We start from the raw sequence: 144,179 nt of genomic DNA on the forward strand, positions 1-144,179 counted from the left end.
TTTCCAGCTATCTTTATCCATTTCCAATCAACAAATTTGTTGACAATATCCAAGTAGAAAGTTCATTTTTTTCAATCCATCCAGTGAGTTACTTAATTTGAATAATACGTTGAGCAAACTATCAAGATATAATAGAAATGTTGTTATTTTTCCCATGTCTTGTTAAAAATTGTTATTTAATATGAATAAAATAAAATAAATTTGAACTTGACACACCTGAACTTTTAATTTCTGTTACAGGTCAGGATGAAATAAGTACATGCATAGTTGAGGGCAAAATTGGTCTAGTTGATACAACCTTGGAAGCAGCTTTGGTAATGAAATATTCTCAGCTTCGCCCATTTCTGGTTTTAAGCGTTACTGAAGATGTTGAAAGCTACAGTGAAAAACTGAAGAACTGCTTCATGGATTTGGATTTGTGGACTAAATATAATCCTGCAGTTTCCAAAAATCTTAACTCTGGTATACAGAACAATTATTGTACTATATAGTGATAGTATACACTCTTGAATAATAAGTATATTACTCAAACATAACTTCTGGTACAAAGTGTGCTACATGTTGATACTAACTATCTACATTTTCGTAGACAAACTTATTTATTGGCTGAGCTTTAGCAAAGCCAAATTTGTGAGGCTGAAAAAATTTATTTCTGCCTGTCTGTCCGCACAATATATTAAACACAAACTGGCGTATATTTACTTGAAAATGTGGATGAAGCTTCATTTATATAAATAAAAAAATCTGTTTGTACATGGGGGAAGGTTGAGAAAGATTTCATTTGCTGACTCTGTGAATTTTGCATGAAACTCCATTTCTACAGGAACGAGTTCAACAATGCGTCTTTTTTGTGTCAACCTAATTTTTGTATGATTGTCTGTCTGTCTATCTGTCCACATGACCTCTCAAGACTGAAATGAGCTATAGATTTTGAACTTTTCCATGCAACCACCTCTGCGAAGCCTGTTAAGAGACGTGGTGTCATACTTCCGTCTTGTTTTTATTTTGGGGACTGTGAATCAATGATTAGCTGTATAAACATTTTTAATATTTTCAATTTAGTTGATAGTGACTTTGCTAGACCTTTTAGGAAAAAAGAACAAGCACTGAAAAAATATTACATTTGTTACTGTTTGGTGTGCTAGTTTATACCATTACTGCTTCATACATCCAAAAATAAAGACAAAGCCCTGTGATTCTCATACTAAAAGGAGACTCTGAACCTAGAAGTCTAATACCTAGAATTTATACTAATTACATCTTAATTGTGGCAAACTTGTACAAAAATATTCAGTCACAGTTTTATAAACCGAAAAAGCAGAAAGGCAATATTTTTACATATTTACCCCAATTAGGCATAGGGTAGTGAGATAGATTATCTACTAACCAAGGTCATCAGGTTTTCACGTTTTCTTCAGTGAATCTTACTACAATTGAAATATCGTTATGTTACAGACATATCAATGTACTTAAGAACTTTATTGATTCTTTCATGTATGATCTACTGGGTCCAGGAGCTGTAATCAGCACAAGTACTCTAACAGCAGTATCAGGACTCATGATACATTTACTGTTCAAATATATTTGTTTTCATGCACTTAAATTTATTTAAGTTAACATTTTTATGGGAATTTTAACTTCAAATCACTTGTATTTGACTTATGTAAAATAGGCACTTGATGGCCATGATATTTAAAAAAACCGAAGGCATGAGCCAATTGGATGCTATAGACTCACACTCAGAACAATGCTTAGCTTAGGCAAACTTATAACAATTAAAAATTATAATACAAAAATATTATTATAAACCTGTTCTCAAACACTGAGAAGCAATAGTAAATTACAGAACCGAATGAAAATATTCAGAAAGTATTATTTATTAGTCATTGCATCACATTACTAAAAACATATTTAATAACTGTAATGGAATTTCATTTGGATTCCCATGAATTCTGCCACATTTTATGTCAAGTAAAATTGAGGGGAATTAGCATTGGAAGTAGAAGAACTATTGTCAAAAGAATACAATTTGGCTAACTAATTCCATCTATTAGTATCTCAAGAGGAGTGTGATAGCTACTGTTTTCCCTGGCATCTCTAACGCCATCAGGGCAGAATTTAACTTGATTGTAAACCGTAAGTGTGTGGTTTTAAAGACATTCTGACCCTGATGGAACTGTGATCCATTCCTTCAAATAAACCCATAAATATTAAAAGGCTACCTATTTTAGCTCTGGAATCAAATTAAATTCAGAGGAATAGAGGCACACATCCCAATTGCACATGTGGCCAACATAATAAAGTCATCCATCATCAATATGAATGTTCTTTGTATGAAAAGTCAGTTTTCGTTTCATTTTATTCTTCTCAAAATTATAACTCAATCTATTAGTGAAAAATCTTTAGAGAAAAGCAGTCTAAACAATTTATTTTAGAATATACTAAGATATATTGCAAATTTAATAAAAGTTTTAGCAAGGAGTTTGTTTAAAAATATTGATTTTTTGGTGAAATAAAACAAATAATTAAAATGTACCTTTGCACTTGCCAACCGCCCCTGGATGATTTAACCATGGACATTAACTTGTACATATAAAAGAATTTTGCATAGACATCTCCGTGAAAACCACTGATGCGGGATGGGTATTCACAAGTGATATTTTTATTGCAAACCAAAATTGATTTCATGGACTACCAATGGGGAAAAATAATAGTTTGAATGTTCCACACCGTTGTAACCTATAGATAAAATTCTGGATTTAGTTAAATACTCAACACAGTACTTACACACCTATATAAGTATTCATTTCGCCTACCAAGATGTCTCATATAAGATATGTAATTAATTTTATCATACTTTTAGTAGCAAAATATTTTGTGTTAAATGGAAAACATCTAGTAGCTAGTATCGTGTTATGGATTAGTCTCTTTTCCAATACAGCCCCTCTTTTCATTTTAAGGGGCGTCCGGGGTCCATTTTGGATCAAAAATTTCAATTTTTATTTTTTGGCATTTTTGTATTCTTTGGAATCTTACGAGTATAATTTGACATATCATACATACAATTTGGACGAGTGCAACCTTATGTAATTAATTTATTTGTAATGGCCTGCACTGTATTTTTCGCTGGCAGGGCGTCAGAGCGAGGGATGTATGTTTATACATACTACAGTTTGTAATAATATAAGCTACACATACTTGTTGTGTTGGTAACACTGTTTGTTCTTTACTGTCATATGGTTCTTTCTCATTTGTTGTCATCTGTTATAACCAAAGTTTCTGTGTTATTTGCTTTGTGAATTGTGTGTGTTTACAAAACAGTTTTCATAGTGATTTCTAAGTTTGTATAGTAGTGGTATCGTTTTAAAATGCCTAGATTCAAGAAAGCTTTCAAGAAGAAGGCAAATACATTCAGTGGGACAAGAAACCCAGGAGGTAAATCTACAGAAGGCCTAGATGGTTCTACAACTTCTACCAGCAATGCTAGTCTAGGTCCTAGCACAACTAGCCTAGATTTTCAAACTCCATCAGATCCTATAGACAGTTCTTCTGAGAAGAAGGTTAGTGTTCAGTTGGAGAAATATAGAAACTATGAAGGAGGTTGTGGATTTGATGCAGGTCCAAATGACATTGTAAACCTGGGTAGGTTAGAGGTTTTGCTATCAAGCATAGGCGTATGTGTAAAGTGCAAGGGATCGCTTTCAATATTTACATCTAACCGACAAGGACTGAGTGTGAAACTCAGTATAAAATGTAATTCTTGTAAATATGAGGTGTCTGAATACAATAGTAACAGGAAATGGCAAGAGAAGGCAGAAGTAAATGTAAGATTAGCTTACGCTTTCCGGAGCATTGGCAAAGGAGAGCGAGCCGCTCAGACCGTCTGCGCAATGATGAATTTGCCTAGCCCCCCCAGAATTCAGGGACTATAACACAATGCTTGCTAATGCTGCAAAAGAGGTGTGTGAGGACTCCAATGAAACAAGCTATTCAGAAACAATAGAAAGAATGTGATGGTGAAAGAGATATAACAGCAATTTTTGATGGCTCCTGGCAGAAACGCGGGCACTCATCGCTAAATGGTTTCGTTAGTGGAATCAGTGGAGTGAACGGTAAGGTGATTGACGTAAAAATTCTATCTAAGTTCTGTAGATGCAAAAATAGGCTACAACAAGAGCATCAAGATGGATGTCCTGCAAATTACCAGGGGTGAGTGGGGGAATGGAAGTTGAGGGAGTTTTAGAAATGTTCAGGGAATCCGAAGCTAAAATATGGTGTGCGATATAAATATTATTTGGGTGACGGCGACAGTGCGTCCTATTCAACTGTTGAAAACGCTAAACCATACGGTCCTGATTTTCATATAGAAAAGAAAGAGTGCAATTAGGCCATGTGCAAAAAACGCATGGGCGCACGCCTACGCAAACTGAAAAAAGACAATGGGAAAAACTAAAACTTCCCGATGATAAAAAACTATTGGGGGAAAGGTAGGTTGACTCTTGAGGCTATAAATGAAATTCAAATTATACTATGGGCTGGCAATTAGAAGAAATGTTGACAGTCTGGAAAAATATGAAGAGGGCTGTTTGGGTGGAGGAGTATTTCCATCTCATTTCAACAAATGAAGAACCAGCGGCACAGTTTGTGTCCGAAAACTGCTGATACGTGGTGCAAAATACCAACAAGCTATCCAGAAGAAAGAAGCCTATGACCACAATGAAACACTTCCACATTGCCCCTGTAGTAATGGAACAGGTTAAACAAATTTTCAAGGACTTAGCTAACCCCACGTTGCTGGCGAAATGCCTTCATGGACAGACCCAAAATCCGAGCGAGTCGCTAAACAGTGTGGTGTGGTCGCGTATTCCAAAATCGACATTAGTTATGAAAAAAGACCCTTGAGTTTGGTGTTTACGAAGCCATTGCCTGTTTCAACAAAGGAAACATTGTTAAATGTGAAGTACTTAAGAAAGTAGGTATTAATGCCAGGCAAAAACTTGTGTTAACGTTATGAAGCGATTCGACAAGATGCGCATAAGGAAGGCGCCAAAAGGCTGGGGTGGAAGACATTGAAAAGAAAGTGTCGCCAGAAGCGGGAGGCAGCTAAAAGACGTCTGGAAGATATATATGAGCAGCAGGAGGATCCAGATAACCCAGCATATGCAGCAGGAATGCACTGAGGTACATGAGTCACTATTGTTTAGGTTATAGCCTAGAATAAATGGAATTCCCGAAAAACTTGTTTTTTTTACACTTCGGGTACCCATATCTTCCAAACTATTCGAGGTATTAGTATAGTTTTTGTTTTGTTTTGTTCACAATTTCATGGTTTTTATTTACAGCACAGGAAATTTGGTTTTAAAACCTAACACCAATTCTACAGGGTTGCAAAGTCAAAATTTTTGAATAAAAAAAGTAAAATTTTTGAAAAATTTTTTAAAATACCTAAAATAAAGTTATTTTAGAAATTCCTGTGCCATAAATACTCTAAAAGACATACATAACAAAAATAAAAAAAATTAGATTAGGTTACGTCGTAAGGTTTTAGAGATATGTGTACCTTAAAATGACTAATTTAACATGCGCAGCATATGGCCCCCGGACGCCCCTTAATGTCATGTGATAATTACTTGCATTGGAATATCTCCTTTACTTTCAATTAGTAATGGTATTTTTTCATATACAGAAAATTAAAATTATTTACAATGTAGTTAATATGTTTATTAGTTAACACAAAATTAACAAGTGCTTGAGTTTGTTCACAAGTAAATATTTCATTTTTTGTAAATAATAGTTTTACCTATTTGTAGACAAAATATGTATATATGGATTATCATTTCATATCTTTATTTTATATGTAGACTGCTGAAATGTATGTTTGTCATTGTTTTATTTCACATAAATATGGATTTTCCAAGGACAAAAACCAAAGCGGTGGTCAGAGTCAAAACCTGATAATTTGAAAGCTAAATCATCTCATGAAAGCATCATTAAAACACCGAGCTTCACTACTTCTGATGTAAGTTTTACTCTGTTGAGTTGTATTTATTTTCTCAACTCATTGACAACTGTATTCAAGTTGTACGTTTAAATACAAATAAAGCATTAATTAGTAATAGATATTCAGAAATTCAATCCATGCAGGTTGATAAATTAAAACTACTGGGAGTACACTGGCAAAATAAAGCATTTTGAAAGGTTTAAAACCTGCATTCTAATTTGGTTCCAGTGTTTTCACATTTTATTAATTGTAAATACACAATGTACTAGCTTTTGCATGACTTTTTTGTGAAGCAAGACATAAAAATTGTAACACCTCTTTCAAAATGTAAGAAATATTTGTATTACATACACAAATAGGTAAAGAGCTATTTATATCAATTACAAAATACTGCATTGGTTACTTTACCATGATGATGCTTTATATAAAACCAATTAACATAGAAGTCAGTGATGATCATTAAAAGTAACTCATGTCCCATTTAGTCCCATCTTGGTACCAAACTAAACCGTTTTTCAGGAACATTACCAGGACAGTGATATATATCTCAAGTATCCCCATTATCTGGAAAAATTTCCATTTCTAGACCATATACATACTGTCAAACTGCACCAGACAATAAAACACATGGATTTGTACAGGGTTGACATGATATCCTGAAGTATTTTAAAGTCATTGATGGCACTAAGGGAAGTTCAATCTCCACATTGCATTCGATCTTTCTACTTCACAAGCTTGAAAACTTGTAGCCTCAAACAAAGATTTTACAGGGTAGGCAACATATCTCCAAACAAGATTTGCATGAGTCAGGGCCAGTGGTAGCCATTTAGCTATCTTGTGCAAAACAATCTTTTCTCACTTCCTCCCATCCTTTCGTGTGATAAAATGTTTGAAAGAATCACAAGCAAGGGGAAAGAGTATAATCAATCTGCAAACATTAGGCTACCTTCTGTAACTTAGGGAATGCTTTACCACCTAATGTTTGGGCAAAACATTTTCTTTGTTTAAAATTCACTATTAATGATGGATGTTTGACGTTCCAACTTCAAATGGATGATTTGAAAGGATTAGACATTTGTCTTCATCATTGATTGCAACAAGAGAAACTGTTGAAGATTGGTATGCCTCCTTCTTTAGGTTTAAAATCTTATAAAATAAGGCTAAGAATGCAAAAATGTAAATATTTTTAAGATGAACTTTTTAAAGTCAAACGTAACGGTTTTTGGCATAATATTACTTTTATAGTGTTTGCGTATAGGGTGCTACGGAATCGTTATACTTAACATTAACATTACGCATTGTTATATTGTTCCTGTTTTATTCTGTTGTCTGCCATAATATTGTGTGATTCTATGATAACTGTGTGTAGCACAAGTTGTTCTTGCATTTTCGACTAAATGTCAGCTCTTCCTTGATCGTCTGTTGAAGACTTTACTTTAGTCACACAGTTCGGATAGCTACTGCTTGTTGTTGTTGCATTTCATCCATCCTGGAGTATATTATGGTTTTATTTCTAGTAATTATTGTACCGTGGAAATATCCAATGCACAAATAGACGATTGGCTTATGTTTACATGATATTGACACGGACACGTATAGTGAAAATGACACACACACATATATATATAGTCTACAAATCTGTCTCTGAAAAATACAGTAAAAAATCAGCAAACCAACATAGAATAAGCTACAAAAGAAAAACGTTAAGGGGTTAACAACAAAATAGTTGTATATTATAAAACATAAGAATGTACCTGAAATGCAGCATCAAATCAGGAAAGTATAAATAAAAAATTATGATATAGCAAAGATGCATTGCTAAAAGACAATGCTCATGCAATAGTAGGTGTATTGGGATTAAGGAAGAGTCATAGTATGGCTCAGTGTCACAGCAGTATTTCTAAAAGCTGACGATATGAAATAAATAAATACAGAGGAGAGTTTATGTTAAAATTCAATGTTGCAATTCGACTACCACACATTCTTGTGTTGAGTGTTCTAGCTCACTGAGTGTGAGGTGTTCTAGTTACTGACACATATCACATGGTGCCAATTTCAAATTAATTGATGCTTTATTAGTTCTACCATAAACTTAACTATTATTTGGCTCAGTCGGTTTGTAGGCATTTCACTTATAACTGTTCCATTGTTTTATAATTGTTAACTGCCTTATAATATAAATTACATTTTTATTTTATACAAATGTAGGTAAGATGAGGTTTAAGACACATGAAAACGTATGAAAAGGTGAATAAAATAAACCTCAATAATAATACTAATCAAACCTTTAAGGGCATAAATAATGAATAATCATATTAGTTTATGTACCGGTACACAAATAGCCCTCATTGCTGAAGAAGGAGGTATGTACACAAATAGCCCTCATTGCTGAAGAAGGAGGAAAAGACTTTCTCATGGTCACCATTTTTGAGTTAGCTGGAAATGTCCAAAATACATATACCACATCCAACTAAAATGTTGATATATACAGTACACTGTAAATTGAGATGCGTATAAAGACTAGAATATCAATATTTGTGTTGGGTCATTTAAATAAATTTTAAAAGGCACTTTTTACATATTTTTTAGGCTGATATAATGCAAAACAAAGGAATGTATAACAAGAGATAATAATAAGATTCACCCATCAGGTGTCAGCTACACTTCTAGAGGATCAGGTACGCCGTAAACAAGTTATCCATGTTACTCATACCAATAAACTCAATACACATTTGAGACTTATACCATTGGTTTTCCAATTTATATTACACTATGTAAATACACTTTTTAACAGTATTAACATGTGTATCTTCATGGTATAACAGTTAAATCTTTGTAAAGCTTGATAGTTTTTTTTGTTCTTTTAATATTAGATAATGCTTTTATAATACAGTTCTGAAATATCTTGAGATTTGATTACTATATTAATAATACTGTATATTAAAAGTCAGAATCCTGTATATTAGGCAACTAGAAAATTAAAGTTTTGTTATTTTGTTAATAAAGAACTATTGTATTTGTACACTTTCTTCAACTGTACTGTTTTCATTATTATTTGTCACTTATAATAATATTTCTGATTTTCAAAACATATGATTCTCCTATATATTATAAGTAATAAATTAATTAATACAAAATTGATTTATTGAGATGGAATTTGGACAGCAAGATATATTGTTATTTAACTTCAGAATGAAAACTAGAATTACAAACACCCTAATACTTAGATGCATTTTTAAAATATAAAATATATTGGATGGGAATAGTAGTTTAAATTATAATAGTATAAATAGCAACAGCTTACTAAGAAGTAGAATTTAAAACCAAATCATACATTTATTTGAATTGTTATATTTCTTGAGGCCTTCTTGACTAAAACTCAAATTCATATGTAGTATTCAGTAATAGCCCATTCTTAATAGTAGATTTTGATCTGTTAGTTAAAAAAGATTCAGTCCTATCTAACATGACATAAGATGCAAGTTTTGTTTAAAGTTAAATAGGAAATACACTCATTTTGTACACTTTGCGATTTTTAATTTTGGCATTCTATATTAATGATACTCATTAGCATGCAATGTAGAGAAATTGCCCAGGTTTAAATAACAAAAAAAAAAGTTTTTAAGCTACATGTTTTTATCCTTGGAAAAATATAATAAACAAAACAGTGCTCTTAAAGTACTGATTTAATTCCTATTTATGGAAACCACCATTTATAAATATATTATATTTATAAATCCATTGGAAAGGTCTACCTTAAATTAACAATAGTTAAATTAGGTGTTGTTGATTGATCAATGTTTTAGTAACTGAGAAAAAACCTGTTTCACATATTTTATTTGACTTTACATACAAACGTACCAGAATAAAAAGACAAGTGATTGGTACATATTAACTTTTTGGTGGTTCCATATAGGTTATGTATGAAAAAATGTAAAAACATCTATTTAATATTAATATTTTTAATTTACTTTTGTTGACTCTGAAGCAAAATAAATGTTTCAGAATAGATGTATAATAGTGGATACCCCAAGCTACCAACAGGTGGGTTGCGTAGTGTAATATCATACTTTGTTATCACTATATGCAGATTATAATAAAATTCCACACTTTTCTGTGCAGAGTAAAAAAAAATGGTTTAAGATAACAAATTGTAGGCTCTAGTTTGTATTATACAAAATCAGTTATTGCATCAATTACTCTAATTATATATAATGCATGCATTTAATTTAATTTATTATTTAAAAGCATAATATATTGTATCATATAATCAATCAAGGACGTAGCCAGCAAGAGAGTTCAAGGGACCAGACACCCCCAATTTTCAATTTTTTCAATTACTTTTTTAGTAAACGATTATTATTATTTTAAATAATTCAGTATTACTGTCATTTACTATCGTTCTCAACAAAGAAACAGGTCAAGAACTTTTTAAGGAACAAAATGGGGCCTTACTCTCTTTGTCCACTATGGGAAAATATCAGTTTTCTGGACCCCAAAAATTTTTTCCTGGCTACATTCTTGCGTATAATGAACCTTATTTAGAATTAAAGTAACTTATGTACTTTATTTAATATTACCAAGCATTAGGATTTTAATTTATTTTCTCAGTAATTTCCAGCATTTTTGTGTATATCTGCTTAGTAAGCATATTGATTTATAAATATTATGCTTTTCCATCAGGGTCATTATGCAGTGAGTGTTTGAAAAAAGGATCAAAAAGGTATTTTGAAACTAATTATGATACTCAGGAATGTAAAACTTCCAAAACATTAATGAACAACAGCAATACTTGTACCTCCAACAGCCTTGATGTGAGTTAATATAAAATAATATAATTTCTATAATTTTCATCTAGGCTAATAAACAAATTAGTTTTTAAATTTAATTTGCACTATTTAACTTGTTAACTGAGAAAATGTTTTAATCAATTTATTCTTGATATAGTCAGGATTATGTACCTAAATATACATATACTATGTAAGGAGTTTTAATCAGTAACTGTATTTGCTAGTTTTACACTTTGCATGGGAAAATGTAGATAGATAGTGGTTAAAACAGTTTATCAATTTAAATCCATTTGCAGAGTCATTTAAGTCAGTCGTTACCAATTTCTAAATGGTTTGACCAATTGAAATAAAAATTTGAGGATTTTTGTTGGTTCAATGAGATTTACTTTTGGGTGTGTAAAAAATGTAGGGGGCAACCCAATATGAAATTTTCAAATGGCAAACTCCCACATGTGACACATTGTTGGAAAGGAAATAAAAATATTGTTTTGACTCAAACCAGAAGTTGCTATCACCATTCTAAGATGGCAGCCGCTAAATAGGGTTTTTAGCAATTTACAAACTGATTTGCATGAAACTTAGATTGTAGGGGTCTTTCAGGTAAAAAAAAAACGCATAACTGATATCAGTTTTTAAAATTACCCACTCATTTTGAAGATGGTGACATCAAACAAGGGGAAAAAGTATTATCCATTGTCTCCCAGTCTTTTATTGGAGGATTTGAATAAAAATCAGGGGCTGGGCGGTTTTTCAGGTTGCAAAGAATGAATATTTTTCAGTACCTACACATTTTCAAGGTCTCGGCATTAAATTGGCATGAAACGAACCCCACTCATGCCTCTCCATCCACACAACCGATAAGGCATGTTTGAAGAAAACCATGTCTTTTGTACGAAGAGCCAGTCTTCAAGGGGCTGCTCCCTAATATATTTTGATACTCCAAAAAGTAGGTATTATTAACCCACAAAGATCCCCAAATTGTTACTTTTAATAAGTCAAACCTGTCTAGAAATGACAGGGATGGCCACTGACTTTTGCGTGACCCTTTATGTTATTGAAAACATACTATGGAGTGGGTTGACAGTTTTTATTGTAGTTTGGTACAAAATTAAAAGGTATACCCTTTGTCGAACACAGTAAAAATTTCTATAATTTCAAGTTGAACACAAAATAAAGGTTGTCTAGTATGACTTTGTTGCTTGTTAACATTAAGCACAAAAACAAAAAATAAAGTTTAAATAAAAATTGTATTGTCTGTTTTGTAAAAATTAACAGTTTTAAAAAGTCTAAAAACTGCTTAATATTTGTAATGGTCCACTTTATAAAAACTAAAACCAATTTTAGGCTGATAAAACTAATATTTTTTTGTCATCATTGACCATTCTCGTTAGTAGTGTATTGGCTGTGAGGACAGCAAACCTTAAATGTAAGTCTAGATCAGGATACATATTAATTTATATTCTTTATTTATAATTTATATTAGATTTTCAAATAACAAACTAAGAAATGAATTTATGGTTAGGAGATGTAAATAATTATGTTTCACAAGTGCATTTACTTCAAATTATTTTGATAGTTTCAGGGTCCTTACATATGCCTTGCAGAAGAATAAAACTATTTTAATTAGAATCTCCACTTAATACAAAGGAATGTTTAGGTTTTTTTTTAATTGATGAGTGCATTATTAGATCAAACTAATGCAAAGAATTATACCATCAATATACAATCCACAATTTTAAATTGGAATAATTTTTGTTTGAAGTTATCAGCAATTCATGTTTTACATCATTGTATTTTCTTATTGATACGCTTCTAGACGTATGCTTGCATATACACAGTTCTAGAGATTCCTGAAAAATTAACAAGATTTTTGACATTTGTAATTGTTAATTATTACAAGAATAAAGCACTATTTAACATTTAACAATGGCACACGTAAATTCTGTTATACTTTCAAGTCAACCATTGTCAATAATAAATTTCAAACAGAGGATTTCTGGAAGTTAAAAGAATTACTATCAAGGAAGAGATTGGTCCTTGAAAAATTGTGTTTCAATTGTCTTCTCTTTAATAGTAATGAACGAATTTCTTTTATCACATTTTTCCAGTGAAAAATACATGAAATAAATTACAGTGATGGTGATTACAAGTAAGCAAGATTATAGAGCCTTCTCTTTCAGTTTGTATCACAGTAATTTGTCATATATACAACATTTAAAAAGGTTTTATTATTTTAATTGAAGTGTAGTTAAATGAATTCATGTTATAATTAATTGCATGTTTACTTTCTGAGTTGCAGCCTGATATTGCTAAATGTGTCATGGCGGACAGTAAACAGCAGCCATCACCAGAAAAACACAGAAGTTTGGATTTAAGTAGATCAGGTAAATCTACATAAATGTACATTCTGACAACCAATTTCAGGGTTACCTCAGTTAATAAAGATTACAAAATTTGGGTCATTGACACAGATTCAATTAATCCTATGGCAAGTTTTCAGTACCATACTTTATAGCCTAGTATTTGCTTGGTTGTGTCACGGAAATTTCCTCCGTACTCATTTTGATAAATATGTGCAAAGTAGGGTTTCCTCTTACAGTATTGATATAAAAAGCCTTTCTTTAAATAATTAAAAATTACTTTTTGGATAAAGGTAGTGAATATTAAATACAAGTATTTAACCAATAAGAAGGTTAATTGTTTTACTGTTTGAATGTTATTTGTAAAAGCTATGATGATAGGCAATGTTTGGAAATGTAAATGAAGTTTAATGTAGTGCTAATTTATGTATTTAATATGTCATTGAATTCTTGGAAACATGTGTGCTAAAGAACCAGCTTTTTCTATCTAGAAATATAAAAATACTATTTAGACTTGAGATCAGGGCAATTAAGGAATATTAAATTTAACTTTCAACAGTATTTACTAATGTAATAAAAACTGACAATAACAGTCAAAGTATTTTAAAAGTATTTATAGACATGTGAGTTGTAGTTTAATTTCTTGAAGCCTTGTGTAAATCCATCATATTCAAAGAGAACTGAAGTCATGAGATTCTTTCAATGTAATAAAAAATTGCCAGAAAGCAAACTGTTGCTCCGGAGAGTCCTTCAGGTTTCTGAGACTGTCCGTTTTGAATGAATGAATGAACTTACTTAAGATTAACCGTTGTGTTCATAATAAATTTAAGTGATTTGTAATGAAATATATACTGTATTTTCTTCCTTGGGAAGAGAGGTCAAATTTGAACTAGATTGATGCAGAAGACAGCATTCTAGAAATGTTGGAAGTGAGTTGAAGCCTAAAGCAATAACAGTTTGGAAATATATTAATCAATTTTGAGGACTTTCTCTTTGCACACAGCAATATTGAAACATTACTTTGAAACTACTCATTGTCTAGCTAACCCTGAGGATAGACTATAGACAATGTTTTTTATTCCCTATTCATCGAGAACACGTGTTAGCTTATATACCAGGGTGGAAAAAAAGTATGGAAAACGCTTTCACTAATTTTGTATGGCTTCACTTATACAAATTAAATTTTGTTACATCACCGCTTGTATTAAGAACCCAGTTTTTGAGACCAGTGGAGACATTTATCTTTTCAGGGGGACGGCCGTGAGGAGTTCGGACGAAAATCTTAAATGTAAGCATAGGCCGAGTTTGGTATCAAATTAAAGGTCTAGTAAAGAGAAACTCATTAACCGCAAACCGCACTTAAAAAGGTTGACCCTATCCAGAGTACGGGCCGTATGAATTTCATGACAAAGAAATTTAGTAATTTTGTCTTGTGAAGTAACTAATTTACTTTCAGTAATATGTTTTATGTCGATTATGTAAATTTGAAAAACAATTTCCAACAAAAAATTATTTTTTGTTACCTCTACATTTGTTGGATAACAGTAAATAGGGGTTTTCCCTGTCTCGTCTTCAAGAAACTGAGAGTATTTCAATAATACCACATAACTCCTTATCAACATGAGGTCAAGGTCCAGTCCCTCCAGCCCTTTTATCTCAGGCAAAACATAAACTGGTTTAGGCAATACAAACAGTACTGTCACAGCAAAACTCCACAGTTTTTATTTTTAATATCAGCTTTGGTTTTTTAGTCTACGTTATAATTTCGTCCATGTAAGATAAAGTTGAAAGTCTTCACTAGAAGGTACTGCGATAGTTATAAATTTTTTTTACGTAAGTGTTTACATTTTATTCTACTAGTTTTAAAAGCAATGTCACTTAGTGAGTTTGAGAGAATCACGCTGCTTATGATGCGTGGGTATGGATATCTAGTTCGTCCCTATGAAGAAACAGCGCATTTGTTTAGTGACACTTTTCTTGATAGACCCCCAATTAGTAAAGTCAACAGTGTTTAAGACAGTAAAAAGATTTGAAGAAGAAACTAGAACAGTCAAAGATCGCGAAAGAAGTGGCAGGCCTAAATCGGCAACAAATGAACAAAAATCTTTGGATGTACTCCAAACATTTGTTGAAAATCCCAACACCTCGGCCAGAGTGGCTGCAGAAGACCTTGATATGAGCCATACCTCAGTGTTGAATGTTTTACACAAAAACAAGTATCACCCTTTTAAAGTAACTCTAACCCAAGAACTTGCAGAGGATGATTTTGATCGAAGGACTGAATTTTGCGAAATAATGATGAGAAAGTGTGACGAAATTCAAAAATTTTTAAGTTCGATATTGTTGCTACATTCTTTGTTAATGGACAAGTTAATAGGCATAATTGCCGTTACTGGGCCGACCATAATCCACACTGGATGATAGAAGGCCTCAGAAAGTGAATATGTGGGCTGGAATAATAAACAATAACATTGTAGGACCGTTTGTGATAGATGGAAATCTAACAGGCGAAATTTATTTTCAATATGTTGACAAATAACATTTTGCCAGCAGTGCGTGCTCTTCTTGGGGCAAATTTTAATGCAGTAATGGTTTCAGCAAGATGGAGCACACCGCCCCCATTACTATTTGGGGGTGCGCAATCTGTTAGATGAAGTGTTTCCTAACCGTTGGATTGGTCGCAGAGGTACCGTTGAGTGACCGGGCTAGGTCACCGGATCTTAATCCACTAGATTTCTTTTTGTGGGGCTTCTTAAAAGATAATGTGTATAAAACTAAACCAGCCAACATTGAGGAGCTGACAAATCGTTTATTAGAAGAAGCAAGAAGAATTACACCCGAGATACTTCAAAATGTGACTGCAGTCAGGTTTTTATAATAGACTAGCTCATTGCCAACAAGTGTTCGGAGAGCAGTTTGAGCACCTCATTTAAAAGGTATGGTTATTTTTTGTAATAGATGGATAATTTTTAAATTTAATTCTTTTGGATAATTGTGTTCCATAGAGTGTCATTTTCAGTCAGAACAGTTTACTTGAGAATGTGAAATTGCGGAGAAATAATAATTAATCAAACGTTACTTATGAAATTCAAACGGGCCCGTACTCTGGATAGGGTCAAACTATGGAGTAGAAGGGACAACCAATGAGTCATCTGCGTAGTGCAGGTTTGAGATCCATCACTTCCTTGTTCCTCAGTTCCAATGGAAGGTTTTGGAACTTCCTTCCCATGCACATTGGCTTGTTTTCAAACTGAGTCAGATGGTACATTGGAAGATCAAATTGAAGATGGTATAGTGTAGTGTTTCTCAGGCAGTTTTTATGAAGTTCACTGTGTCTAGGCAGATCTTTTTTTATTGTGAGGATCACAATTTCCTGAACGTAGAGTGATATGAAGTTCTACCCCATACCTCATGTGGGATTCAAACAGTACATGTATGCAACTTCTGTTGGTTCATCAGTTGAAGGTTTGATGGTTTTAGTAGCATTTGTAGAAGTTCATGAAATTCATGTATTGTAGGCATCAAAAGTGAATCGTAGTAAAACTACTGTGACATGATGAGTACGATTTGTGAAGGAGAAGGAGATGATGGAGAGGACAGCTTTGTGTGGACGTGGTCGTTGGAGTCAAGTGAGGGGACTATTGAGTCAGAGCCTGATCCTGACTACCTGGACTTGGTGAGAGGGACAGAGATGTTTGTGGAGAAAACTCTGCACCAACAAGAGACATACGTGGAGATGCATAATCTCCAACCAGGCCTGTTTTATGACACGGTAATGTTATAATCTCCTATATACACTCTTTTGTCACACAAGCTTAATCAAAACTACATGTTTTATAATTAAGTGTATACATTTTACTAAAAATATTACTAAATATAATAAAACAATACTTTTCCAAATGGTTTATTTTTTGGACGAGGCCTTTCAAAACCGAAGGTTTCATCATCAGGCGACTCCACAAATAAATATTTACATTAATTTTATTACAATTTATATTAAAATACCATATGGTGTGAATATACCAATACACATTTTTGGAAATAAAAATAATAATTTATGGAGTCGCCTGATGATGAAACCTTTGGTTTCGAAAGGCCTCATCCAAAAAATAAACCATTTGGAAAACAATTGTTTTTATTAACAATCTAGTAATATTTAAAAAAATATCTAATTGCCCCAAGAGTCTTCAATTTTACAACAGTGTTTCAGAAGACAACATTGGGTAGTTTTTTCTTAGTGACGTTTGAGAATACAATCTCTCAAGTTTACACATAATTTTCTGAGTTTTCATTATTTATAATTATATTGTAACATAAATTTCTAGATGCAGATTTATTTAAGATGAACGTTTTCAAAAGTACAATATGTCAGTAGCTATGAAATAGTGCTTAGAATTTGGTCATACAATTTGCTGTTACTAGAGAAAGGATCAAACATTACAAATTTACAGCTGTATTGAATATTCTGAAACATTCTTATCAAGTGGAGAGATTGTTATCATTGAATTAATGTGACAGAAATATGAAAAATGTATATTTAAAACTTGTCAACTATTTCCTTTACATGAAAAATAGATACAATCGTAAAACATGACATCAATACTATTATAGTAAAATATAATGGTGTCTGTCTGTATGTTTGTGTGTGTTATTCACTGATGTGAAAACACTTCTGGACGATTGTATGGAAATTTTACATGGACATTCTTAGGGTTCTTGGTTAATAGGCTTATTCCTATTTTCAAAATTCCTCCAGACTACACCCTACTGGTCATGAAAACACCCTTAACAATCCATCGTCCATTACAAACATACGAGTATATTTATGGATGACTTAACACCTTCACTGCAACACAAGTATGTACCAACTTTAGGTGATCATGGATAGTAGTAGTGTGTATTAATCATCAGATAGTAAATGGGTTTTTAATCACCTGTCAAAGTCGAGAATAATAAGTGTAATAAAATGAATACAAATTTAAACGGTGATGGTAAATGTTTGTTCCTATTCATCTGTCAAAATCAGTTACACTTACCAAATGTCATGTTACGTGAAGAAGCTTTTCTTTACCAGAGTTTTTTTTTATTGGGATTTTAATCAACCACAGTAAAATGCCATAATATATTTTATCATAAGTGTGTTAACTGAAAAGCTAGGGACTTTAGTCTCCATTTAGAGTTTCTCCACGATGGCTTAAAATAGTTCTATTGTTACTGAAATCTTTGGAGCTATTCAATAAAACATAATGAACAATTGGAGAGAGATTCAAGAAATTTCAGAGGTACTTATAAAAAACATTTTCACTCTCCGACTTCAGGGCCTCATGTTTAAATCTAAATCTAAAATGGGTCAAGAGATGGGAATATCTTTCAGTGACTACCTCTTATCTCAAGATTGTTGAAAATGACATTTAAAAAGAATATGCTCATGGTTTTTCAAAATGATATTGTGTGCGAAGCCGTGAGTAAATGCAAGCATACAGTAAAAACTTTACATGTTCAACTTAAATTCAACTTTATGTCAGTCAAATATATAAAAATAATGCCAAAACAAAACATACTTCAAGTGAAATAATATTAAGAAACTATACTTGGCTTTTCAATAAGCCTCATCTTCAATGTTTTATCTACTGGATATTTTTGTGTGATTAAACCTTACCTTTAAAATTATCTAATATTAAAAATAATACAAAGAATTGGATTTAGCAATTTTTGAAGCACAGAACATTCAATGTTGCCATTATCTCTCCTAATACTAACAAAGTTAGGTGTTAGTGTTAGTCATGGAACTCCACAATTTGTTTTGGAACTCCATGAAACATGACCTATATTTCCCACATGTGTAACAATATCTAGGTACAATATCAATGGTACAGAATTCCATTATCATACAAAAATTGTATAATAAAGTAGCCAGAATAATTCAAATATCATTGTACTGTCACACTCGTAATTTCCAAACAATATTCTTCATTACGTTTCTTCCAGTCACACAAGATATTGTTGCAGTAGAAAATATGTTCATTGAGTTCATAGTATTTTGATGTTTGTATGTTTTTCTATGTCTATGATGTAATGCACTTTTCAGGTTCTAACTGATGACATTGAAAAGGCAGTAAAAAAACTAGGAGAGACTTGCTTCAACATTTTCAAAAATAGGACAAATCAGAAAGCAATAAAGGATTTATTAGAAGAATCAACATGTGCAGATTTCGTTCAACAGAGACTTAATTACCTCTTAAAAGATCTTATGAATACTTCCTGTTAAATATAATCTCTGAACTTGCTTTGATCGCAAACGTTCCAATATATTCGGTTGACATTATTAAAACTTATTTGAATTTGAACAATGTGTGTTTGTGTTACTGAATGTGACTAAATGGTACAACGTATCATTTTATGATTATCTTCTTACTTGTACGTTAAGTGGGAATTTTTAAATTGATCTCTGGCTCTTTCACTATGAAGGAATTAGTTATATTGTTTCCATTTATTGTTATCGTTAGATTCTTGTGTAAAATCCAATGCTAACAATGTACCTTCACTGCGACACGAGTCAAATCTTTGTTTGAAGTTGACGATGGAAGGATTGTGAAGGAATCAGGATTTTTCCAGACATTTGCCATCGTTTAATGATACGAAAAATCAGTAACACTATTGAGATCTGCAATCTAATATCTTACCTAACTATAAACACATAATTACAAGCTAGATTAAAATAAACAAATAATACCAGAGCGTTGTGACATGTATAAGTCAGGAATCAAAACCACCATGTTGTCTGTCAACTTCACTAACTCTAAAACATGCTCTTAATAAAAAACAAAACATAACACTAATTATTGAAAATGAACTATAGAATACAGGTCATAATAAGTCTGCATTCGTCGACCAACCACCTACGACTGAACGGTGGCTAATGTCCGGAAAAATCCTGTTTCCTTCATGAGTCAAGTACCAACTTTATGACAGCCAAAGTAGTAGTTGGGTGCATCCACCACAGTCTATAATATGTTGATCATTGTAATAACACCAGTCAGCTGATGTCTCCTTCCACTCATGAATTCTCCTTCCAAGGTATTGTATGGGAAAACAAAGCTACTGAATTAAACATCCATGGACTTGCTGTTGGAAATCACTTCCAGTGTTTACGTAAGATATCAAACGAGGAAAATATCTCCGGATACGGCCATAGTGAAGGTGAGTACCAAACTACACCAGACCATTCTTAAATCCTGCATGCTGTGTTGTGTATCTTTTTTCAGTGTACATCTGTGTTGTGTTGAGTTTGTTGCCTCCCCTGTTGAGGTTAACTTTGTTGTGTTAATCGCTTTGTAATGAATTGTTCACTTTTTTCACGCTTTAATATGTGTTTTAATATTTGACACTTGAAGAAGAGGATAGATTCCAGTCCTCAAAATGTTGTGATTCTTATATTAACTCTTGATGATGGAAAATGTTTCTATTACAGTAAGTTAATACCCTCCAAAATAAGCTGGTGTTTTGGCTTATCTGTTGAAATTTTGGTATTCTTTAACACGTTCATGCCGACACTCACTCGTTAGAGCCCCACTCACTCTTTCTTAAAACACGGCATTGGACTCTAGAGACCCCATGCCTTGCCATTGTCTCATCCCAGTGTGGGGCTCTAGAGACCCATTTAACCCAGCCGTATTTGCGATAGACTTATCAAATGTATCTTACACTATCATGGAATGGCTTTTGATGGTCTTTACGCAAAAAACATTTCATGTATTTATGTATTCATACAAAAATTAAATTAAATTAAGTAGGATTTGTGTGAGTTTGGTATCTCAATATTTGTATGGGTTATTCAGAAAAAACTCTCAAACGTTGTTATATTGTATTGTTTAAATATTCAAAAAGTATTTAATTTATAAAAATGGTAAATAGTGTTTGGATGCTAGAAAAAGTGAAAAACGTAGGTTTACACAAAAAGTGGTGTTATTTTTATGATTTAGTGGATAATAAAATAAGTTTTGGTGTTGTATATAGTTGTATCAGTTATTTTGAGGAAAATATATTTTTTTCAAGTGCTATTTTGCATTTGAAACTGGAAAAATGTTGTACCATGTGTTTTTTTTTAAATCTAATAAACTAGCAGTATATTCATGTTTTATGTGTTTTTAATTAAACAATTTATCTCCAAAGGAAATGAAATAAAAATTTAGAACCTATTTATAATAATTTTGATTTTATATATATGTTTTAGTAAAATGTTACAAAATTGCTGAAATAGGCTTGGCAATTTTCAGTATTACCTGTAAAGAAATCTTTGGAATTTGTATACAACTTTTACCTTACTCCAGTACTAAAAGGATAAATAGATTTAAATGTTTTTAAGAACAGTACAAACAATATTTTTATAAATTTCCGTACCTTTTATAAAAAATCTTTAATGGTAAATATACTATTGCTCATAATATTATGTCTAATTTCAAAGACAAAATTTAATTTCGTTTGGAATTCAAACAATTTTATTTTGCTACAAAAGAAAAATGTATTCTATTTTGAAGCTGTGCACATGTATTATAAAAAGTATAACAGATTTACTTTTTCATATTTCATGAATGTAATGTAAAACATTACATTCATGAGATGATGATAGTAAGTTAGGAGACATTGTTGTCAAGCATAGTACAATGGGACATTCCATTACCTTTTTCGTCCTTTGTTCATGTGAAAAAGTTAGAGCAAAGTTCTAATGTAAGTTTTTATATTCCTAAATATAAAGTGACAAAATTTTGTGTATATACTTTGAGTATATACATGGCCCTTTTTGATGTATGTTACACTATGGGAAGACAATCAAATGCTAATACTTGATTTTTACAAGTTTTTTCAAAAGTCAGTAATTGATAATCAATTGATCGTTAGTTCTGTTTGGCTTCTCAAAAGAGACGGCAAGACGTGCAGAATCAGTGTCCACCCTGCCATGAGTATTGTCAAAAAACTGATAACTTTTATTATAAATCTGAAATTAGGTGTTATTCTTCCTTTTAATGACTCACAAAAGACAAGGGTTTGAATAATTACCATTTTGCATCTTCTTTCAACTTCTTTTTAATTGAATTTAAATTACATATAAAAATATGATGGTATTTTAAATCTAAACACAATATTATTTATAGCACTTATACACAATTTACAAAAGCTTTACTTTATAAACAACACAATTTTAAATGATACTATTATAACATTTAGTATTTTATCTGGTCTTATCTTTCTTTAAAATACAAAAAGCCTGAACTGAAAGTAAATAAACATACTAATTTAAACGAAACATAATTTTTTCAAAGTTACAAAAGTTAATTTAACAATCTATTCTTATCAAATCGGTAAGTACATTTCAGGACAAATATGGTTTTGGGGAGTTAAATATAAGTAATAACGAAATCTTTAACATTAGATTTAATGCTTACCAATAATTTATTTTGAAAGAACCTCAATTTTAAAATTTAAATTTGTTAGTTAAAAATAAAATTTACACAAACTGTGGGAAGACGAGTTTAAAAGGATGGAGAAAACTAATATTAATAAAATAGTTGAAATGATACTCAAATAAAATTACTACCGCAATACCAAATCAAAATTTTAGATGGAAGAATTATCCTAGTCTCAAACTTGTTCAAAATCACATTTTTTATGGGAAAAAATTTAAAACTGTCCAAATGTCCTTTTCTATGGAACCCCACCAACCTAAGACATTGCCTTATGCATATAGCATGTGCTTCAGAGGCCATTTAATTATACTATGAAGCAATTATTTCCAATTCTATTTTCCACCTTTAAGTGAAAATATCTATAAACAATTAATTATCTTTTGGCTGAAAATAAACAATCTTTAATTACTTAAAAAACATGTTAGACTAAAAACAAAAGAATAACTGTACATGTTGTATGTCAGTAACTATTCAACCAAATTGTGCCTTGGAATTAAATTTGTTTCAAATAGAAACACTGGTTTGTTACTTTTCAAATCATGCCCAGGAATACAGTTAAACTTTAATATATAGTACAATGTTATTATAAAAATTTTGAATTTTTGGGAAATTCTGTAATTAAGTTGAGATTCTTTCCACACTGTTGCCATAATGTAGTAGTTTATGGAGCCTTGAAGTGGGATTTTACTCAAGTTAATTTATAAAAACTAGTGAACATCGCTTTGAAAACAATATCAAGTAAATAGTAAAAGATATATATATATATTCTCACTAAAGATATAATCTCAATAAGAACAAACTTACCGCTAAACAATATTTTCCAACAAAGTGATAAAATATAAACTTTTTAGATAACAATAATTTATTACCAAAATATCTATTTATATATTTACATGATTTCAAGTCTATATACACAATAAAAATAAAGGAAATAAATCAGTCAGGAGTAGATCTCAACCTACTCAGTTGGTGTGTTTGGTAAAATCTGACAAATTTTTTTGTCACAAGGCTTCTCTTACACTTAATATGACTAGCTAACGTGCTAGAAAAGTCTTTATCCAGCTAGTTTGTCCTTTTCTAAACAGTTTCTTGTGAACAGGTAACAAACACAAAACGTCTAGACATTTTTTGTTCCGTTGAGTGACTTTTGTAGGAATATAGGAGTCCTTGGTATCGAGTCGGGGATCACTCCCACTTTTACCTTTGTCCTCTGTATGGGTGCTGCAGGATTGATCGTGATCTGGTTTCCTGGTTTGATCAGTGGTGTTTTGGCAGTGGGGCTGGAAGGGGTATTGTTGTTGAGAGAATTCTTATCGTCCACTTTATTCATGGAGTCCGGAACCGGTTTGTAACGGGGAGCCTCATTCTCATTCTGTTCACTTATAAGTTTCATGGTCTCGCTGGAAGGCGCTTTGTCAGGGTACTTGGAACCGTTTCTCTGATCGTCATCTTGAGGTTTCGGTAAGAGCGAAGCCATATCTTGCATCTCAGTTCCACGGTTCGACTCCACATCCTTGCTAATTCTGATAGTTTGTCTCTTATTTGAAGTCCTACATTTGTAAATTGAGTACAGAATAAGGGTAATTACTAGAACAGCTATACAGAACATGACAACTTCTGCTCCAGCTACGTCCCTGAGTTTTTCTTCTATTATGTTACTGGAACCAGCGATAAGAGTTTGGTTCTCACTGCCTGGGGTTGGACTGATGGTTGGTTCTATTTCATCTGTTTGAACTTGCACACTTGTAACTTCCTCTAACTCTTTCTTGTTCATTAAGTCAGGTATGAAAACGGGAGTTGGAATCGGCTCTTCTGTCTCCTTCTCTTCAGGATTCTCTTGATCGACAATGATTGTTCCATTATTTGTCTCGGAACTAGAAGTGGAATTTCTGGACAGGCATTTCCTCTGGATTTTCCACGTCTTCACCGTATGTTACAACTCCTTCTTGAGTAGGTACTATTTCATCTTCAGTAGTTTCCTCAACATCTGGAATGGCAGTCGATTCCTCCACTGTACTCACAGTATATCTGTCACTGTCCACATGAAAGAGACCCTCTTCTCTGAAATCGTCAACTTCTGTGTTTACCTCTTCACTGATTGGTTTAAACTCAACAGGGTTGCTTTCATTCAAGTTACTTGATAGGGGTGGCTCTTGGCCGATGGTATTTTCTATACTTCCAGTCTTCTCAATATTCAGTTCTTCTGGTACGTGGTCAACATTTTCAGGTTTATTTTCTTGGGCTTCATCTACAGCCAAGTTGTCATTACCAGTTTCTAAATTGTCATTTCCATGAACATCTTCCTGTGTTGGACTGTCTGGGACTGTCTTCCTCGGGTTTTACTGACTCAACTTCAGGAGAGTCAGTTGCGTCAGATTCTTCATCAACTTCAACTCCCGAGGTCATCTCTTTATCTGAATCTGCCACTTCTTGCTCAGTGTCATTCATTTTATGCTCTTCACCTCTCATCATTTCACCCATCGCTACAGTTTCATCGTTTTGAAACAGTACTTCTGATTGTGAGTCGGGTTGAGGCTGATCAGCCTGCACATTTTCTGTCAGATAGCTGTTTTCATTCTTGAAGTAGTTCTGCTTGAAACGCAATCGGTTGTATTTACTAAAACGAGACAGCTCTTCTCTCCTCGCTTCCTCTAAGCACAATCTGTTCTCATCAACTTTGCTCCAACTCATGCCATCGTACTCCGAGGGGAAGACACACGTGACGTTGTCCTCAAATATCACACCACGACCGGAGAGCCAATCCTGCAAATTCATCAGGGAACAAGTGCAGTTGATGGGGTTTCCACTGAGGCCAATCCGTCTGAGATTTGTCAACGATGACAATACCTCCGTAGGAATGTTAACCATTTGGTTGTGGGAGAGGTTGAGATACTTGAGACCCTTGGGAAGCGTATTGTATTTGAGGCTTTTCAATAGATTTCCGTCCATCAACAGGTATTTGAGACGTTTCAAACCATAAAACACCCCTCTTGAAATACTCCTAATGTTGCACTGTCCGATGTCCAGGTGTTGGAGTGAGTTTGGAAATCAGGAATGGCACATCTGACAGAAACTGGATAGGGTTCCCTCTCAGTGAGAGGGTCGTTAAACTCGTCAAGTGTTGGAACACTGTCGGCTCAAGCTCTTCGATATAGTTGAAAGACAGGTCAATTTCGATCACGTTTTTAGCTCCGTAGAAGGCTTTCTTGTGAATAAAGTATATGGAGCAGTTTCGAAGACTCAGGTACTTGAGGTGCCTGGCGGAGTTGAACTGTCCGTCGCTCAACTCCTGAGGATGGTCCCTAGATGGCAGCACTGTAAGAGCCTCCACCTTGCCTCCACTGTAGGGCAAGGACGAGCAGTTGGCCACATAGAGGCCTCGTTCGAAGCTACAAGAGCAGCCGTCAGGACAGCCGGCCACCCAGCCGCATCCCACCAACATCAGCATCACCACTACCAGCAACATCGCCTCAGTTTCTGATTCTGCAACAGAACATCCTTTATGAAACCCTCAGAACTGAATTATTGTTCAAGATTTATAATTATTGAAATGTTGCCTGGCAAGTTTTTAATTCAAATTGTCACTGACCAAATGTAAAGGATTATTTATGGCTCTTGAATATATATACGCTGTTCTGGGACTGATTTTGAGCAGGGGCGTATCCAGAGGGGTGATATATGGAATCAACTCCCTGAAATATTTTGTTTCATATCACGAATATTTTTTGTCAGATATAATTAAAACCATTCAAAGTTATAAACAATGTGCTAACACACAGATATATTCAATTCTGAATGTTTTGCTTTCTTTTGATGGTATGCAAATGCCCCCCCTAACTCTCCTCAAAATAAATTCTTGAATATGCTTCTGTTTGAGAGTCCTAGTACTAATATACCATTACCATTTCGCAATCATTGAAGTGCTGATTTACCATTTCGTCTTTTATCTTTTACAGTATATACATTACAGTATTCTAAAATAAGATTATTTACAATTATTATGAACATTATAAAAATTTCAAGATAGTCAACCAAAGATTTTCTTTCCATATATAGCCAAATGGGTAAATGTCTCTCATAATGATGAATAATAATGAAATAACCAAAGTTAGTTGCCTAAACAAATAACCAAAGATGAAAATAATAATATAAAGAATCACAAGAATATTTATACAAAAGTCTCTTTATTCTCATACTTGACTTATACAACTTTGGTTCTCAGGGACTCATAACTCATATAAACACAATAGCTGCCAAGATAACCACTATAAGGGCCGAGATAAACACAATAAGGGCCAAGATAAAAATAGTAAGGGCAAGGCAAATTGCCAAGATAAGCACAAATCCACTCAAGAAGGGCCGAGATAAACACAATAAGGGCCAAGATAAAAATAGTAAGGGGCAAGGCAAATTGCCAAGATAAGCACAAATCCGCTCAAGAAGGGCCATGATAAACACAATAAGAGACATTCCAGTGTGAAGATAACAAGCTCAAAAGGTCAAAACAATGTTTTGGTACTATTTGTACAATCTCTTGAATTAAAAGAATGCTTGAATATAATTTTAAAATGTATTAATAATGTAGTTTAATACATTTCCGACTCGACTTATATTGGGAAATAAGGATTGGAATATATATATATGAATCGCGATTTGTTAAAAGGGCATTAGTCCATTTTTTGGAGAAATTCACTTTTTCACTGTTTTGCATTCTTCAGACATAGATTCATCTAACTGTGTTAGAAAGGCACAAATCCACCACATAGCATAAGCTACAGAGCTTGTTTGGTATTGCAAGTTTTGTTAAAAGGGCACTAGTCCGGGACTTGTGCCCCTTTAACAAAACGTTTGTTGGCATCACTGTCTCTGTTTAGTTTGTGGCTCAGCTGTTTCCCATTCCCAAACTACTAATGGTCCACATCAGGAGAAGTAAAAAGTTTTATTCTGCGCTGGAGTTTGAAAACTCTGAACAGGCACAAGCTGAAGAGCCCCATGTATTATCAATTTCAATAGATTTTATGCAAAACATATCTTTGCCTAAAGCCCCAGTTCAGGAACTTTTTTATCTCAGGCAACTGACCATAAACGTATTTTGTATTTGTAACATAAAAAGAAATTAGTAACTATGTTTGTCTATGACGAAACAGAGGCAAAAAGGGGCCCCCAATGAGGTCTGCTCTTTCATTAATGACTACCTGAATGATTTGCCTAAAAACCAGTATTCTGAGTTAAGAATATTTTCTGACAACTGCTACGGGCAGAATAAAAATCAGGCCTTGAGCAGATTTTTGTTGTATCTAACATATTCTAATCAGTTTTCAAAAGTGCAGCAATTCTTTCCTGTAAGGGGGCATAGTTTTCTAACCATGTGACCGAGATTTCGGTCTTGTGAAAAGGGCAACTTAAGAAATATGACAGACTCTTCACCCCGTATGAAGTTGTGGAGCAAATTGTTTTAAAAGCAGCATACAGGAAAGTTTTTGGTTTAAGAAAGTGAACTGTGATGAAATATTGGATTTCAAAAACTGGTGGGGCAAGCATTACAAACTCCGCACAGTTTCTGATGAACGAAAACTTTGAAAAGAGAGAGTAGGGGTTGCTTTGGTATTAGTAAACTATACCACTTTGTGTATAGGTCAGACTTAAAGGGTACATCACGGCCTATTCCACAATTAATGGCCTAGACAAGCAAACATTTTTCATGTCTGCTCAATCAGGTTACGCCTTCAGCTCCAACCGACTCTGCATACCCAGGAGGGAAAATTCCCTTGAAGGAAGCCAAGGCCAATGACATCAAGAAAGCTCTTCAGTATGTACCAGTAGAACATCTGGGAATTTTATAATGAAATTGTAAATGGGCCCCATTGGAACAGCTGAAGAAGAAGATTTGAATACCAGAGGTTGAGACCTTATAACACATTAAAAAGTGACCAACTAATACTATGGCTCAAAAATATTTTCTCAGATCAAATTAAATGTTTATTTTGTTAATTTGACTGATTTATAATCCAAATGCTATACAAACTACTAATGTAAGCAATAAAAGCATAAGTTTGATCAGAAATAGTTTATTTTTTATCCTTTTTTAGTGCATTTTGTTTAAAACGGCACAAGTCAATAGTTTTTAACTAATTTTAAAAAGTAATATAAATGAACAAAAAACACCATATCTGTTGTTTCCGTAATTAAAAATAGTAATAAACTAAATATAACTAAAAAAATATAAAAGATAAAGTAAATATTTTCCAAACAAGATGGTTTTTTGTTAAATTCCTGAAAGTTTTACCAAATGGACTAGGGTCCTTTTAACAAATCACGATTCATATATATATATATATATATATAATATATATATATAATATATTGTTTTTTTTTATGATTTATATTAAAATGTTATGTAAGTCTTGATAATCAAAAAAATACTTATTTTACTCTAGCCACACTTTGAGAAAATCACAAGAACAGCACTCAGGGTTTCCGTTATGAAAAAATATAACTGAAAAAACTATTTGTTAAAAAACAACTAAAAGAATACCTACTAGAGGGTTGTTTTTATTCGGTTGGGGAGTTTCCTAACTCTATTTTATTAATAATTTATATTCTTTTATTATTTAAAAAATTTTTTTTTTTTTTTTTCCCGCCCTTAAATTTTTAAAAAAACCCCAAAAAAAATTTTAAAAAAAAATTTTTTTTTTAAAAAAAAAAATTTTTAAACCCAACCGATTAAATCCCCGGGGGAAAAAAAAAAGGAAAAAAAAAAAAAAAAGGGGCCCCCCAAAAAAAAACCCCCCTTTTTTTTTTAAAAAATTTTTTATTTTTTTTTTAAAAAAAATTTTTTTTTAAAAATTAAAAAAAACCCAAAAAAAAATTTTTTGGGGAAAAAATTTTTTTTTAAAATTAAATTTTTTTTTTTTTTAAAAATTTTTTTCCCCCTTTTTTTAAAAAAAATTTTAAAAAAAAAAATTTTAATTTTAAAAATTTTTTTTTTGCCCTTTTTAAATCATTTTTTAAAAAAAAAAAATTTTTAAAAAAAAAAAAAATTTTTTAAAAATTTAAAAAAAATTTTTGTTTTTAAAAAAAAAAAAAAAATTTTAAAAAAAAAAAAAAAAAATTTTTTAAAAAAAAGGGGGGGGCCCCCTTTTTAAAAAAAACCCCCCCCAAAAAAATTTTTTTTTTTTAAAAAAAAAATTTTTAAATTTTTTTTTTTGGGGGAAAAAAATTTAAAAAAAAAATTTTTTTTTCCCCCCAAAAAAAAGGCCCGGGTTTTTTTCCCCAAAAAAAAAAAATTTTTCCCCCTTTTTTTTTTTTTTTTGGGGGGGCCTTTTTTAAAAAAAATTTTTTTTTTTTTTTTAAAAAAAAAAAAAAAATTTTTAATGGGTTTAAATTTTATTTTTTTTTTTTAAAAAAAAAAAATTTTAAACCCCCAAAAATTTCCCTTTTAAAAATTAAATTTAAAAAAAATTTTTTAAAAAAAAAAATTTTTTAAAAAAGGGAAATTTTTTTTTTAAAAAAAAACCTTTTAACTTTTTTAAATTTTAAAAAAAACCCCCCAAAAAAAAATTTTTTTTTAAAAAAAAAGGGGGCCCCTTTAAAACCCAAAAAAAAAAATTTACCCCCCCAAAAAAAAAAAAAAAAAAAAAATTTTTTTAAAAAAAACCCTTTAAAAAAAGGGGCCCTTTTCCAAAAATTTTTTTTAAAAAATTTGGGGCCCCCCCCCAAAAAACGGAAAACCCCCAAAACCCCCCAAAAAAAGGGGGGGGCCGGTTTAAAAAGGGGAATTTTTTTTTGGAAAAAAAAAAGGAAAAAAAAAAGGGGGGGCCCCTTTGCCAGGGGGGGGAAAAAAAAAAACCCCCCTTTGGCCCCGGAAAACCCAAAAAATTTTTTTTTCCCCAAAAAAAAAAATTTTTTTTTTTTTTTAAATTTTTTTTTTGGGGAAAAAAGGGGGGGTTTTTCCCCCCCCCTTTTTTTTTGGGGTTTTTTAAAAAAAAAATTTTAATTTTTTTTTTTTTTTAAAAAAACCCAAAAAAAATTTAAAAAAAAAGGGGTTTTTCCAAAAAAAAAAATTTTTTTTAAAAAAAAAAAAAAAATTTTTTTAAAAAAAATTTTAAAATTTTAAAAAACAAAAAATTTTTTCCTTCCCCCAAAAAAAAACCCCCGAAAAGGGAAAAAAAAAAAAAAAACCCAAAAAAAAAAAAATTTTTAAAAAAAAAAAAAACCCCCCCCTTTTTTTTTAAAAAAGGGAAAAAAAAAAAAAAAAACCCTTTTTTTTAAAAAAAAATTTTTGGGGGGTTTTTTTTAAAAAAAAAAAACCCCCAAAAATTTTTGTTTTTTTTTTTTTTTTTTTGGGGAAACCCCCCAAAACCCAACAGGGGGGGCCCCAAAAAAAAAAAAAAATTATTTTTTTTTAAATTTGGGGTTTTTTTAAAATTTCCAAAAAAAAACCCCAAAATTTTAAAAATTTAAAAAAAATTTTTTTTTTTTTTTTAAAAAAAAAAATTTTTTTTTTCCCAAAAAAAATTTAAAAAATTTAAAAAATTTCCCAAAAATTAAAAAAAAAATTTTTTTTTTTTAAAAATTAAAAAAACCCCAAAAAAATTTTTTGGAAATTAAAAAAAGGGGGGAAAAAAAAAATTTTTAAAAATTTTAAAATTTTTAAAATTTTTTTAAAATTAATAAAAAAAATTTTTAAAAAAAAAAAAAAAATTTTTTTTAAAATATTTTAATTAAAAAAAAAAATTTTTTAAAAAAAAAAAAAAAAAAAAAAAAATTTTTTTTTTTTAAATTTTGGGGAAAAGGGGAAACAAACAAAAAAAATTTTTTCCCAAAGGGAAAAAGGGTTTTTTTTCCCCCCCCGGAAAAAAAAAGGGGGGGGGGGGGCCCCCCCCCAAAAAAAAAAATAAAAAAAAAAAAGCCCAAAAAAACCCCCCCCCTTTTTTCCCAAAATTAAAAACCCTTTTCCACCCCCAAAAAAACCGGGGGTTTTTTTTTCCAAAAAAAAAAAAAAAAAATTTTTACCCAAAAACCCCCCCCCCAAAAAAAATTTTTCCCTTTTTTTTGGAAAAAAAAAAAAAAAAAAAAAAAACCCAATTTCTAAAAAAATTTTTTTAAAAAAATTTTTTACCCCAAAAAGGGGGGCCCGGGTTTTTAAAACTTTTTTTTTAAAAAAAAAAAGGTCCTTAACCCCCCCCAAAAAAAAACCCCAAAAAAAAAAAAACCCCCAAAAAAAATTTTTCCCCCAAATAAAAAACCCTAACCAAAACCCCAAATTTGAAAAAATTTTTTTTTAATTTTTTTTTTTTCCCCCCCCTTTTTTTTGGGGGGAAAATTAAAAAATTTTTTTTAAAAAAAAACCCCCCAAAAAAAAATTTTTTTTTTTGGGGGGGGGTTTTTTTAAAAAAAAAAAATTTTTTAAAAAAAACCCGGAAAAATTTTTTTTTTTAAAAAATTTCCCAAAAAACCAAAAAAAATTTTTTTTTTTTTTTTTTTTTTTTAAAAAAAAACAAAAAAAAAATTTTTTTTTTAAAAAAAAAAACCCCCTTGGGGAAAAAAAAAAAAAAAAAACCCCTTTTTTTTTTTCCCTTTTTTTTTAAAAATTTTTCCCGGGTTTTTCCTTTGGGGGGAAAAAAAATTTTTTTTAAAATTTAAAAGGGGGAAAAAAATTTTTTTACCCCCTTTTTTTTAAAAAAAAAAACCCAAAAAATTTTTTTTTTTTTTCCCCCAAGTTGAAAAAAAAAAAAAAAACCCTTTTTTTTTAAAAAAAAAAAGGGGGTTTAAAAAAAAAATTTTTTTTTAAAAAAATTTTTTTTCCCCCAATTTTTTTGGGGGGGCCCCCCCCTTTTTTCCCCCAAAAAAAAAAAGGGGGGGGGGGAAAATTTTTTTTTGGGAAAAGGGTTTTGGGAAAAAATGGGGCCCGGGGGGCCCCAATTTTTTAAGGGAAAATTTTTTTTTGGGGGGGTTTTTTCCCCCTTTTTCCCCCTTTTTTCCCCCTTTTTCCCCCGGGGGGGGCCGGGGGTTTGGGGGGCCCCCCGGGGGGCCAGGGGGGGGGGGCCCAAAAAATTTTTGGGGGGGGGCCCCCGCCCCCTTTGGCCTAAAAAAAAAGGGGGGGGAAAAGGGGTTTTGGGGGGGGGCCCCGGGGGGGGCCCCCCTTTTTAAACCCCCTAATAAAACCCCAAAAAAAAAAGGGGGGGGGGGAAAAAAAATTTTTAAAAAAAAACCCCCCGGGGGTTTGGGTTTTTCCCCCCCCCGGGAAAAAAAAAGGGGGGAAAAAAAAGGGAAAAAATTTTTTTTTCCCCGTTTTTTTTTTGGAAAATTTTTTACCCTTTAAAAAACAAAAATTCCCAAATTAATTTAAAAGGGGGGAATTAAGGGGTTTTTTTTGGGGAAAAAAAATTTTTTAAAAAAGGGTTGTTAACCCCTTTTTTTTAACTTTTTGGGGGTTTTTGGGAAAAAAAAATTTTTTGGGGGGTTTTTTAAAAAACCCCCCTTTTTTTTTTTTCCCCCAAAAAAACCCCCTTTTTTTTTCCCTTTTTGGGGGTTTAAAAAAATTTTAAAAAAAAATTTTAAAAAAATTTTTAAAAAAAAAAAAAATTTTTTTTTTTCCCCCCCCAAAAAAATTTTTAATTTTTTTTTTTTTCCCAAAATTTTAAAAAAATTTAAAATTTAAAAAAAAAATTAAAAAATTTCCCAATTTTTTTAAAAACGGGGTTTTTTTTAAAAATTTTTTTCGAAAAAAAAAAAATTTTTTTTTTTTTTTTTTAAAAAAAAACCCCTTTAAAATTTTAAAAAAAAGGGGGGTTTTTTAAATTCCCAAAAGGGGGGGGGAAAAAATTTTTTTTTAAAAAAAAAGGGAAAAACCTTTAAAAAAAAATTTGGTTTTTTAAAAAAGGGAAAAACCATCCCCCCTTTTTTTTTAAAAAAAAAAAATTTTTAAAAACCCCTTTGGGGGGGGAAAAAAAAAAACCCCCCCCTTTGTTTAAAATTTAAAAAAAACCCCCCAAAAAAAAACCTAAAAAAAAACCCAAATTATTAAAAAAAAAAAATTTTTTTAAAAACCCCAAAGTTTTTTTTAATTTTTTTTTTGGGGGGGGAAATTTTTTTGGGTTTTTTTTTAAATTTTTTTTAAAAAATTTTTTTTTTTTTTTTTTTTAAAAAAAAGGGGGTTTTTTTTTGGGGAAAAAAAAATTAAAAAAAAAAAAAAAAAATTTTTTTTAAAATTTTTAAAAAAATTTTGGAAAGGGGGGTTTTTTTTAAAAAAAAATTTTTTTTTTTTAAAAAAAATTTTGGGGTTTTTTTAAAAAAATTTTTTTTTTTAAAAAAAAAAAAAAAAATTTTTTTAAAAAAAATTTTAAAAAAAAAAACTTTGGGGGGGGGTTTTTTTTTTTAAAAAATTTTTTGGTAATAAAAAAATTTTTTTAAAAAAAGGTTAAAAAAAAAAAAAAAAATTTTTTCCCCCCAAAAAAAAAAAATTTTTTTTTGGGTTTTTTTTTAAAAAATTTTTTCCCCCCCCCCGGGGGGGGGAAAAAAAAGGGGGGAAAAAAAACCCTCCCAAAAACCCCCCCAAAATTTTTTAAATTTTTTGGAAGGGGCCCCAAAAAAAAAATTTTTAAAAAATTTTTTTTTAAACAAAGATTTTTTAAAATTTTAAAAAAAATTTTTTTTTTTCCCAAAGGGGGTTTTTTGGGTTTTTTTTTAAAAAAAAAAATTTGGGGTTTTTTAAAAAAAAAAAAAAAAATTTTTTTAAAAACCCCCCAAAAAAAAACCCCCTTTTTCAAAATTTTTTTTAAACCCTTAACGGGGGGAAAAAAAGGGGGTTAAAAAAAAAAAAAAATTTTTTTTAAACCCCCCTTTTTTTTCCCTTTTGATTTTTTAAAAAATTTTTCCCCCAAAAAAATTTTTTTTTTAAAAAAAATTTTTTTTTTCCCCCAAAAAAGGGTTTTTAAAATTTTTAAAAAATAATTTTTTAAAAAAAAACCAATTTGAAAAATTTTAAAAAAAAACCCCCCCTTTTTCCTTTGGGAAAAAAAATTCCTTTTAAAAAAAAAAGGGGAAAAAAAAAGGGCCGGGGAAAAAAATTTTTTTTGGAAAAAAAAGGGGTTTTTTTTTGGAAACCCAAAAAAGGGGAAAAAAAAAAAAAACCTTTGCCCCCCAAAAAAAAAAGGGGGTTTTTGGTTTTTCCCTTGGTTTTTTTTTTTTTTCCCCTTTTTAAAATTAAAAGGGGAAAAAAGGAAAAAATTTTTTTAAAGGGGGGTTTTTTTTAAAAAATTTTTAAAAAAGGGGGAAAAAAAAGGGGAAAAAATTTTAAATTGGGGCCCCCCCCAAAAAACCCCCTTTTTTTTTTTTGGGTTTTTTTTTTTTTTTTTTCCCCGGGGGGGGGGGTTTTTTGGGTTAACCCTTTTTTTTGTTTTTTTTGGGGGAAAAGGGGGGCCCCCCAAATTTTTTTAAATTTTTTTTTTAAAAAAAAAAACCCCAAAGGGGAAAAAAAAAAAACCCCCCCCGGGAAAAAAATTTTTTTTTTTTTAAAAAAAATTTTGGGAAAAAAAATTTTTTTAAAAGGTTTTTAAAAAAACCCTAAAAAAAAAAAAAACCCCCCAAAAAAATTTTTTTTGGGTTTTAATTTTTTAAAATTTTTTAAAAAACCCTTTTTTTTTGGGGGAAAAATTTTTAAACCCCTTTTTTTTCCGCCAAAAAAAATTTTAAAAAAAATTTTTTTTGGGGGGGGGGGGGGGGGGTTTAAAAAAAAAAAAAAAAAAGGGTTTTTTAATTCCCCCAAAAGGGGGTTTTTTAAATTGGTTTAAAACCCCGGGAAAAAAAATTTTTAAAAAAAAAAAATTTTTTTTTGGGGGGAAAAAAACCCCCCTTTTTTTAAAAAAAAAAATTTTTTCCGGGGGTTTTTTTTTTTGGGGAAAAACCCCCCCCCGGGTTTTGCCCACCAAAAAAAAATTTTTTTAATAACCCCTTTTTAAAAAAAAAAACCCCCTTTTTTTTTTTAAAAAAAAACCCTTTTTTTTTTTCCCAAAAAAAAAATTTTTAAAATTTAATTTTTTTTAAAAAATTTTTTGGGGGGGGTTAAAAAAAAAAAAAAATTTTAACATTTTTTTAAAAAAATTTTTTTTAAATTTTTTTTTATTTTTTTTTTAAAAAAAATTTTTTTTGGGGGGTTTTTTTTTTTTTTTCCCCCCCTTTTTAAAAAATTTTCCCCGGGGAAAAAAAAAATTTCCTTTTTTAAAAAGGAAAAAAAAAAAAGGGGGGTTTAAAAAAAAAAGGGGGGAAAAATTTGGGGGGGAAAAAAAAATTTTTTTTTAAAAATTTTGGGGGGGGGAAATTCCCCCTTTTTCCCCCTTTAAAAAAAACCCCAAAAAAGGGGGTTTTCTTTTGGGAAAACCAAAAACCCCCAAAAAAAACCCCTTTTGGGTTTTTAAAAAAAAAATTTTTAAAAAATTTTACCCCTTTCCGGGGGTTTTTTTTTTTAAAAAAACAAAACCCCCCCGGGGGGGGTTTTTAAAAAAAAAAAACCCCGGTTAAAACCCCAAAAATTTTTAAAAAATTTTTCCCCCCAACCCGGGGGGGGGGGGTTTTTTTCCCCCAAAAAATTTTGGGGGGGAAAAAATTTGGGGCCAAAGAAACCCCCCCCTTTTTTCCCCCCCCCAACCCTTGGGGGGGGCCCCGGGGGAATTTGGGGGGGGCCCCCCCCCCTTTTTTTTTTTAAAAAAAAAATTTTTAAAAAAAATTTTTTTGGGGGGATTTTTGGGGTTTTAAAAAAAATTTTAAAAAAACCAAAAGGAAAAATTAAAAAAAAACCCGGAAAATTTGGGGGCCCCCCAACCCCAAAAATTTTTTTAAAAAGGGGGAAATTTTTTAAAATTTGGGGGGGGGGGAAAAAAATTTTTCCCCCCCCCAAAAAACCCCAAAAAAAAAAAATTTTTGGCCCCAAAAAGGGGTTTTTTAATCCCAAGGGTTTTTTTAAAAAAAAAGAAAAAAAAAAAAAAAAAGGGGAAAAAGGGGTTTTTAAAAAAAATTTTAAAAAAAAAAAAACCCCCCCTTTTATTTTGGAAAAATTTTTTCCCCCCCCCATTTCCTTTTCTTTTTTTTAAAACCCCCAAAAAAAACCCCCCGGGAAAAATTAATTTTTTTTTTTTTTAAAAAAATTTTTTAAAAGGGTTGTTTTGAAAAAAATCCAAAAATTTTAAAACAAAAATTTTTAAAAAAAAAAGGGCCTTTTTTTGTTTTAAAAGGGAAAAAAAAAAATTTGGAAAAAAGGCCCCAAAAAAACCCCCCCCCCAAAAAAAAGGGTCCGGTAAAAAAAAAAAAAATTTTTCCCCCTTTTTTTTTTTTTTTAATCCATTTTTTTAAAAGAAATTTTTTTTTTTCCCCCGGGGGCCCCCCAAAAAAAAAAAAAACCCCCAAAATTTTTTTTTTTTTGGGAAACCCTTGGGTTTTTTTTTAAAAAAAAAAATTTTTTTTTGGGGAATTTTTCCCCCCCCAAAAAAAAAAAAATTTTTTTTCCGGGTTAAAAACCCAAAAAAGGTCCCAAAATTTTTTAAAAAAATTTTTTCTTTTTTTAATTTTTTTTTTTTTTTTTTTTGGGTTTTTTTTTTTGGGGTTTTTTTTTAAAAAATTTTTTTTTTAAAAAACCAAATTTGGGTTTACTTTTTTTTTTGGGGGGAAAAAAAAAAAGGGGGGGGCAAAAAAAAATTTTCCCCCCCCCCCAAAAAAATTTTTTTAAAAAAAAAATTTTTTTGGGCCCGGGGTTTTTAACCCCCCCTTTTTTTTGGAAAAAAAGGGGTTTTTTAAAGGGGGGAAAAGGGGTTTTTTTTTCCTTTTTTTTTTTTTTTAAAAAAAAAATTTTTTAAAAACCCCCCAAAAAACCTTTTTAAAACCCGGGGCCCCCCAAAAAAATTTTCAAAAACCATAAAACCCAAAAAAACCCCCCCCCCAAATTTGGGCCCCCCCCTTTTTGGGGCCCCCAAATTTTTTCCCCCCCCCCTTTTAAGGGGGGGGAAAAACCCCCCTTTCCCCAAAATTCCCCCCCCAAAAAAACCCCAAAAGGGGGGGGCCCAAAAACCAAAAAAAATTTTTGGGGGGGTTTTTTCCTTTTCCCCAAGGGGGGGGTTTTTTTTTTTTTTTTAAAAAAAAAAAAATTTTTTTAAGAAAAAAAAATTTTTAAATTTTTTTAAAAAAAAAAATTTTTTTTATTTTTTTAAATTTAAAAAAAAATTTTTTTAAAAAAAGGGAAAAACCGGGGGTTTTTTTGGTTTAAATTTTAAAAAAAAAAAAAACCCCCGGTTTTTTAAGGGCCAAAAAAAATTTTGGTTTTTTTAAAAAATTAAAAAAAATTTTTTTTTGGGGAAAAAATTTTCGGGTTTTTTAAAAAAAACCCTTTCCTTTTAAAAAAGGGGGCCCCCCTTTTTTTTTTTTTAAAAAAATTTTGGGGGCCCCCGGGGAAAATTAAAATTTCAAAAATTTTTTTAAAAAGGGAAAATTTAAAAACCCAAAAAAAAAGGGAAAGGGCCCCCCCCTTTTTGGTTTTTTTTTCCCCGGGACCCCCAAAAAATTTTTTTCCCCGGGGGGGTTTGATTTTTTTTAAAAAAAAAATTTTGTTTTAAAAAAAATTTTTTTTAAAAATTAATTTTTTTTTGGAAAAAAAATTTTTAAAAAATTTTTTTAAAAAAAGGGCCAAAAAAAATTTTTTTTTTTTTTTTAAAAAAAAAGGGGGGGGGAAAAAATTTAAAAAAAACCCCCCCAAAAAAAAAAACCTCCGGGGGGGAAAAAAATTTGGTAAAAAAAAAAAAAATTTTTAAAAAAAAACCCCCAAAATTTTTTCCAAAAAAAAAAAAAAATTTTTTAAATTTTAAATTTAAAAATTTCCCCCAAAAAAAAAAAAAACTTTTTTTTTTTTTAAAAAAAAAAAAAGGGTTTTTTTTTTAAAAAAAAAATTTAAAAAAAAATTTTTTCCCCTTTTTTTAACTAAGAAACCCTTTTTTTAAAAAAAAAAGGGAAACCAAAAGGGGAAAAAACTTTTTTTTAAAAAATTTTTTAAAAAAAAAAACCCAAAAAATTTTGGGGTTTTTTAAAAAAAAACCCTTTTAAAATTTCCCCAAAATTTTAAAAATTAAAAAAAAAATTTTAAAATTTTTTTTGGGGCCCTTTTTAAGGGGGGGGGGGGAAAAAAAAAAAAAAAACCCTTTTTTTGGAATTAAAAAAAAAAAAACCCCCCAAAAAAAAACCCTTTTTTTTAAAAACCCAATTTTTTAAAAACAAAATTTTTTAAAAAAAAGGGGTTATTTTAAATTTTAAAAAAAAATTTAAAAAAAAATTTTTTTTTGGGGGGGGAAAAAATTTAAAAATTTATAAAAATTTTTTAAAAAAAGGAAAATTTTACAAAAAAAAAAAAAAAAAAGGGGGGGGAAAAAAAAATTTTTTTTTTTTTAAAAATTTTTTTAAAGGGGGGGGGGCCCCGGGGGGGAAAAAAGGGGGGTTTTTTTTTTTTTTAAAAAATTTAAAAAAAGGGGAAAAAAAAATTTTTTTTTTAAAAAAAAAAGGGGGTTTTTTTTTGGTTTTTTTTTAAACAAAAAAATAACCCCCCCCCCTTTTTTCCCCCGGGGGTTTTAAAAAAAAAAAAAAAATTTGTAAAAAAAAAAATTTTTAAAAAAAGGGGGTTTTTTTAAAATTTTTTTTTTTTAAAAAAAATTTTGGGGAAAACCCTTTTAAATTTTTAATTTTTTTTTTAAAAAGGGGAAAAAAATTTTTTAAAAAATTTAAAAATTTAAAAAGGGTTTTTTTTTTAAAAAAATTTTTTAAAAATTTTAAAAAAAAAAAAATTTTTTCCCAAAATTTTTAAAAAAAATTTGAAAAAAAAAAAAAAATTTTTTAAAATTTTTAAAATTTTTTAAAAAAAGGGGTTTAATTTAAATTTTTTGGGTTTTCAAAATTTGGTTTTTTTTTTGGGGGTTTAAAAATAAAAACCCTTTAAAAAAAAATTTTTAAAAAAAAACCGGGGTTTTAAAGGGGAAAAATTTTTTTTTTAAAAAAAAACCCCCCGGGTTTTAAAAATTAAATTTCAAAGGGGAAAAAGGGGTTTTTTTTCCTTTCACTTTTTTTTTTAAACCCCCAATTTTTTTTAAAAAAAAAAAAAAAGGGGGAAAAAAAAATTTTAAAAACCCCCCAAAAAAAAAAATTTTTTTTTTCCCCCAGGCCCCCCCCCCCCCCCCTTTTTTTTTTTTTTTGGGAAAAAATTTTCCAAAAAAAAAAAAAAAGGGGAAAAATTTAAAACCCCCGGGGAAAAAAAAAAAAAATTTTTTTTAAAAAATTTTCCTTTTCCCCCCCAAAAAAAATTTTAAAACTTTTTATCTTGGGAAAGTTTCCAAAAATTTTAAATTTTTAAAAAGGGGGAAGGTTTTTAAAAATTAAAAAACCCCCGGGGGGGTTGTAACCAATTTTTTTTAAAAAAAATTTTTTTTTTTTCCCTTTTTTTTCCCCCCTTTGGGTTTTCCAAATTTTTTTTTTAAAAAATTTTTAAAAAAAAAATTTTTTTTTTTAAAAAAAAAAAAGGGGGGGGTTTAAATTTTTTTTTTTTTCCCCCCCCCGGGGGGCCCCGGGGGGAAAAGGGGGGGAAAACCTTTTAATTTTTTAAAAAAATTTTTTTTAAAATTTTTTTTAAAAAAAAAAACCCCCCCTTCCCAAATTTTTCCCCAAAAAAAAAAGGGGGAAAAAAATTTTTTTTTAAAAAAAAAAAAATTTTTTTTTAAAACCCCCCAACCAAAAAAACCCCCCCCCAAAAAAAATTTTTTTGGCCCCTTTTTTTTTTTCCCCCCGGGGGGGGAAAATTTTTTAAAAAGGGGGCCCCCCTTTTAAAAATTTTTAAAAAAAAAAGGGTTTTTTTAAAAAAAAAAAATTTTTTTGGGGGGAAAAAAAAAAAAATTTTTTTCCCCCAAAAAAAGGGAAAAAAATTAAAAAAAAATTTTTTCCCCTAAAAAAAGGGAAATTTTTCCCCCTTTTTTCCCCCGGGAAACTTAAAAAAAAGGCCCCCCCCCCTTTTTAAAAAAAAATAAAAAAAGGGGTTTAAAAGGCCCCGGGAAAATTTTTTTTCCCCGGAAAAAAATTTAAATTTAGGGTTTAAACGGAAACCCTTTTTCGCCCCCAAACCCAAAAATTTTAAAAAAGGGGGGAAAACCGGGGGGGGGGAAAACCCCCCCTTTTTTTTTTTAAAAAAAAGGGCTTTGGGGAAAGGGCCCCCCGGGTAATTTTTCCCAAATTTTAAAAAAAAACCCCCCCCCCAAAAAGGGGGGGGGGGGAAAAAAAAAAACCTTTTTTCCCCTTTCCGGGGGGAATTTTTTGGTTTTTAAAAAAAAAGGGGAAAAAAACCCCCCAAAAAAATTGGGGCCCCGGGAAAATTTGGGTTTTTTTTCCCAAAAAAAACCCTTCCCGGAAAAAAGGGCCCCCCGGGCCCCGGGGGGGGAAAAAAATTTTTTGGGAAAAAGGGTTTAAAAAAAAAAAAAAAAGGGAAATTTTGGGAAATTTTTAAAAAAAAAAAGGGGGGGGAAAAAATTTTTTTTTCCCCCCCGGGAGGGGGGGGCCCCAATTTTTTAAAAAAAATTTTCCAAAAAAAAAACCCCCCCCTTTTTCCGGGGGTTTTTTTTTTAAAAAACCCCCCCTTAAAAACCCCCCCGGGGGTTTTTTTTTTTAAAAAAAAAAAAAAAATTTAAAACCCATTAAAATTTTTTTTCCCTTGGTTTCCCCTTTTTTGGGGGGGAAAAAAAGGGGTTTTCCCTTTTGGTACCTCCTTAAAATTTTTTTTTTTAAAATTTAAAAAAAAAAAAAAAAAAAAAAAAAAAACCCCCTTTTTTCCCAAAATGAAAGGTTTTAAAAAAAAAAAATTTTTTTTTTTTTTAAAAAAAAGGGCTTTAAAAAAAAAAAAAAAAAAAACTTTTTTTCCCCCCAAAAAAAAAGGGGAACCCCCCCCCGAAAAACCCCCGGGGGGGTTTCCCTTTAAAATTAATTTTTTTTTTTTTCCCCCCTTTAAAAATTTTTTTCCCCCCCTTTTCCCAAAAACCCTAGAAAAACCCCCTTTCCCCCGGCCCGGTTTTTAAAGGGGGAAACCCCCCCTTTTGGGTTTTTTTTTAAAACTTCAAAAAACTTAAAAAATTTTTTTGGGAAAAAAAATTTTAAAAAAACCCCCCCCCAAAAGGTTTCCCAAAAAAATAAAAAATTTTTTTTAAAAAAAAATTTTTGGTTAAAAATTTTGGGGTTTTTAAAATTTTTTTTTTTTTTTTGTTTAAATTTTTTTTTTTTTTCCCCAAAAAAAAATTTTTAAAAAACCAAACCTTTTTCCATTTTTTTTTGGTTTTTTTAGTTTTTTTTTTTTTTTTTTGGGGAAAAAAAAAATTTTTTTCCCCCAAAAAAATTAAGGGGGGAAAAAAAAAAAAAAAAAAAAATTTCCCCCCTTTTAAAACCAAAAAAAGGAAATTTTAAAAAAAAAAAATTTTGGGAAAAGGAAATTTTTCCCTTTAAAAAATTTGGGGGAAAAAAAAAATTGGGTTTTAAACCTTTTAAAAAACCCCGGAGAAAAAAAAAAAATGGTTCCCCCAAAATGGCCCCGGGCCCAAATTTAAGGGAAAAAAAGGGTTTTAAACCCCCCCCCCTTTTTGGCAAAAAAAAAACCCCCGGGAAAGGGGGGAAAAACCGGGGGGGAAAAAAGGGGAACTTTAAAAAAATTAAAATTAAAAAAAATTTTTTTAGGAAAAAAGGGGGGGAAAAAAAAAAAAAAAAAACCTTTTTTTTTTTAAAAAAGGGGGAAAAAAATTTTTTTAAAAAAATTTTTAAAAATTAAAAAAAAGGGGGTTTTTAAAAAGTTTTTTGGGAAAACCGGCCCCCCGGGGGGCCCCCGGGGGGGGGGGTTTTTTAAAAAAGGTTTTTTGGGGGGAAAACCGGGGGAAAAGGGGGAAAAAAAAAAAAAAAGGGGCCCCCCGGGGCCTTTCCCCAAAATAAAAAAAAACCCCCCTTTTTTTAAAAAAAAAAAGGGTTTTTTTTTTTTTGGGGGAAATTAAAAAAAAAACCCCCCCAAAAAAAAATTTTTTAAAAAAGGCCCCTTTTTTAAATTTTTTTAAATTATTTTTTTTTTTTTAAAAAAAAGGGGCCCCCTTTTTGGGGGTTTTTTCCCCCCTTTTTTGGGTTTTTTTAAAAAACCCAAAAAAAAAGGGGTTTTTTTAAAAAAAATTTTAAAAAAAAAAAAACCGGAAAAAAGGAAATTTAAAAACCCCGGGTTTTCCCCTTTTTTCCTTTTTTTAAAAAAAACCAAAACCTTTTTTTTTCTTTTTTTAAAAATTTTTTCCCTTTTTTAAAATTTTTTTGTTTTTTTTAAACCCAAAAAAAAATTAAAAAAATTTTTTAAAACTTCCCAAAAAATTTTAACAAAAGAACAAAAAAAAATTTTTTAATTTTTTTTTTTAAAATTGGTTCCCAAAAAAAAAAAATTTTTCCCCGGGAAAACCGGAAATTTGGGGTTTTCTTTCCCGGGAAAAAAATTAAAAGGGGAAAAAAAAAGGGGAAAAATTTTTTAAAGCCCCCCCCCGGGGCCCCCCAAAAAGGGGGAAAAAGGGAAAACCCCCAAAAAGGGGGTTTTTTTTTTAAAAAAAAAAAAAATTTTTTTTTTTTCAAATTTTTGGGGTTTTAAACTTTTGGGGGGGAAAAGGGGGTTTTTTGGGATTTAAAGGGGGAAAAACCCGGGGGGTTTTTTTTTCCCAAAAAATTTTTTAAAGGGGGGGAAAAAAAACCAAAAAAAAAAAAGGGGGCCCAAAACCCCCAAAAAATTTGCCGGGGGGGGGAAAAAACCCCAACCCAAGGGGAAAAAGGGGTTAAAATTTTTTCCCCCCCGGGGGGAAGGCCTTTTAAAAAAAATTTTTTTCCCCCTCCAAAGGGGGGGGGAAAATTTTTCCCCCAAAAAAAAGGGGGGAAAAAAAAAACCCCAAAAAAAAAAGGGGAAATTTTTTTTTTTAAAATTAAAAAAAAAAAATTTTCCCAAAAAAGGGAAAAAAGGGGGAATTTTTTTTGGGGAAAAAAGGGCCCGGGTTTTTTAAAAACCCCAAAAACCCAATTTTTAAAAAAAAAATTTTTTAAAAAAAAAATTTTTAAAAAAAATTTTTTGGGGAAAATTTAAAAAAAAAAATTTTAAAAATTTTTCCGAAAAAAAAAAAACCCTTTTTAAAAATTTAAAATTTTTTTTTAAAAAAAAATTTAAAAAAAAATTTTTTTTAAAAATTTTTAAAAAACCCTTTTTTTTTTAAAAAAAACCCCCCTTTTTTTAATTTAAAAAAAAAAAAACCCCCTTTTTAAAAAAGGGGGTTTTTTTAAAAATTTTTTTTTTTTTTTTTTTACAAAAAAAAATTTTAAAACCCTTTTTTTTTTTTTTTTTTTAAAAAATTTTAAAAAAAAAAAATTTTTGAAAAAAGGGGAAAAAATTTTAAAACCCCTTTTTTTTAAAATTTTGGAATTTTCCTTAAATAAGTTTTTTAAAAAAAATTTTTTAAAAATTTTTTTTTAAAAAAAAAAAAAAAAAAATTTTTTAAAAAGGGAAAAAAAAATTTTTTTTTTTTTTTTTCCCCAAAAAAAAAAATTTTTTTAAAAAACCTTTTTTTTAAAAAAAATTTTTTTTTTCCCCCGGGGGGTTTTTAAAAACCCCAAAAAAAAAAAAAAAAAAAACCCCCCTTTTAAAAAAGGGAAAAAAGGGTTTTAAATTTTTTTTAAAAAAAAAAAAAATTTTTTTGAAAAAATTTTTATGGAAAAATTTTAAAAGTTTTTTGGGCAAAAAAAAATTTTTTTTAAAAAACCAAAAAAAGGGAAATCTTTTTTAAAAAAATTTTAAAAAAAAAAAATTTTAAAAAAATTTTTTTTTTTTAAAAAGGAAAAACCTTTTTTTTTAAAAATTTTTTAAAAAACCCTTTTTTTTTTCCCCCGGAAAAAAAAAGGGGGGGGTTTTTTAAACCCCAAAAAAAAAAAAATTTTTTTTTTTTTTTTTGGGGGTTTTTTTTTAAAAACCCCCCTTTTTTGGAAAAACCCCCCCCCCGGGGGCCCAAAAAAAAAGGGGGGGGGGGTCAAAAAACCCCAAAAAAAAAAATGGGGGGGCCCCCGGAAAAAAATTTTTGGGGGGGGGAAAAGGGGGGCGGGGGGGCCCCCCCTTTTTAAAAAACCCCGGGGGGGCCCTTTAAGGGGGGTTTTTTCCCAAAAATTTTTGGGGGAAAAGGGGGCCCCCCCCTTTTTTAAAAAAAATTTTTTTTCCCCCCCCCCGGGGGGGGGGGGGAAAAAAATTAAAAGGAGAAAAAAAAAAGGGGTTTGGGAATTTTTTAAACCCCTTTTTTTTTTAAAAAAAATTTTTTTTGGGTTTACAATTTTTTTTTAAAAAAAACCGGGTTTAAAAAAATTTTTTTTAAAATTTTTTAAAATTTTTTTTTAAAAAATTTTATTTTTTCCCGGAAAGGAAAAGGTTTTTTTTTTGAATTAATTTTTAAACAAAACCCAAAAATTTTTAAAATTTTTGGGGGGGTTTTTTTTTTTTTTAAAAATTTTAAAAACCCCCCAAATTTTAAAGGGGTTTTTTCCCCCCCGGGGCCCTTTGGGGGTTTTTTTTTGGTTTTTTTTTTGGGGTCCTTTTTTTAAAATTTTTTAAAAATTTAAAAAAAAAAATTTTTTTCCCCAAAAAAAAATAAAAAAAAAATAAAAAAAAAAAAAAATTTTTTAAAAATATTTTGAAAAAAAAAACCTTTAAAAAAAAAAAAAATTTTTTTAAAAAGGAAAAAAAAAAAATTTTTTAAAAAAAAAAATTTTTTTTTTTTTTTTTAAAAATTCCTTAAAAAAAAAAAAATTTTTTTTTAATTAAAAAATTTTTTAAAAAAAAAATTTAAAAAAAAAACCCCCCGGGGGAAATTTTTAAAAAACCCCCCAAAAACCCCCAAAAATTTTTTTCTTTTTTTTTTTAAAAAAAAAATTTGGAAAAAAAAAATTTGGGGAAACCAAAACCTTTTAAAAAATTTTTTTCCCCCCCCGGGGGGGGGGCCCCCTTTTCCGGGGGGGCCCCCTTTAAAAAAAACCCCCCCAAAAAAATTAATTTTCCCAAAATTAATTTTGCAAAAAAAAAACCCCCCCCTTTCCAAGAATTTTAAAAATTTTCCCCCCCCCCGGGGTTTTTTGGGGGCCTGGGGTTGGTGCCCCAAAAACCCCCAAATTTAAAAAAAAAAAAATTTTTTTTAAAAAAAAAAAACCACCCCCCCCGGGGTTTAAAAAAAAATTTTAAATTTTTTTTAACATTTTTTGGGGGGGGGGAAAAAAACCCCCAAAAAAAAAAATTTTTTAAAAAAAGGGTTTTAAAAAAAAACCCACCCCAAAAAACAACTTTCCTTTAAGGTTTCCCCCCCCTTTTTGGGGGGCGCTGGGTGACGGAGAAACCGCGATCACAATGCAACCAAACCCCAAAACCTTTTGGGTTTCAGGATTACAGAAGTACACCACCACTCCCCAAATAAGGGGCCCCCCTTTTTTTTTTTTGGGGCCCCCAAAAAAAAAAATTTTTGGGGTTTTAAAAATTTTTGGGGAAAAACCCCTTTTTTCCCCAAAAAAAAAAAACCCCTTTTTCCCCCCCCGGGGGGGGGGTTTTTTTTGGGAAAAAAAATTTTTTTTTTTCCCCCCCCGGGGTTTTTCCCCCAAAACATTTTTTTTTCCGGGAAAAATTAAAAATTTTTAAAAATTTAAAAATTTTTTTTTTAAAAATTTTTTTTTTTTTAAAAAAAAAATTTTTAAAAAAAGGGAAAAAAAAATTTTTTTTTTTAAAAAAAAAAAAAAAAATTTTTAAAAAAAAACCAAAACCCCAAAAAAAATTTTTTTTTTTTTAAAAATTTTTTTTAAAATTGAAAATTTTTTTTAATTTTTAATTTTTTTTAAATTTTTTAAATTTTTTTAAAAAGGGTTTAAAAAATTTTTTTAAAAAAATAAAAAACAATTAAAAAAAAAGGGGGAAACCCAAAAAATTTTTAATAAAAAACCCCCCTTTTTTTTTTTTTTAAATTTTTTTTTCGGAAAAACCCCCCCGGGAATTTTGGGGGGGAAAAAAGGGTAAAAAAAATGAAAAAAGAAAAAAAAAAAACCCTTTTTTTAAAAAAAATTTTTTAAAAATTTTTTTAAAAAAATTTTTTTTTTTTAAAAAAAATTTTTTTTTAAAAAAATTTTGTTTTTAAAAAAATTTTTTAAAATTTTTAAATTTTTAAATTTTTAAAAAAATTTTTTTTAAAAAAAAAAAAAATTTTTTTGTTTTAAAATTTTGGGAAATTTTTTTTTAAAGGTTTGGGGTTTTTTTTTAAAAGTTTTTTTTTTTAAGGGTTTTTTTAAAATTTTTGGTTTCCCTTTTTTGGCCCTTTTTCCCTTTTTTTTAAAAAATTTTTTTTTTTTTTTTTTTAAAACCCAAAAGGAAAAAATTTTTTTTGGGTTTTTTTTTAATTTTTTTTAAAACCCCCTTTAAAAAAAAAAAATTTTTTTTTTAAAAAAGGGGGGGGTTTTTTTAAAAAAAAAAAAGAAGGGGTTTTTTTTTTTTTAAAAAAAAACCCCCCTTTGGGGGGGGGGGAAAAAAATTTAAAATTTTTTTCCCCCCCCCGGGGGCCCCCCCCTTTTTTTTTTTTTTTCCCCCAAAAAATTTTAAAAAAAAAAAAAAACCCCTTTTTTTAAAAAATTTTTTTTTTTAAAATTTTTTTTTAAAAAAAAATTTTTTCCCAAAAAACCCAAATTTTTAAAAATTTTTTTTTGGAAAAACCCCAAAAAACCAAAAATTTAAAAAAAAACAAAAAAAAAAACCAAAAAATTTTTTAAAAAAAAAAAATAAAAAAAAAAACCAAAAATTTTTTTTTTTTTTTTGGGGGCCCCCAAAAAACCAAAAAAAATTTTTTTTTAAAATTTTTTTTTTAAAAAAAAAAAAAAAAACCTTTTTTTTTTTAAAACCCCCCGGAAAACCCCGGCCCCCCAAAAAAAAAAAATTTTTTTTTAAACCTTTTTTGGGGACTTGCAAAGGGAAAAAAGAAAAAAATTTTTTAAAAAAAATTCCCTTTTAAGGGCCCCGCGAAAACCCCCAAAAAAGGGGGGGTAGTTAATTTTTTGGGGAAAAAAACCCCCCCCCAAAAAAAAAACCCTTTTTATTGAATCCTTTTTTTCCCCCCCCCAAAAGGGAAAAACCAAAAAAAAAAAACCCTTTTTGGGGGGGAAAAAAAAAAAGGGGGAAAAAAAAAAAAAATTTTTTTTTGGGGGGGGCCTTTTAAAAGCCCCCAAAAAAAAAAAAACCCAAAAAAAACCCTTAATTTAAAAAACCCCGGGGCCCGAAAAAAAAAAATTTTAAAAAAATTTTTTTTCCCCCCAAAAAAAAAAAAATTTAAAATGGGGGTTTTTTGGGGCCCCCCAAAAAAAAAATTTAAAAAAAAAAAAAACCAATTTTTAAATTTTAAAAACCTTTAAACCCTTCCCCCAAAAGGGGGGCCCCTTTTTAAAATTTTTTGGGGCCCCAAATTTTAAAAACCCGGAAAAATTTTTAATTTTTTTTTCCCGGGGGAAAAAAAACCCCCCCCTTTTTTTTTTTTTTTTCCCCCCCCCGGAAAAAAACCCCAAAAAAAAAAGGGGAATTTTAAAAAACCCCCCCAAAACCCCCCCTTTTTTTCCCAAAAAAAAGGGAAAAATTTTTTTTCTTTCCAAAAACCCAAAAAAAACTTAAAAAAAAAAAGGGTTTTCCCCCCAAAAACCCCAAAAAAAAAAACCCCCCCCTTTTTAAAAAAAGGGGGGAAAAAAAAAAAATTTTTTTTTTTTAGCCTTTTTAAAAAAAACCCCTTTTTAAAAAAACGGTTAAACCCCTTTTTTTTGGCTAAAACCAAAAAAAGGGTTTTTTGCCGGGAAAAGGGGGCCCAATTTTTTCTTTTTTCCAAAAATTTTTTAAAAAAGGAATTAAACCCCTTTTTTTTTCCAAAATTTTTCCCCCGGGGTTTTTAAAACCCTTTTTTTGGACCGAAAATTAAAAAGGGGAAAAGGGGGTTTTTTAAAAAAAATACCTTTTTTTTTTTTTAAAAAAATTTTTTTTTCCCTTTTTAAAAAAAAAAAAAAAAAATTTTTTTTTTTTTAAAAAATTTTTTTTTTTTTTAAAAAAACCCTTTTTTTTGGGCCCCTTTAAAAAATTTTTTTTCCCCAAAAAAAAAACCAAATTTTTATTCCTAAATTTTTTTCCCAAAAATTTTTTTTTTTTCCCCCCAAAAAAAAGAAAAATTTTTTAAAAATTTTTTTTTTTTCCCTTTTTAAAAAAAAAAAACCCCAAAGGGGGGAAAAAAAAAAAACCCCCCGGGCCCAAAAATTTCCCAAAAAAAAACGGTTTTTTTTTAAAATTTTTTAAAAATTTTTTCTTTTTTTTTTTTGGGGGGGAAAAATTTTTTTAAAAAAAAGGGGAAATTTTGGGTTTTTTTTTTAAAAAAAAAAAAAGAATTTTAAAAATTGGAAAAAAAAAAATTTTTTTTGGGGGGGGGGCCCCCAAAAAAACCCCCCCCCCCCCGGGGAAAAAAACCCCCCAAAAAAAGGGGCCCAAAACCGGGTTTTCCCCCAAAAAAAAAAAAAACCCCCCCCCCCCCCTTTTAAAATTTGGGGGCCGGGGGGGGGGCCCCCCAAAAAAAAAAAAATTCAAAAATTTTAACCCTTTTTTTTAAAATTTTTTGGGGGGCCAGTTTTTTTCCCCCCTTTTTTTTAAAAACCCCCCCCCTTTTTTCCCAAAAATTTGGGTTTTTTAGGTTTTTTTGTAAATTTTTTTTTTTTTCCCCTTTTTGGTTTTTTTTCGGGGGAAAAACCCTTTTTTTTTTAAAAAAACCCCCCCCAAAAAATGGGAAAAAAAAAATTTTTCCCCCAAAAAAAAAAATTTTTTTGAAAAAAAAATTTTTTTTTATTAAAAAAAAAAAATTTTTTAAAAAAAATTTTTTTTTAAAAAAAATTTTTCGGAAAAAAAAATTTTTTTTAAAAAAAAATTTTCCTTTTAAAACCCCCCCCCAAAAAAAAAAAAAAAATTTTAAATTTTTTTCCCCTTTAAAAAAGTTCGAAAAAAAATTTTTTTTCCCCAATTTACGGGAAAAAAATTTTTTTTTTTCCCCCCCCCCGGGGGGGCCCCCCAAAACCCCCAAATTTAATTTCCCCCCCGGGGGCCCTTAAAGGTTTTAAAGTCCCCTTTTTTTTTCCCCCCCCCCCCAAATTTTCCCCCCAAAAAGAAATTTTTGGGGCCCCCCGGGCCCCTTTTGGGGGCCCCCCCCCCTTTTTTGGGGCCCCCCCCAAAAAACCCCAAAAAAAACCAAAAATTTTTTTTTAAAAAAAAACCCCCCCCCCTTTAATTTTCCCTTTTTTTTTGGTTTTTTTTTTTTTTCCCAAAAAGGGGGTTTTGGGGTTTTTAAAAATTTTTTTTTTTTAAAAAAAAAGGGTTTTTTTTTAAAAGGTTAAAATTTTTTTTTAAAAAAAAAAACCCCAAATTTAAAGGGCCAAATTTTAAAAAGGGGAAAAATTTAAAACCCCCAAAAAATTTTAAAAAAAAAAAAATTTTTCCTTTTTTAAAAAAGGGGGGTTTTAAAACCCCCCAAAAAAAAAAACCCCCCCGGGCCCCCGGGGGGGGGTTTTTTTTTTACCAAATTTTTTTTTGGGGGGGGGGTTTTTTTTTTTTAAAAAAAAATAATTTTTTAAAAAAAAATTTTTTGGAAAAACCCCCCCAAAATTTTTTTTAAAAAAAGGGGGGTTTTCCCCCTTTTTTTTTAAAAAAAAAAAAGGGGGGTTAAAAACAAAAAAAAAAAAGGAAAAAGGGGGGGAAAAAATTTTTTAAAAAAAAAAAAGGGGGGAAAACCCCAATTCCTTTTTGGGGGTTTTTTAAAAAAAATTTTTTTAAAAATTTTTTTTAAAAAAAAAAAAAAAAAAAAACCTTTTTTAAATTTTTTTTTTTCCCTTTTTTTAAAAAAAAAAAAATTTTTCAAAAAAAATTTTTTAAAAAATTTTTTTTAAAAAGGTTTTTTAAAACCTTTTTTTAAAAAAAAAAAAAAAATTTTTTTTGGGGGGAAAAAAAAACACCAAAAAAAAAAAAATTTAAAAAAAAAAAGGAAAAAATTTAAAAAAAATTTTTTGGAAAAAATTAAAAAAAAATTTTTTTTTTTTTAAAAAAAAAAAAATTTTCATTTGGGTTTTAAAAAAAATTTAAAAAAAAGGGGGCCTTAAAAAAATTTTTTTTCCCCCGGGGGGAAAATGGGGGGAAAAAATCAACCAAAAAAAGAAAAAAAAAAACCCCCCTTTTTTTTTCCCCCCAAAAATTTTTTGGGCTTTTTTTTAAAAACCCCCCCCTTTTTTTCCCCCCCCCTTTTTTAAAAAAAAAAAAATTTTTTTTTAAAAAAAATGATTTGGGGGTTTAATTTAAATTTTTTTAAAAAATTTTTTTAAAAATTTTTTTTTTAAATTTTTCCCCCTTTTAAATTTTTTTTTCCCGGGGAAAAAACCCAAAAATAAACCCCCTTTTGAAAAACCCATTTTTTGGGGGGGGGTTTTTTTTTGGGGGGGGGGGGGGGGGCCAAATTAAAAAAATTTTTTTTAAAAAAAAAGGGGAAAAAGTTTTTTGGGGGAAAGGGGCCCCCCAAATTTTAAAAAAAAAAAAACCCTTTTTCCCCGAACCCAATTTTTTAAAAATTTTTTTCTGAAAGGAAACCCCCCGGGGGGTTTTAAAAAAAGGTTTTTGGGGAAAAAAGGGGCCCAAAATTTTCCCCCGGGGAAAAAAAAAATTTTTTAAAAAAAAAAAAGGGGGGGGGGGGGAAAAACCCCCCTTTTTTAAAAAAAAAAAAAATTTTTAAAAAAACAAGGAAAAATTTTTTAAAAAAATTAAAAAAAGGGAAAAAATTTTAAAAAACCCCAAAAAAAAAAAAAGCCAATTAAAAAAGGGGGGGAAAAAATTTTTTTCCCCCCTTTTTTTAAAAAAAAAAAAAATTTGGGGGGGCCCCCCAAAAAAAAAATTTTTTTTAAAAAATTTTTTTTTTTTTAAAAAAAACCCTTTTTAAAATTTTAAAAACCCCAAAAAAAACCCCAAAAATTAAAAATTTTTTTAAAAAAAAATTTTTTTTTTTTTCCCAAAAAAAAATTTTTAAAAAAAAAATTTTAAAAACGTTTAAAACCCCCCCCCCAATTTTAAAAAAAAGCCTTAAGGGGGGGGGGTTTTCCCCCCCAAAAAAAAGGAAAAAATTTTTTTTAAAATTTTAAAAAAAAAAAGGGGGAAAAAAAAACCCCCTTTTTAAAAAAAAAAAAACCCCCCCCAAAAAATTTTTTTAACAATTTTTCCCAAAAAAATTTTTTTAAAAAAAAAATTTTTTTTAAAAAATTTAACCCAAAAAAAAAAATTTTTAAAAAAAAAATTTTTTTTTTTAAAATTTTTGGGGGGTTTTTTTTTAAAAGGGGGGGGTTTTTTTTTTTTTTATTTTTTAATTTTTTTTTTTTTTTAAAAAAAAAAAATTTTTTTTTTTTTTAAAAAAATTAAAAAGGGGTTTTTTAAAATTTTTTTTTAAGTTTTAAAAAAAAAAAAATTTTTTTGTTTGAAAAAATTTTTTTTTTCCCCCAAAAAAAAATAAAATTTTTAAAAAAAAAAATTTTTCTTTGGGGGGTTTTTTTTTTTAAAAAAAAAATTTTAAAATTTTTTTCCCCCCAAAAAAAAAGGAAAACCCTCTTATTTAAAAAACAAAAAAATTTTTTTAAAAAAAAAATTTTTAAAAAAAAATTTTGGGGGGGGGAAAACCAATTTTTTTAAAAAAAAAATTTTAAAAAGGAAAAAAAAAAAAAGGGGGGTTTTAAAAAAAAATTTTTTAAAAAAATTTTTTTTTTTTTTTTTTCCCCCCAAAAAAAAAAAATTTTTGGGGGGCCAAATTTTTTGGGCCAAAACCCCAAAAATTTAAAAAAAAAAAATTTAAACGTTAAAAAATTTTTTTTGTTGGAAAAGGAAGAAATTAAAATTTTTTTTTAAAACCCCAAAAAACCTTTAAAAAACCCCCCCCGGGAAAAAAAAAATTTTTTTTTTTTTCCCCCCGGGGGGAAAAAAAAAAATTTGGGGGTTTTTTTAAAAAAACCCCTTTTGGGGGGGGAAAGGGGGAAAACATTTTAAAAGGGCCCTTTAAAAAAATTTTTTTAAAAAAATTGGTTTTAAAATTTCCCAAAATTTAAAAAATTCCCCAAAAAAAAAAAATTTTTTTTTTCCAAAAAACTTTTTTAAAAAAAAAAAAAGGGTTTTTTTTGGTTTTTTTTCCAAAATTTAAAAAAAGGGGGAAAAAATTTTTTTTAAATTTTTTTTTGGGGGCCCTTTTTTTTTCCTTTTTAAAAAAAAAAAGGGGGTTTTTTTTAAAGAAACCTTTAAAAATTTTAAAAAATTTTTTTTTAAAAAAAAACCCTTTTTTAAATTTTTAAAAAAAAAATTTTTTTAAAAAATTTTTTTTAAAAAAAAAAAAAATTTTTTTAAAAAAAAAAAAAATAAAATTAATTTTTTTTGGGGGGGAAAAAAAAAAAAAAAAAATTTTTAAAAAAAAAAAACCCAAAAAAATTTTAAAAATTTTAAAAAAAAAAAATTCCCAAAAAACAAAATTTCCAAAAAAAAAAAAAATAAATTTTTTTAAAAAAAACAAAAAAACCAAAAAAAAACCCCTTTTTTTTTTTTTTTTTTAAAAAAAAAATTTTTTTTTTTTTTTAAACCCCAAAAAAAAAACCCCCTTTTTTTTTAAGGGGAAATTTTTAAAAAAAAATTTAAAAAAACCTTTTTTTAAAAAAATTTTTTTAAAAAAGGGAAAAAGGGGAAAATTTTAAAAAAATTTTTTTTTAAAAAAATTTTCCCTTTTTCCAATTTAAAAAAGGGGGGGTTTTTAAAAATTTTTTTTTTTAAAACATTTTTTTTAAAAGGGAAATTTTTAAACCTTTTTGGGGGGTTCTTTTTAAACCCAAAAAAAAAAGGGGGGAAAAAAAAAAAAAAACGGTTTTTTTTTAAAAAAAAAAATTTTCCCTTTTAAAAAAAAAAGGGGCCCCGGGTTCACAAATTTTAATTTTTTTTTAAAAATTTTTAAAAAAAAAAACAAACCCCCGGGGGGGTTTTTCCCGGGGGAAAAGTTTTTTTGGAAAATTTTTTTTAAAAAAACCCCCCCCAAGGGAAAAAAAAAAAAAACCCTTTAAAATTTTAAAAAATTTGGGGGGGAAAAAAAATTTTTTTTTTAAAAAAAATTTTTTTAAAAATTTTTTTGGGGGGGGGGGGGGGAAAGGGGAAATTTAAAGGGGGGAAAAAAAAAAAGGTTTTAAAAAAACCAAAAATTTTTTTAAAAAAAAAAAAATCCCTTTTTAAAAAAAACTTTTTTTTTAAAATTTTTAAAATTTTTTTTTTTTTTGGGGGTTTAAAAAAATTAAATTTTTATTGTTTTTTTTTTTTTAAAAAAAAAATTTTTTTTTTTTGGTTTTCCCCCCCGGTTTTTTCCCCCCCCCCCAAATTTAAAAAAAATTAAAATTTTTTTTAAAAAAAAAAATTTTTTTAAAATTTTTTTTTTAAAAAGGGGTTTTTCCCCCCCCCAAAAAAAAAAAAAGGGAAATTTTTTTTTTTTAAAAAAAAAAAAAAGGTTTTTTTAAAAAAAAAAAAATTTTTTTTTTTTTAAACCCAAAATTTTTTAAAAAAAAAAAAAATTTCCCTTTTTTAAAAAAAAAATTTTAAAAAAAAAGGAAAAAAAAACCCCCAAAAAAATTTTTTTAAAAAAAACACAACCCCGGGGGAAAAAAATTTTTGGTTTTTAAAAAATTTTTTTTTTTGGTTTAAAAAATTTTTTTTAAAAAAATTTTTTTCCCCCCAAAAAAAAAAAAAAAAAAAAAATTTGTTTTAGGAAAAAAAAAACCCAAAAATTTTTAAAAACCCGGTTTTAAAATTTTTTCTTTGGGGGGGTTTTTTTTTTTTTTTTTTTTTTTAAAAAATTTTCCCCCAACCAAAAAAAAAAAGGGGGTTTTTTAAAAAAAAAAAAACCCCTTTTTAAAAAAAAAAAAAAAACCCCCCAAAAAAAAAAAAAAAAAAAAAATTTTTAAATTTGATTTTTAAAAAAAAAAAACATTTTTAAAAAAAACCCCCCCCCGGTTTAAAATTTTTTTCCCCCCCCAAAAAAAAAAAAAATTTTTTTTTTTTTAAAAATTTTTTTTTAAAAAAAATTTTTTTTGTTTCCCCTTTTTTTTAAAAGGGGGAAAAAACCTTCCCAAAACCTTTTTTCCCCCCTTAAAAATTTTTTAAAAAAAATTTTTTTTGGAAAATTTTTTCCCCCCCCTTTTTTTTTTTTTTTTTCCCCCTTTTCCCCCCCTTTTTTTTTTTCAAAACCCCGGGTTTTGAAAATTTTAAAAAAAAAAAAGGGGGAAAAAAAATTTTTTTTACCCGGGGGAAAAATTTTTTTTTTTCCCCTTTTTTTTGGGAAAAAAAAAATTTAAAAAAGGGGGGGAAAAAAAATTTTTGGGAAAAAAGGGGAAAAATTTTTCAAAATTTAAAAAAATTTTAAAAAAAATTTTTTTTTTTTTTAAAAAAAAAAATAAATTTTTTTTGGAAAAATTTAAAAAAAAATAAGGGGGGGTTTTTTTTTTTAAAAATTTTTTTTTCCCCCCCAAAAAAAAAGGGGGCCCCCGGGGGGGGGGGTATTTTTAAAAATTTTAAAAAAAAATTCCCCCCAAAAAAAAATGGTTCCCCCACCTTCCAAAAGGAAAACCCAAAAAATTAAAAAAAAAATTTTAGGCAAAAGGGGGGCCCCCCCCTTTTAAAATTTTTTTTTTGGGGCCCCCTTTTTAGGCCCCCCCAAAAAAAAATTTTTTTCCCCCCCTTTTTTTTAAAAAAAAAAAAAAGGGGGGGAAAAAAGGGGGGGGGGGGGGGCCCCCGGGGGCCCCCCCAAACCCCAAAATTTTTCCCCCCTTTAAAAATTTTTAAATTTTTTTTAAAAAAAATTTTTAAAAGGAAAAAGGGGGGTTTTTGGGGTTTTTTTTCCCCCCGGGGCCCCCGGGGAAAAAAAAAGGGGGAAAAAAACCCCAAAATTTTTTTAAAAAATTTTTAAAAAAGGGCCCAAAAAAAAATTTTTTGGGGGGGGGGGGCCCCTTTTTTTTATTTTTAAAAAAAATTTTTTTTTTTTAAAAGGGGTTTTTTTTTTTTGGAAAAAGCAAAATTTTTAAAAAAAGGAAAAAAAATTTTTTTTTTTTTTTTTGTTTAAAAAATTTAAAAAATTTTTAAAAAAAAAAAATTTTAAAAAAAAAAAAAAACCCCCCCCCCCGGGGGGGAAAAAAGGGGGGTGGCAAGTTTTTTTCCCCCCAAAAAAAAAAAGGAAAATTTTTTCCTTTAAATTTTAAAGTTTAAAAAAAAAAACCCCCCAAAAAAAAGGGGGGGAAAAGGGGGGTTTTTGGGTTTTTTTTAAAATTTTTAAAAAAAAACCCCCCCCCCCCTTTTTTTTAACCCCTTTTTTTTTTCCAAATTTTTTAAAAAAACCCCAAAAAAATTTAAAAAAATTTTTTTTTTGGGGGGGGATTTTGGGGGGTCCCCTTTTTTTAAAAATTTTCCCCCCCAAAAAAAAGAACCAAATTTAATTAATTTGAAAAATTTTTTTAAAAATTTTTTTTTTTTTTTTTTTTTTTAAAAAAAAATTTTGGGTTTTTTTTTAAAAATAAAACCCAAAAATTTTTAAAAAAAAAAAAAAAAAAAATTTTTTAAAAAAAAAAATTTTTAATTTAAAACCCCCCGGGTTTTAAAAAAACCCCCAAAATTTTAAAAAAAAGGGGGGGAAAAAAATTTGAATTTTTAAAAAAAATTTAAAAAAAAAAAAAAGAAAAACCCTTTTTTAAAAAAAAAATTTTAAAAAAAATTTTTTCCCCCAAGGGTTTTTTTTTAAAAAAATTTTTTTAAAAAAATTTTAAAAAACCCAAAAAAAAAAGGAAAAAAATTTTTAAAAAACTTTTTTTTTTTTAAAAAAAGGGGGTTTTAAATTTTTAAACCCCCCAAAAAAAAAAATTTTTTTTTTTTTAGGGGGTTTTTTTTTTTAAAACCCAAAAAAAAAATTTTTTTTTTATTTTAATTTTGGGGGGGGGGTTTTTTTAAAATTTTTTTTTGGGGGTTTTTTTTTAAAAAAATTTTTTTAAAATTTTTTTTTTCCCCCCTTTTTAAAAAATTTAAAGGCCCCCTTTTTCCCCTTTTTTTGGGGGTTTTTTAAAATTTCCCCAAAAACCCCCCCCCCTTGGGGAAAAAAAAAAAATTTTTTTTTTTTTTTTATTAAAAAAATTATAAAAAAAATTTTTCCCAAAAAAAAAAATTTTTTGGGGGGGGGGTTTTAAAAGGTTTTTTTTTTTTTAAAAAAAAAAAAAAAGGGGGGAAAAAATTTTTTTTTGGCCCCCCAAAAAAAGTTTTTTTTTTCCCCCCTTTTCCTTTTTCCCCCCCTTTTTTTTAAAAAAAAATTTTAAAAAGGGTTTTTTAAAAAATTTTTTTTTAATTTTTTTTTAAACCAAAAAAAAACCCAAAAAGGAAAAAATTTTTTTTTAAAAATTTTCGGGGGGGAAAAAAATTTTAAAATTTTTAAAGGGGTTTTTAAAAAAAACCCCAAAATTTTTTCAAAAATTTTTTTTTTGGGGGGGGGGCCCCGGGCCCCAAAGGGGGGGCCTGTTTTAAAAAAATTTTTGGGGGAAAAAAAATTTTTTTTTTTTCCCCCTTTTTTTTTGGGGGGGAAAAAAACCCCCCTTTTTTTTTTAAAAAAAAAAAAATTTTTTTTCCCCTTTTAAAAAAAAAAGGTTTTCCCCCCCTTTCCCCAAAAAAAGGAAATTTCCTTTTTTTTTAAAAAAAATTTTTTTGGTTTAAAAAATTGCCAAAAAAAAAAAAAAAACCCCTTAAAACCCGGTTTTTCCCCCTTTTTTTTTGGGAAAGGGTTTATTCCCAAAAAAAAAAAAAAAAAAAAGAAATTTTAAAAAAAAAAAAATTTTTAATTTGGGCCAAAATTTTTTTTTTTTTAAAAAGGGTTTTTTTTAAAAAGGGGGTTTTTTAAAAAATCAAAAGGTTTTGAAAAGGGGGCCAAAAAACAAATTAAAAAAAAATTTTTTTTTTAAAAAAAATAAATTTAAAAAAAAAAAAAAAATTTTAAAAAAAAAAAGGGGGGGGAAAAAAAAAAAATTTAAAAAAAATTTTTAAAAAAAAAAAAAGGGGGTTTTTTTTTTTAAAATTTTTTTTTTCCCCGGGGTTTTTTTCCCCAAAAAAACCCTAAAAAAAAAAAACCCCTCCTTTTTTAAAAGGGGAAAAAAAATCCCCAAAAAAATTTCCCCAAAATTTTCCCCTTTTTTTTTGGGGGGGGAAAAAAAGGGGGGGCAAATTTTAAAAAAAAATTTTTTTTTAAAAAAAAATTTAATTTTGTTTTTGAAAATTTTTTAAAAAAAAGTAAAATGAAAAAATTTTTTTTTCCCCCCCAAAAAAAGGGGAAAAAAAAAAATTTTTTTTTAAAAAAATTTTAAATTTTTAAAAAAATTTTTAAAAAGGGGGGGGAAAAAAAAAAATTTTTCCCTTTTTTTTTTTTTTTTTTTTTAAAAAGGTTTTTTTTTTTTTTTTTAAAAAAAAAAAACCAAAATTTTAAAAGGGCCCCCCCCCTTTGGGAAAAAATTTTTTTAAAAAAAAAAAATTTTTTTTGGGTTTTTTTTTTCTAAAAATAAAAAATTTTGGGTTTTTTTTTTTAAACCCTTTTTTGGAAAAAATTTTTTTTTTAAAAAAAAAAAAAAAAATTTTTTTTTGGGGCAATTTTTTAAAAAAGGGTTTTTTTTTAAAAAAAAAACGTTTTGGGAAAAAAACCCCCCTTTTAAAAAAGGGGGGAAAAAGGTTTTTTGTTTTTTTTAAAAAAAAAAAAAAAAATTTTTTTTAAAAAAAAACCAAAAAAAAACCCTTTTAAAAAGGGTTTTTTTGGGGGGGGGGGGGGGGGGGGGGGGTTTCCCAAAAGGGGTTTTTGGGGGCCCCAAAAGAAATTTCCAAAAAAAAGGGGGCCCGGGGGTTTTTTTTTTTTTTTTTAAAAAAATTTGGGGAAAGAAAAAATTTTGAAAAAAAAAAAACCCCTTTAAAAAAGTTTTTTTTTTTTTTAAAAAAAAGGGGCCCCCCCCAAAAATTTTCCCCCCCCCCCCCAAAAAAAATTTTTAAAAAAAAAAATTTTAAAAAAAATTTAAAAAAAAATTTTTTTAAATTTTTAAAATTTTCCAAAAAAACCCTTTTTTTAAACCCCAAAAATTTGGAAAGGGGTTTTTTTTAAAATTTTTTTTTTAAAATTTTAAAAAAACCCCCCTTTTCTTCCCCCCATTTTTTTAAAAAATTTTTTTTTTTGGGTTAAAAGAAAAAATAAAAATTTTTTTTTAAAAAACAAAAATTTTAAAAAAAAAAATTTTAAAAATTTTTTAAAAAAAAAATTTTAAAAAAAAGGGTTTTAAAAAATTTTTTGGGGGGAAAAAAAAAAATTTTTTTCCCAAAATAAATTTTTTAAAAATTTTTTGGCCCCAAAAAACCTTTGGGGGTTTTGGGAAAAAAATTTTGGAAAAAAAAATTTGCCGTTTTAATAAAAACCCCAAAAAAAACCAAAAAAATTTTAAAAAAAAAGGGGTTTTTTTTTTCCCCCCCGGGAATTAAAATTTTAAAAAGGGGGGTTTTAAAAAAAAATTCTTTTTTTTTTTTAAAATTTTTTAAAAAAAAAAAAAGGGGAAAAAAAATTTAAAATTTTTTAAAAAAAAAATTTTTAAAAACCCCCAATTAATTTTCCCCCAAAAAAAAAATTTAAAAAAAACAAAAAAAAGGGGTTTTTTAAAAAAAATTTTAAAAGGGGGGGTTTTTTCCCTTTTAAAAAGGGGAAAAAAAAAAAGGGGTTTTTTTTAAAAAAAAAAAAAATTTTTAAAAAATTTTTTTTTAAAAAAAAAAAAAAAACCCCCCCGAGGGAAAAAAAAAATTTTTTTTTTAAAAAAAAAAAAAAAAAATTTAAAAAAAAAAAAAAAAGGGGGGGAAAAAAAAAAAAAAATTTTGGAATTTTTTAAAAAGGGGGGGAAAAAACCCCCCCCCAAAAATTTAAAAGGGAAATTTTTTTTAAATTTTTTAAACTTAAAATTTTAAATTTTTTGGGGGCCTTTTTAATTTTTAAAAAAATTTTTTTTTTTAAAAAAATTTTAAAAAAAAAAAATTTTTTTAAAAAAAAACCCCCCCAAAAAATTTCCTTTTTTTTTTAAAAAAAAGGGGAAAAAAAAAATTTTTTCCCCCCCCAAATTTTTTTTCCCTTGAAAAAATTTTTAAAAAAACCCCCTTTTTTTTTAAATTTTTAAAAAAAACCCCAAAGGAAAAAAAATTTTTTTTTCCCCCAAAAAAAAAAATTTTTTTAAAAAAAAAAAAAAGGGGGGGGGAAAAAAAAAAAATTTTTGGAAAATTTTTTTTTTTTCCCAAATTTTTAAAAAAAAAAAAAAAAAAATTTTTTATTTTTTTTTTAAAAAAAAAACTTTTTGAAAAAGGGGTTTTTAAAAACCAAACCCCCCCCCCCTTTTTTTTTTGGGCCCGGGAAAAAATTTTTTTAAAAATTTTTTTTTTTTTAAAATTTTTTTTTTGGGTTTTTTGGAAAAAAAAATTTTTTAAAAATTTTTTTGGGAAGGGGGTTTAAAAAAAAATTTTTAAAAAAAGGGGTTTTTAAAAAAAAAAATTTTTTTTTTTCTTTTTAAAAAAAGGGGGAAAAAAATTTTTTTAAAACCCCGGGGGAAAAAAAAAATTTGGGGAAAAAAAAAAACCCCCTTTTTTTTGGGAAATTTAAAAAAAAAAATTATTTGGGGGGAAAAAAAACCCCCCCCCTTTTTTTTTAAAAAAAAAAAAGGGGGGTTTTTTTTAAACCCCCAAAAAAAAAAAAAAAAACGGAAATTAAAAAAAGAAAAAAAAAATTTCCCCCTTTTTTCCCCCTTTTTTTTTTTCCCCCCAAAAAATTTTTTTTGGGGTTTTTCCCTTAAAATTTCCCAACCCAAGGTTTTGGAAAATTAAAAATAATTTTCCCCCCCAAAAAAAAAAAAAAAGGGGGCATTTTAAAATTTTAAAAAAAATTTTTCAAAAAAAGGGCCCCCAAAATTTTTTAAAATTTAAAAAACCCCAAAATTTGGGGTTTTTTTTTTTTAAAAAAAAACCCCCCTTTTTTTTTTTTTTTAAAAAAAAAAAAATTTTTTAAAAAAAAATTTTTTTAAAAAAAATTAAAAATTTAATTTTAAACTAAAATTTTTTTTTTTAAAAAAAAAATTTAAATTTTTTTTAAAAAAAAAAAAAAATTTTTTAAAAAAAATAAAATTTTTTTTTTTTTTTTTTTTTAAAAATTTTTTTTCCTTTTTTTAAAAAAAAAAAAATTTTTCTAATTTTTTTAAAAAAAAATTTTTTAAAAAAATTTAAAAAATTTTCCCCTTTTAAAAAAAGGGGAAAAAAAGGGGAAAAGGAAAACCAATTTTTTTCTTTTCCCAAAATTTAAAAAAAAAAATTTTTTTTTAAATTTTTTAAAAATTTTAAATTTTCCCCCAGGTTTTTTTTTTCCCGAAAAAGGAAACCTTTTCCCAAAAAAAAAAAATTTTAAAAAAAAAGGGGGGAAAAAAATTTTAAAAAAAAATTTTTTTAAAAAATTTTTTTGGGGGGTTTTTTTTTCCCCCCCAAAAAAAAAAAAACCCCCCCCCAAAAAAAAAAAAAAATTTTTTTTCCCTTTTAAAAATTTTTTAAAAATTTTTTGGGAAAAAAAAAAAAAACCCCGGGGTTTTTAAAAACCCCCCAAAAAAATTTAAAAATTTTTTTTTAAAAAAAAACCAATTTTTGGGGGGGGAACCAAATTTAAACCCCCTTTTTAACCTTTTTTCAATTTTCCCCAAAAAAAAAAAAATTTTTTTTTTTGTTTTTTTTTTAAAACCCCAAAAAATTTTTAAAAAAAATTTAAAAATTTTCCCCCCGGGGGGGAAATCATAACTATGTATTATATAGTAGTATATGTTATAAATACCATAACCTAAAATATTAATTGCTAGTATAAAAACAATGTCAACAAAACGTTAAAAAGTGATAGACTATCACGCATCTGTTAATGGCCCAGGCTAAGGAGCCTAGTCCAACAGCTCGTTCACAGAGTAAAACGGATGTTTTAACAAGTACTGCTTTAAATTCTTTTTAAAGGATGTCGCAATTGAAGAAGTTGTCATCCTATACGGCAGAGCATTGAATATTTTGGGACCAACATATGACGTGGATCTTTTGAAGATGTTGCTGTGGTGGTGCAGAGTGACGAGTGAAATCTCTGTTTCTGGTGGAGATTATATGTAGAGAAAAATTGCAGGTTTTTGAATGTATACATTGAGACATAAAATATAAACAGTGAAAGCAAAGTCAAAAGGTTTTCATCAGTGAACACTGCCCGACAACTGCCACGACTACCCAGGCCACACATCACTCTAACAGCTTTCATTGCAATTTAAAAACACTCCCAACAGAGTTAACTGGGGCCGTTCCTCAAAAGATCAGGCCATACGTCAGAATAGGAAACAAAATATCCAAAATAAATCAACCTTAGCGTCTTCTTACATACAAATGGGGACAAATATCTCAATAAAACATTCTTAATAATGTTAATACAACGAATAATTCACCTTGATGGGGAAACTGGGTGATTTACTTTGTTTACTTACCACGTGTCCCAATTCATTTTATCTCAATAACCAACAAATGATAAAAATTCAACTTATCTATGTCATTTGCGCTTGGATGAACGTTGTTTTGAAGTTTTTCAGATTGTGAGTAGTTCAATTCGATAACGCTCCTGATAAGGATCCACATTCTTTGGTCACTGACTGGAGAAAGAGATTAGATAAATGTTGTAAATGCGTAAATAACAGGTAACCACATACCGGTAAATGTAAAATAATAATGTTTTGTATTGCGTCAGACAATATACATTGTATTAAAATAGTCAACTTCGTTAAGAATGTAATATTTTTCAGTCATACGTTAAACAGAAGTCACACCCAAACATACAAAGATCCATTCAGACTCATGCAATGTCGAATTCTATCCAACTTTATGTCATTTATGTTTGTTCATAGGCCTTCATTTGTGTGCCATAAACGGTTCTGTAGTACACAATGCTTCTTAGATCAATCCTTGTTTTAGACGCTTTTTAATTACTTTAGGCATTGGGGCACTTTTAATAGAATTTGGAAAAATGTGGACAAATTGAACTCCTGCCTGTTCTGTGTTTCACAGTCCGGTAGTTATCTCTGCCCCTAGTTTCATAGGTGTACCAGAGTACATCACTGGTTTTTGTGTTATAGCATTTCGATTTGTTCTTTGTTTGAAGTTTATTTTTGACGATGGAAGGATTGTGAAGGAAGCAGGATTTTTCCGGGCATTTGTCATCGTTCAGTGAAACAAAAAATCAGTAACATTACGTTTCGAGATCTGCAATCGAATCTCTTCTTCAGGTAAATAACTAACTTACATAATTATAAACTAGGTTAAAATAAACAAATCATACCAAAAAAGTTTGGTTAACCAATAAACTTAAACGATTTGTTTATTTTAACCTAGTTTGTAATTATGTGTTAGGTTAGTTATTTGCCTGAAGAAGAGATCAGATTGCAGATCTCGAAACGTAGTGTTACTGATTTTTTTTATTTCGATTTGTATCGTAAATTTAAGTAATGTTAATTATGTAATCATAGATTGTTGAGTGACAAATTAATCACTAGCGTGGCCTACTAATGCACTGGCACTGCATAAAATGCTGCGAGTGTATCGATGTAGTACATCGAAACGAATCGGTTATTTTTATATATCGATATTGAATATCGATAAAATGCCAATATCTTTCAGTCTGAGTATCGTTTTGCATCTCTCGCTACACGACAGCGGTATCTGAGCCAATGACCATGAGCGAAGATTGCTTCAGCGCTCCTAGCAAAGCGAGGTACGAGATTCGCGCCACGGCGCGACAGGTCGGGACGGCGCGGCGCGGGCAGCTAATTTAGGAAAATGACAAGGAAGATCTCCGCATCAACTCGTTGTACAGGAGATTGCCGGAGACATTGTGGTCGAGGCGTGGAAACGAATAATACGATGTTCAACACAATTTAGTGTTTGCTCACAAAGTAAATGAGATCCATATATTTTTATCTCGGTTAATTAAGATCGCTTTGATCAAGATTATTAATTAACATCCTGAATTCATTCTGGAATTAAAAATTAGCTACAAAAGATCCAATCATTTTATTTTAAATCCTCTTTTAAAATCTTGTCAGGACGAAACTAGTAGTGAACTGGAATAGGAATTAATATTAACCGTGCTGAAACTCAATTTAGAATCAGATGAGTAGTAATTTAATCAATTTTACGTTGGATATATCAATAAATAAATTAGTAGTTTTAATTAAAAATTTAGTATATATATTTTAAACCAGTATTTTACCATATAATTTAGTCTTTTTGCTACGATTGTTTGGCGTTAGAAGTTTTTTACCGTGTTAAAGTTAACGTAGCTAATAGCAGAATATGAGTTCATGTTGTAAATTTTGACAGCTTTCAAATCGGAGCATAAGTAACCTAACTTGCAAAATTCCATAGCCAAGGAAAGTCTGCAGAGGCAAGGACATATCCAGACGTTGCGATATTTCGGACATTTACGTCAATAATAATATGAGTTAACTTAACTGATCGAAGAGTTAGAAAACAAATGAATGTAAAACACTACTGTATTAGAGAAGCGGTTCGATATTTCCCTTATCATACCTAATGTTGTATGTTATTGTGGTTTATATTTCCCTTTAAATCTCTCCTAACAGATTTTTCATTTACGTCAATTATTTTTAGTTCAGATCAGATGTTTATATAACGGTTTAATTACGATTCGGTAAAGCTGCCCATTATACTTTGAAAGCGCTTGGAAAACATAAACACGCGTGACGCGCTTTTCCCAGTGCATACCATATATCCATAGTCCGCCAAAAGTAGTAGTCACTTCAAAGAAACCGTAACAGCAATATTTTTTAATTTTCAAGTGTTAGAGCAATACAGTAAAATCTGTAATTAATCCCTGTTTCAAAACTCATTGAAACCTATTGAGTTTTTACTGAAATAAAAAGCAAATCACACTTACTTTTTTAAAGACTTTAAAAATATATATAAGAACATTCCATTAGCTCAGTAAGTTAACAGCGGATTTTTGTTGTATAAAAGTGTAGATCATGCTATTCCTTTCTAACTTTAACCCACATTGACCTACTGTACGTATAGTATGAGTATATAGGACACCCTGGTATTGATTATTGACTGTCTTTAGTGAAGATATCCTCAATAATCCACAGGCATATGTGAACTAATCAATAACTAATTATCAAAAGCATGATTAGATGTTCATTTGAATAAGTGAAATTTAAGAATTTTCATAATTTACCCTTTCAAAATTGCAAACCATTCGGTGAACCCATTCAAATAAAAAAGAAATCTAAAATCTGTTTGTATATATCTCCACCTCGTGAAAGGGAAGTTTTGTAAGTTAAATAACTATATTACTTTTTACAATTTTTCTTTCTTTATGGCCTTATCTTGCTCGTCCTCATGGCCACTGGTTTGTACGAGGATCTTATCAAAGAGAATAAAGGGGACAGTAGGTACAGTACAAGGTCAGTACAGTACTGATAAAATGTGCAAAGGTCACTCACAGACAGGAATTGAATCTGCGTTATCTCTAACTCAAACTCAAAGTCCAACTAGTTAGACCGTGAGGCAACCGGCTCATCATGGTCATAGAGATCCCGTACTACAATCAAACACTTCTATATTATTGGACATACATTATTGGGAGGCTAACGCAAAAACAAGACTTAGCAATTTGTAGTAGAAGAAGAAAATCCACGTTGCTGTCTAATCATAACTTCCCAAAGCAGCCTAAATGTTCGACCCAAACTTGCAACCTGAGATGACAGCACCCAGCCATATTAGCTGCAACGCTTCAATTTTTGAGCAAAGTCAATTTCAATCACTGGTTATCCGATACTTTACTAAGAGCAATTTCGTTGCGTGCAAATCACACAACCCGGGAACTCCACTTCACCTGCGTAGGCGTCGTCGGCATTGAATCACCGCTTTCGTGGCCAAAGTCTAACCAGATTCAGGTAGTCTTAATCATCTTGTCACGGCCATCATGATTTCTTTGGCAGCTTTACCGTTGTCTCCATACTTGTGAATCACCATATCACTGAATATCTAATTGAACGTTTTTCTTGTGGTACATAATCTTGTTGGCAGGTGATTGCTTCGAGGATAGACGAACGAGAAGAAAAGGAGAACAGAAAGCTGGAGGCCGGAGTATCAAATTGGGATTTCTTAGTTCAAAAATACTCATAGTACATTTTGGGTTGCTCTGGGTCAAAAAGTTCCTGCAAGTCCTGCATGACAACCATTTTACTTTGACAACAGTGATCACTGTGATTCTTTGTTTCACTGATTTCAAATCTTTTACTTTTTGCAGATCTTCAAATGATGGGAGAACGGTTGTTGTTGGAAGACAGCATGTAAATAATATTATAAACCAGTGCCTAACAACGACCTGGAGAGCTCTAAGTGGAGAACTTCCTATGTAATTGCAGAGTAATCCTGTAAAAGAATCGGTGTTGGTGATGATTCAGAAGCCATATAAAGGTTTTAAATGCCCAAATAAGTCCTTTCATGATTTCCCGTCAACGAGCTTGACTCTACAGTGGACCTGTAGCAAGAATCGGTCTTGCCGATGATGATTCAGAAGTCTTCTTAAAAGTTGGAACTGCTTAAACAAGTCCTATCGTAGTGATTTCCCTCAACGAGCTAGGCTCCAAAGTGGGCATGTAACAAGATCGTCTTGCCGATGATGATTTTAGAAGTCATCAAAAAAGGTTGGAACTCCTCAAACAAGTCCTATCGTAATTTCCCTCAACGAGCTTGACTCTACAGCTGTAAAAAGTATCGGTTTTGGTGATGATTCAGAAGTCCTCTCGACGGGACTTTCCTCACACCTGTTTGAGTCACCAGGTGTGGATGAGTGTTGCTCGATCCAGAGACCTTTGCATGTAGGCCAGGCCGACCGCTCGCTCGCCTGCTTATCTCCTGGTGCACATTGATCTCTCACCCGCCTCACCGCATGCTGTCAGTTTCCCCCGGACGCCATATCGGACTAAATCGCTCCAGAGTAATGAACTAGGAGCGGTCCCGCGGCAAAAACCAGCATTGCAATTTTTTGTCCCAAGACTAACGAAGGCTAATTTCACCGCCTTTGATGGAAGAATGAGTTTGCTGGGCTGAAAGTGTGGACTTACGGCTGCAAAAAAATTCAACACGTTTCACAAAATTTGTTTTTGCAGTCTAATGATAAATTCAATAAGCGTAGTAAGAGGTTCAGGGCCCAGGGGATTGAAAGAGTGAAAGTTCAACGAGCGAAAGTGGAAAGTTCAAATTCGGCAATTCTTTCTGAAGTATCTTGGAAGAGTTCGTTAAAATGTCACGAGAATTTCCAAAACCATAATGTCAAGGGAAGAAGGTTTTGGATTACTTACCACAATATATAAACTGTATAGGTAAAAAAAACAAAGAATAGACTAAAACAATACTTTATTCATGTGAATACGCTAATTTTTGAAAAGAAGTAGGCAGACTACGTGGACCCTTCATAATCAAGAATGGAAAATGCTTGCAGTCCAAACCTGCAAAAGTACCCACATTTTACACCTCTGGTTCGGAATCGTTCACGTAAAAACCCTAATAAGCAATTTCCACAAATAATGTAATAAAACTAGACGTAGGTATTTCAGAATAATATCTATTAATATAACAAAAGATGTGAAGGAAAGAAAAGTTAGAAAAAATGTATATCATGGGCACAGAACAATCTGTGTATAAACTTAAAATTCTATTTTGAAAGCTAGATAACGGTCTGATCGTTAAATATAATTTAGGCTAAATAGATTTAAAATATTACCTTTTCAGAAATTACTGTCTATAGAGTTTGAATAGTTACAAGAAATTGCTATAAGCTCTAACTCAAATTCAAAGTCGAACTAGTTAGACCTTGAAACAACAGCTCATCATGGTCATAGAGATCCCTACTACAATCAAATACTTCTATATTATTGGATATGAATTATTGGGATACTAACGCACAAACAAGACTTAGCAATTAATAGTAGAAGAAAAAATTCATGTTGCTGCTTAATCTGCTTGCCTTGCTGCCAAGTATTGATCATATAATTTTCTCAAAATTACCATACTTTATAAAAAACCTAAGACCTTGCACTATTAGTACGTACAAAAAATTAGTCAATAAATGGTTAGTAGATGCTGGGCGAGATGGATTTCGTCAGTATTTTTCCTCAATCTACACCTAGATATGCTTTTTTATGTATTAAATTTCCGTTATATTTTTGTATTACAATCAATGTTAGTCTGAGTGTTTGGTGAGTCTTTACAATCGTTTTGACTGCAGGCCAACGAGGACGTGTGGTGCGAGCAAGTGTGCGGGTGCGTGATTGGTGTGTGTGTGTGTGTGTGTGTGTGTGTGTGTGTGTGTGTGTGTGTGTGTGTGTGTGTGTTTTAGTGTGTGTGCGTGGGTGTGCAGGTGTGGTCCAAATCTCTCTCTACTTATATCGGCTAATTTTTAATTAAGTCTTTCTGATTGCTTTTTTTATGTAAGTCACAAGTTTTTATAAATTACATTTTTAAGCCTTCAAATTGTATTTTCTAAATAAGTATATTCCTTTCAAATTTTATATTATTTATTAACTAGATTTACTCATGTATTCCATGCTCTGGCCTTGTATGGTTTATTTTAGAGGTTAAATCTTCATTTTTCATTTGTTAATGAAAATGTTTTTATAAATGACAATTCATTTCCTTATTTTAATTTAGGTTTTTTTGTGTTATTGGTAGTGCAGACTGAGGAACTCGTCTCCCCACACACAGGCTGATGCCCATGTGGGGATAATTTCCTATAAGATTTTTGTCATGTATTATATTTTACTCTGTACATAAATTTTGGAAATCAATCAATCAATCAATCATAACTACCCAAAGCAGCCTAGATGTTCGACCCAAACTTGCAACCTGAGATGACAGCACCCAGCCATATTAGCTGCAACGCTTCAATTTTGGAGCAAAGTCAATTTCAATTACTGGTTATCCGATACTTTACTAAGAGAATTTCGTTGCGTGCAAATCACACAACCCAGGAACTGCACTCCATTGAATCACCGCTTTCGTGGACAAAGTCTAACCAGATTCGGGTAGTCTTAATCATCGTGTCACGGCCATCATGACTTCTATGACAGCTTTATCGTTGTCTCCATATTTGTGAATCACCACAGCACTGAATATATAAATAAACTTTGTTCTTGTAATACATATTCTTGTTGGCAGGTGATAGCTTCGAGGAGATGGCATGTTACAGTTTCAGAGATCCCTGTCTATACAGTTTGAATAGTTACAAGAAATTGCTATCAGCTTTTGAAAACAATTGAGGATTCAATGCTCTGATAATGTGGTTGTTTCTCTTTACTCAAAATTCAAAACGGCAGTTTTAGGTGTAAAGAAAAACAGATTTATCCCTAACACCTGATTATTATTCAAAGTTCAAAAACATCTAAGGAACCCAATAATGGTCCCAAATATTTCATAATCCTCAAGACCTTTTCTATATTGCCTAGGACTTTCTTCCATGTTCCTCGAGATCTTCTTGTATGTTCGGTGATTCACTGAACCACGCGCGCGGTCTCTATAACCACCTCTAATTGGGCAGACAAATTAAAATTGACATCAAATTTATGCTAATGCATGCGTCTTACATTCCGAATCGAGCTATAATTACCACTGATGTATGCTACGGCGGCTATTTTCGAGCAGTTAATTGACCTGCACAACGTCCTCCGACTGTCGAGATGTCAAGTTCACTATTTAAACTGTTACGTAACAACTTTGTTATATGGCCTCAGCCAGTGCAACTTTCTAAATTTAACAGAAGCCGTAGTCCGAGCTTCGCTGACAAGCAGGTTAAGCTATTTTCCCTCTGTTACACAATAGCATCATAGATCCAGGAACACGTCTAGTAGAACAACAACAAGGAACACAATTACTGTTTCCGGTACAAATCGATAAACTATTTGCAGAACACTCGAGCTCTCGTGGGGAGGAGACACGCGTAGTGTGTGTTACAGAAATAGATACTCGTGTGGACAGAGCGCAGGTATGCTGCACAAGACGCGTACTACCGGAGGCTGTACGCAGATACACGCAGAATCCCGTCATTATCTTTGTGTCCTGGCTTACTCATTAATTCTCAGTTATATCTCAGTTTCAAACATAACTTTGCCGAAGATTACATCAGTATCCACAGAAGCTGACAAGAGTAACACAACCGGTTTACTAACTTTTTCCCTGTTCCATGACCTTTACCTACTTTTTGACAATGTAATGGCGATTGCCATCGCAAAGACACAAACAAGAGCCATTTATCTGACTAGTTTGAGCTGTTCAAATGACAAAAACATTTAAGTACAACCATATTTAAATACCAAGACGACCAAATATGATATCCTGAAATACTAGAACGATGAAATTTTGAAACCTTAAATACATTGAAATGTTTAAATGTAGACATGCTCAAATTTCAAGATGCTCAACATGACAAAAGAAGGGCTGGGTGACTTACTCAATCATGTTATAAGGAGTTAACTCTAACAATAACAGCAAATATACACCTTTATAGAAAACGTAATTCATAAAAAAGAGGTCATGGTACTTCGGTATTTTCCAGAGGCCACTATGCTTGGAAATTTTTCTTACCGGGGACCTAAAATACTAAACTATTAGAAAGAACAGATTTTATTTTACTTACTGTGACAATTATTTGTTATCATGACGATATCCCAAAATGAATCGATGTCTGCGAGAACGAGGTCACCCTGTCCCTATCTACTACATGCTATTACGTAAAGTGGATTTAGATTAGGTTATCATAAATATGTTACTAGTAGTACCAAAGTTAAAGATAACCTTAACAACCGCTCTCGTGATTTGAGCTTGAATTTGGACGCTGTCTCGAGGGGTGTTGTTCTTTTTTCGCTAGAAATGTGGGAATATGCCTCTGATGGCCACGGGCATTTCCGATCGGTTCTTTCCAGACCCCAGATCTCGTCCCAGATCGCATAACGTGATCTGAAGTCGGAAAAGCACTCATCGGAAATGTACATGGCCATCACTGCGGACTTGTGTGGCGCCTTTGGCGCCACATGCACTTCTGACAGGAGGAAAATCAACCCTCCAGGTAGTACTCAAATTCAAGCTCAGATCACGTGAGCGTTCATTAACTTTTGGTATATTTATAATACGTATATGTAGTTACATAGCCTCACAACAAACAGTAAATAGGGACAGAGTGTTATCCTTCTCGCTGAAATCTTGGGTGGCGAAAAAAGAACCGATCGTCATAATGACATGTAATTTTCCAAGTAAATAAATTAAAGTCTGTTCTTTCAAATAATGTAATTTTTAGGTCTCCAGTAAGATGAAATCTTCCAAAAATAGTGACCTCCAGATAATATTAAAGAACCGACGTCATTACCCAACTATAACAAACTTTCTGTCACACAATTCCCATACGGATACAAGATCTATTCAAGGAACAAACTTTCTGTCACACAATTCCCATACGGATACAAGTTCAAGGAACAAACTTTCTGTCACACAATTCCCATACGGATACAAGGTCTATTCAAGGAACAAACTTTCTGTCACACAATTCCCATACGGATACAAGGTCTATTCAAGGAACAAACTTTCTGTCACACAATTCCCATACGGATACAAGGTCTATTCAAGGAACAAACTTTCTGTCACACAATTCCCATACGGATACAAGGTCTATTCAAGGAACAAACTTTCTGTCACACAATTCCCATACGGATACAAGGTCTATTCAAGGAACAAACTTTCTGTCACACAATTCCCATACGGATACAAGGTCTATTCAAGGAACAAACTTTCTGTCACACAATTCCCATACGGATACAAGGTATATTCAAGGAACAAACTTTCTGTCACACAATTCCCATACGGATACAAGGTCTATTCAAGGAACAAACTTTCTGTCACACAATTCCCATCCGGATACAAGGTCTATTCAAGGAACAAACTTTCTGTCACACAATTCCCATACGGATACAAGGTCTATTCAAGGAACAAACTTTCTGGCACACAATTCCCATACGGATACAAGGTCTATTCAAGGAACAAACTTTCTGTCACACAATTCCCATCCGGATACAAGGTCTATTCAAGGAACAATCTTTCTGTCACACAATCCCCATACGGATACAAGGTCTATTCAAGCAACAAACTTTCTGTCACAAAATTCCCATATGGTTACAAGGTCTTTTCTCTGTTAAAGGCGAATAGTGCAGTTTTCTTAAATGGAACAAAGTCAGGAAAAGGGATGATGTATATTTTCTTGACGACCGCTGTGAAGTGACAAAAACAATATTTATAATAGTCTTACAGTTGCACAAAGTGCAGTTCTACTAAACAGGCGCAGATCAATATTTCACCTAAAATAAAACTACTTAACATTACACTTTACTAGTAGTTACCCGCGGCTCCGCATGCAACTCAAGATCGAAGGACGTAATCTTCTCAGTTAAAGCGTTTGTGATGTAATACGACGAAGCCCTATAATATTTACACACCGTCTGTGTTTACAGGCACGCCTATGGATGAGAGATTCGATAGTTAACATAATTGTACAGTTCAATGTTACTTATTTTAGCATTTTCGCGTGTAAAATCACGCATTTCTAGTTGGAATAATCGACGCTTCTGACGCCTCAGTTGAGTTTGCCCTGTTCTGGTACCCCGATCCTATACATACATATAAAGGTCTCGGAAATTTACTTCGGCCAAAATACGTCAACTTCCGTATATTCGTTTTGAAAGTATATTTGTACTAAAACCTTTATATTTCAGACCTGGATATTTTCCTAATCTTTTTTCAACACTGGTTGCAGAAAGGGGTGACATAAGAAATGTTGTTACTTAGCTAAGTCCACGTAAAATTTGAGGACAACCGGTTGAATAGGCCGGATGTAAAAATGACGTTTGCCCACATGAACCACTGACAGTGCTAGACGCTCAGAGGGCTGACGGGCACTCTGTGTGGCATGGACCACCGGCTCCTAATCACTATGATTTAGGTTCTCCTCTGGCATCCAAAAAACTGGCCACCCTTCCACTGAAAACCCTTGGTTATGTCAGGAGGTGAGCGGTATTATGGTAATGGCCCTTCGGAGCAGTTCCTAATCCCTTTTGTGAAGGGAAGATGGATGAAGATTTACAATTATGAATCATTAAAACACATTGCTGCATTTGAAATATAGTAATTGCCTTGATTTGTATTCACGATTGCGTCATATTTGGGCGAAATAATAAAATTCAGTACTTTAAATTATTAAGGATATTTCAAACCGTTTTACCATGAAGGTCCTAATTTAGGAAATATAAATGTTTCCAAATGAGAAATAAATTGTCAGAGAACTAATTTAGAAGGTAAAGTCTGAATGAAGAGTATTGTAACGTTGTATTCTAACGGACTGACTCACAAGTCCTATGTGTAGTCTTTTAACACTGGATTGGATATGAACCGATAAACAATGGGAACTGGAGTTAGGCGACTAACGAATACAACGAAGCTCGGAATTCCGAGTTGATCCAATTCCACATAAAATTATTTGATTCCCACTGCACTTATCCTAATGTATGCATTACAATATCAACTTTGGCACAGTGGGTTTTGGATTGGCAATTGAAAACTTTCCAATCTTACCATCCAAATGAATTGGAATTGGAAGATGCTTACCAATAAAGCAAAGGTCGGAACTGCGTGAGTCATATTCCACATAAATTTATTTGATTCCCACTACACTCATCCTAATGTATGCATTACAATATCAACTTTGGCACAGTGGGTCTTGGATTGGCAATTGAAAACTTTCCAACTTTACCATCCAAATGAATTGGAATTGGAAGATGCTTACCAATAGAGCAAAGGTCTGAACTGCGTGAGTCATATTTGCATTGCAATATCTATTTGGGAATAATGGAATCTGAAGTTGGAAATTGAAAACTTTCCAATTTTACCATCTAAATGAATTGGAATTGGAAGATGCTTACCAATGAAGCAAAGGTCTGAACTGCGTGAGTCATATTTGCATTACAATATCTACTTGGGAATAACGGAATCTGTTGTTGGAAATTGAAAATCTTCCAATTTTAAAAACCTATACGGGGCATGAATCCTCAAGATCATTATTTATTCCATTGAAGAAAATTAACCGTTAGAGCAAGTGGCATTTCTGTGCAGCGTGATAATGAACAAACAAAGACGTCGGAAGCCCGAGAACCCTGCACTAGAACTCAATCAATAAGCACGGTTGTTTGTGCGAGTGTAACAAAGGTTCTAGAAAGTTCATGAGTCAAGAAAGCGTGAGTGACGCCTTGATGTTTATTTATTCGCGATTAGAGCCGCATCACTCACAGTCGGTGAAGGAGTGGCTGAACCTCGAGTGATAAACAGCTGTTATCAGTCTCAGGTGGAGCAATCACTGCTGCCAACATATGAACTTGTAATGTCCCAACATAGATAGACAAGTACCCTGTTGCGCTTGAGGTCAAGGCTCAGATGTTTTAATCTCCTGTCCTAGTGATAGGCAATGAGGTTATGTTGTGATTTAACTGAGCACCAAACACGGAAAGCAGAATTTCCATTTCCAATCGTAAACATAAGTTACCATGTGTACCAACAATAAACAATAAATCACAGTATAGCCATGATATGTTCCCAAGCGAAGAATAAATTAAGATTGACACTTAACTTCTTTCCAAGCTTTCTGCATCTTCAGTTACGTACTAGCTTACGTTAAGTAGTAGTATATTTCCTGATTTAATTGCAGATATATATAAGTTTATGTTGATAATTTGAGGTTCCAATTCAGATCACATGAGATGACTAATCCATCACATGATGTGACGCAATAGAATATTACTTGAAGAATGTGGGATCTCACAGCACATAATCTCATAGCACCTAAACATGTATTTGTTGTGACATAACCTCTGAAAGCCAATCTTCTTATTAAGCCAATTTCCATCTTCTATATATTTAAAAGCCAAACATTATCGACTGACTGGTAAATAAAAAACTATACGACTTTGGCCCATGCAACTTGGCACAAATATTCTTTATGTGATCTAGATGCTAATTAAGAAATAATTTTGGACAATTCATCCGGGAGTGTGTAAGTATTGAACACCAAGTTGAAGTTGTGTATCTTGTCTACATCAATTCGACGAGAGGACTGTCACACCATTCCTCACAATGTCTTTTACGTATTGTGTACGAAGCTGAAATTTTCCTCAAATAATATTTCTTACCTGCAAAATACTATTAATCGCTGACTCGTTCATTAAAGTGGCACAGTAATAGTTGGCACATAACAAACTAAGTGAAAAAGTCCATGTTCTGACCCTAGTAGAGTGTATAGAAAACTATTTCGGGGGGGGGGGGGAGGAGCTGAAACACTGGGTAGTTTAGGAGGTATAAAATTATAAAGTAGGGACTAGGGAATTTTCTCCTGGTAAATGTTTGAGCTTATAAAGGTGTTCTAGCTAAAAACAATCTACTGGGTGAAATTCGGGGTGGGGGGGGAGAGTGGTTGAACAGTCCTTTATATACGCCCATGTATGACTCGGTAACTAAACAGAGATAGTCAACTATTGATATATAATCAATGAAATTGAAATGTGTAATACGTCCGGAAGAAACCTGTCGCATTTCCGTCGACTTTAACTTCCATTTCAAAAAAGGTTTCGTAATAGACCCATTCCAAAATTATTTATGTGCACGACAGTTGTGTTTCATTCCGGTTTTTATACTAATCCAGCGAATCTAAATATCCCACTAATATTATAAATGCGAAAGTTTGAATGTTTGGATATTTGGAGGTTTGTCCTCGAATCACGCTGAAACTGCTATACGGATTGTGCTGAAATTTGGAACAGGTATAGCTTTTGGTCTGAATTAACATTTAGAGTGCTTTATACCACCCATAACACATTCATTTCACCAAATAAAGTCGAATTCATATTGAAAAATTAGTTTGTTTACATTCGAATGTTATGATAAGAAAGAAACGTAATAACGTTTCATAATTCAAATTAAACTGGCACTAAACAGCTGTTGACAGCTATAATTCGACAAACTTTCTGAAACATCTGTTTACATTGCTAATGAACATAAAAAGATAATGGCGGCCGACTTATTATGCCAAAACTTTGCGTTTGTTTTTCCTCTAAGTATTTTTTTATTGCTGTTACCATTGTTAATATAAGTAGGCATTTGACAACTAGCTAAAAATATTTTTAACAAGGATATAAAAATATGAAATATATTTTAAAACTTTTTAACTGACTTCTTAATTTTATATAAAACATTTATGCCCCCTTTCTTTTTTTCATATAGGTCGCTACTACGCGGGCGAAGCCGCGGGAAAAAGCTAGTTTTGAAATAAACACGAGTGGGGATTTCAAGTTATTGATAGTATATATACTGTTTCAAAGTTATATACATACAGTAATCTCGTCTGGGAGACAATGTAGTAAAGAAAACGTAAAAAAGTAAGTAATTGCTTATAGTTAAAGCAATTCTGGAACACTCTTGATAAGAGATAACACGAAGTTTACAGAAGAGACCGCACGGGTGTCGGCCGTGCGGTCAGTGTGTGGCCTCTCTTATCAGTTGACACCTGCCCTCGCCTGATAAGAGATCAGAGATGCACTTCTGGTCAACTCGCATGATCAGCAGGAGAACACTACTGGTACTAACTTCAACCAGTACTGGCTGCAGGAGAGAATTGCAACTGCACAAATAGGAAGAGGCGAGAAATGGAGGAGGTAGAGATTTATGGAGGATGAAAGGTTAAAGGCATGTGTGGCATCTGCAGTGTTGCCAAGTTGCACGGTTTAGAGGTAAACATGGAGCGGTCCTCGAGTAGAAACGTTTCTGGGTCCTGTTTCTACCGGTTATAAATAACATAGCTGAAATCGAGTAGATAGAGTTAAGGAATGTTATCGCCGGTTTGTTGTAGTGGAGCAAAATGTTTAACAAACAGATTAAATCTTTGTTGCCATCAACTGTTTCGAGAGTTTACAAACATTGTTCTGTTGCTTCGACTTCCTTCACTCAAGTTCTCTATTTATTTCAATCAAAAAATTGTGAAAACCTTATATCTATCTTTGGACCATTCACAAGATCGACTCTCACGATACAATCGATGATTAAAACTAATTACAGCCATAAACGCACCATAATTGATTTATGTTTTATAGGTCTGAACATAAATTTAGTGTCAACAACAAATATAATTCTTCTGGAGTTAATTTTTTTTATTTCACAACTTCGAGATGAGATATGAACGTAGGTTCCCCGCAAGTTGACTGCGGTAATATGTGGCTGCGATTTCAATCGACCCATGCTCTCCGACTTTTTTTAAATCGACACTACGCATGCGCAGATAACAATGTTGCACATTATAAATTAGTACTTTATTGACTGTGGTGCAAATAAAACACTCAAATTGGATTTGATTTTACTTATAAATCGAAAAATAAAGGAATTCATATTATTAAAGTGTATGTTGATGGATAAAAGTACATTATAGGCTATTTCGTATATAGCTTAAGAGTATGAATTATTATTAGAATTTTTCTCTTTAACAATTACAACAGATTTGAACTAAAATGTTAAAGATTATACTAAGAATAATATTTGTAAAATAATTGAAATTAATGATTTAATTGATTCATTACATTATTAGTAAGCTGTACTCACAGATACATACATACATACATACATACATATATATATATATATATATATATATATATATATATATATATATATATATATATATAAAAGAGATTATCATTATAATTGAAAAATATATCATGTATTATTTAAACTTGAACCTATCATTCATAATACATAATAGGAAATCAAGGGTATTAGCACCAGTGCAGCTGAGCGGATAGAAGCAACAGTGAGTTAGTGACACTATAATAGACAACACTCAACATATAACTGAATCTAACAGCAGGTCACATGCCATGCGTTACGTTTTCGGCTATGCATTTACAAAATTGTATGGCCTATCTTCCGGACTTGGAAGAATATTTTAACGTGATGCTACTATTTTGGAACATTTCAGTGTTTGCTAAAAAGCCGGACATTCTACATAATTTTCAAAAGTCGGGAGGACAGGAGGGCAAACACTAACAAGGGGGAAATGTCCTATAGCCGGACGTCTGGTCATCCTGATTGTGACATCTCCGAAAGGCTGGGAGAGTAACGACGACTGGGGGTTCCGGAGATTCTTCTACTCTCCGAACTTACTACATTGTACTTCAGAGCACTCACTGTTATAAGTAATACTTATAATTGTGAACATTCCGATGACAACTTTATAGAAACATAAGCGCCAAAAATGTTCACATCATCAAAAATATCGAATTCATCACGTCTCATCAACGAAGGAAAAGTGACTTTCAATTTGATGGCTTTAGTACATAACCTAATTTGCTGAATGTGAACGTTAAGATTAAAAATTCAGACTGATTTAAAATTACAAAATTTCTTGATTTTTGCATCTAAATTTTAGGTGTATAAAACTATTATTTTATATATACATATGTATATATATATATATATAAAATTTGGTATCAAGATTTTAAGGGGTCCTCGCTGAACAGAATTAGGTCTTTCGTCACATAAATTGACGTCATCCTAATTACGTAACTGATTTCCAGGAAATATATCAGTGCCAATATCGCCGAACGGACGATATCCATCTCGCACGCGGGGAGAAAGCTCGCAAGAGCTTCAGCACTTAGCGGATGACGCCACCAATTAAACGTTCGCGTCCAACAAATGGACAGGCCTGTCTGGCGGAAGGGAAGAGTGTGCCAGCGGTACAAACGCCCCCCATTGTAGTGTTAATGTTTGGTCATTAACTGGTCAATGGCGGCGTTTAAATGTGGACAACGGTTTAATTGACCTTCCCGTACGGTGTTCTGTGTCCTGCTTCAGCTTTGTGCACTGGGCAAACAATTTCCTAACACAGTTGTGTTAGACGAAAATCACAATCATTTAAAACCAAAAAGGTATACATATTAGAACGCCTTTTTTCTCATTAATACAAAATTGTTTGTTCCTTAAACGAAAATCACAATAATTTAAAACCAAAAAGGTATACATTTTAGAACGCCTTTTTCTCATTAATAAAAATTGTTTGTTCCTTAAAACTATGCAAGGAATGTAAAGAATCGTCTTGATTTTCGTGGAACTGTTACAGTCTCTAATGTAACTACCGTTATATATGGTACTATGCTATTTCTATTTCCAGGAGGGTTGTAAAAACAATTTCCTACAATTCTCTTAGAAGAAAATCACAATCATTTAAAACCAAAAAGGTATACATTTTAGAACGCCTTTTTTCTCATTAATACAAAATTGTTTGTTCCTTAAACGAAAATCACAATAATTTAAAACCAAAAAGGTATACATTTTAGAACGCCCTTTTCTCATTAATAAAAATTGTTTGTTCCTTAAAACTATGCAAGGAATGTAAAGAATCGTCTTGATTTTCGTGGAACTGTTACAATCTCTAATTAACTACCGTCATAGACGGTATTACTATGAGTTTTTTTTTATTTCCAGGAGGGTTGTGCAGAAAATTTACTATAATTCTATTAGATGAAAATCACAATCAATAAAAACCAAAGAAGTATAAATTTGCTAGGGTGTCTTTTTTATTAGTAAAATATTGTTTGTTCCTTTCCTTAAAACTATGCAAGGAATGTAAAGAATCGTCTTGATTTTCGTGGAACTGTTACAATCTCTGATTAAGTAACCACCGCCTTAGATGGTACTATCCTACTTTCCATTTCCAGGAGGGTTCACGTCTGTCTGCTTTATTTTTTACTTAAACCAGATTCCAGCCGATGTGTGCAGTAGATGCTACAGCAAAAACATTACATCTATGGGCGTTCAGGAGCGGCACATTACTAACAACAAAAGTCGAGATATAGGGGTAAAAGGGTTGATCGATAGGTCTGGTCTAGGTCGGAGGATGCCTTTTGGGGTCTCTCTTGATAGCCTAAACATGGGAGAATACCGTCTCCTACTCTCTTAGACTGGGAGAGAATGTAACAGAACCAGCTTCCCCTTCTTCCAAAGCTACATAATTGAGATAAAGAGATTTTAATGGTAAATATAGGATAATTAGCAATTAACAATCTTGACAAGGTGTGAGCTTAAGTATTTATCTTGTCTCAGAAATATTATTTCTGTTGATAAGAATTCAACATTCGATGTGTTCTACAACAATACTGTGACAGATAGTCTAATTTTGTAAATTACCTCAACGACTACAGGCATTTACAGGATTTCAAGAGCCAGAGAATTTCTACCTTGGAACTGAAATGCGTTCGAGATTCAAGTGCTGTCAAATCGAAGGTGATATAAATGTAACCTCTGAGAATATCGAGGGTGAAGTAGGCTATGTTTATGGGTCTATATTCTTGAACGTACTTCATCTTCTCGAAGTCTATATTCTTGCAGCTATAAACAAATCACGTTCTCGAATAAGGAGTTACCTAAATTTAGGGAAATACAAGTCTAATATGGAATGTATAATATGTTGGAGTTGAAGGTACTTTGGTATTATATGGAGGCCTCTATTTAAAAAAGTTTTTTTTACTGGCAACCTAAAAAGACTACATTATTAGAAAGAACATACTTCTTTCGTGAGGCAGTAAACAAGAACCGATCCTCATAATGACATGTAATTTTCACAGTAAGTCAAATAAAGTCTTTCTAATAATGTAGTTCTTTAGGTCCTCAGTAAGAAAAACTGTTCCAAAAATAGTGACCTCCGGATACTAACTCAGTTGAATTAAGTTAATTTAAGACTATCTAAAAGCAGATACGAACTCAAGAACCAGAAATTTCTAGACTTACACTTGATTCACATTCATAAATTATAAACTGGTTTACTTTAAGTCGCACAGATTGTATACCACTAAGACGTAAACATTTAAGAGGTTCTGTATCTCAAAGTTGGTGTAAAGTTCAAAATTAGTAGAAATAAATACGATTCGAACCATCATCAGCAGTTCTTACTTTGAAGTTAGTGGAGATTCCAAAATTCGTATTAAAATTGAAGCTGATACAAATGAACCAGACTTTTCTAACTTAGAGATGGAGTGTTTGAAGTTTGTTTTTGACGATGGAAGGATTTGTGAAGGAAACAGGATTTTCAGGACATTTTCCACCGTTCAGTGAAACAAAAAAATCAGTAACACTACGTTTCGAGATCTGCAATCTGATCTCTTCTTCAGGTAAATAACTAACCTAATACATAATTACAAACTAGGTTGAAAGTAAACAAATCATACCAAAGTGTCAGTCGTAGGTGGTTGGTAGACGAACGCAGACGTATTGTGACCGTATTCTGTAGTTCAGTTTTAAGAATTAGTGTTGTGTTTAGTTTTTTTATTAAGTGCATGTTTTAGAGTTAATCAAGTTGACACACAACATGGTGGTTGTAATTCCTGACATTGGCGTGTCACAACGCTCTGGTATGATTTGTTTACTTTCAACCTAGTTTGTAATTATGTATTAGGTTAGTTATTTACCTGAAGAAGAGATCAGATTGCAATCTCGAAACGTAGTAATACTGATTTTTTCGTTTCACTGAACGATGGCGAATGTCCGGAAAAATCCTGTTTCCTTCACAGATGGAGTTTATTCAAGAGACTACATCTTAGGTAACGCACATTCCAAATTTAGAGACTCTTTTAAGCAGAGATATTTCAAATATCTTTTCCTAAAACCCAAATACGCCCAAAACAACCACTTAAGAAAGTTAAAATTCACACTTAAAAATGTAGTTAGCATAGAAAAGGACGTTACTGCTGGTTTGGGTACTGCATGTGATGTTTGAAGGCAGAGAATGGGATACTGATAGGCTCTATTGTCGGGTAGATGGTGGATGGTAAGAGACTTACGCTGTTCCTATCCCAGCAATGTTCCATGACGTTGTAGATTCGGACGCTAGGTGGCCATTATACGAAGGTGTTAAGGAAAAAGGATTACGTGCGTCGGAAGCGGCACTTTAATCCCTCCATTCATCTCCTCTCCAAACATGATTAGGCTAATGGTCTCCGATAGAAGAGGGAGTTGGACCACAGATGGTCTTGTACGGAGTGTCCGAGGCCAGTTGGCGAGAGCGAGAGAGAGAGTGTGTGAGTGTGAGAGAGTTATCGTGTGACCTACGGCACGAGATTGATATAGGCTATCACTCTTACATCACAACTCTTGATTGAATTAGTACCACCACATTTTATAACGGCTCTTTAACTTATTTGCACAAATCATCCAAAGAGCTCTGCAGATTTACAAATGTGCCGAAGATTTCCGTGTCTTTCCCGAATAGTGTCAACCTAGTGAATTGATGAAGATACTAATACAGACTACTGTATTGAATAGTCAACTAAAACTCTTTTATGAAATGATTTTATTCTCCAGACACAATTCCAGATAGACATATCTATCTAAATTATAATAAAGATCTACATAACGTTTTAAATAGCAATCTGAAAAATAAGACAAACCCAATCTATGAAAAAATTAAGATATTAAATACAGAATACTAATCAAAATTACAACTGTGTCATATAAATTTAACATCTGTTTAAATGGTCCACATGTGTATATTTAGTTGATTATTAATTATTTAGAGGTTAATGTTCACAATGATGGTGTTTTAATACCGAAACACGTATCTATAAAAAATAATTTAATACAAGGGTTTTAGTTCGATCATTCATTATACCAATATAAAGATAACCCTGTAATGTGGAGTTAATAATATAACTAATATAGACCAATTACTTTTTATTTACACACTAACTATATTCTGACCTACGTTACGAAGAATTTGGAATTTGTTCACGTTGTTGCAAGAACGTAGCCAAGAAAATATTGGGGGGGGGGTCAAGACAACTGATATTTCCCCAAAGTAGTCAGAAAGTATGGCCGCATTTTAAGTTATTGACCAGTATCTTTGTTGAGAACGATCTTTCAGCAGTATATGTCAGTAATATTGAATTATTTAAACAATAATAATTGTTTACTAAAAATGTAATTGAGGCAAATAAAAATTTGGAGGGGGCCCGGATCCCTTGAACCCCCTCGCTGGCTACGTCCCTGCGTCGTTGTTGGATTATGGATCCGATTAGAAAAATGATCTCATTAAACTGTTTCCCAAGAATAGGTGAAAATAAATTGAATAGAACACTCGTTCATTCGAGAGCCGCACTAAAAAAACGACAGCACGACTTTTAAAGTTAATTCCACAACTGTATATAATACTTTCAACGATACAATAACTTGCTTCGTAGAAAAGGAGAGGACACTGCTTTCAACGAGACTGTGTAAGCCTGTAGTTTATTTCTTGTAGACCGAGACAGCTCTGACGGAGAAAGAGATTCATGTTCCGACAGCTTGCAGCTTATAACTTTCTTGTTTCTATTGTTCCTTTGTCTCGTGACACACTTTTCGTCCAAGTTCCGAGAAACCTGTGTTTGTATACAGGAAAACTAGCATGTAGATTACTTTCCCTCAGAAAAATCCTTTGAGCATACAAAACATATTCAAATCATTATGGAATTTATGATTCAGCAATATACAATACGTAACCCAATCAAGATAAATCTTAAAAATTATGAATTTTATAAGCAGAATTCGTCTTAAATATATTGTTAAGGTGTTATTGTAAACCTTTATAGGCACGAAATACGTGTTTTCGGTATTTTTAATGATCCGAAAAAAGGAATAAACTCATGACAACAGCCACCTTTCGCTTTATACTTATAATAAACTTTTATATAGACGAAACTGGGTTTTAAGAGAATCCAAAGTAACCACGCGGTCAGTAATTGGCGTTAGGAGAAAGCAACCTTCACATCCTGTATCATATCGCTGTACCGCTATGGAAGCTTTTAACTCCAGATATGTCACCGGGTTATTCACCTCGAGAATATGATATCCTAGGTATTTTTGAGTACAGTGTTGATTATTGGGACAAAGCTCATCCGGAAAGCTCATGAACAACAATAGGAGAATCAACAAATATTGGAGCAACACAGCAATGATTACCCAACTCCAAAAACGGTTAGGTCTCAAGCGAGTAACAGAGCAATGATTACCCAACTCCAAGGACTGTTAGGTTACAAGGGCGTAACACAACAATGATTACCAAAATCCACGGACTGTTAGGTCTCAAGGGAGTAACACAACAATGATTACCAACTCCAAGTACGGTCAGGTCTCAAGGGAGTAACACAACAATGATTATCCGACTCCAAGGACTGTTAGGTCTCAAGGGAGTAACACAACAATGATTACCCAACTCCATGGACTGTTGAGTCTCAAGGGAGTAACACAACAATGATTACCCAACTCCAAGGACTGTTAGGTCTCAAGGGAGTAACACAACAATGATTACCCAACTCCATGGACTGTTGAGTCTCAAGGGAGTAACACAACAATGATTACCCAACTCCAAGGACTGTTGAGTCTCAAGGGAGTAACACAACAATGATTACCCAACTCCAAGGACTGTCAGGTCTCAAGGGAGTAACACAACAATGATTACCCAACTCCATGGACTGTTGAGTCTCAAGGGAGTAACACAACAATGATTACCCAACTCCAAGGACTGTTAGGTCTCAAGGGAGTAACACAACAATGATTACCCAACTCCACGCTCAGGACATCGCCTCGGACGAATAGACTATGCACATATCCACTGTTGATTATTCCGAGAAATTCAAACCGACGACATCTAACAAAACCAGTTTCATTGACTCGCAAATGGGATCTGAGTTGCTGGAGATGTTTTCTTTCCCCGTGAACTGAACTGTAGCTCATATAATCTGGTATTCCAGATCCTGGAGAAAATTTCGAGAAAACGCATACTTTTATGAGATCCAATGCCAATAAATACCTGTCAATATGATTTAATAGCATTGTAATAACATTTCTACTGATATAAAACATTAAAATGAAATGATAGTTTTACTAACCTCTCGTTTGACCTCTTCGTAATAGAAACTATCAACGAGAACGATCCAGCCGTGATTAGTTTGATCCTTCACTCTCTATAGCCACTTGTGGGGTAAATGACTTTCCCCTACCGGAAATTAAAAAAACTTAACCAATTGACGAACAACTTGTCACCGATAGCTGCCCGATAGTATTAATGGCCGACACAGGGCGACGTGTCTGGCATTCATGAAATGGGTATGGGGGAAAAAACTAGCTTGATCCGACCTGACCGGACAGCATTCATACATACGTGTTGTGGCTGAGACAAAGGCGTCCCGGGTTGAATGGCAGTCTTGTTTCAGGGCGGTAGACGCACAAATGGTATAGAGGCACAGATGGTAGAAGCACAAATGGTAGCAGACCGATCGCACAGTTCCGCGCGGACCAATCAACTGATTAGATTGGCTAAACCCGATAATGATGTCGGGTCTGATTGTTTTCCTTTGCTTTCAATAGCCAATGTTTTTCCTTCGACCTTCGAACCCTCTGTTCAAACACTGCACAGGCCGTGTGCACAGTTGATTATCAAAACAAGATTTGATACACAAGATTATTTACCGTAGATAAAATAATAACCTTCATACCATCCTTCAGCCGATGCCAACAATAACAGTAACAGAGAAACAGTGTAGTCCACTGTACTTTCATACCATCTGGAGCATTTTCGGAGAACTATTCACGAAACTCTTTCCTTGATTGCAAATAGGAGTCGACATTACTTATCTGTTATAAATAGTGATTTCCTCTGTTGTAATCATAATGATAGCGAATTTGTGTTATAATATTCACGAAACTTTCTTTCATTGCAATTAGGAATCAACATTACTTATCTGACATAAATAATGATTTCCTCTGTTGTAATCATAATTATAGCGAATTTGTGTTATACTATTCACGAAACTTTCTTTCATTGCAATTAGGACTCAATATTACTTATCTGTTATAAATAATGATTCCCTCTGTTGTAATCATAATTATAGCGAATTTGTGTTATACTATTCACGAATCTTTCTTTCATTGCAATTAGGACTCAATATTACTTATCTGTTATAAATAGTGATTCCCTCTGTTGTAATCGTAATGATAGCGAATTTGCGTTATACTATTCACGAAACTTTCTTTCATTGCAATTAGGAGTCAACATTACTTATCTGTTATAAATAGTGAGTCTCTCTGTTGTAACATGATTGTATTGCAAATAAAGTATCACCAATGAAAAAATATCGAGGTTAAAAAATATTTTCAAGGCTTGAATATTCACTAGAAAAAAAACTTTTATTGCTATAATTTTTAATTTTGACGATAGTTATCTCATTTTAAAGATACAATTAATACGATTTTAAATTCTTATTGGTTATTCTGAAATAAACTATCAAACTATTCTGTACTTCATTATATGAATATTCAAAAATTACAAGTTAAAACACCGAACACGTTTGGTTGTGTATTATACAAGACAGCATGATAAATTTTACTATGATTCCACGACTAAAAATAAGGAGGAAAAGTCATAAACTGAAAAAAATCCAAGAGCTCGACTGAAATAATTAACGAAACATTATTCTACAAAGCTGAGCCACAGAATCCACGTCAAAGCTAAACGAAAACACTTGAGTTTCTGTGGTAACACACGCCTGCCCTAAGGCAGGAACTCTGAGATGCTTGAGCGTTCTGTGTCTAAGACCGTTATTACATTTTTAATTTAACCTTTGGAATTATGTGAAGCAATTAGTTCATCTCAAAAACCATTTTATGCTTTAAGTCTTTCTGTACAAAATTTCGTTATTATTGCGAAAGGTTTAGTCTTACAAATGTTCTCCTAATCTGGATTCTGACAATTACTAAGAATTATCAATTTCTCTTTTTTCAAATACAACACGTTAATAATTACTGCAAGTTAATAAAATTGAATTCCATAAAAAACCCAAAACTTCCTTTTTTATTAATATTATCTTTATTTTTCATATTATTATAAAAAGGTAAAGCTAAACACTGTCTATGTAAAATTTCTTCAAAATCTGTTGTTTCGGCCACGGACGATTCTTAAAACATTCAAAATTATATTTCCCTAAAGCCATTTTCACGGTTCCAAACGTATATTTGGATTGATAGTTACAACTCACTCTTTTATTTTTAAATACTTTTTCCTATACTGGATTTTAGGGGGGGGGGGAGGGGAGAGTATAAAATTAATTGATATTCTATGTGACATATTAAAAAACATAAATGTCAAACCTTTCAATCATCCACTAAAACTTGTTTTCGACGTTTCAAAATGTACAAGTGATCCATCAGAGTGGTAAAGTAAATCAATATCTTCAAGTCAATTACAGTCCATCAGAGTGGTAAAGTAAATCAATATCCTCAAGTCAATTACAGTCCATCAGAGTGGTAAAGTAAATCAATATCTTCAAGTCAATTACAGTCCATCAGAGTGGTAAAGTAAATCAATATCCTCAAGTCAATTACAGTCCATCAGAGTGGTAAAGTAAATCAATATCCTCAAGTCAATAACAGTCCATCAGAGTGGTAGGGTACATCAATATCCTCAAGTCAATAACAGTCCACTCATTGAAGGCGATCAATAACTGTCCAAACGTTTTTTTTTATCAAGAGCGGAAAGTTAAAGAGTTTCTTAACCGTACCAACCGCTTACATATTTCCGCCTCAAATCCTTAGTAATTCCGAGAATTACCAGCCACATACCAGAGTCCATAGGCGGCCTTAAAAAAACAGCGACACAAATCAACCGGCCAGAACAGGCCCGTTCCGGCGGTAGGCAAAGGGATTCCCGGAACCATTATGTTGGTTTTATTACAGTAGCGGACATAGCGGCTCACTATGATCTCAGACGCGTCGAACAGTTGGGTTTCTATAAATATTGATATTCCAGTGGTGGCCTTATGTTGGCATTTCCGGCCGAACACGAGACACTTTCAAAGGTTTGGAGATTGGAGAGGTTTTAGCGAGTTTCAGATGTGACGCGAGCGAGCTTCTCACACATAACATTCTTGGGATGAGGATTTTTCATATAGCCGAGAACATAATTCATTTTTTTTAAAGTTTGTTTTTGACGACGGAAGGTTGGAAAAGATAACAGGATTTCGGACAAGTTATAGAAGGTATCCCACTGTAGCATGTGCCAGTGTGATCCTCGTACTTATGATTTGTGCTCGGGACTTGCATCCTGTGCAGTGACAACGCCTAAACTGGACTCCAAACAGCTTTTGTGTACATTTGAATCCTTTTCTTTCCCTTCTTACTGTTCTTTTTTTTGTACGTATTAATACCTCCCACAGCTGACGAAGAGGATAGATTCTAATCCTCGAAACGTCGTGTTATACCTTTTATAAACCATAATTACATTGTTTAAGCACACGACCTGTTTTTATTGAATTCGATACAAGAATTGTCTCTAAAAAGAAATCGATAGTGGCTATCGAACTAGCCGTGGGGGAGTATCGAAAGGGTTAAAAAATATCGATTGTCATCCCCAGATCATATTTTTCTTAACTTGACACACTTAATCTAACCGTCCAACCAAATAAAGATTAAATAAACGTCAGCTATCCATACACAGACTATTTGCCGGAAATGGCGACTTTCAATCAACTTTATGATTTTGTCTGACGATAACATAACTATTATTTATTTGTCTTACGGTCGGTTTTTAAGTGTATGAACATAAGGAAATATACGAGAAAAATTGTCGTTTTAATTTTTTAACCCTTTTGTACCCTCCCATTTCGACCCTCATCGAGTCTCTACCGGCAGACGATCGATTTCTTTAACGGTTTCAAGAAAGAGAAGGTCCTGTGCTTATACAGTGCAAATTAGCTTTCTTATATTACAAGTAATTCCTTCTTATATTACAAGTAATTACACTGCGTATTTTACTACACATATGACCATAATATATATTCTTGCGAGTACCTGCATAATTTTATTTTTTTTTAACTGTCGATGTTACGTCTGGAAAAAACTAACTAAATACCAAGTTATCACAACATTTTTTTATATTTTTTTCACTTTTTAATTTTATTTACTGTGTAACGTATATCTTGCATGGGTGTGAATAATTCTTCTTTAGATGCAGCGATTTCTTTCCAAGGGAACAGTATGAACTGATGAGAACAGAATGTCCTTTATATGGTAAGCAACGTCCAACAGAAGTCGCACTCATCGGCAGATGCATTCCATAAAAGTCGCAGGGGCGTACCTAAAAGGGGGATATAGAGGTTCCCCCGGAAAATTTTGATTTGACTACCAAGTAGCTTTTAATGCAAGCGCATACGTAAATTTTAGTTGCAATAGGAGAGGAAAATACTTTAATCTCTGACCGAAGCCTATAGTTCAGTTATTCATAATAAACAATTTTGGATGCCTCCCTGCCCATATGTGTTATTGAAAACAATTTGTGCTAAAATATTTGATTTCACTGGCTAGTCAATGTTCTACAGCAATCTCGGTCTAAAGTAGAACGTTTCGTGAGTATCTGGCAACACTACTAGCTTATATAAGTTACAAGGCCAACTGGTTAATACACTATATTGTTAACATATCCGGCCATTTAATGTCAAATTCACGACTACTTCGAAGAAGACTTCAAACATTCACATACGTCTAATATATAACGTAGCTATGGTGGAAAGTGTTGCTTCAAGAAGTGAAGGGGTAATTTAGTACCAAGAAGAAGGTGATCTGTTGTGATCTGGAGCTAAACTCAACATACATCTAATGTTATACAGTTGCAAACATACTTAAAAACGTGAAAAATCTTTATATTTCTTGTGTGCGTGTGTATGTCACTGAACTCCTCCTAAACAGCTGGACCGATTTTAATTGGATTTTTTGTGCGTCTTCAGGTGGATTCGAGAATGGTTTAGATTTACAACTCGGTCCAATTTAAATTGTCTGTTTATTACTGTTTTATTTATGAATTGTTGTTGAAATTGTTATAAATGTTTTAGATCGGGTCCGGCAGACTGCGCTACGACACGTAATACAAAGTGAACTGATAGATAACAGTGTTAACCGTTTCAGCTGAAGTTTATTAAAGAGACAAAGACGTTTGTTTACATTTAAATTTTAGAAAATATTAAATTAATGTAAAGTGCTTGACAGTAGTGTAATGCAGATTGCAAAGAGAATTTAAAATTTAGATCGCATACATGATCAATAAATACATCATCTAATGCAATGTAAATACTATTGAAACGCTCTTATAAAAACTACCTTGTTGTACAAAGCTGTGAATGTTTGCACATAAGGTAATCGAATCTGGTTAAACCGAAAGTAAATTAAAAGAGCCGAAAGAAGACGCTTTATGATCGAAGTTTGTTTTTGTTGGTTTATGTTTTCTAGATCTGGGGCACAAGGTAAACTCTACAATAATACTGGAAATATCTAAGACAGAAAATGAATTTAAACATACGGAATTCAAATTAATTTATCGAGACTTATCCATATAAAGGAAGTGTCCTGAATAACTTATCAACACCTAGCAAAAACCACGAAAGACAGAGGCAGGAAATATGGTACATACCTTCATATTGCGCCCTAGAGACTCATGAAGAAATGACTATCAATTATCTCAGGAGTGTTTAGAATGTGATAGAAAAAGAATACGTGAATACTTTCATGGTTTATCAACAGGAAATTGCGTGCGAAGCCGCGGGTAACTGACAGTAGTATTTAATTCTTGTTAGAAAATTCAAGGAATGTTGGAAACGCTAGCAGAGTCCAAATTGTATAACAGAGGTGTTGATCAAACGCATACAACTACTAGAAAATACAATTTTGTTTAGTAAACTGGACATGACTTATTTAAGGTTATTAAACTTAATCCAGACCTAACAATGACTCTAATGCAGTTTCAGCCGTCCAGAATGTTTGATTACAATAGTCTCGTATGTTCCACTGTAGGGAGTACTCCATCGATGTCAGCAATATATAATTCAAGGGGATAACCTCACGTTAACGCTCTGTATACTGCACCAACTTCACTTACCGAGTCTGTGTCACGCGATATGTAAAAAGACAGAAAACTAACTCTTTTACGGGATACAGTTCTTCAAATACGGTGCTTTACAAATAAGAGGTAAACTAGAAGAGGTAGAAATGAAGTTTGAATTAAAAAGAAATTATTTTTTAACAACCTTTAATTTGATGTGCCACACGACCTATGTTCTCAGAAAAATGTTTTAGGCGCGGGACTGCAAAGTTTTTCGAATTTGAAGATTTGGTGCTTTAAGACCAATTTACAAAATCAGTCATAAGACATACTGTTTGAAAACGTATCTTGGGCACTTTCCAATAAACCAAATTTAAAATTCGCAAACATAAGTACAAATGTACCATAGTATAAAAGGAAAAACTCCAAAACTTTCCAAAATATCCCTGCAATTTTTGCAAGATTAAGTTATTTCCAAACATTGTACCAAATTGTTGAAAGACCTTCAAGATGGTGTGCCACATGACCTATCTTGCCATTTTTAATTTTAGAGATTCTAAACTAAGATTTTTAATTTCGGGCACACTCTGTATTTGAAATGCGACAAAAACAATTTTATTACTGTTATAATTTATTTTATCGCTCTGTGTCAAATTGTTCCTTCAACCACAGAAGAAGATGAGTGATCTGAAACACCCTGTATCCATTCTTCTGTGAAAATAAACTTAGCTATCCTTCTTGGTGTAGTTCTGACATCTCGTAGTAATCGAGATACGGACCCTTCCAGTTTATAATAGGGTGGCTATATTCTAGGTTAATATAACAACACCGAAATATTCTATAATGCTACAACAAGCAGTGATGTATCTAGGATTCGACTTTGCGGGGGGGGGAGACCCTAATTCACCATCTTCTGTGTAGTTGGGATAGGAAAACGGGTAGTGCAGTGGCGTATATAAAACATTACTTGAGGGCGGTATAAGTATAAAATCCCCCCCCCCAAATTAGATGCTTAAGAATCGTCCTACTGGAAATTTTTGAGATTTAAGACCTCATAGATGTGTTTTAGCTTAAAAAAAAAAACTATTGGGGTGAAACTTTTGTGTATGTTCTTAAAAATGTCGGGGAGGGGGCTTGAGCCCCTTTTATATACGCCTACTAAATTGGTTCTGTTTTATACGCAGCCACTATAGCACATATAGCATATACAACACAAACATAGACAACAGAAACAATAATATCGTAATTATCAATACATACGTACATTCACTTATTTACGTAGCTGTTCTATATAAAATCATTCCCACACCCAAACATCTGGTTTATGTACGCCTTATACGGTAATTTATTAAATTGTTAACAATAATAAAAATTACCATAATTGTATGTTTAAAAGCGTACTCTGTGACAAATATTACAACTTGTATCACCACCGACTGACTACAAATGCCCCAGAGGATTTCGTCATGGTCCTTTGGGTTGGATGTAGAAATGGAAACCATACCAAAATCAGCATATTTGATTAATTTGAGTGAACAGGAATGAATTTTAGAGTTAATGTTCTAATTAAATCTCTATTATTAAGAATGTGTGGAATTCTAACAGGAGGCCGCATATGAATGCGGCGCTAGACGAAAAGTTTAAACCTATTTCATTACTGTCCGATTTTACATTTAATTAAAAAATGTATTACAATCATACCAAATTATCATATGGAACTTAAAATCACTTGATGCCATAAACAAGACAAAATGTGTAATTTCAAAACTGGTTTAGCGGGAAACAGAAGAGACATGAATTTAAAGCAATAATCCATTTTTAGTTTCGGTGTTATAAGAATTTGTTTAGTGAATTATTCCAGGAAACAGCCTTGTAACTCGCGCCCTCAGCCAACAATGATAACAAAATATCTGCTTCCGAGAAACGCTAGAGTGAATTTACTGTTTCCGTCCTTACATTCTTAAATGATCCTTCACCATTTGCATGAGAAAAAGGTGAAACCTACAAAATGATAATTATTAACCCTATTTGGAGATTCCTACTCGCAAGGCAAAGAACTTAGAGTTGTTTAGTGAAGTGGAGTTCGATCCAAAACAGTTCCATGAATAAACGATCTATCCGACACTTCCATTCAATTCAATAAGTATACATTGCAGTGCTTGTTGTAACTTGATGCAAATCTGATGTCACTGGCTGACCACAGCTGGGAATGTAGCAATCATTCTTGGAAGAGAATAAAGATTGAGACCTACGATACGGCTATAGCCATGGTCCTAGAATCTAGCCCAATAGTATGATAACGTAGCAAAGTTGCGCTCCTGTGTAGCTAAAAATAAATCGTCAAAGGGTCAAAGACAACTCTGCTACCATTTGATCTTTTGAACGTGACCAAGTTTTTCCTTGGACACAGAGGAAGCTGCGTAACAAGTTTGAAGCCTCTAGGATCTGTCTACCAAGAGTTATCTCACAGACAGACAGACAGACAGACGTTCACACGATTTCAACGAGGACCTGTCGCGTCGGATACTTATCTCGCCTCGAAGTGCCCGACAGAACATAACGACATTGCAGGTTACTTCCATAAAAAAATGAAACGAACCAATCTAGCAAAGTAAATTCATCACATGTGTTGGGAACTTATTGAAAATGGATATGATTAACTTCAGTGGCGTATATACAATTATTTCGGGGGGGGGGGGGCTGGCACACTGGGTGGTTCAGGAAGTAGGAAATAGGGGCTCGGGAATATTCCTGTGGGAAGTATTTGTGATTATTTGATAAATGATAAATGTGTTGTAGTCTAAAAAAGTGCAATTTTTATGTTTGTCTTTCTAAATTTTGGAAATAGGGGCTGAACCCCCCTTTATACGTGTCCATGATTAACTTTATAATATACTTTGTTTGTTTAACAATTTTGTTATTTGTTTATTATTTTTAATCGATGCAATCACGTTACTCATAGACGTATATAAAAATATTATAATTCTAATCGTTACTATGGAGACCTTTGAAATTTTGCTCCCATAATGAATAGAGTTCTTTTTAGACCTAGAAGAACCTGTGTAGCCTACCTATAGTTTAAGTCCGTAGGGCCATTCTACCCCACATAAGAGTTATCCCACAGAGGATCACACAACGACATGATATTAATAAGGACTTGCCATACTTACTCTGTAACGAGAAGAATTGTATATAGCCTATTTTTCCGGTTAACACCACGTCGAAGCATTGTAACTTTGTTTAATTGTTGAAACATTTCCACCTCCCTGTGCCTTCTTCAGGCAGCAGACTGTCAGTAGATGGCCTTTCATAGCAAGAACGTAGCCAGGAAAACATTTGGGGGGTCCAGAAAACTGATATTTTCATAAAGTGAACTTTCACAAGTAAGGTCCTATTTTGTTCCTTAAAAAGTTCATGACCCGTATCTATGTTGAGAACGATCTTTCAACAGCACATTTAATACTGAATTTATTAAAATAATAATCATCGTTTACTAAAAAAGTAATTGGAAAATTGTGGGGGGGGGTACGGACCCCTTGTGCCCCCCTCACTGGCTACGTCCCTGCTTCACAGCGAGGCTACAATGATTCAAGAATTTAATTGTGTCAACGATGTTTTGACGCGGTGTGAAAAGAAACACTCGGAAACCAAAGAAATAGGTAGAATGGAGTCTTTAAATATTTAGGAAATTATCTACTTTTTATTTTACAACACGATTACGTGATCAAGGTATTGTTATTCACGCTCCATATGGCACAGCACTGGATTAGTAGAGCGCTTGAACAATAGCCCTTGCCCTACGCCTCCCACAAAGCCCTTGACTTGAAGCAGCTGATCAGATCATTGATCAATCAGGCTGTGGAGGACAACAATGATATAATGATGCGGTACGCGGCTCTGCCACACAGCTGTCGGCAGATGAGTTAACAACCCACACGCCAAGGGGTATCAGAGCAACCCCCTTCCCCCAGCTGTTGGCTGATAATTAGTTCCAACTGGATCATCAACTCCTCTCAAACCACTAATAAACTGAGACCCCTCTGACCTTTCGACCTTCACTATTGATATAAATAACCAACAACAGTCTGGCTGTCAGTCATATGTTTGCTTGTTTTCTGTCCATGTTAATGTTATATATGTAATTAGTTTAATTGAATGTAGTGGAAGCCCCAGTAAACATAAGTTATGTAAGCCTTTTAAAGGTGGTACGGTCGGTTTGCAGATGGAATTATTTTTAGTTTTAGAAACATTTCGTCTCAGTCCTTTAAGACGCGATCTTGAAGAGAGTAAAAATTGAAAAAATTGTTATTATTCAACGAGAAGTGGTAAGGAAACTGAAGCAGAATTCTTGGACATCTTATAATCAAGTCCAAAGGCAGTGTAACTTTTAGAATATGCACATAAAACTTGCTTTCAATAAAAATCTTTCGAATTTCTCAAAAAAATATTAAAAACACATTTTTTCAAATTATATGTTATATAAAAACAATTCAACTTAACGAACTACATTCTGAAGATCAAGACCTTGACGAGTGCGTTGACCTTGGGTTTTATACTGATACAGTGAAACATTAAGAAATTTCAAAACATAAATATAAAATAGGCCACCAAATTTTTCTTATAGCAAATTTCAATTCAATAAATACGGTACCTAAGGATGCTAAATGTGTAATTACTACATTTTGCTCGAACTATGTGAATACGAAAATTCAAAATTTGTATTTACTACACCATATTTAAAGCGGTGGTTAAAACATAGGATAATGCAAGTTAATAATAATACCTGAATGCCAAATAGGTCAATGGTTGGTTTTTTCAAATGAACTTCATAAAATATCACAATTACAAATATTGTAAACAGTTTTTGCATTCGTTATCGACCAGCCTGTCGAACCGTAACGTAGGCGTAACTTTGGACTCATTACAGTACAAGTTACGTAATGATACTCATAACGTGACTGCTGGGGTAGATATGTTAACATGTGGGGTTAATCAATACAATTGCAAACGTGATGTTACAGAAACGGCACAGCCTGTGATGGAACTGATAAACCACCTTGACTTGTCTGTCATTATGAGTTCTGTAATTAGATAAGAGAAACATCAAAAGTCACTCCTAGGCGGCTGATAAAGAAGATTGATATTGCTTGCATTCATCCGTGGTCTTCATTTCCGGGTAAAGTAAATTTTTGAATCGGGTTTATTTTCGGCCATCCTATCTTTAGTCTCGTAACAACAATAAAAACCATTTTACTCACTCACACGTGTTCGTAAAGTTTTCGGGGTCATTTTAAAAGTGCTTTTCCACATCCAAATGCCTTATAGTTTTATGATATTATTGCTAATTTTGTTTTGAAGGCTGAAAGGAATTTTATTACGAAAAATACATACACATAATACAAACTCGTCCTTAGAATTTGGATAGGTATACTTACACCCTTATAAAATTAAGTCACATTGGAAACCAAACATTCAGAAAACAAATCAATAAAAGTTTAACTTGTTGTTACGGGACGAAACTAAAGATTTTTTTATGACTGTTTTAAGTCACTAATTTAACTGCTTCTGTGTAACATCTGCTGCTGAAGATGGATCTCCAGATGGAGGCTGAAATATTTCAAGATATCAATGTTGCTAAGATGTTTCTATGTGATGTTAACTGAAAAACTTAGATGCTACTCATACTGATACACAATCTTGCCTATTTCCTTTCAAGGCTTTCATTTTTGAATAGTATGGGAAGTAACATAGTGTATATAAGATTGAACTTTTCGATCTTTTTTATATAAAGATTGAGTGTTCCATAAACTAAGGTTGTTCTTATTTTTGAAAAATGCTTAGAACCCTATTCTTTCCTGTGTGGCCCTTTCGAGACATATTCTGAGAATAAAAAATTAAGACTTTCTTTGATTGCATACAAAATTGCCCTTACGGAGCTACAATCACGAAGTAATGACGTGATCTCATCGTTTATCACAGCAAGTCTCAAAATCGTTTGAAGTGATTAGTTAAAAGTACAACATTTAATTTATACTTTGCCCTATCAAGTTAGCGACATCCAGGATTTGATTTTTAGTTGTTATCTATCACCTTTGAAGGAGAGAAATTTAGGTAAAATTAAAAAACTGCACCTGAAAATCTTGTAACAAAGTAAAAAATATATAATTAGGTATTTCACTACGGTGTAGAAGAATTTGACCTTGCAGTTGGAAGACTCCTTTTACTTTTGACTACTTTAAAATGCCCGTAAATCAAAGACGAGGTAGTTACTGTTAAATGTTTACAGGAATGAAAAGCCTTTACTAAAACCCCAATTATCTCCGGGAATGTCTGTGTTCAATATCACCACGATTTGTTTTCAATCCAAACAGCATTAATATTGTTATACTGCCGGTTTGAAAATGTACAAGAAAACATTCAAAAATGAAGTTTTATATTTAGACCTTGATTAGAACATACCAATTAACAATGACAAGACCTTTTCACTCAACTCTGACGCCGTCGATGTCAGAAGAAACTTGTCAAAAGATCCTTCCAAGAAATGACGATAATGCGCCACCGCCTCTGTAATACTGGTTACAATAACACGAGTGTGAATGAGTTACTGGTTTATTTTTAACCTCAATACCAAAGGTAAACGATTCCACACAATACTTCAATTTTTTTCAAAATCTAAGGATATATTCAGATAAAAAAAAACATTTTATAATACTCTCCAGAGTTAAATTGACTCAATATTTCAAATCATCATATTCAAATGTCTATTTCTTGACCACCCAGGGGGTGTTTTGATTGAATTTAAAAATTTACGTTAAATGTAGACATAAACATGTAACGGAGTACAGTACAAAATATGATAATTTTACTCTGCACGAATATTCCATTTCTGAGCGATGTGTTTGAGGAACAAATCGAGGTCTTACATACTTACGGAAGCATTGTTGTCAAATATAATTTAATTTAAGAACTCTAATTTCTACTATAGTCTGCATCATGCTCACTGTTTGTTAGTTATTGAAAAATCAAGCTACTTCTAATATCGCAGAAAAATACATTTCAATCCTTCAAAAATAAGAAAATTATGTTTGGAGCATCTTAACTTTTGCAAAATATACGCACAGCATAGCAAAATTCTTATCCAAAATTTCTAGTCAAAATTTTCTTGTCAAAATTTTATCCAGTTATTATATCCGTCTCCAGAGCAATTTTAAACTTATTCCCACGTACACAATTTAACATATTTTTTTTAGAAATTGGCCGTTAAAAATATATTCAAACCATTAAAAATTAGGAATCAAAACTAATTTGTTGTTTTGAATTCTTCAACCAGTGAGTAACTTGCCTTAATTTATTATAAACCACAATAAAACTTCATTACTGCCATAAACAGTGTTAATATTTTATTGCAACATTAATGCAGCATTTCCAATCATAATAAGCATATGCTGTTTATGAAATAATAATTGCAATATTTCAGTACGTAGAATTAAGCTAGGAATAACTTATTAATGTCAAATATCTCCCTAATATGTTGCGTTTCATATTTAAACAAAGGGAATGATGGATTATTATTTTTATTTATAAACAGGAACAGATGGGAATTGAGTGAATAATGTAGTGAAAATGTCCCGTTTACGTCACAACAGAGCTATCATACACACCTGGGGAACCTGATTATGTGCATGATGGGTAATACAGTAAAAGTAGATATCAAATCAACTCCCAGCGGAGCTAGCTCTTCTAATCTTCTCCATATTTCACACTGTCTTAACCTCAATCATCTCTCTCAACAAGGTACTGTTAGTACGCGTACAAATAAGGCTTCAGCTTCGGCTGCTGGCTTTCGTATATTCCATTATGGATAGACGAGGAGGCTGCTTTCAACTTACTCCGGTAAGAAAATAAACAGACAGAGTCTATGAAAGTCTTCTAGGAGAAATTAAGAAATACGAGTTTTATTAATGCCTTGTCCACATTAAATTTTTAAGGATGGCAAAAATTAAAAATGTCTTCTTCTTCACTACTTTTTTATTTTCGTAAAATGTAATTAGAATACAATCATGGTCCTTAGCGTGTATTTGTTTAGAACACTGACTGTTTAAAACAAGTCAGTATTATTTTATAATTTTAAATTCGGTAGTTAAATAGGCTATTTGATATTGTGATTGTTGCACTTTTTAGCTTACACAGTTGGTTCTCATTTAAAATCAGTCAAATAGGAACAACAAAGTTTTTTGTTCACACCTATTTTAGCCAGTTAATTCTAATATGTAGGACTCCAAATTTAAAATTCAAATAAAATTTTTTATTACAGACGTCTACATCCGGCTGAAAAATGTTTTAGGGCCTACCCCCGTTTTAGTCTCGATATGTCTAAGAAATAAAAATTTTTTAAATTAAAAATAACCACACTTTAGTTTTACAGTAACGTAATTTTAGGACCGGCAGTATTCAAGTTTAGACATAAAATCTCATTTTTACATTTAATTTAAAAAATTACACGTGTCTACTGGTTGTTAAATATATTTGGTTTCTTTGCACGAATAAAAATATTTATATTTTTCAACATGTAAAAACAACTTCCACATTTTAAACAAGTCCTTGCAATAAATACATGTCGAAAAAATGTCTAGGATAATTCCATCATAGAAGACATTGCTGAGCGAATTATTAGTTCTTGGATACTACAAGAAAATACAAGTTTGTGATTTATTGAAGTATAAATTTGCATTACTAATAAAGTGATAGTAAGAGATGAGTGTTACCTGGGATAGAGGTATCTCCTGACACTTGTCACTGATGTGATGACGGTCGCCGATCACATGCCGCGCACTACACTCTAATGTCAGGTGAGATAGCGCGGCGCGGGTACTAAACTGCGGTACTAGAGTCTGTCGCTCAGCGCTGACTGTCTGCTTCATCAGTGCCCGCGGGAGGCGCTGCTGCAGCAACCACCCCTCCCCACCCACCAACCACACGGCCGCCACTCAGCTGCTGCTCGCTGCACCACCCCCTGCCACCTCCCCGCGGCCCACTGACACATTAACACCCTCTCCAAACAGCAGAAACTGGGTCATCTCGTCTCCAGGGCGAACCTTGTACTGTGCTGGTAGTACAAGTTTTCTTCCAACTAACCTCAACATTTCATACCACGCTCGGCTATTTATTTATTTTTATATTTATAAAAAATATAAAATGACACTGATTACATGGCTAAATTAAAAAAAAAATGTAACCCTAAACTATATATTATAAGTTTAAAAACTTAATCACCGTGATGCGTGAAAAAATCATGTTTAACAAAATAAATTATTATTCCAATAAAAATTGTTAATGGAAAAATACGTTGTGTATGACTTTATTTCAGAATATTTATCCAAATAAACAGTATTATTCTAAAAACACTCTAGTATCACATAATACTAATAAAAACTAAAGATTATAAGTGGAAGTGATTTCCTTAATATTTTTAATGCAATGTGTACAAATATATTTATAAATATATAAATAATACATATATAATATAATTTTATTATATAAATATATTATTATATTATGTTGTATATATATATATATATATATATATATATATATATATATATATATATTGTTTGTGGGTAATCTACACAATTTAGGGTGTTCCCTAACCATATTTTCCTCTGTGTACGCTGAATCCTCTAGCAGCATTGATCGTGACTTCGATCTGCAAACTGAATATCTCTTTCCCTAACAATATTATCCTCGGTAACAGCTGAATCATCCAGCAGCATTGATCGTGACTTCGAATTGCAAACTTCACATCTCTTTCCCTAACCATATTATCCTCGGTAAGAGCTGAATCGTCTAGCAGCATTCATCATGGCTTACCATATTACTGCCTAATTTGTAAAATTACTTGTTATTTTAGAAAATCAATGGAAAGGGTTTTTTAATTAGGGCATAATTATTAAACCTATCATCACCTAGCCACAGGTCCTCCTAATATTTATTACTGTGGCATAAATGTCTAATTTACAATCGCATTTATGATTATTCAATCTTACAATTTATAAACAAATTAAAAGATTGCAAACAATGTAACCTATATCTCCTTTTAAAATTTTATTATTTTGTACTGTAATTTATACCGGAACCGTGTTTAGTAAGAGATGACGCTAGTGTAACTGCAAATAATAATAATAAAAAAGACACAGGTATGTTACACATATTTCTTACTACTCTATTCACTGAGGAGTATGGTAGACGACCAGCATATAACAGTCCATTCAGAAAATATGAACCTCTGTATTACAGAGCACCTTTATTCTTAGAATACAATAGAAACGCATGTGCCAGTGAACACAGACTGCCACGGTATATGTACTCAGTGGTCCGTGCCCATTCATCTGTGACAATCTCAGATCGAAAAATAGGAATCGTGTAACACGATGGATGTGTGGAGGAAGCGAGAGGGCTGTCTGTACCAGGTGTGATGTGTCGCAAGTGAAGTGACCGGTGTAATGTAGAGTGTACACATGGAGATAGAGAAACACGGAGTGAAAGTACCAGTGAGTGAGACTGTGAGACCTGCCTCACACACTGTGAGATTGATGGCCAACTCTGGCAGGGCCGTACCCTCGCATAATTTAATGGGGGGGGGAGAAGGGCCAGGGTACGATTTTATTAATATCCTATATACATTATTATTTCTACTGTTTGCTGAGCGTTAGCGAAGCTTATCGAGGAGATAGGACAACTTTATTTCTGTCTGTCTGTCTGTCTGCATGGTATCTACAAACGAAATGACGTATAGGTTTGAAATTTTGTATAAAGCTTTATTTTTATATCGGCAATATCTAGTTCTAAGATGGAAGGAATTTGAATAAGCGTTAGTGAACATTTTGACGTTGGTCTAATAAGTAACCAAAACGACAACAAGAATCACAGAATGAATGAATTCGTAAAAAAAACTTAGTACAACCATATGTGATTTTAACTTGCATATGAGCCCGTGTAGCCTAATCAACACAATCTGGTGGTGATTTTGGCGTGTAAACTTTTATTATTTGTACAGAACATTATTTTTTAAATTTATTAATTTTTGCTTAGCCTAATATTCTTGTTTATATATTTTTCCCTTTGTGCTAAAATTTATTGTGTTTTGTTTAGTTTTATAAAAGGGCAAAATAGCTATAAGGATATTGCATCTGTGGCTATTTTATATATAGTTGAAATAAATAAATAAATTAGTTAAACACCGATATGAAACCCTACTTATTCAACAAAAATGTAAATCGTGTGGCAAGATATCTCGAGAAAAGACTTATTTTTAAACTGAAATTTAGCATGACAGGATGAGTTCTATGATGGTGTATGTCCAACAATGGAACTCAATTGAGCGTCATCACTTGGCTGGTATAATTTCTCGTTTGTCCACCGGAGGGATTAAAAAATCAATTTTGTATGATTGTCTATAGGTCTAATATGACAGTAGGACGTCTCGAGATTGGAATGAGCTATTGGTTTGAATTTTTACATGCAACCTTAGTGAAGCCTGTTATGCGACACGAGGTGTAAAATTGTAAATCTGCGTCGAGCACGAAAGTTTATTTTCATATCGTAAATGATTCCTTCGGATACGAGAAATGGTACTCAGTGAAGAGACACTTTTAACATAAATTTGCATACCATTATCATAATCAGAAAACTAATTATATGAAAATTACATAAAAACCTCTTATTTCGCTGTTTTTTACTGCAAACTGTGCAAACCCTAAGAACTTTCACAATACTTTGTTCTTCAAGACAATAAGCTCCATTCTTTCTTGTTTGCTTCTGACCAATGTCTCTGAATAATACATCAACACTAGCTGCATGTATTATCGTATGATACGTTTCTATTTTGGTCTGGTAAATTTCTTTAAACATAGGATTTTCTTTGTTTAAAGTTTGTTATTGACGATGGAAGAGTTGAAAGAATAACAGGATTTAGGACATTTGCCATCGTTATAGGTTATAAAAGGTATAACATAACGTTTCGAGGATTGGAATCTATCCTCTTCGTCAGGTGTTAATGCATAAAAAAATAAGGAACAGAAAGAACTAAAGAAGGGAAAGAAAATGGTTTAAACAATCCCAAAAGCTGCTTGGAGTCCAGTCCAGGCGTTGTCACTGCACAGGATGCAAGTCCAGAGCACAAATTACAAGTATAAGTAAAAGGATAACTTTACTACTTTACTTCTTTCTGTTCGTTATGTTTGTATGTATTAATACCTTTCCCTCCTGACGAAGAGGATAGATTCCAATCCACGAAACGTTGTGTAATACCTTTTATAACCTATAACGATGGCATAGAATATTGTTGCTAGATAAATATATTTACTAACTAGGTAATTACATTTATCTTATATATTTTGATTATGTGTTTATAAATATTTAGAATTTTCAACCTGTTCTAAATTGTGAGATGTATTTATTGAGTGTATTAGTCAATTTTATCTTGGAGATGTATGTATTTAACCTTTTCTTCAATGATTTCAACACAAAAATTTTCTGTTTCGCGAATAAAGATACTCTTCAACTCTTCTAAATCTATTTTTTTTATTAGCTAATACACTGACGTCATCTAAAAATTCAAGCATATTAATCTTTGCATCTACTTAAATTTCTAAGTGTATTCCTTTTGTAAATACAGTAAACCCAATCTCTATTTACCTTATGTTTAAAAGCATCATCAAAAGCTAAAAGTCGTCAACTTCTTTTATTCGTTACTAAATATAAACCTTCTGATATTTCACAATTAACTTTCATTTTTATTTTAAATTTCTGGCGATCAGAATTGTTGCACTCATTGATGTCTTGGAACGTCTTACGCGTTCTTTACACATTATTTTTCTGTTGAGACATTATAATTGGTATAAAGAATACTTAAACCATATTTGGTTGTTCTCATAATATTGTTGTTAAATAAAAAAAAAAGTAACTGTTATGCATCAACTTTTGATGAATCCATGTTGGTGGGTATTAATCTTAATTTCGAATATTTTTATGCACTGCTCAGCAATATCTCTGTAATTACTGTACAGGTTATTTATAATCAAAATTTATTTTGGTGAAAACTCCGTGTATATTAGTTTTATGGATTAGCGATAAAACGTATAGCCTACCTCATTATAGGAGGGTGGATTCCAATAAATAATTCTGGTCTATAGAGCTGATAACAATCATTTATCACAGATCTTATCTTCTAACAGTTTGTCTGAACTGGCACAGCCTTATTTAGAAAACATAACCTTAAAATAGTCCTGATCCTGAGCACATTCTTCTTGAAATCGCTAATAATTTTCCTGATAAAATACTTCCCTTTAACTGGACCACGAATCTTATCTCCACACAAGTGTCTTATCTGACCATGAAAGCTGATAACTACGAAATGATCTTGATTACGAACCTTGGCAATGAAATGTTGACCACAAACCCGTCTAAACAACCCCAAATTAATTAGCTCCAAGCCGAGACAATAATTAACCAAGCAAGACCTGCTTCACACAGAGTTAAGCACATACAACTTCATTACTGGTTTTAATTATCAAAATCAAAAAGATATGAACACTGCCTTTTATAATTTTTTTGTGCAGTGTACATTAATAATTACAATACGTTTTCGATTTGATAATTATTATTATAAGCAAAATTAATAATTACGGACATACTAGCATAAATTTGTCTTACGGATATTACCACATTGTACCGTTATTACTGGTTAGCATTATGTTTCTTCAAAGTTTTAGGCACTACATTCTTAGCGGAATAATATCCCAATTGGCACGCGTAGTAATTTTATTTATCATTAACTTTGTACCCGTAAACACTTCGAGCGCCTTGTCCGTAAGTAAAATTTACATTTTTCGTATATCATAAATTAGCCCTTTCACTCGGGATATCTATTTTGAACGTATTATAAAGTAAATTTGTAAATGCTAAAATAAGATACCTACGATGATGTTTTATTTGCTAGCTCAATATAGATATTAGTTGTGGTAATGTCCTTCTGACGAGACCACTTTGTGATTAAAAGTTGCCTCGATAAAATGGCTAATACCATCGCGATTTTGTTTTAGGCGAGTTTGAGTTCAACTTTGAGTTTATCTTCGAGTCCAACTTTGAGTTCATCATCCTTGAGTCCTTGAGTCCCAGAATGTTTCTTCTTTGAGAACTACTTTGGTTCAATCTTCCTTTTCGTGACTACAGCTGCACTGTCCAGCCAAGATGCTGACGCCGCGGTGTGTGAGTCGACATCAACGTGAGGGGAAGTTATTTTAAAGTTTTATTAAGTGACTAAGTTCGTAGGCAAAATTCCAAAGAACATTGGAACCACCAGGCCCACACCCAAGATATCATTTTAGTTAACTATTACTCTATTTTGGCAGCACCGTGGCAAGTCATATTTTCATTTTAACACCCAAAGGTGGTGCATATAGGTTTTATTTGCCATAATTAAACTTATAAGTAAACTTCGCAAATATTGCGTATTTATTCCTACGATCTCAGAGATCTCTAACCCCATGTGTGTCTTCCATCCGGTACAAGACTTATACCGGAAGTGGGGTTTCAACTCTGCCACGTATACAAAAATACTGGAAGCATTCAGTGTGATTGTTCTATAGTATATTATAACCGTTAAATTCTCAAAACTGGAATTTATACTTATTTTATTAGTATAAACGAATATCAGGTGAGGGTGAAGACCCCCTCATAGGTACGCCCCTGGTGTCAACCACTGCTGTACGTGACCCAGTCACCGCTATCTCTCCTGTGATCTGTGGCTGCGGTGATAGTGAATCACCTGACAGTGAGAGGAGGATTTCTAAGGCTGAGTTAAGTGTATTTCAAAAAGTCTTTGTTGAGATGAATAATGAAATTGGTGAACACGTAGGAAATCCTAGGTGTAAAAAAAGTATTGAAGTGACTTTTGAGAGGTCAAAGTATTTACATTAGGATTGAACGACCCTTTGGAGACAAAACGCAAATAAATTTTCACACATAACGCAGCTATGGTGGGAAAAGTTGATTCACTGTGAATGTTGAGTTTAGCCCCAGTTCACTTCCTCTTAGAACGTCTTAAGTCTGTGACAGTGTCAAATTTAGACGCTGCACTAAGAGGAAGATGAACTGGAGCTAAACTCAACATTCACACAAATAGATTTATCCATTTAATTCTACTGTGACAAAAATAATCGTATTCTCAAGCACCTCAAGTTTTAACAGAGAAAATCCGCGCTTCCTAGAAAACTGCTATCTCCTTTCCTAAATCCTAAATCCTTTCATAGTGTGGTAAAGTCTTAAATATAATGAAAATCTTCAGTTTATACCCAGAATGGATTTAATGTGGATCAATCGGTTTTAGATTGGATAATTGGTTTATTTCAAAAACAAAGTTGGGCCACAACCTATGTTGGGCCAAAAAACAGACATTAGAAAATGTCCTAAATCATGTGGTCACAACTTGACTCCGGACTCCCATTGAAGAACTATGCTAGATGAAAGTTCGCTGGACTGTGCTTTTGAAATAATATACCATTTCCCACTCCAAGTATTCTCAAATATTTTTCAATTTATGAAGAAACAAACACGTAAATGGTGTTATTGTTAACATACGTTTAACTTTACAATGTTGGCAAATATTAATTATTACATACAAAAGGCAAAGTATTATCTAACTTTTTCAATAAATTTAAAGACTGTTATAAAACCCATCTTAGTTGTCTTTTTACAGAAGTGTGCTTCTCTAAACTGTGATATGTATATATATTTTTTCTTGATCAGGAAACAAGGCAAAATCAACTATGGAACAAAAAACACAAAGAAACAAGTAAATTTGCAATGGCCCTTTGGTGTATTTTCTTGATCGTGGCAACAAGGCAAACTCAACATTGGCGTCACTCAAAGTAGAAGTACTCACACAGGTGCAAAACCTACGAAATTGCGAGCGAAGCCGCGGGTAACTGCTAGTCAAAATATATTTTCCCAAACAAAGTTTGATTGTACCACCATAACAGGAATAATTGATCGGCATTGCAATTTCTGGTTTATTGGTGACCATCTCCATGGTGAATAGTTCCATTCACGGTTTGGGAACTTTACGCCTTGACCTGTTATAAACCACTTTCACTATGTCATTGTCGGGTATGAGAGGGCACCTCCTCTCGGAAACGAAAAACCCACGAACGAGATAGTTCGTGGAAATGCACGCAGATATTTATATCAGCAGATGTCCTATCTATGTATCCATTCCGGTACGTTTCCATAAATGGGATTATCCTGACATGGAACTGTGTAGCAGGATATGTTTTAGAAGTGAAGCGATGTCGTGGCAATTTATTATTCCTTGTCATTATTGGAGAAACAGCACATACTTTACAAATTCCCTAGAAGTATCTGACAACTATGAAAAATACTGACGTCTTTGAAACAGGTTACACGGCGAGCGCTATCTTAGGACGCTTGCCTTCTCAATAATGATTAATTGGCCAGTCCTAGTACAACCCAGAACTAGCACTTCTTGCTGCACTACCCTTTCGAGGTTACAAGTGTCTTAGTCACCTTTTAATGGTGATTTGACATTGAAAGCTCGATTTAATAACTGATAGTGGTCACATGATCGATTGTCTAGTACTCGGATGTCAAATTTAGTGATGCTGAGGAGTTTTGGAATCGAGTCTTCTGAATCTTTGACGTCAGCAACAGTCTCTTCGATAACACGAATGCTTACAAAGGCAACTTCATCAAAGAAGCAATGGTGAAGTATAAAATGATGACCTGATACTTTAATCTAGCTACATGTAGAAATTTGTGGATGGTTATATGTTGGTACTGGAAATGTCTTCTGCAGGCCTCTCTGACACCAGATACCCCTCATTAACAAGGCACTTTGTGAAGGCGACTTGATCACAGAAGGAATGGTGAAGGGTGAAATTTTGCTTTTGAACTTGGATTTGTTGACTGTGAAAGGAAACATGATCCTTTGATCTAGCTACTTGATAATCGAATTGTGTGGATGGTTTGATGGAGAGATGTACTAGAATCGAGCTTTCTGTATAATAACCTCTTCTATAGAGAGATTTGTATAAAGAACTTGGTCTTCGAAGGAGATGGTATGGATTTTGATACTGAAAGTTTGATTGTAATGATTGAGATGATTAATATAGCAACTTGATATCGAACCTTATGGAAGCCTAGTTGTTCTAGAATCGATTTTCTGTGTAACTGACGTCTGCAATAACCATATCACTGACTCAGAGATTTTTAAAGGCAACTTGGTCACCGAAAAAATGATTATATAGAGTTTCACATTGGATGTTGGATTTAATGATTGAGAGTGATGACATGAGCCTTTAATATACCTACTTGATATCGAACTTTATGGAAGCAGAGATGGTCTAGAATCGGGTTTCTGTATTACTGACGTTTGCAATAACCATTTCAGTGACTCAGAGATTGGTAAAGGCAACTTGGTCACCGAAAAAATGATGATATGGAGTTTCACATTGGATGTTGGATTTAATGATTGAGAGTGATGACATGATATTTTAATATAGCTACTTGATATCGAACTTTGTAGATGCTAAAATGTCTACTGAGGAAGGCCTCGAGTTTTCTGCATCAGTGTCGTCTGCAATAATTCTTCCATAGTAATAGACTGCGCCAGACGAAAACCACTTCGTCAGGGAAGAACACTGAAAGAATTTGGCGTTTGAAGTTTGATTTTAACAATCTACCAATATCATACCAACATTTCCGTGGTTCGAAATCCACGTAAAAGTGCAGAACGCCCTTGCTTTCCCTTGGTTGTTGGGATGTTAATGAAATTTGCTGGAACCCAAACTTAGCTAGTAACAAGGCTTCAATAACTGTCAATTCATGTTATAATCTTGGCAATCTTGGTGCCAATCACCATCATCAAAGGTGCTGTTTACAATAAAACAACGCTTTGTACTCTGTGGGAATTCTTCAATTAACATTTGAATTTCCCCTAAATGCCCAAAAAGCCTTATACACTTTCGTTTCATAATATAATAAAACGTGGTGTTAAAAAAAACCCACGTTATGCTTCACGTACGTGGAAAACCCCTTTTTTCACACTTCCTACAGAGACAGTTTCAACCTGACTCAGAGTTTTTTATTCTATTTATAACGTGGGACATCTCAAAATCTTCACGTTTTCCAATTCGACCTATTTTGGACCCCATACTCCATTTTCACCTCCTTGATTTATTTATGCTTTGGTTATGCGTAGAAATAAAATTTGTGACTTAAATACACTTGATTGTCGAAATGCAAAGTAAAACTGATGTATCGAGAAAACCCCTAATTTTATGAACTGTGTGATACCTATTTGGAATTTTGAAATTAGTAGTTTTACTGTTATATGGAACGATAGTAACAGTAACAATGCTGATAAGAACCTGTGACTCTTGAATTACTTTCATGCTCGTTAGTTTTACTGCTTTCATCAGTGTGCCGTAATGACAAGAGTTTAATGCTTCACTTTTTCAAACATGTGACTAGCTCGGTTGTATTTTGCATTAGATGTTTTGTCTGGTAAGATTTGACGATTGAGTAATACGTGAAGATGTAAACAACTTGACGGAATTATTTTTACAACTTGTTTATATCATGTGGAAACAAGAATGCTCTGTCCTACTATCAAGTGTCCAGAGTGATAAATCACTTGGTTATAACATCTAAACTTTAACAATATTACGTCTCATTCACACATTACATTCAACCTTCATATATTTCACGGTTACTGTATTCTAGTAGCCGTGATATGCAGGGTGAGGCAGACCCCTCCCCTCATAAGAATTCGGGAAAATAATTTTTAACACCCAAAATATCTCAAAATAGCAATAATGGGGGAGTAGAGGTCATTTTTTAAGAGATTTTCAAATGTAGAGGTATATCGAGCTGTACCACACTTTAAAGGTCATTCACTGATCATTTCCAAAATAAGAGTTTTTATTTATTTTAGAAATGAAATTTGCTTGAACCCAAACTTAGCTATTAACAAGGCTTCAATAACTGTCAATTCATATTAGTTAGGTGCTGTTTACAAAAAAAACAACGCTTTGTACTCTTTCCAATTTTTATTTATTTCCTATATACACAGAGTGTTCTAAAATGTAAAATTTTACGGTTTTACAGATTTGTACCGTTAACTCGTTAAAGTTTTTAACAAATCCAAAATTTTATCTCAGGTTACCAAGAAGCAGGTACTTTTTCTAAAAATATATTTTTTAGTTGTAACTTTACAGCACATTTCCAATTTTTTTAAATAGTTCAAATTTAGGATATTTCAAACTCGTGAAAGCTATTAAATTTAATTCGGGCAATTTATTGGCATTATGCTCCTACAAAATGGGTTATTGGGAGGGGAGAAGTGAAAGTTTGAAATAAGAACCCCTAGCAAGTGAATAACTCATTTTAAAGGTATTATAAAAAAAAGAAGAATGGCACAAACTAGAGGTCTCTAGAGTTATTCTATCAAATTTTGTGGGCAATTAAAGTTAGAATTGTTTTAATAAAACCCCCATAATTTAAGTTACATTTACAGTTATTTTAAGGCTGATAAGACAGTCACTCCTAGTTATTTTGAGAACTTACGACACAAAGTCATAAAATCAAGTTATTCAAATAATCAATAAAACATCAATAGCCATGATTAACATAGCACTTATTAGGTTTTGTTTTGTCTGACCGAAGCCAATTAGGAATTCCTGGGAATACCAATAGCTGGTTTTGCCATGTCATCTCTTACTGGTTACCAGTTACAATGTGAGACACATTCAGTCCAGTTACTGTGTCAAAGTGGTCTGAATGTGTCCCAGTCATCAAATATGGTTAACCGGATAGTTTTAATGTTATTTCTTGATTTAGATAAAGTGGGGTTTAAAATAAAATATTGAATTTAAGATAGTCAAAAGTTGATAAACATATTAATGACAGCTATTACATAGCAAATGTATACATACATATGGGTGATATTTATACCACTATCAATATCATATATGGATATATGGATAATTTTATCAATATCATTATCAATATATGAATTGATAATAAAGTTAATGGAGGGGGGAATTTTAAGACTCCCGGTATATTGGAATAACTGTTGATATGTTTGGTCTAGACCCCCTCAGTAGGGTCTAGACCCCACCCTGCCCTCGCTCAGGAGTCGACCCGACTCTTATAATCCACCATTGAAGACGACCGTTACACCCCGGCTTGAAAGCTCACGATCTAAACCTCCATCTGATCCACGACACATTGTTCTCTCCCCCGTCTCAGCTCGCGCTACCCAAAGCGTGATAAATAATGTCAGCCCCTGCAGACCCTCGACAAAAACTGTCTCACCTTCATCCGTCCACATTATAACTGCCTTTCGGATACACAAGGACGGATTTCTACATGACCACGATTGCCGGGAGAAAGCTAGGGGTAGTTCAGTGGCACGGGTTCAGCCTGGAAACGTTTGTTCCAGTTTTCTCTCGTTAAGAGCGTGCCTGAAGTCCACGATTGTATCTCATAAACACTGGTGTATCATAGCTCTGACCTCAGCCAAGTGCTTTGGGTGTCACATAAATTCATTGCAAAAGTCTACTGTGAATACTACTACGCTAAGCCAAAGGTATTTCGAAATTGTGCGTGTTTTGGTTGAAGATAGGCATTTACAGACCGATTTATAATGTTTATTTCGTTTTTTTTTCTTATTACGATTCTATTTTGTTTATTAATTAAATTTTTCTCAAAAAACGGCCCTTACTATTTGGTTGAACCTTCACTACAAATACCTTCAATATTATTAAAAAATGATACAAACATAATCTACATAAAATTTTAGTTTAAAGAGTATAAAATATTCAATTTTGGGTAAAATTAAGTGAAAGGTGATACCAATGGAATAAGCTTGGTTCAATGAAATTTGGTAAAAAAGTTCTGTATATTTGGGATTTTTAAACCAATGTTTAAGAATTATTTTTTTACATTGAACAACATCTGTTTTATTATAAACTTTGGCCACCAAATGACCTGTTATGTTATTGGCAAAATATATTAAACCTATTTTCATAAAAATTCTTGTTTAAAAATAGTAGATAGAATATTTATTTTAATTACGCATGTAATAAAAACCATGTTAGTTACTAAAAGGGTCTTACAAGTTTAATTTAATTTGGCATCTGTGTTCTTTTTGGTCGACTGTTTTATTATAAATTTCATATTAATCCTTCACGTTCAAAAAACGTGTTTGAAATTGATGAGCTGATCAACTTTATAATGTTTAGAATTTTTAGAAAAATATTATTTTAATGATTTGTTTATTGGATTAAAATGAAATCATATTATAGATTTTGACTTTATAATAAATTTTTGAAAAAAAAAATTTTGAAATAAAATTTTGAATTATTAGAAGTGCATATTAAACAGTTAAATGTATTTGGTATTTAAAAGATGCTGTTTCTAAATGCCCTACCTCCTTTCCCCTCTGCCCGCCTTCATTGACCACTGGCCTATGCGAGGATCATAGAATTAAAACAGACAACGATAAGACGCTTTGCGATATGATAAGACACTTTGCAATGCGAGAAGACGCTTTGCGATGCGATAAGACGTTTTGCGATGAGATAAGACGCTTTGGGATAAGTCTCATAAAGCGTCTTAACGCTTTGCGATGCGATACGATGCTTTGCGATGCGATATACGACGCAGAACTATCAAACAGATGTTAACATGCGAATTAAAATAGATAGCGACGCTACGTAATCTAAGTATATATATGTTCACTGTATTCGATATTTCGCATAGCTGACTATGTATTCATACCCTTCTTAAACAGAATAAGGGAGAGAGTCGATAGAGTACAAAGTCGATGGTACTGATATAAAGCGCTACGGTCACAGACAGGATTTGGACCTGCACTATCTCTAGTTCAGATCCAAAGTCCAACGTCTTAGACCGGTCGGTCATCGGCACTCCCAATTACATAAACATTCCTCTTTATTGGTTCTGGAGCTTTGATAATATGCTTGATAATCCGAAGCATCTTGAATGAGAGAACTTGATGGCACCAATTGTGTACCTTATAACTATATTAAGAGTCGGCTTTTGGGAAGCGACCTCGAGTTTTCTATAAGAATAATGTAAACCTCAACACTTTTACGCCCTTATTTTTATCACAGCGTTTTATGGAAGGTGTCTAATTTTAAAGACATAATTAATACGCATCCAAATGCTTTTTAGTTTTTTAATAAAGTGTATACTTTTTAATATTTAAGCAATAAAGTGAAAAAGTGTGTGATGTTTTTCTGAACGATCTATATAAACTTTGGAAAAATAAAAACAGTTGGTATACGTATTAATTACACTTTTAAAATGAGGCAATTTGCGTAATTCCACAACCAAAATAAGTGTTTAAGGTTAACATTGTTTTATGTGTAATTATTCAAATTTATAAACCCACATTACCCTATTGGTACCTAAATAGGGCACTCTGGTATTCTTTAATAACTGCTGTCTTCAGCCATCAAGGTCGCAATACTCTACAGGCAGGTGTTAATCAGTATCGGTTGATTATATCGATAGCTGTAATAAAGCAATTTCATTAATGAATATCGAATAAAAAACCGATTCCGCTTATCGAATTCTAGTCTTGAGCCGAGATATGTATTGCCTCATTGCGTAAACAGTCAATTACTGAAGGAAATATGATTACCGGCTCCCATAGACATGTAACAGTTGCCGGGACGTGGCACGTGGGCATGGGCGTCATTTCAAGCTTTTTAACTGGGGTGGCAAGATCTACTGGGGGGTATGGAATACCCCCCAGGTGGAGGGGGGGTCCGGGGCCCTCCCCCGGAAAAATTGTAAGAAACTGGCTTTAAATTTGTTAGTATTTTAAGCTTTTTCAAGCTATTTTTTACAAAAATTTTACTGCTAACAACTTAGCCTAAAACAATAATTTTTAATGAATTGAGTTATTAACTAAACCACAAGGTCCACAAGTGAGGTAATTATTGTTCACACACAACTCAAAAGTGTGCCCAATTTTAATTTATGTGTGCCCAGCCCGTTTGTTTTTTATAAAAGGAAAAATCAAGTAAAACATGATCAAACAAATTTCACTTTATTCTATGTAACCAGACTGCATCCACAAGTTAGTTTTAAACAAAATGAAGCCTTCTCTCTGGCTTGAATTGAAAGTCATCAATTACTTTTTGAAATGTCTATTTCTACACTCCTTTCAATAGCCAAAAGGGCTAACGAAGACAACCTCTCCTGGCCAATAGAGTTTCTAGTATATGTCTTTAACCGCCGTAAGCATGAAAAGGATCTCTCACACGATGCCGAGTTCATTGGAATTGTATAGTACAAAACGAAAAAAGTTCAAAAAGCATAGGGAACACACTTTTCAAAGATGTTTGTACAAAAAACGTCAGCTCTTTCTTGGATACTTTTGCTTCTTGATTCCTCCGTTCTGTTAAAACAGTTTAGTTCAGACAGAAGAATGTCATAGTCTAAACTATAGTATTTACACACATAACTGTACACTGGCTGTGTCTATATCACTTCCACCTAGAACTTTGCTTAAGTGGGTTAAGTACATCTAGGTTGTTTTCTTGAAGCCTGGGCCTCTATCTCCTCGCTTAGGATATCAATAACTGGCCAGAGGATTGAAACTTTGTAGTACTGTTGTACAGATTCAAATGGAGCTTTACTCCCACCCCGATTTTTGAGGGAATTTTGCCCTTTCTTGGCAACTCGGCAGCTCTAAACCCGCACGTGTCAGCAATTTTCTGTGCAGTGATTGAACAACTTGGTGAAAAAACTCATCTGTTCTGAAGGATTGCAAAACTTCAAGTGTGCTGTTTTTTACAGATTTCACAACTTCATAGGTCACACTGCTTGACTGAAGGGTCTTTGACAGTATGTCACATTGTGTTAGAACTCTCCTGAGTAATAGAAGGTCCAAATACAAAGTTGAAGTCCTCCATATTTTTCAACAAAGCATTGGCTTGTCCACAACTGTCAGGGTCTGTTTCAGAAATCTCTCGTAGTGTCGTAAGAGTGGCATTCAAAATATCTAACAAAGAACGCACTGCTTCGACACGGCAAGCCCATCTGGTATCACTCAAAGACTTCAATGTTGCTGTTCCACCACTAAAGCTTTTTTGCACTTTTTTTGAATGTTTTCAAAAACAGCATGTCTTTTAGTTGATTTCTCAATGAAGTTGTAAAGACTTTGAAGCACAAAGAAGGTGTTTCTTATTGAATTCACGCTTGTGCAACAGCTTACAATGCACAAGTTCAATATATGTGCATTGCAGTGAATGTACATTGCCATGGGGGCTTCTTGTATAATTCTAGCTGCCACTCCTTTGTAGGGACCCCTCATGTTCGAAGCCCCATCATAGCACTGAGCACGCAGATGTTTAATATTCAAGTCCAGTGAAATCAAAACGTCCTTAAGTACATTTGCCAGTGTATCGCCATCAGTTCTTCTAGCACGGTAAAACCCCACAAACGACTCATGAACTTCTAGTTTATCATTAACATGTCTCAAGACAATAGCTACTTGCTCGTGCTTTGCTATGTCTTGGGTCTCATCAGCTATAATGGCAAAAACATTTGCATCTTTAACTTCTTTGGCAATGTGCAACTTAATTTGTTCCCCAATTATGGACAGAAGCTCATTCTGGAAAGTCGCTGAAGTATATTGAAAATTTTTTGCGATGCTCTACAAAGAATTTGTTTACTAAACTATTATCTTTGGAACGAAGCCTCATCAGCTCCAAAAAGTTTCCTCTGTTTTTTGAATCTGTAGATTTCGTCATGACCTCTTAGAGCAATAGATTGTCTCCCACAAAATATCAGGGATTCACACAAAGCCTCTAAGTACAATCTGTTTTCTTGTACTTCTTCTGAATACTTTTGATTTACTTTTTCAATAACAGTGCCACTTTTGTCGGCTTCTCTTAAAGAACTGAGTTTAGTGTTACTACTACTTCGATGCGAGTTACTCTTTTCATGATTCTCAAATACTTTTACAGCTTTCTTCCATTTGGAAAACCCACTGAGTGTAAATACATTTTCTGCATTTTTTTTTTCTTCTGGGCTGTAAAACGAACGGCAGGCAAAACAGAACGCTTTGTCAGTTAGAGGACTGTATTCCAGCCAAGGATACAGTTTATACCACTCTGGCCCTAAATTTCCTACCATCCGTTTTAGGGAAATTTAATTCTCGTGGTTGGAAATGAGCCTTCCCTAAAAAACGCCTTAGCCAAACCTGGGCCATGAGCAGGATCACGTTTATTAATTACAGTGATTGTCAATTGGTCAGATGAACTAGAGGAACAGCTAGGACTCTGCACTTCATCTGTAGGAGTAGTTGTGGTATCTTCATTTGTAGTTGTGGTTGTTAACTGAGCCGATGACGAATCTAAAACGTCTACTACAGCCGGTTCTGGTTCATGTTTCCAAAACAACTCCTTCTGGTAGTTCATCTTCTAACCGTTTCTTTTTGTTTGCTGGGCCTGAGCTAAAGTAGGACAGCAACGAACTCTGCCCTTTTTTGTTCTTCTGAGCTCTGAAAAAACCCCATTAAGAATAGCAAAAGAACATTTAAATAATGGCAAAATGCTACTAGAACACAGAGTCCTAAACCTAAAATTAATACAAGTCTAATATAACATGCATAGGCTTTGCACAATTTTTTTGATTTTGGGCGCTATTGTGTGTGACACTATTTCTCATCTCTTTGTTTTGACATCGTACCATTTGATAGGGGATTGAAAGGGCAACAAAAAAGATGCCCTGACATTTGACTTCAAGTTTATGGTTTTCATACAATTTAGGTTAAGAAATTTTAAATGGCAATCATTTTGAAACTAATGATTGAATTAAATTGGTAATTCTTCTGAATATGGATATTGTATTAGATAAAAACCATGCCAAGTTTGAGTTAAATCGGTCAAAACATTCTCGAGATATAAATAAAAATTTAATAAAACAAAATGGTAGATATCTCAAAAACGGTGTTTTTAAGAAAACCATTATTCTTCATTTTTACTTTATTTTGATTTATCTACCAAAGTTTTGTTTTGTAATTTTGGGAAATTTTGTGTAAAATTTGTATCGGAATAAACACAGCCTAACAGCCAATGAGTAAAAACAGTCATACTTTTTATTTGCATACTGTAAACTGTACTTAAGAAGCTGTAGGCGTACACGAAAAACCCAAGTCTGCCTACATTACCAGGTTTCGAAATAGTTTAAAATTTGCTATTAATCTGGTATTTTTATTACACATAATCTTTTTTTGCCTAAAGATAAAGTTCATTTAGTGCCTTACTCTACGAGTTGATTGTAAAACATGTATTTTAAATAATTGCAAGACCATAAAAGATCTGGATGTTTACTAATTATTTTGTATGACCTTTTTTTAGTCATTGGCTCTTCGACACAAAACGTCTGCAGCCTGACAGCCACGGCATTGCAAAAAACAGCTGTCAAACACAGGAAGGCGGGAGTTATTAAAATGACAGTAACATAACCTAATTAGAGGTATAAGCTGAAATTACTTAATTTCAGGTGATTGGATGGTATCGTTGTTATTTTTACATATATAGGTTAAAGTAGTGTTGCGTTAAATGTGAGGTTATATGACATCGGTAAAAGCATTTAGGTGGCCAAACAAACAAAAATAAACCTAGTATTCCATACCGTACTATAAACAAGCTACTTCCCTTATATAATGCAAAAACTTCTCCTATACCAACCAATTACACCTATAAAATGTTTAAACAACTAAAACCATAACCGTAACAATGCAGAACTAAACTGGCAGAACTAATAAAGTTAGAAGTTGAGGTTATGTTTTTTGGGGGCCATTTATTGAAATCTAGTCAGTAAAAAGATTTTCTATTTTTCAGCATTAGGCCTAGTTGGATGTAAACAAAGATGGGAAACTCCAGAAACTGACTGACCAACACCTAAGTTTAACCTACGAAATAAGAAATAACTGAACTAAACTTACCATCTCTTAGTCCATGCAATCATACGACGGTTCACTTGAAATGTAATTCACATCGTACTGCAACTGCACTAATCGAATACATCTACTGAGGAGTAAGGTTAAAGTAGGCAGGCGACACGACAGACGTTGTCTGCTTCTAGCTGTAAAGACAATATACTACAACAGGTGCCCTGTTGCCAAATCTCCCTCGCCAACTGTGTATTACAGGAGTTGCCGTTTCCAGACGGCAGACGAGAAGCAGCCTACATTGCTCATTCTCGCTCTTCACGCATTTAATGTTCCTTATTTCATTTCGTAAATTCTACTACACCAATATTTCATTTTAAGTTTATGATTTACAAGTTTTTAAAAGACGTGCTATCTTTCTGTGCTAAACTAAGCAAAATTAATGGAGAATTGATAAAGTTAAAAGGTTCCCTATTGGTAGACTTGTATTTTCCAGTTTTAAGTAAGTTATATGTAAATTATTTAGACATTTACTTCAAAATTCTGGGGTGGCAAAATACCGGGCTCCACAATTCTGGGGTGGCAACTGCCACCCCTTGCCACCCCCAAATTACGCCTATGCACGTGGGTTCCAGCGACACGTAACGTAGGCTACCGGGACAGCGTTATGCGTTTATTCATCTCATTGTTATTCTAAACATAGCTAGTGGGGGAAACAGACGACGTCAGTCCACAATAACACATCCGGGCTTTTGTTCCTCGAAAGAGCAAATACAATCGTTTAAAAGAGCTGCCACAACTGCGGTCAAACGCTCTAGGGATAAGTGACGGTTTAGAAATAATTAGAGAGTTAGTTTGACAGTCCAGCACAAGAATGGACGTAGTATTGTAACGTCAGAGTAGTGCTTTTGTGTGGCAACCTCCTGGGCGATGGAGAACCTTGTAAAGGTATCTAGGCCATCCTTTTGTGGTGAAAGGATAAGGATGGAGTTTAGTATTGAAAACTAGATTTCCATACCGCGATGGCAGGAAAATCCTTGGTTGCAAGACTTCCGCTTGCTATTAACCGTTATTCCATTAATTAGTATACTTATCAAATAGTTGATGACTCGTTTTAGTTCACAATCGGTAATGTGCCTTTGGTAAGTAGACCTATTTGGTTCAAAATCGGTCTTTGAACTGTTTTTGTATGATCTTTTCACAACTTCTGCTATCAAGAGCAAACTCTATTCTAAGAGTCCATTGATGAAGCTTAATTCAGAAGAAAGCTGTCACTTGAAAAGTCAAAGAGGGATCTTGAATATGGGAGGATATATTGGTAAGACGCTGAAAATTGAGTTGCTTATGGAGAGTTGTCGATTGAGACATTGGTGAAGGAGTGACCCCAATTGAGATAATTGGAGAGGAGGGCTCTCAATTTGTTTTAATAAAGGATCAACAACGGAGGAGGGATCCTAAACTGTGAATTTCAGTATTGTCACTAAATTACGATGTTAAATGTAATTCTTTTTTAGGGAGGGCATAACTAAATTGAGACTTTGGCAGCAAGAAGTCAGGAATGAAGATAGCCCTTAATTGAGATGTTAGTACGGAAGAAATTCCCAACGTAGCGAAATTTGGCACTGAGATGTTGGCATGGAGAGAATACTCAAAGACATATTTACATGAAGCAGTTGTTTGAGATGTTGGCAAGAGAATCCTGAAATAATATACTCTCGACTTAATATTGATAGGGACGTAGCAAGAAAAGGATGTGTTGAAATGTTGATTTGTTAGCAAATGGGTGGCCTCCTACATGAAATGACTTTGGACACTGGCTTTGTAACACTCGAGCAGTGGAAGATCAATAATGCTAATCTCACATTAATTACAACACCAGGAATAGAAGGAACACGGATTTGGCGTGATGAAGATGGCGTGTTAGTAAACCCTCCCCCCACTCCCTCCCACAACAGTGGTCGATCATACCAAGTCAAGAAGTGGACAAACAACGGAATAATGAGTGACCTGGCCAACTCGAATAGAGTTATGTAAGGTCCAAAGTGTAGACACTCATTAATTCTGGCCCGTCCATCAACTGACTCAGATAGAAGGCTAGAGACGATAGCGGAGATATCTGTCAGAAAGGTTATGGCTTCCATGGTACAAGTTAGGGTAAACAAATCAGTCTGTCTTAAAAACAACCGTTGCCGTTGGCTCTGATTGATCAGTACTTGATTCTTGTCTCCAGCAGTTGTCTAGTGGTCAACTCTTCCGTAGCCTCGGTTCGGAAATTCATTACCGTACACTTCTAATAAAGTTATCTTAGTCCGATCCTAGTTTTCTTCATCACTTTGTTAAACAGTGGTATAGCAGGGTCAGGTTGCACAAACATAATCATAGAAGTTTGTTATTTACGATGGATGATTTGAAAGGATAATAGAATTTCGGAATCTTGGCACCATTATATGCTCAAAATATATACTCGGTCATCCACTAAATTTTTGTAACATGATGATGGCAAATGTCCGAAATCCTACAACAGTTCCAGTACCCTAGAAAAGTTCTTGTAAAGCAAAACATTTACACATGAATTAAAACATACATATATATAACTATAAATTAGGTAACAAAAATTATTGTACGACTTTTAATAAATACGATGTCCACCTAATAAATACGATGGACAAAAAAAAAGAATTTGTAATTACAAAATGTACGTTGTTGCTAATTGAAATAAAAATTTAATTTCTGTTATTTATAATACAACAAATATATTAAAGATTATTCATCCATTCATAATCGACAATAGTCCTTCCGGCTCAATCGAAAAAAAAAGATAGAAATATTTATACTTTATTCTCATGCGATTTACATGTAGGTACTCGATATCTCGAAAATAGTTAAAACTACAAGAAAATTATTCATGTCAAAAAGTGTAGGAAATGTTATTCCAGTTTACACTTTTCATTTTTTTCTAGCTTCATAATTAACAAAGTTGGGAGTTTTTAAAGTTTGAACAGCCGTCATAATACAAAAATGGCGTACTTATCTGGACAAATTTAGTCCAGATATTTATAACACCAATTTTTCTACAAACTTTGAACTTGTTTAGATTAATAAACACAAATATCTTTTGTTTTGAGCGTTCTCAGTAAATAATAACAGGTTTTTCAGAACAACTAGTATACTGTTTTACATACAAAAAAGCATCCTTCAAGACAGAAAAAAATTAAATACATTTCTTGGTCACTTCACCAGATATCATAAAAATTTAAAGATTTCTTAAATCCAGGTTGTCTTGTAAGTACATCCCAATTAAAACGTTTAAATATAACCATGTGACTTATTTGCAGTATTTATGTGAGTTATACCTTGTAAGTATTGACGTGTGTTGTGATGATGAAGTAAGAAAATAATGTTTTAAGTGTAATAAAATTTAAAAACACTGTTTTTAGTAAAAGTTTGTATGGAAATTCCTGTTCTCACTTCCAACAGTTTTTCTTAGAGCTTGATTGTGACCAGAAATCATTGTTTAAATTCTTACAAAACCTGTGGGAATAATACTTTTATAGTTTTACTTTCCTTCAGAAAAGGCATTTAAAAGACTGGGACTAAAAATTGTTTTTATTTTGATGAAAACAACTGATTGAAATTGCTAGCTTGACGTTCAGTGGTTCCTATGATCCTCCCAATGGATTTACGTAACGATAGTTTGTAGTAAGATCTTGAAAGCGTTCCTTATGATGGCTCAAATATACCATGGGAAAATTTATGAGGTAGCTGCTAGGCAAGTGATGGATACTGACTTAACTTTGGGTTTGATAATAACAGGGACGATAAACACAAAACAAGAGCAGTTGTCTCTCCTCCTCCCTCCTCCCATTCTGGAAAGATAAGAGCCCACCTGATGCGTCTGTTTTAGTGGAACAGTAAAAACGAGCAGAGAAACAAACAATAAAAACTGTAATGGCTTGAATGGAGGGAGGGCCAAGAGAAGGCCATCTCGCTCCTGAATTGTTCACTGGCGCGACGCTGCTTCTTGTTGACAAGGTTGATAATTTCAGTCTTATCCCTCCAGGCTTATCACGCGGCTATCTTTAGGTTCTTCGAATTATCCGTTTTGTGATTATTTTATCTTTTCATTGTATTTTTTATTTTGTATTGTAGAGATAAATTATTTTTTATGATTGTCTTTGTATTTATTTTCTGAAAGGTAACTGTTCGTTGTAGATGTAGAACTTTATTTAGTATTGAAACGAGTTTATTTGTTCGTTGTTATTGTTTTATGTATAATATTTAATCGGACGAGTACATATAAACTGTTGTTATCTAACTTATATTTATGTTTATTGGTAGTTTGTTCAAACTATTGCACCGACTAGTCTGTTATGATCATAGAGCACAGAATAGAAATTTCTATTCTGTGCTCTATGGTTATGATGCAGTTTATGGACGGTAAACCCGAAACAGGTGTTCCGAAGGGGTACTTAATTTCGCAGCTAGATTAATTATAATTGGCACGTTTTATTCTGAATGGTTTAACAACTCAAATGTGAATATATAACAGGATTATTTTTATGCTTCAGGTGTGTCATGTGACCTTTAGGAGATGTTCCTGATTTCTCTATGGGAATGTATTTTGTTGGTATGAAATAAAATATATTCTATTCTATTTTTGCTGTGTTTGATTGCTTCCTAGGGTTCGTTCTCGATTCCTGAATTTATATTACTCCTAAATACATAATCGAAACGCAGTTGGTCATGAAATATATTATTCAATTTTTTTAGTATCATAATTTTATCCTCTTGATAAAAAATTAGATGCAGTTTATGAGCTTTTAACATACTTGTTTTGGCCTTTGGGCTGCATGGGGAGCCAATAAAAAAAAGAAAACTAACGTCCTATGTAGTTAATAAATTATCAGCGTGCACGTAAATATATGAGATGTGGACCTGTATACAAAATGTCATTCACTTGAGAGATTTAAAGTAGGCTACTTTATGAGTTATACATGTAGATTTTGATATAAGTAAGAAAATACTTACATAGGCCAGTGCATGCAGAACATGAGAAATGTGTCAATATTATACTCGTGTATAAAAGTTCGTGTTTTATGGTAAAAACTTTCTTTATTACTTTGTGGGGGAATGATATATCCGGGGAGCGAGTATTTTTTTTAAATTGGTATTACAATTGAATTATTAATATTTTCAAATTTTACGTATTCAACAGGTGGAAGTTTAATACCTCATATTATTAAGGCCCTAAAGGACCTTCTGAAATTTGGTAACTCGGTGTATCTTGGTCTAAGATAATGCTATTGGTTTTTGTTCAAAAAGTCAAAGGGAAGGCTGTCCGTCCGTCTATACGCTAACTCTCGATAGAAATAATTCCACGAGACCTATAGATTTGAAAACTGATACATATAGGATCGTGTTGGTGCCTTGAAGAATTCTCTTGATTTGGGAGTCAAAAGGTTAAAAGAGCACTCTTCTTTGCGATAATTCTTTCTTTATGTTTAGTCAGAGCCTACGAAACTTAATTGTATCTATTTAATTCCAACGATTGAGGAGTATCATTTTTCCTAATCTAAAAAAATCATTTTAGTCCATGAAATATTATGATCAACTTGTCTAAGCTAGAGCTAAAATGCCTTTAAATTATTAATATTAAATTAAAAAGTACAATTTAATTCAGGGATACGCCAGGAACATCCGAGACTTTGACCTTGTGAGTTATTTTAGATTTTAACCATTTGTAGATCAAAAAGGACTAAAGTAGGAGGCAAAAAACGGCGTAAGAACGTATTGACTACCAGTGGACTCAGACGCCGCGCTCGAGCCTATAGAAGCAGGAAGGGCCTAATTGACAAGAGAGGAAATACCCGCTAATAATAACAACACGTAAATTGCACTGCCCGACCTTCACCTTGACTTGTACAGACCGGGAGCTTCGACAGTGTGTCGGCAGACGCGTCTTCTGCTGTCTGCAGATTGCTGCTGATACAGTATTACATGAGACAGCGTGACATCACTCAGTGACAAGCTAAACTGTTGTGTCAGTTCCTTTCTTTCTGCCAACAGATGCTAGACATAAAGTGATGTCTGCTGATACAGTAGCCTACAGTATTACATGAGACAGCGTGACATCACTCAGTGACAAGCTAAACTGTTGTGTCAGTTCCTTTCTTTCTGCCAACAGATGCTAGACATAAAGTGATGTCTGCTGATACAGTAGCCTACAGTATTACATGAGACAGCGTGACATCACTCAGTGACAAGCTAAACTGTTGTGTCAGTTCCTTTCTTTCTGCCAACAGATGCTTGGCGTTCTCAAATGCCAAAGTGTCTTTAACCCAGGAGCAAATTGAGCTACGTGATTTGGTTGCGCATTGGTATTATAAAACTAAAGACCTTGAGTTCTTCTGATAAGAGAAGAAACAATACCTTTCTTTGAAGAGGCAATATAGGGCTAGTGTGAGGGAAAGCTAAGTCATCTAAAGTTAAACATTTACTGCAGACGTTCCTCAAATAAAGTTTAAAACTGTGTGGGGACATAGTGAACGAGCATAGAGGTAAGGCAAGAGTTTTGGCAGATATCCCTCGAACCATCAAGGATAGTAAAGGAGTCATTATTAGGGATCCGAAGGACGTTTTCTAACTTGTTCAATGATTTCTTCATTAATGTGTCGAATGCAAGTTCATCTTCCATATCGTTGTCTCTTCTTCAACAACAATCATGTGCAGGGGTGTCTTCATTTTTCTTTTCACCTGTTTCTGAAGTGGAAGTATCTGACATCATCAGATCTATAAAAGGCAAAGGCTTCTTCTGGCTTCGACAATATATCATCGAAGCTTCTTAAATCATGTACGGAGTATTTTGTTAGGCCACTTGCTAATTTGATAAATTTTTTCGTTTGAAAATGGCCTGTTTCCTGACATTTTAAAGTTGTCTATAGTGAGCCGTTACATAAAAGGGGACTGGTTGAGGAACTTGATAATTTCAGGCCTATGTCGATTGGATCGACATTTTCTAAGGTGTTTGAGAAGGCAGTTTTGATAAGGTTAACGGCTTTCCTGGAGAGTAATAAAGTTATGGTTGACAAACAGTTTGGCTTTGTCAAGGGGAGGCTTCAACTGTGAAGGCAATGTTTGCTCTCTTGGATAAAGTTGTTAAAGCTCTTGATGAAGGACAGTTTTCTACTGGTATCTTTTTTGATTTGAGAAAAGCATTTGACATGGTTTCGCATGAACTTCTTTTGCAAAAGCTTGACAGAGTGGGTGTGCGTGGCTTGGCAAATCAATGGCTGTCATCTTTCTTGAGTCAGCGTAGACAAGTTGTGGAAATTCCATACGTTGACGTAAATACTAGGAAAAGATGCTTTTCTGACGAGCAGATTGTCAAGACGGGTGTGCCACAGGGCTCCTTACTTGGACCCTTCCTCTTTATTTTGTATGTGAATGACCTCAGCAGTTGTGTTTCGAGGGGCTTGTTGTGTTTGTTTGCTGACGACACATCACTTGTAATTGATGAGTCTTGTCGTTTCAATATGGAGATAAATACGTTTGTTCAGTGTAATTCAATAGTCCCAGTGGTTTCAGAGTAATGGTTTGGCTGTGAATACTGATAAAACTACATTGCTAGATTTTTCAATTTTCATCAAGACGCAATGACTCTTGAGTGTTTGGGTTGGCGATACAGAGGTTTGTTCTGAGCAAATTGTCAAGTTTTTAGGCCTAATTGTCGATAGGAATCTTAGCTTCTCCTTTCATGTAAATCATGTCGCACGTAAAGTCTGTGCTGGTATTTTTGTTCTTCGTAGACTTTCATCTTTCACGGGCACCGATGTGCTTCTAACTTCATATTTTGCATTAGTTTATCCCTACCTTTCATACGCTGTTGAAATTTGGGGTTTTGAAAATTGCAGAACAAACCATGTCTTTCTTTTGCAGAAGAAAGCGGTGAGAGCTATTGCTGGTATCCGTCAATCAGAATCCTACAAATCACACTTTAAGAACTTCAATCTGCTTACTTTTCCAAGTATATATATTTACCACACATTGGTCTTTTTTAAGCAAAACCAGGGCAGTTTCGAGTCACTAATTCCGCAGTCCGGACACTGTCTCAGGAATAGCAACAAATTAAATATTCCCCCCCATGCAACCTCTTTTTTCAAACATCACTGTTTTTATAATGCCGTAATTTTTTATAATTCTCTTCCTGTGGACCTAAAGAATGTAAATGATATAATGGTCTTTAAGAGAACACTGAAGGCTTTTTTAATAGAAAAAATGTTTTCTACACCCTCAAGTGATTTTATTGGAAATAAATAGTCTGTATGATGTAAAATTAATTAGTTTTAATAATTGATTAATTATAAAATATAAATATTAATAATTGATTAATAATAATTTTATAGATACAAAACTGTACATGTGTTTTTTTTTTTTTTTAATATTTATGACGCAATCCAATGCATGTTACATGTCTGATGGAAATAAAGGATATTTGATTTGATGCTATACATAAAGTGATGTCTGCTGATACAGTAGCCTACAGTATTACATGAGACAGCGTGACATCACTCAGTGACAAGCTCAACTGTTGTGTCAGTTCCTTTCTTTCTGCCAACAGATGCTGGACATAAAGTGATGTCTGCTGATACAGTAGCCTACAGTATTACATGAGACAGCGTGACATCACTCAGTGACAAGCTCAACTGTTGTGTCAGTTCCTTTCTTTCTGCCAACAGATGCTGGACATAAAGTGATGTCTGCTGATACAGTAGCCTACAGTATTACATGAGACAGCGTGACATCACTCAGTGACAAGCTAAACTGTTGTGTCAGTTCCTTTCTTTCTGCCAACAGATGCTGGACATAAAGTGATGTCTGCTGATACAGTAGCCTACAGTATTACATGAGACAGCGTGACATCACTCAGTGACAAGCTAAACTGTTGTGTCAGTTCCTTTCTTTCTGCCAACAGATGCTGGACATAAAGTGATGTCTGCTGATACAGTAGCCTACAGTATTACATGAGACAGCATGACATCACTCAGTGACAAGCTAAACTGTTGTGTCAGTTCCTTTCTTTCTGCCAACAGATGCTAGACATAAAGTGATGTCTGCTGATACAGTAGCCTACAGTATTACATGAGACAGCGTGACATCACTCAGTGACAAGCTCAACTGTTGTGTCAGTTCCTTTCTTTCTGCCAACAGATGCTAGACATAAAGTGATGTCTGCTGATACAGTAGCCTACAGTATTACATGAGACAGCGTGACATCACTCAGTGACAAGCTCAACTGTTGTGTCAGTTCCTTTCTTTCTGCCAACAGATGCTGGACATAAAGTGATGTCTGCTGATACAGTAGCCTACAGTATTACATGAGACAGCGTGACATCACTCAGTGACAAGCTCAACTGTTGTGTCAGTTCCTTTCTTTCTGCCAACAGATGCTAGACATAAAGTGATGTCTGCTGATACAGTAGCCTACAGTATTACATGAGACAGCGTGACATCACTCAGTGACAAGCTAAACTGTTGTGTCAGTTCCTTTCTTTCTGCCAACAGATGCTAGACATAAAGCGATGTAGTCAGTGTTTGCCCTTATCTCACAACTTTGTCTGGACTTCTTGTCTAGAGGGAGGAAAAAGCTATTTTGCAAAGCAAATTTGTTATTATTACTTCTGTTGTTTTGCTATCTTTCCTTAAAATCTTTTTAAATTTCAAGGTAAATAATACTGTGGGAACATGTTCAGGATATTCTTTTCTTATGTATAAATTGATGTGCACATACAACAGTGGCTTTTCTGTAATTCACTTCGAGGAATGCACACCCATCTCCTCGTAGTTCATATAAGGGGTGAAGATAAATCGACTTCATATTCTTCTAATGATACACAACGTGCTTGTAAAATATGGATTTTAACTACGCAAAATAGTTAAATGGCTTAAATTTAAAATGTATTTGACGGTATATTCGTAGTATGTATATGAAAGACGTCAAAAGAAACAAAATATATTAATTTATTAACATAAAGATTTTACTAAGCAATGTTTTATTTTTAGACATCTAATTTCCATTTACTTAATTACGTTTTATTACAAAGTGCCATTCTCTGAAGGCATAGTTTATATGCATCTTGTAAAAAAACACGTTCTCATTTTCTGCCGTTTCCCTCTTCTTTAACTTAAATGTAGGACGTTTTTCTATATTTCACGTCTCGAAGGAATTTGTCTTATTGAGAAATATAAAAAATAAACCAACCATAAGACTATTGCTCGGTATTGTCAAAATAGTTAACACTAGATTTAATTGATTTTCAACGGATTTATATGACATTAACATTAATAAGCTAATAATAAAATAAAATTGTTTTTGGTAAAATAATTAAATGTACGAGTCAAAATTATGACGAGTGTTACAAGAACAATTCAACCGGAGTTTAACGATTTTACCAAAAGTTAGATGGAATTCTCGAATGCAAATTTAACACCTCTAATCTAATAATTTGTGTATTTTTAAGTTTTTAATACTGAAAGTGTATAAAATTTACAATTTCTTTAAGTATTACAATCATGAGTAACAGTGTACGTAACCTTTGTCAGGACAATTTTACTATTTTTCTTAAATGGTTTGGGGCGCCCTTTCTTCCTAAGATTGGTTCTAAATAAGATTTTGGTATCCAATTACTGATGTTTGCTGTAATTCTACTTATTTTACGGTAATGTATTCTAAATTTTTCATATGTCTAATGCTCTAATAGGAATTATTTGAAGGCGCAGGTCATGAAAAGGTTAATTATTTAGAGCACAACAATAAGATATTAAAAATCCTACATGAGATATGTTTTGAACTGTAGTTAACATTTGGCTAACAGAAATATAACAGAATATCCAAATTTCAGTTTAAACTTTGTTGGTCTTTGCCCGACTGGATGACAAGCAGCGGGGTACTTACAAATGCTTCTTACAACGTTCTGGACTGCTTCTTAGTTACAGGTAACAACGATTTCCACCAAAGACGTAGTCAGCGAGAAGCTCAATAAAGGGATCCGGACTTCCCAAATTTTCAATTTTCTTCAATTACTTTTTAGCAAACTATTATTGTTATTTAAAAAATTCACTATTGCATACATGTACTGCTGAAAGATCGTTCTCAAAATGGGGACTCATTCTTCATGGAAAGGGGGTCAAGAACTTTGTAAGAAACAAAATGGGGAATGAGCACTTGCCATACTACGGAAAAAAATATCAGTCGTCTTGGTTCCCCTTCCCCCAAAATTATTTTCCGTCTATGCTCTTGATTTCCACCTTGATTTCTCTTCCCAATCTTCTATCTTAGAGGGTATACTCATTTGGCAAACACCAGAGATTGTTGGAAAAATTGTTCTCAAGGCAGATTTGAATGAAAATGTAGGAAAAATGAATGATTTTCGCGTGAAAATGTATCCATAACAAAACTGTAATCTTGAGTTATAGTATTTCAACCTTACTGTGGAAAGTCTTCTTCAATGAAGAGATACTACGATGAAACAAGAACGTATGTTCAAGAGATGTGTTTTCAAATGAACATCTCTTGACTGAAGTTGGCTCTCCTAGACGAGGTCGAAATATCTCAAGATTACAATCAATTGTGTTAGCAATGTTCTCACGCTGTGTGCTAGAAATTTGGATATGCCTAGTTATTACGCCAACCACTAAAGCTCAGGACACAAGATTGATTCAGATTGACTATCTAATCCTATTGCTGTGTTCTAGAGAAAGTTAGGTTAGGTCAAACAGCGCTATCCAGTGTGGTACAAATTGACTAGAGAACTCTAGCGGCATCGCGCCGAAGTTACAGACCGTTACAGGTTCCTAGCATAACCTCACTTTTTAGCCGACACTAGCGCTATCTTGATTCACGAGGTGAACCCAGAGCCAAGTCGTTAAGAGTGAGTCGTTCTCGCTGTAAGAAGTGTTTATTCTGTACATATAATTCCTAAATTTGTAAGGCAGATGGAATTGATTGTCTAAAATACAGTACATTAAAATGTTACAATCAAAGACTATGTTCTATTTCTGGTGCCATATTCAGAGACAAAACAAAATTTCATAAAAGTGCTTCTCTCTTATATTAATTGTCTGTAAAATGCAAAAACTCCCTGTTCAATGCTTTTAATGTTCTGCTTGGTACGAAGAAATACATTCGGGCAAGAATCTGAAGAATCTCTCTCCAAAGACTGTTTAAAGTTTAAAGACGAATAAAAACAAGCAATAACCAAGAGAAACGATGTGTGTGAGCGAAGATGAATAATGAACAGACGATTAAGCAAAACAAACAAAAGCAGTATAAACCAAGCATGGGCTGTTGCTAAACAACATCCTCCATTTCTTCCTCTATTAATAAGCAAGTCAGTGGTCGGCTAAACCTTTGGCAATCTTTTCTATGAATAGACAGCGGGTTTATAAAGTTTTTTTTTAATTACACGATAACTTGAGAGGTAATAAGACCAAGAAAGATAATTGCCGTAATTTGTAACTGATTTGAACTAAAACTTGGAAAAAGAGATCGTTTTCACAAATAACGGTCAATTTCGTTACCAACACTCAATACATAAATTGTTTAAGATCGAAACTGTTGCTATCGTGCTACATTTTTGTCTAAAGTATTTCACAGTTTTGAAAAAGACAAGTTTCATACAAATTTTAAGCAATTTCAAACAATTTTATGGCAACATATTTTGTGCTATCTGTTAAGGTTTCGTAAATGAAAGCGCTCATCTTGAGTTATTAAGTATGTTAGAGTAATATGTAAGAAATATTTCAGATTTTCAGTTAATGTAGAAGATCTCATTTTTCGATAGAACATAGTTTACAGCGCAATCCTACAGCCAGACCTAGAAACTACCATATACTGTTGAAGATAAAGATGTGAAATATTTACAGTGTTAATAAGTAATAGTTTCAGCGAGTGGCTTGTAGTTTTGGGTTCAGGAGACCATGATCGGATAAAGCTTCTAAAGAAGTCTGAGTTTCCTTTGTGATTGGATTAGGCAGATTTTGAAAAATGTGTAATAAGAATAATAACTTAATGGTGGGAAAATCTGATTCATTGTGAATGTTAGGATTAGCTCCATTTCATCTATCGCTGAGAGCAGTGTCTGAAATTGTACTCTTGCAGAGACTTGACTCCTGGAATCTGATGTCCACGCCCATCTGTGCACCTGGTGAGTCACTGAGAATACCTCTTCATGTAGATTACACTGGATGACTGTTAAGTAAACCACAAAGAGGTCTTTTGTAGTCTGGGATTTCTCTGGACGTCGAAACTATGAAAGGAGTTCGTTTTGAATGATATTTTTGGATCCCTACTGACAGACGTGGGCTCCAGATTCAGGAGTCAAGTCTGTGACTCCGATAGCTCTGAAGAGTCCCATTTCAGACGTACTGAGGATAAGGTGAAATGGAGATAAACTTAACATTCACATTGAATCAACTTTATTACAGTCAATTATTCTACATGACTGAAGAAAAGTTTGGGCCGTTTATAAAACGTTTCTTCAACAATTGTTTCGTTCTTCTATATTATTATTTTCATTATAATTCTTCTAAAATTTTAAACAATTGTCTGGTCAACATAACTACAAACTCTTAATCTTATATATATATATATATATATATATATATATATATATATATATATATATATATATTTCTTGTGTTCGCGTGTATGTGACTGAACTCCTCCTAAACGACTGGACCGATTTTGATGAAACTTTGTGAGTGTTTTCGATGGAATTCGAGAATGGTTTAGATTCATAATTTGGTCCACTGGAAAATGTTTTATTAATTAATTTTTAATTTCTAAGTAGTTGTTGATTTTAGAATGTTTTACCTTCGATCCGGCAGACTGCGCTGCGTCACGTAATACAAAATTAACTGATACTTAACAGCTGTTAATACTTTCAGCTGAAGTTCATCAAAGAGGCAGAAACATTTAATTTGTTTACATTAAAAATTCAGAACATTATTGCTGTAAAGTGCTTGATTAGTAGTGTAATGCAGATTGCATAGACGAAGTTATTACCTAATTTTAAATTTAGATTGCACCAATGATCAATAAACTATCTAATGCAATGAAAATACTATTGAACGCTGTTATAAAAACCACCTCATTGTACAAAGCCGTGAAAGTTTGTACATAAGGTAATCGAATTTGGTTAGATCGAAGGTAAATGAAAAGAGCCGAAAGAAGACGCTTTATGATCGAAATTGGTTTTCATTAATACATTTTAACTCCACAATAATACTAGAAATATCTTAGACAGAAAATTAATTTTAACAAACCGAATTTGATTCTTTATAACCAAATTAGTTTATCGACATTCACCTATATAAAGTAATTGTACTGAATTACTTATCAACACCTAGCAAAAACCACGAAAGACAGATGCAGGAAATATGGTGCATACCTTCATAATGCGCCCAAGAGGCTCACGAAGGAACGACTATCAATTATCTCAGGAGTGTTTAAGAATGTGACAGAAAAAGATTACGTGAATATAGTGTACTGTTTTTCAACAGGAAATCGCGTGCGAAGCCGCGGGAAACTGCTAGTCGTGACATATTTTTCTCGAATCCGAGCAGCTAACCTCAGTTTGGCTGACTAAATGGGAGCTTGTAATAGGTTTACCAGGTACTGAAATTTACCTTTCACCTCCGATTGGGTTTAGGGCGAGACAAAGGCTGGTGCGGAAATTCAATCAAGCTCCTGAAACCAACCACTTCTGGCCGAGTTATGAACAATACTGTTCATCACGAATACCTCTAATACTGTTCGTAGTTTCATTAAAATATATACAGTCTTGTAGTATTACCTACAGTAATACAGTAATACTACAGTATTACCTTCCAATTACTAAAACTTTTAAGGATTTTAATTTTAATTTATTCTATTGTTTATAACGATCGACTTATTCGCTGTTCCAGCGAAACTTTATTACGCTGCATCAATTTTAATACCTTTTTGGTTTTATTAATCTTATTTTGTTATTTTATTTTTATTTTTATTATTTCAACGGCATAACCATTTTAACAAGTAAGTTTCAAAACAATAGAATACATAATGAAACAAATAGATATGAATTGTAAGATGCATAACAAGAAAGTATAAAGGCTAGATAACAAGTAATGTGTAACAATAAATAGATAAATAGAATAAATCTTAAGAAATAAAGCTAGGAGCAAAACGTAGACATGTTTATTCGAGGTAAAATGAAAATAAAACCGTGAGAATTAAGGTGATACAAAGGATTTTGCTATTGGAAAATGATTTATACAGAAAAGTATAAATGTTTTATCACTCCACTTGAAATTACAGCTATTAAATTAGGATACATAGGTATTTTGTAATCAGGCCCAAATAAAAACTGCAAAGTATAAAAATGTGAAAGTTTTACAGCATGTATAAGAGTTGTACCTACAGGGATTGTTTGTTTGAAGTTTAATGTTTGACAGTGGAGGGATTGTGAAGGAAACAGGATTTTCCGAGCATTTGCTATCGTTCAGTGAAACAATCAGTAACACTATGTTTTGAGATCTGCAATCTGCTTCAGGTAAATAACTAACCAAACACATAATTACAAACTAGGTCAAAATAAACAAATAATGCTAGAGCGTTGTGACACGCCTAATTCAGGAATCACAACCACCATGTTGTGTATCAACTTCACTAACTCTAAAACATGCACTTAATAAAAAACTAAACACAACACTAATTATTAAAACTGAACTACAGAATACAGGTTACAATACGTCTGAATTCGTCGACCAAATACCTACGACTGATTTGTTTTTGGGGATTGACATTTTTTTTTATTTAAACAATTAAATTCGTGTAGAAAAAATAATGGAGAACATTTGGTTTTCTTTAATAACGTTGATTTAAAAAATATACGTTCTTTTAAAACACAAATGAATAAAAAAAAATCACGTCACTCATGTACATCCTGTATTAATTTCACACCTTTATCCCCAGCCGCTTTTATTAACAAAATGTCTATTTTTTTACTTTAAATGCTTGTAGGTTTATCTATTCAATTTGTTTCTGTATTCAAGGAAGTTATCTTTAAGAACTGAGTATTTGTCATAAAACTTTGTCCAAATCCAAAATCAGTTACACACCTTAAACAGTCTTGTATTCATTATAAATTACCTCCATCGCTGTCCAGGTTTCTTATGCCTGTCTGCATTAACAATGATGAGTACAGAAAAATGTGTATATTAATTCTGATGAAGACGTTCAGTAGCTTTACTCTACTGGGATAGTGGAGATTGCCGTGGGACTGAGCTGTGCCTATTTTCCATTCATTGCCTTTCATACTGCGACCCCATTGGCCCTAACCAGTCTTCTTAAGGCCTCTTAAAGGCTACGGATGGGGTTTCCATATCTGGAAGCCCATGATTCGCGTCGATAATTTATTGGACAGCTCACCTTCGCCCGTAGCCGGAAAGGACTAATAGAGAGGAAATGGAGACGGTAGCATCTTCACTGAGTACATTCAGAGATATCCTTCTACTGCAAGCGCCAGAGACTACTGCCCTGAATAGGAGTCTGAGTACTCTGTGAAGTTAAGATTGGAAACGAGGAACCGGAAGGGCATCGGTCAGAAAAGGTCCTGACAACAACTAAACAACTATAAACCTCCGTAACTATTATTAATTCTTACTAATAAGGTTGGTGTTGTGAAAATACCTATCGTATACATTAATTATGGAAATATATGCCGTGATCAATCATTACCTGTAATCAAGTTTTAACCTAGATGAACAACAAAATTTCATGTTACATTGTGTTTGCGGTAAGTTATTTTGTACTTGTCAAAACTATAACACTTCAGGTCAATGTTGTGACATAGTCCGGATGATAAATTTGGAACAAACGTCAATTGTTGCCCATATAAAGAAATTTATTGAATTAAACTGGCTAATAAACTTACCGTAAACCCATTGGCACATAAGCCACAACCGAAAAGTATTTTTTAACTTAAACATGCAATAAATGGACGTACGTATATGAACGTTTCCCTGTCAGATAAAGCAAAGGTTGATGAATGAAATAAAGTTAAGTTTATTCTGTACCCTCATCCTTCCTGCATTCCGATCGAGAGATGTGAATGTGTAGTGTAAACAGTCGTTTTAATAGTCTTAGGTTAGGTTAATAGTCTAGGTTAGGTTAGGTTAGGTTAGGTTAGGTTAGGTTAGGTTACCTGTGTGTTGCTATAAGTAACTGATATTTACAAGCTAAAGATAGTTCACAAAAATGTATTTTATTGGAGAAGGAATAAAATTATGTAAATGTGTGTTTATATACCCTTAAAGCTAAATATTATAAATGATTTGATCCTTAGAATGTTGTTTTAAAGTTTTATTTCTGAACCATTGATCCTACTTGATATCATCACGTGCTTAATGGCGGCAATGGAATTTGTGAGATTGCTCCTTTTACTCCCCTGCTGAGACCTAAATACAAATATATAAATATAGTAAATGTCTTAATATATTTGTTTTAATATATATATACAGGGTGCACGGGTATAATATTTTCTAAACGATAACAGATAAATAAACAAGATTTGGTACATCAATACTACACCTAAAAATCTACTTTTTGAAGGAACTATCAGTTTTCTGTAATATCATGGGGACGTCCCACAAGGAGTCAGAAGGAAATCTTAAATAGGAGCATAGGTCAATATGGACATCATTTTAAAGGGCTTATCTAGCAGAGTTTAATGCCGCAAACCGCACTCAAAAAGATTGATCCAGTAAAAAATGGCGGCTGTTCAAAGATTTTACTTGGTTACATTTTATTAGTAGCCATAACCCCAGTAAAGGAAAACTGCAACCAAACGAATACTGCAGCTAACTACTACATTATGCTTGTCAGTTGTACAGAAGTGAATTATGACATTAGTTATCCTCAAGGGTTACAAATTTGGTCCTAATATATTGATAACGGGGAAAACCTGATAACAGTAACAATTAGAAATCTCAGCGACCTATGACGATCGGAAACACTTCCTGTTTTCATAAAGTGTTGAACAGTTCTCCCTACAGTTGTTCTAGAAATTGGCTGCCTCTCCTGAAAGTAGTCATTAAATAAATGGCATGCTTCCTCGTGTGATCGTCTATACGTTCACGTTCGTCAAGCGACATAGTGTAGTTGAAGAACTACAAGCAATACGACAAACTCTTTTGTACTAAAGCGCACTGATAAAATGGATGGACAGCACTACTAAAACAAGAAAACTAGAATAGCCTACTATGAATAGACTGGCTAATAGGAAAGTCCTAACTGCGACCCAAAGATAAGAGATTTCTAATTGTTACTGTTATCAGGTTTTCCCCGTTATCAATATATTAGGACCAAATTTGTAACCCTTGAGGATAACTAATGTCATAATTCACTTCTGTACAACTGACAAGCATAATGTAGTAGTTAGCTGCAGTATTCGTTTGGTTGCAGTTTTCCTTTACTGGGGTTATGGCTACTAATAAAATGTAACCAAGTAAAATCTTTGAACAGCCGCCATTTTTTACTGGATCAATCTTTTTGAGTGCGGTTTGCGGCATTAAACTCTGCTAGATAAGCCCTTTAAAATGATGTCCATATTGACCTATGCTGCTATTTAAGATTTCCTTCTGACTCCTTGCGGGACGTCCCCATGATATTACAGAAAAACTGATAGTTCCTTCAAAAAGTAGATTTTTAGGTGTAGTATTGATGTACCAAATCTTGTTTATTTATCTGTTATCGTTCAGAAAATATTATACCCGTGCAGGACTTTATGTACACCCTGTATATATATATATATATACTTGTATATATATATATATATATATATATATATATATTTATAATATATATATATATATATATATATATATATATATATATATATATATATATATATATATATATATATATATATATTTAAATAATGTTTATTTAAATAAATTAAATTCGGCTATGGCCATTTATACAAATTTAATGAATGTAAATAACAGTCATTTGACAGGTATTTGGTCTTCCGATCATATGTTAGTTTGGTTATTTAAACACATATGTGAAAGAAACGGCCAAATACAAAATAATTGAATCGTAAAAAGTGGGGGCTCTGTGGTGTAATGTTAGCACATTCACCCGGTAAGTGAGAGATCCGGGTTCGAGTCCCGGCAGAGCAAGTACTTTTTGTGATTAAATTTTTATTGAAAAAAAAAACATATATAATATACATTATCTATATACATTCATATTTTAATAAATATTTTATATATTTCTATTCATGTAGGTCAGATTTTATATTCACTTTGAATATGATCTTAATGGATTTTAACAGACAAGTTTATTTTGGAGTCCTGTGAATCTAAAATAATAAATGAATCCAAAGACTTGAGACGTGGCATAAACTTGTGTTTGCAGGTCAACAATGTCAATTAAATGTAAGTGTGCGAATGGGTAGCGTTTATGTTGTTTGAACACGAGCATTTTGTGTCTGTACTGCTAGTGTAATGAAAAACATTAACTGGAATAATGAGTAAAGACATTAAATAAAAGAGGTGAGATGGCTCAGACCCGGTGAAATTCACAGTCCTCATTATTAAAGCTCTTCCCTGACAAGCAAGCAAGAGACCTCAATCCGTCTACTCGTCACAGATGACCTGTCACACAAAATACGTTTCAATTTTAAATACTGAGGGGAATTTATGATTGTCTTCCACTAAGGATCAGAATACAGAAAATATTATCTCCTAATAACCATCTGATACTTATCTACTAGTTGAAATATGTTTTTAAATAAGTATAGTATATATAGTATAGTATAGTATTTAAATACAAATGTAGCACAAAATGAATTTACATTGACAAATACTTTGAGTAGTTTGCAATATGAATATTAAATAGCAATGCTTTTGAGTTATGAGTTATAATAAGCTAAAAATCGTTTTTTACTAGTAATTTTATTTTAGAATAATAATAAACAGATCATAATTTTTCCTAAGATATCTTATGGAAACCTTATGAATTCAAAAACGATGACTTAAAATGTTGGTACAAAAACTGTAGATAGTTTGCTTTACATACCCCTCAGTTTTTTCTTTTTATTTGTTGATTATTTGCATTCTGATTTGAAATATAAGCTTGAGATATAAGTAAGCCAGACAGGATTTTCAGGATATTTGACTTCAAATTTGCCATCATACAAACTTTAAATAAGTAATAATAGATTTGAGTAGACTTCACCATAGATATTGAAATACTAACAATTAAAAAGTGGCCACTCAATGGTATACTTCAGTAACAATATCATCATGTTAAAACAATCTTGCCTTGTAATACCCCTAACTCACCGGAAACGGGATGTTCTGGTTTATAAGTATACATACATACTACGTTTAATGTTTTATTTTTATAAACATAATTTGTACATATTTATGTTTAATTGGTGTTTTAATTGCAGCACGACCAATCAAGATTCCAACATAAACTGAGAAGCTACAAATGACAGTCTAACATGCTTAATATAAACAAAATATGTGCATTATGGTTGTAATAAGATATTTATTCCACACCTCTTTTTGCATAATTGAAAAAGTTATTGCGTTCTAATTAAATTTAGAATATAAACGAGATATTGATAATTAGCTAACACTATACAGTATTGTCAAATCATACACATGTTTACGGTAACTCAGTTTGTTAGTGTACTATGAAAATCTTTCCAAAAGTCATATTGAAATATATCTTAATTTACTGAAACAGCTCTGTTGCGTCATCAATTGATGTCCTCGTAGTTTAGAAAAACATGTCGTAATAGGCAGTAATATTTAATGAAACGTCTGTACTTTTTAGGTTTTACTCATTTACTTTTACCTGTAACATACAGTAGTAACGTTCAACAAAGTACAATTAAGCTATGAACAGATTAATATATTTTAATTTTACCATAATTTGGAATATCAACGTCAATGTAATGCAATAATATATAAATTAGTAAAAATTATGGTTGCCTGTAAAGTCGGTTTTACGGGCGAAGATTTTACGTGACAACGTCTTTTTCTCGGTAGAATATTTATTGATATGAATATTATTAAATTGCACAATAGGAACAAGGAATTGAATGTAAATAAGAATTGCACAAATTTTAACTATAGATATATATTTTGTTTACTAAAACATTGTACATAATTTGAAATTAATTAAAATTTGTTATTGTAAATGGTAAAGTTGAATAAAGTTTTTGAAATTCTTGCTAAACACAGTTAAATTCTAACTCCGCGCGTGGTGATTGGTCGGTTTAGTTCGTTTGTTTGGTCGCACTGTTATGACAGGTTAGAGGTTATAATTTGTTATTTTAAATGTTTGACTAGCAATACGCGCTGTTTCTTCTCAATCGACTGAATTACGATTGATTGCAGAGTGATTTAAACTAATAATTTACTTAACACTATCAACATTTGTCAATAGTATGACATAACCTATAAACTCAGTTTCTCAACTTTTGTGTCAATCTAACAATGAATCAATCAATCATAGTTTACGATAATGAAATATCAGTGTACAATTATTTACCTTTATTGTTGTAGTTGTTGTAAATGACGAATCTAAGCACTCCACATTTTCACGAATAAACATAGTTATCTGCTTTATCCCGTGCGGCGGACCCACAGTTATCTGCTTTATCCCGTGCGGATCCCGTGCGGCGGACCCACTGGACGGGCATCGTAACGTTACCGGGCGTTACACTTTTTCATGAGTGACTCCGAGCCGCAACCTAATTTAAGACGTTGTCACGTCAAAAAATTCATGAAACATAATATACAAATGAATATAAATGTTAATTTTGGTTTAAGAACATTCTTACATACCATGAGATAACAGATTGGTTTTAAACTTATGAAGTGGTTTAACTGATAATAACAATTTTAACAATTGGTTAATGTTTTTGTAGAATTAATTACATTTTTGTAAATACCTTCGAACTTTTGATGAGTGAGAGTAAACAATGGATGGCGTGGTGACGTCAGAATTGGTGTGGACAGCTGTAGCTGACATACCTGTGGGTGGCATCACCGTTATAGAGTGACACTTCACATTGAGCCATATGATGACGTCATAGTAACATACGTCATGTTGATTTCGGATATAAATTTCATGAACACAGAAATATACACACACTAATACAAATGAATGCAATTAAATATAAGTTGACTACATTGCTATGTAAAACGGCAGTTCTGTTGTTTGGTTATACACTTCTAAATAAAACACGTTTTCCTTATCCTTCACGCAATCTAGCAGGAGCCATGTTGGTCTAAAGAGATCTACTTACACAGGTTCGACATCAGATACACCTAGCATACCAAAAAAAGTGTAGTTTACGTGAAGAGCTATTCTCATTGTCTCATAAGAAAGATGACTAATGCTTACATTACACATTGATTGTGTTTGCGAATATAAATGTTAAAGTCATTGTGAAAGTATAATAGATGTGCTTATACAGTATATATATATATATATATATATATATATATATATATATATAATCTATTAACATTATATTCCGTTATAAAAATACTATAAATTATGCATTATATTACACAGTTTGTTTTTACACAACATTCCCTTGCTTATATAAAAAAATAACAGTCTTCGGATTTAAAAAAATAAATAAAAATGTATGTTATAATGTTACTATTACTTTCAGTAAACTTTAAATTTCTCAAAAGTTGTTCCACATCCCATAGAATAGAATAGAATAGAATAGAATATATTTATTTCCTCAAAATAAAATAAACATTTACAAGTTATTCATTTTTACATAGAAAAATTCAAAACTAAAACTAAAACTCACAATGTCTTGTTGCAAGGTGTTTTAGGCTACATAAGTCCTACTTAAAAAATAAACTTAAACTCAATTAAATGCCAGTTTCATTTATAGCTTTAAAAACAAAATAAAAATATGATATTAATATATATATGAGGAAATAATAGGGCCTCCAAGGCTAAGCCTGTTTGGAGGTTCCATCAATGTATTTTAACAAATGGTTTATCCAGCTTCAGAATTTACAAAAACATAAAATTCAACTTCTCACTCATAAACAATTAAAACAAAACACGCATCTATTTAATATGTTTAAATTGTGCCATATAATGTAAAATAAAATAACTCCTTGAAAAATATACATTCACACACATATCCATATATACATACATACACACATACATACATATATACATATAACAATAAAATAATATTAATACAGCTACTACGAATATTTGAAATATAAGAAATCGAACAATTAAATAACAATACCCTGCTGCAATTGTTGCTACTACAACTTTAATTTACTCATCCAGGAAATCTCTAGCAGTGTTTTAAATCTCTTTTATACTAAATAGCCAATTTTTAAGTCTTTTAACGAATATATTTACATTTTTAGAAGTTTTTAAATACTCTCCGGTAATTTATTATAAATCCTAGGTGCAACAAAAATATAGGATTTTCGTAAAAAAGGTTGTACAAAGGTTTTGGGACAAAAAATGCATTTCTATTCCTAAGTCTAGTCTTGTATGCATTATTATCACGAGGCATGCTACCAATCTTTTTATAGAAAAGTTTCATTACATTGTAAACAAACAAGTACTGTAATGGAAGTATTTTTAAATGTTCAAAAACAAAAAGAGGACGTGAAAACTCAGTTCTATTTTTAAAGGATATTAATCTTATGAAATGCTTTTGCAGAATGTATAATGGCTTAATGTTTGAAAAATATGTCCCTCCCCAAAAAACTATTCCATATTCTAATCTACTTTGGACCAAAGCAAAAATATAACATTCGTAACAATGTTTCATTACACATTTCTCGTAAAAAATAAAAGTATCGCAAAATATTGTTTAAATTGTTTTTTAATTTATTAATATGAATTTTCCAGTTTATTCTTTCGTCAAGATGAATTCCTAAATACTTAATGTATTACCGCTCTTTCCACAACAGCACATTTACCCGTTCCACAAACTCCCTGGTAAATAAGACAGTTAGCACACTTATATTCCAGATTAATATCAAAAATAATGTTTCTTCTTTACATTAAAATTTACGTACTTGGTTTTCTCTGCACTTAACAGCATATTATTATTGGTAAACCACCATTGAATTGCCTTAAGATCGTTTTGCATTGACGATTGAACCAGATCCCAACTTCTACCAACATAGCAAAGGCAGTGTCATCGGCAAATGAATGTAACTTTTCCTTGAAATCTGGCATTACATAGATCATTTATGTAGATTATGAAAAGGGTTGCTCCTAGAACAGAGCCCTGAGGAACCCCTTGTTTTATTATACCCATTTCACTGATGTAAGAAATTTATTTTAACACACTGTTTTTCTTTCTAGTAAAATAACTCCTAAACCATTTAAGACTAACACACCCCTTATTCCACTTTTATATAATTTGTCTAACAGAATACCATGATCAACAGTGTCGAAAGCCTTTCTTATATCTAAAAACAACCCACTAACACATTTGTTTTCATTGATTCCATTATAGATATCAGTTATAAGATTTAACACAGCACTTTCAGTATTCATCCCTTCCCTGAAACCAAATTGATTCATGCTAAAAAAATTGTTGTTTTCTAAAAACTTAACCAATCTTTGCTTCATAATCTTTTCGTATACTTTAGAAAAACATGAAAGCAAAGATATAGGCCTGAAGTTGCTGCATTTTTTATTCGAGCCTGTTTTGTATATGGGTATGAACTACTGCAGTTTTCAGACGCTCAGGAAAAACCCCAGTCTGAAAACTTAAATTAATTAAATAAGTTAGAATTTGTAATATATTACAAGAAACCTGTTTTTAATAAAAAAAAACTAATTCCATCAATTCCTGGAGCTGTATTATTTTTTTAGAGTTTTTATTACACTTTCAACATTCTGTGGTAAGACGGGATAGACAAATATTGAACTCAGTTGATTGGTTACCGGAAAATAGTCTTTCAATATCAGCGAAGAGAACCCAATAGGCCGGAGTATTGCCTAAATCGAGATTGTCTACTATATTGAGAAAATAAGAAATTAAATTCGTTTACCACTATTCTACAGTCTTGTTCAATCCTATCGCCCACCTCTAAACACACTATCCTATTATTTTCTTTCTTTTGCCCAGTTACTTCATTAACAATATTCCAAGTAGCTCTAGAATTACCCTTACATTTATCAATAGAGTAATCTTTTATTCATAAGGATAACATATTTGGAAAAATTTCAATTGTTATAGTATGTTATAAAAATAGAGCACTATTAAAGGCCTTCATTCTATTCTTTCGGAGTCAAGAACCTTAACGTAAAGCATACACAAAAAAACTAAAAACTTATTAATGCATAAATCAAGCATATACCTGGAAGTAAAAATTAAAAAAAAAAAAATATAATGTATATTCAGTCGCGAATTGCTTATTATAGTTCTATAAATATATAATATATATATATATATTTACAATATTAATGTATTATTGCATAAAAATATTAAAAGTTTCTTGTGATTTTTCATATTGTGCGTCTACCCTCAAAGTAACATGTTTTACCTTGCAATTTAAAACAATTCAAAAGCTTGTGTTTAAATACAAAATTAATTAAACACTTGATTGTTAAATGTTGTACCCAATGCTATCTGAACGTAAGTAAGTTAATTATTCTACCTTGCTCCTTTATCCTATTGGATGCATTGAATAGTTCTAAATATTTTCGTGTGTATGTGCTGGAGGACGAAAATATGATACAAACAATAGTAAAAACATGTTATCTAATTTCACATAACTAATATACCGTGTGCGTAAAAGTGTAAAATAATTTACGGATTACTTGAAGCTTCGATAACGTAAAACATTAGTACCTTTGAAATGGCTACAATGAACAGATTTTTCAAGGCACAGCGAGAAAAACTTTATCTTTAGACATTATCTATCAGAAAAATTCAATTTTGCATGAAACTTTAATTATACGTAGAAAATATTGTGCTCTGTGTATATGATCGGTCTAGCTATTCATCATTAGTTAAATATGGTTTTAACTTAATAGTTTGGCAATACTTATGAAATAAACAAATATTTAAAAAAGTTATCTTAAGTTACTTTAAATCATACTACGTTATATCGTTTTATAACCAAACCAACATTGGGATCTTACATTTACCGGATTTGAGAAATAAGTTCACATTGATACCTAATGTTAACATTGGTA

General features: G+C 32.2%; 2 protein-coding genes across 2 annotated transcripts in view; one reads left to right on the forward strand and one right to left on the reverse strand.

The window, feature by feature from the left end:
* Positions 1-10,815, forward strand: part of LOC124363698 (leucine-rich repeat and guanylate kinase domain-containing protein-like) — a 22,561-nt gene extending 11,746 nt beyond the window's left edge. The window contains exons 5-8 of the mRNA XM_046818960.1: positions 241-462; positions 5,919-6,019; positions 8,591-8,679; positions 10,685-10,815. Coding sequence (XP_046674916.1) covers positions 241-462; positions 5,919-6,019; positions 8,591-8,632 — 365 coding nt within the window. The 3' untranslated portion in view covers positions 8,633-8,679; positions 10,685-10,815. The remainder of the gene's footprint in view (positions 1-240; positions 463-5,918; positions 6,020-8,590; positions 8,680-10,684) is intronic.
* A 12,320-nt stretch (positions 10,816-23,135) lies between these two features.
* On the reverse strand, positions 23,136-99,805 carry LOC124363699. The gene is given in 5 exon segments (XM_046818961.1): positions 23,136-24,548; positions 24,637-24,863; positions 24,901-25,654; positions 25,656-26,098; positions 99,651-99,805. Coding segments are annotated over 4 exon segments (2,223 nt in total). The 5' UTR covers positions 26,082-26,098; positions 99,651-99,805; the 3' UTR covers positions 23,136-23,732.
* Positions 99,806-144,179: the final 44,374 nt, after the last annotated feature.

This window comes from Homalodisca vitripennis, chromosome 5 (assembly GCF_021130785.1).
Source record: "Homalodisca vitripennis isolate AUS2020 chromosome 5, UT_GWSS_2.1, whole genome shotgun sequence".
Lineage (NCBI taxonomy): Eukaryota > Metazoa > Arthropoda > Insecta > Hemiptera > Cicadellidae > Homalodisca > Homalodisca vitripennis.